This window comes from Medicago truncatula, chromosome 5, assembly GCF_003473485.1.
Source record: "Medicago truncatula cultivar Jemalong A17 chromosome 5, MtrunA17r5.0-ANR, whole genome shotgun sequence".
Taxonomy (NCBI): domain Eukaryota; kingdom Viridiplantae; phylum Streptophyta; class Magnoliopsida; order Fabales; family Fabaceae; genus Medicago; species Medicago truncatula.
Window position 1 is genome coordinate 7,409,411 of NC_053046.1, and position 144,179 is coordinate 7,553,589.

At 32.6% G+C, this 144,179-nt stretch overlaps 13 protein-coding genes, 1 long non-coding RNA gene and 1 other non-coding gene across 17 annotated transcripts in view; 9 read left to right on the top strand and 6 right to left on the bottom strand.

Annotated features, from left to right (window-relative positions):
• LOC11413515 (BES1/BZR1 homolog protein 2) overlaps window positions 1-698 on the top strand; it is a 2,443-nt gene extending 1,745 nt beyond the window's left edge. Inside the window, exon 2 of the mRNA XM_003611886.4 lies at window positions 1-698. This exon is cut by the window's left edge and continues 472 nt beyond it. Coding sequence (XP_003611934.1) covers window positions 1-275 — 275 coding nt within the window. The 3' untranslated portion in view covers window positions 276-698.
• A 7,744-nt stretch (window positions 699-8,442) lies between these two features.
• Window positions 8,443-10,178, top strand: LOC11409947 (UDP-glycosyltransferase 72E1). The gene has a single exon (XM_003611890.3). It carries the CDS (start codon window positions 8,504-8,506, stop codon window positions 10,049-10,051), a length of 1,548 nt encoding a protein of 515 aa, XP_003611938.3. The 5' UTR covers window positions 8,443-8,503; the 3' UTR covers window positions 10,052-10,178.
• Window positions 10,179-15,786: 5,608 nt separating this feature from the next.
• On the bottom strand, window positions 15,787-17,771 carry LOC11415588 (uncharacterized). The gene is made up of 2 exons (XR_003012606.2): window positions 16,709-17,771; window positions 15,787-16,130 (listed from the first exon to the last, which is right to left on the bottom strand). It is a non-coding gene; the product is annotated as an uncharacterized lncRNA (long non-coding RNA).
• A 1,619-nt stretch (window positions 17,772-19,390) lies between these two features.
• On the bottom strand, window positions 19,391-26,625 carry LOC11416578 (aminopeptidase P1). The gene is made up of 16 exons (XM_003611892.4): window positions 26,428-26,625; window positions 26,241-26,304; window positions 24,832-24,971; window positions 24,108-24,392; window positions 23,839-23,961; window positions 23,110-23,421; window positions 22,708-22,794; window positions 22,479-22,546; window positions 21,833-21,899; window positions 21,214-21,348; window positions 21,009-21,089; window positions 20,669-20,723; window positions 20,453-20,557; window positions 20,274-20,339; window positions 19,968-20,092; window positions 19,391-19,764 (listed from the first exon to the last, which is right to left on the bottom strand). Exons 1-16 carry the CDS (start codon window positions 26,518-26,520, stop codon window positions 19,603-19,605), a joined length of 1,968 nt encoding a protein of 655 aa, XP_003611940.1. The 5' UTR covers window positions 26,521-26,625; the 3' UTR covers window positions 19,391-19,602.
• Window positions 26,626-32,831: 6,206 nt separating this feature from the next.
• Window positions 32,832-36,084, bottom strand: LOC11410649 (probable NAD(P)H dehydrogenase (quinone) FQR1-like 2). Its single transcript, XM_003611895.4, has 2 exons — window positions 35,385-36,084; window positions 32,832-33,321 (listed from the first exon to the last, which is right to left on the bottom strand). Exons 1-2 carry the CDS (start codon window positions 35,912-35,914, stop codon window positions 33,093-33,095), a joined length of 759 nt encoding a protein of 252 aa, XP_003611943.1. The 5' UTR covers window positions 35,915-36,084; the 3' UTR covers window positions 32,832-33,092.
• Window positions 36,085-49,848: 13,764 nt separating this feature from the next.
• LOC11405858 (homeobox-leucine zipper protein ATHB-40) lies at window positions 49,849-66,704 on the top strand. 2 transcript variants are annotated; one of them, XM_024783208.2, is made up of 4 exons: window positions 49,849-49,945; window positions 64,890-65,007; window positions 65,097-65,419; window positions 66,275-66,704. In XM_024783208.2, the coding sequence occupies exons 2-4, from the start codon at window positions 64,929-64,931 to the stop codon at window positions 66,494-66,496; spliced, it is 624 nt and encodes a 207-aa protein (XP_024638976.1). In that variant the 5' UTR covers window positions 49,849-49,945; window positions 64,890-64,928; the 3' UTR covers window positions 66,497-66,704. The 2 variants fall into 2 exon arrangements, with proteins under 2 accessions (XP_024638976.1, XP_003611950.1); XM_003611902.4 differs by lacking the exon at window positions 49,849-49,945 and having other exon boundaries at window positions 64,811-65,007.
• On the top strand, window positions 49,882-51,478 carry LOC11407095 (homeobox-leucine zipper protein ATHB-40). The gene is made up of 3 exons (XM_003611898.4): window positions 49,882-50,063; window positions 50,153-50,475; window positions 51,106-51,478. The coding sequence occupies exons 1-3, from the start codon at window positions 49,985-49,987 to the stop codon at window positions 51,367-51,369; spliced, it is 666 nt and encodes a 221-aa protein (XP_003611946.1). The 5' UTR covers window positions 49,882-49,984; the 3' UTR covers window positions 51,370-51,478.
• A 4,425-nt stretch (window positions 66,705-71,129) lies between the features above and the next one.
• Window positions 71,130-75,526, top strand: LOC11406334 (serine/threonine/tyrosine-protein kinase HT1). Its single transcript, XM_024784184.2, has 6 exons — window positions 71,130-71,308; window positions 73,403-73,538; window positions 73,714-73,906; window positions 74,037-74,158; window positions 74,246-74,398; window positions 74,855-75,526. The coding sequence occupies exons 1-6, from the start codon at window positions 71,130-71,132 to the stop codon at window positions 75,314-75,316; spliced, it is 1,245 nt and encodes a 414-aa protein (XP_024639952.1). The 3' UTR covers window positions 75,317-75,526.
• A 1,010-nt stretch (window positions 75,527-76,536) lies between these two features.
• LOC112421773 (uncharacterized) lies at window positions 76,537-77,719 on the bottom strand. Its single transcript, XM_024783392.2, has 2 exons — window positions 77,229-77,719; window positions 76,537-76,874 (listed from the first exon to the last, which is right to left on the bottom strand). The coding sequence occupies exons 1-2, from the start codon at window positions 77,500-77,502 to the stop codon at window positions 76,828-76,830; spliced, it is 321 nt and encodes a 106-aa protein (XP_024639160.1). The 5' UTR covers window positions 77,503-77,719; the 3' UTR covers window positions 76,537-76,827.
• A 964-nt stretch (window positions 77,720-78,683) lies between these two features.
• LOC11409456 (HVA22-like protein k) lies at window positions 78,684-82,669 on the bottom strand. Its single transcript, XM_003611907.4, has 8 exons — window positions 82,515-82,669; window positions 82,220-82,278; window positions 82,024-82,121; window positions 81,080-81,131; window positions 80,739-80,802; window positions 79,524-79,619; window positions 79,208-79,280; window positions 78,684-79,116 (listed from the first exon to the last, which is right to left on the bottom strand). Exons 1-8 carry the CDS (start codon window positions 82,551-82,553, stop codon window positions 79,004-79,006), a joined length of 594 nt encoding a protein of 197 aa, XP_003611955.1. The 5' UTR covers window positions 82,554-82,669; the 3' UTR covers window positions 78,684-79,003.
• Window positions 82,670-101,161: 18,492 nt separating this feature from the next.
• Window positions 101,162-104,745, top strand: LOC11426435 (vicilin-like seed storage protein At2g18540). Its single transcript, XM_003611913.4, has 5 exons — window positions 101,162-101,531; window positions 102,267-102,442; window positions 102,531-102,611; window positions 102,760-103,044; window positions 103,173-104,745. The coding sequence occupies exons 1-5, from the start codon at window positions 101,216-101,218 to the stop codon at window positions 104,424-104,426; spliced, it is 2,112 nt and encodes a 703-aa protein (XP_003611961.3). The 5' UTR covers window positions 101,162-101,215; the 3' UTR covers window positions 104,427-104,745.
• Window positions 104,746-105,388: 643 nt separating this feature from the next.
• On the bottom strand, window positions 105,389-108,499 carry LOC11426436 (probable protein phosphatase 2C 80). The gene is made up of 5 exons (XM_003611914.4): window positions 108,338-108,499; window positions 107,469-108,170; window positions 106,624-106,948; window positions 105,968-106,120; window positions 105,389-105,873 (listed from the first exon to the last, which is right to left on the bottom strand). Exons 2-5 carry the CDS (start codon window positions 108,044-108,046, stop codon window positions 105,577-105,579), a joined length of 1,353 nt encoding a protein of 450 aa, XP_003611962.2. The 5' UTR covers window positions 108,047-108,170; window positions 108,338-108,499; the 3' UTR covers window positions 105,389-105,576.
• A 13,641-nt stretch (window positions 108,500-122,140) lies between these two features.
• Window positions 122,141-133,093, top strand: LOC11409562 (DNA-directed RNA polymerase III subunit RPC5). Of its 2 annotated transcripts, XM_003611916.4 has the most exons (14): window positions 122,141-122,287; window positions 122,372-122,779; window positions 123,383-123,451; window positions 123,533-123,640; window positions 124,887-124,955; window positions 125,873-125,977; window positions 127,145-127,222; window positions 127,723-127,829; window positions 127,922-127,990; window positions 128,207-128,258; window positions 128,978-129,606; window positions 131,354-131,551; window positions 131,652-131,772; window positions 132,600-133,093. In XM_003611916.4, exons 2-14 carry the CDS (start codon window positions 122,405-122,407, stop codon window positions 132,669-132,671), a joined length of 2,052 nt encoding a protein of 683 aa, XP_003611964.1. In that variant the 5' UTR covers window positions 122,141-122,287; window positions 122,372-122,404; the 3' UTR covers window positions 132,672-133,093. The 2 variants fall into 2 exon arrangements, with proteins under 2 accessions (XP_003611964.1, XP_039690407.1); XM_039834473.1 differs by lacking the exon at window positions 122,141-122,287 and having other exon boundaries at window positions 122,316-122,779.
• Window positions 133,094-135,742: 2,649 nt separating this feature from the next.
• Window positions 135,743-135,938, top strand: LOC112422320 (U2 spliceosomal RNA). Its single transcript, XR_003012686.1, has one exon. It is a non-coding gene; the product is annotated as a U2 spliceosomal RNA (small nuclear RNA).
• A 6,255-nt stretch (window positions 135,939-142,193) lies between these two features.
• On the top strand, window positions 142,194-144,030 carry LOC11407519 (pentatricopeptide repeat-containing protein At4g38150). The gene is made up of 2 exons (XM_003611919.4): window positions 142,194-142,351; window positions 142,526-144,030. Exon 2 carries the CDS (start codon window positions 142,536-142,538, stop codon window positions 143,766-143,768), a length of 1,233 nt encoding a protein of 410 aa, XP_003611967.2. The 5' UTR covers window positions 142,194-142,351; window positions 142,526-142,535; the 3' UTR covers window positions 143,769-144,030.
• Window positions 144,031-144,179: the final 149 nt, after the last annotated feature.

The window sequence follows — 144,179 nt, forward strand, 5'->3', positions numbered from 1 at the left end:
TTAGTTTTCAGACAACAACTGCCCATGGTGCAGCTCCTCCTTCCCCTACTTTTAATCTTATGAAACCAGCAATGCAGATCACTCCCCAGAGTTCGATGGATATGAAACATATGAATGAAGCCATGCAATGGAGTGCAGGTTCAGCTACTGAGAGAGGTAGAGGCTCAGATTTTGACTTTGAGAATGGCAGAGTTGTGAAGCCGTGGGAAGGTGAGAGAATTCATGAGGTAGGAATGGAAGAGTTGGAGCTTACTCTAGGGTTTGGTAAGGCCTGATCATGATAAAACCAGCTTAAGTTTGTGTTCTAAATTATACACCGTACCAAAAAATTACAGATTCAATCGCAATTCCTCAAAAAGTGTGCCTGATTTTCTGGGTGAGTTAGGACATTGCTCGGATCTGCTACTTCTGCATTAGTCAGGGAAATTCCAAATTGGGTGTTATTGCAATATTTTCCTTGTGTACAGTTTTTTTTATATAGCTGTGGTTAGTGGTTACTCTAATATGAAATTTGACTTCAATTGTAATGCCTTGTTGATTGTTGAAGAGTAACATTTGAATCTTACCAAGACCAAGGGTAACAAGGTGATATTGTTGCTCCTCTTATTGATGACATTTTGACATTTTTCTTCCTCTTGATAATTCATTACACTGGTGAGAATCCAACTAAGTTTTTGTAGTGTGTTTGTTATGGCTAACATTGATTTCACATTGATTAAGCTATCATGCATTTTCTAAGTTTGCTTTATTGGCCATATAAGTTGTTTGAATTTATATATTGTTTGAATTTATATGCTGATTCAGTTGTTTGCTATAATGGGCATCTAAATTACTGCTTTGTTGTTTCAAATTTGATTCTTTGTTTGGAATGAGAGAAGAAAGGAGGAAAATAGTAGGGAAAATAAGAGACATAAAGTGATTGAATTTTTAATATATTTGAAAATGAAGAAAAATAAGAGGAAAATTTTTCTCCTTGCATATTTGATTGGTTTGAGAAGACAGAAGAATGATAATGGATGTTTTAAGTTTTAACCCTTGTGTTTGTAAATAGAGCAACTACAATTTTAATACTAATAGCAGTGGATAATCCATCAAATATTTAGAGAACCTGCAACACTTTAAACATGAGACAATTATCAAACTGCTCAGATCAAATTTTCTTTCCACTTCACCATTTGTCTTGTTTTTATAATTGTCCCTAAAATTGCCGATTTTCTTGGAAGGTATCTTTCACAGCCGGTCTCTCTCTATGGCAGTCGTTGCTTGGAAAATATAAACCACTGGATCGATCCAACGTTTAGTATATTAGATGGGAAATTATTTATAAAAAGAAATTCATCAACAAACTTTTCTCCAATTGTTCCCTTTTGTGAAAATAGAGAGGAAGATGGAGTCTGGAGCCTCTTCTCTACCACTGCAAGTCTGTGCATTGAGGGAGGCTCTAGCACCAGAGTCGTTGCTTTGCAGCAATTGTTGACAGAAAAAAGTGTTGCATCCTTCTCCTGAACAGCAATCATTGTGCAGTGGTGGGGCAAAGCCTCAACTCACTGCAACTGTCGAGACAAGGCTCTGCTTGCTGCAGTAAGGACAAGCAAGCCAGAACGCTTCTCTCTGGGTTTTTTTTGCCTCTTTCTCTAATTGTAGATTTGTTGAATTGTTCACTTGGACGGTGAGTAAGTCTCTATTGTCGTGGGAATGTTATACAAGTGACTCCATTCATTATTCAAGCAAACTCTATTAACCATTCAAGTGAACTATTCTACACACATTGTTTGTCTACAAGCAGAACATGAGAATCTTATGCAGGCAGTGGTAAGCCGCGATTTCACACATGATCACGGAGTTTAGCCGATTAACAGCAGTTAGAACATGATTTTAGCTGACCACCATCATGTCTGATAAGACTTACGCTCTGACATCCTTGCCTATATATATCAATATCATTGTAGAAATGCTTCAATCAATAAATAACTTATCTTTCCCTCTCTTATCATAGTTCATTACTCGACGTAATCAATTGAAGAAAAGATAATCATTGTTGAGAGCTATTAGCTGAATCATCGATTAGCTCTCTAGTTCGACAACAATACCTTTCAAATGAAGAACTCAAACATGTGTTATTTGTGCTTGGAATAAGGTCACTTGGACAAAAATTTCCCAAACAAGTCAAAGAATGCAGTACAGGTGATCCTACCTTTTCAACAAGCCAATCCGATTGATCTTGAGAAAGAATCTCCAAACTAGATTCAGATAAACGATCTGATGATGGGAATCATCATTTGCCATGGCATACAACTTTGTATGCAGATATAAAAATAACTTTTCAAGTCCAACTATGCCATTTATCAAAGCTCAAATGTTGCTTTTTAAATACGATAAACCTATCTTTGTCATAACATACAGATACATGATCAACTGGAAGTGTAATGAACCCATACATCCTATCTATATGTGGAAGCCTCACAAAAAATAATTTTATGTTGCAGATGGAAAAGTATTCACCACAAATCTTATCTCAAAAGGAAAGTTTGAAATTAAAGTACTTCCTAAATGAAAGTTAAGAGAGCAAATTAATTTCAACATCATATCCTGATCTGCACATGGATTCTCAAGCTTCGATCATTATAGCTTAATCCATAAATAATCCATCACTGGCCTCCGGCTAAAAACTCAACACTGGATTAAAGGTCAATGTATTAAGATATCCAAACTAAAATAACCAACACGACAAGCTAACAAGCGCTCTAAGGCTTTGTTTGAAAGTTTGGAGGGGAGTGAAATGAAAGACTTTGAAGAGTTGGAAATATAGGAGAAAATGGTAAAAAAATTCACATTTTTTGTAAGACTAATTTTTTAGAGAATGATAAATTAATGCTATGACTGATATATTTGTAATTTTAAGAGTATTATAACTACATATATTAGATTTGAAGAATTCATATAAACTATTCACAACATCCGAAAACCCTCGTTCAATACAATTTTAAAGTTCCCCAAATGAGGATGATTTTGAATTATGAAGAAAAATGAGCCCCCAAAGTCTTCCCCTCTCAATGTCATATATTTTTTCCACTTACTCCTTCTTTTTATTTCTCCAAACTTCTCTCCTCCCTTCCCCTCCAAACTTGCAAACAAAGTCTAAGAGATTAACAAAATTACAAGTCAAATATTTGCCAAAGTAATAAATACATCGTTTTTCATGTAATATATGTATATTTTTAAATAGGCTAAATTGCATTTTTGGTCCCTTAACTATTTAGGTAGTATCGCTTTGGTCCCTTAATTAAAATTCGATTTATTTTGGTCCCTTAACTTCTCTCCGTTACACATTTTGGTCCTTTTCGTTATTTTTAATTCAAAAACGTTAGGTTTTCTTCATTTTCTTATGGAATTTTTTATGGGATTCTTGTTGTTGAAGGTTGATGGAGATGATATGAAGATGAAAAAGAAGAGAAGAAGATGAAGAAATCCTAACTTGTTTGAATAAAAACTAACGGAAAGGACCAAAATGTGTAACAGAGAGAAGTTAAGGGACCAAAATAAATCAAATTTTAATTAAGGGACCAAAGCGATACTACCTAAATAATTAAGGGACAAAAAAATGCAGTTTAGCCTTTTAAATAATACCCTAAAAACACTCGTTAACATTTTCCGTAACTTAAAAAAAAAGAATTTGGTTATCTGACTTTGTTTTTTAAAATTAGTGTATCAAACAAACAAGACTCAACATGAGAAAAAAAAATGAACAATAAAATCAACTTAACAAATGATAAAAAATGGTATGAGGCTAATATGACTGACAAGTCTTATTTTAATTGCTAAAGAGATCAATCGAGTTGGACTTTAAGGAAGTGTTGCAAGCCCTACATAGGCGAAAACAAGATTTAAGTTATGATTTTTAAATGACAAAATTACATATATAGTCCCTTAACTTAATTTTAAGTAATATTTTAGTCTTTTATCTTTTTTTTTTGTCCCATTTTAGTCATTTATCTTTTTATATAGTTTCAAGGTTAGCCTTCTGTTGCACTTCCGTTAAAAAAACACAATTTATATTATTCTTTTATTTTTCTATTTTCTCTTCACAATTACCCTTTAATCTTTCACACAAATTAGAAACACATTCTGGAAAGAAAAACCCAGAACAAGAAAGGAAAATGCAGAACACGAAACACAAATTACCTGTCATGGCTAAGTTCCATATTATGAATATGGTTTATAATGTAATTTTACGTAATGACTTTTCTAGCATATTATGTAAAGAAAGAACTCCATATTATGACATATCAATGAATGAAGTTCTATTATATAATGGAAGAACTCCATATCAAAAAACCTGTTGAATTTTGTTGAATTGGTTGTATATCAAAAAACCCATAATACATATGCAAAGGTACCACTAAATTCCTACAACCTAGGGACCCATTTGTTAGGAAATAAAAGGGCCGAAGAAGAAAAAATAAATACAATCACAACATAAGAATATAATGTGGAAACTCTAAAACGGGAGAAAAAACCATGACCATTGTCTAAACCGACAACTAAAGATTATTACTAGGTGAATTTTTTTACAATACATGGACTTCTCTTAACTCTCACCTCAATGCCCCAATACAATCACACTCTCACAAAACAAATATTTAAACTAAGTCAGATATAAGCTTAAAGTGCTACTGACCGGTGCATCTAAAAACAAAGAACCTAGGTTCAATATATAGTCTTGGTCTTCCCCTTGCTCCACTAAACTAAGCGATGTCGGACATAATCACCAATAACTAATATTTTTAACCTCTTTCTTTATTCAAGAAACTTGACAATCAAACCCAAACACCATTTTCGTTACTGTTCAAACAATAGGTTTTAACCCAATACGCGAGTTTATTCAAAGTACCAAAATGTAAACCAAAATGCGCGGCATGTAAAAAAAACATAAAAAAGATCCAAAACAATTAGACATTACAAGCCATTATATTCAATCATCTTCCTCGTCACACAAGTCAATTGGGTTGTCCTCGACAGTCCTTGAGGCACCTGATTTTGGTTGAGGACCGAAATAACATGTCCTTCCGCTCCTCCTCAGCCTGGAATGGTTGTAAACCGGCACTTTCGAATCATTTTTTTAACGGAACCATTACATTCGATTCTGTGCCATGTCACAGTCGATTTAGCTTTCTTCTTCTCACCCTCTTTTTTTAATTGAGCAGCATCACCTTGTTTCTGAGACATTTCTACACAATGCAAACATCGGATAAAAAATTCTACTACAAATTCCTAACATTTTTACAATTTATAACAATTTCTAACAATTAAAAGGGTTAATTAAGTTTTTAGTCCTTATAAATATTCACAGTTTTGTTTTTAGTCCCTATAAAATAAAACCACACTTTTTAGTCCCTATAAAATTTTCCATCAGCATTTTTAGTCCCTATAAATTTTTCTATCAGCACTTTTAGTCCCTGTCAAAAATTTCCATCAAAAATTTTGATCCCTAAAATGCTTAAGAAAAATGTCACATGGACTAAAAAGTGTGATTTTATTTTGTAGAAACTAAAAACAAAACTGTGAATATTTATAGGGACTAAAAACTTAATTAACCCTTTCTAATAATACCTAACAATTTCTAACAATACCTTACAATTCCTAATGTACAAATTTGCACATGATAGAAAAACCCTTCTAACAATTCCTTACAATTCCTAACATTTTCTAACAATTCCTAACATTTTCTAACAATACCTTACAATTCCTAACATTTTCTAACACAATTCAATCAAATCATCATAAACATCTAACACCATGAAATCAACAAAACCTTAATATGTCACAAATTATCCACAAAATCTAACAATTCAATAAAAAAAACCAATGCAATAGGATTCAAAGCAATTACTTAATTTTGTGCTTAGAATTGGCGTTGAATGACTTTAGCTTCGACAAAATCGCACATAAGAATTTCAAAACCGCAACAATGGAGTTTTGGAAATTCCTATGTCTGTTCTGTTCTTATAACAGAGTATCGACAGTTAACTGTTGAAGGAACCTCGGTAGTTATTTGCCGCCAGTTCTTTGCATCGGCAGTTAACTGCAACCGAGACATTTACGTATTTTACTGGTGTTTTTCGGTCTTTCAACAAGTGTGAACAGCAAATTTCATATGTTGTGGGTCTTTTGGCCATTTAGAAATTACTCATACTTTATACATGACCAGCATTTTAATTAAAACAAATGGATAAATCACAAAAGATTATACAATTTTGACACAATTAAAAAATTCAATGTTTATGAAAACCATAAACGTAAATGTTTAACTTATCCAAAACTATAAACATCAAAAACATTTTGAATGACTAAATATTATAATAAAATATAAAAGTAAGAAATTTATAAACTTGCTGATATCCTCCACAACCTATATACAAGTTTATAAAAAGGTGTGATGGTTCAGTAGTGTTGTAATTTTGAAAATTCATAAACATATATTTTTATATCATAAATAAATAAAATATACTCCCTCTGTCTCATTATATCGTGTTGAGTGTTCCACACTTACGAGTGCCTAATTTAACATTTAATATATTTAATTATATATTAACAAAAATTATAAAAAATTGATATTTTAAAAATATCATTGAATAAAATTCAACAACATCTTAATTGTTATCATTTGACTAGAAAAATGGTCAAATTATTTTGTGAATAATACACATGATGGAACCATGTCACTTATTTTAGAGCAAAGGGAATTGTATGGAATGCGAGGTGAGATGGGCCGCGGCAAATTAAGCTAGTCAATTTTGTACGGGGTGACCAAGTATAAGAAGAAAAAAAAATTAATATATTAAATTTAGTTGATAAGAAAAATATCACAATTATATTACTTATATAAAATGTAAATTAAAGTAACGTCAAAAAATAAAAACTAACAATAGCTATTTAATAAAAAAAAAAGTTGAGTTTAACAGTACATCAAAGAGTCAAATTCATCTATAATTAACTTTGTCTACATTTACAATATAAACAACTAAATAATTTTATTTTTTTAGTTTTACTTTCACAATTTTCATTGCTAAAAGTGTTTTCTTTTTAATTGGTTAAGATATCAAAAATGTTAAAATAAGACAAAATAAATCTATTAAACAAGTGGTAATCTTTTAAATATTTTATTTCTCTTAATTTCGCACAAATAAACTTATTTAGAATAATTAAACATATTTTATTAAGGTAGCTAAACATAAAATACACTTACCTACACAAATAAAAGAAAATAATTTTTGGGATAACCAAAACTACCACTCTTCGTCGACACATAGCTACGCCCTTAAAAATGGATACTATGATACTCTTCGACCCATATCTGCATATTCTTAGTTTTTTCCAATAATTACCCGTTTTCGCACCCATATCTATAATATGAGTGTTTACCTTATTAATCATTGTGATATTTTTTGCAAGTACCTGATAGATTTGTCAATTGCTATCCCAGTCCATATAGATGAGATGGGACGCTACCTCTAGATTCATAGATCATACATCATACATGGAGGCTAGCCTTGACAACTTGCATATTTGACAAAAAAAACAGTGAGTCCTCCATCCGGCGAGGGGCAACTGAATTATTCTCTCAGACTTGGACAGTTGCTACTTGCTTATCCAGTTCGAGAACTATATCTGCAGGTTGACTAAAACTACCATTATACTGGGTTTGTATGATATTATATTATGACATAAAGTGTAATACACACCATATAATGATTTATTGAATAATTGATGTAAATATTCTATCCTATCCTTTTCAATATTATTAATCTTGAGAAGTTTGTTTTCGGTGGTGACGTGAATTTTGGTGGGTGTTGTCTTCATGGGTTTTTTAGGGTGTTTATTTTCGGACGTGAGGTAAATTTATATAGGGTGTTTACTTTAAGAGGTAAATTTCTAACCCATAATTCTCTACTTTCTCTATCAAATACTCCCTCCGTTCCTTTATAAGTGTCACTTTGAGAAATTTTTTGTTCATATTTAACTCTCACTTTCAAAGTTCAATGCAATATTAAATGTTGTTTTACCAATATTATCCTTAGTTATTTATTGCGGAGAAATAAATATATGAAATGAGATATTAAATGAATAAGGTCATTATAGTAAAAGTATAATTTATTGCATCAAAAATAGTATCAATTGTTGATTATCTTGGTTTATGTAAAATATCAAAATGTGACAATTAAAAAGGAACGGAAATAGTAGTATATTTTTTGGTGACGGGGGATACCTTTTAAATAACATTTATTAATTTTCAAATTTGTCAAAAAAACATTTATTAATTTTCAATGAATCAAATATCATTTAATGCGATACAATGCATTAATTGTTTACAGCACACAAACAAGGTACACAAGGATATATTTAAAAAAAATAAATGAAATTTCTATGTGCAGGTAGAAGATTAAAATATAGGCCTAACATTACACCGTTTCCCAATGTCCATAAATACCTCTTCATCATCTTCATGAATCAACACAATCAAGAAGAAACTAAGCTCACACTCTACAAGAGAAATCAACAGCTTGTAACCATGGTGTCCCAAAAAATTCACTCAGTCCTTCTAGCCAGTCCTGGCATAGGACACCTAATTCCCACCATTGAATTAGGCAAACGTCTTACCACCCACCATAATTTCGACGTAACCATCTTCGTCGTCACAACCGCCACCTCAGATTCAGACAAAACAAAATCACATATACTTCAACAAATATCAAACCTTAATAGCCTCGACATCATTGTAACACCTCCTGTCGATGTCTCCGACAAACTTGACCCAAACAATCCATCCTTAGGATTACAAATTGTTTTAACAATGATTGAATCTCTTCCTTTTATTCGCTCTGAAATCCAATCTATGAAGAATCCTCCATCTGTTCTTATCGTGGATATCTTTGGTACTGCAGCTTTTCCCATGGCACGTGAGTTGCATATGTCTAGTTACGTTTTCTTTGCAACCAATGCTTGGTTCACTGCTGTTAACATAAACCTTCCTTTCATCACAGATGAAGCTTTTTCACGCCATGCTAAAAATCATGAACCGCTTTCGATTCTTGGTTGTGAACCGGTTCGGTTTGAGGATACCCTTGAAACATTTGTTGCACCTTGGGGACCTATTCATAAAAGGTACGTTGAGGTCACAAGGGAAATAATAGCCATCGATGGAATTTTGGTGAACACGTGGCATGATCTGGAGCCGGGAGCTACTAAGGCGGTTATTGAAAATGGGGTTTTAGGAAGGTTTGTGAAAGGACCGGTTTATCCGATTGGACCGCTTGTAAGAACTGGTGAACCGGAGAAGGGTGGTGACAGTGAAAATTTAATTTTGAGTTGGCTTGACCAACAACCGGCTGAGTCAGTGATATATTTGTCATTTGGAAGTGGTGGGACCATGTCGAAAGGTCAGATGAGGGAGTTGGCTTACGGTTTGGAGCTGAGTCAACAACGGTTTATTTGGGTGGTGCGGCGGCCCACAGAGGACAATGCATCCGCAACGTTTTTCAACATTGCGGGTGCAGATGGAACAATTATGGTAGATTACTTGCCGAAGGGGTTTTTGAATAGGACAAAAGACGTAGGGCTTTGTGTTCCCATGTGGGCCCCTCAAGCTGAGATATTGAAACATCCTTCAACGGGTGGTTTTTTGACACATTGTGGTTGGAATTCTGTGTTGGAGAGTATTCATAACGGTGTTCCAATGGTTGCATGGCCGCTTTATGCTGAGCAGAAGATGAATGCAACTATGTTATCAGAGGAGCTTGGTGTGGCGGTGAAAGCGACAAAAACGGTGGCAGAGGGTGGTGTTGTTTGTAGGGAAAAGATAGCGGAGGTGATTAGAAAAGTGATGGTGGATGATGAAGGTGTAGCTATGAGAGTTAAAGTTAAGGAGTATAAGGTAAGTGGAGAAAAAGCTTTGTCCGTGTTTGGTTCTTCTCATGAATCGTTATGTAAGATGGCAAAAGATTGTGAACTTCATCTCCACCATGGATCTGAGGCCAAAGGTCGGGGTGCTTAAGCAATAATTAAGACATTTTTTTGAAAAAGCAATAATTAATTAAGACATTGTTTTTCGTTTATATTTTATTTTTATGATAAAGACGTGTATTTTAATTTAAGATAAATTTTTTATTTAAATTTGCTTACTCATGATCTTAATATATATTTTTCTACATAATCCGGACAATATCATAAAAATAGTTATAAATATGTGATATGATATGTATACGTGAAGTCCGTTTAAAGAGTCCCTATTGATGTACCACTGTTCTTAGAATTTAGTTGAATTTGTTTAACATATTAATATATTGAGTAGTGTTAATTTGTGCCCTTAGGACACATGTTAAGAAACATAAAAGAAGAAATATTTTATAAAATTTTATGCATTCAACTCATTAAAAAGCTAAAGATTAAATGTAATGCACACGTTCTAATTAGCTATTTCTATATTATTTTAACATAAATTGATATAATATGACATTGACAAAATAGATGAATGATACATGCCAAATCGAAGTAACGGTGTTCACCTAATATTAATTGTATTTGATTGACTAATTAATATCTTAATCCGAACGAGTTAACTAAATATCTTAATCTGAATTCCCCAAACATGCTGCTAACGATATCCACGCCGTGTATTTAGTTTTTTCTTGTATGCATACATGCTTTAGCAAGAATACCGCCATAGTTTAATTATCATAATCGAATTAGACAACAAAGAATGCATGCCTCCAAATCTGATTAACGATTTGCGGTGAATCATTAACTAAATTAGCCACATCCTTTTTTTTTACTATAATAAGTAGCTAGTCTTATTCAACGAAGTCTAACCAATTCGTTTTTTTGTCTAACCTTTAGGATTATTATTTTTTTGTTAGTAGAGAAAATGATAAAGACCACGGAAACTCATACATACCGTATAGTTATGAGAAAATGTCAAGTTCATATCATGAGATTTTACTGCTCTATTAGTTACGTAAGAGAAATATTAGGAGAGTGTTAGAACGTCTTGACCATAGTAAAAACAACATCTTTGTCATACATAAAGTAAACAAAACTTTTTTATTACCAAAAAACCACTCCACATTCGGTTGATTTTGCAAAACATGGTTAGAATCACCCCTCCTTTTTACACATTGATTCTAGAGGAAGAGGGGGAATGCTATAAATTCTTATCATGTTCCTTTTATTTGATTTATATTTTCCGAGTTTTCACTTTCAGGGATTTTTTAATATTCTAGACTTCCAGTGAGATTGCCTTCCAAAACACTCCAAGTCCCTCAATATTTTACCCATTAAAGAAAGAAAAAAATCATATATAAGATACAACTATGAAAAAAATTATATGAATTAATATTTTTTAATTCTAACCCAATAGTCTTTCTATTTGTCTTGTAGGCATAACATATTATTAGGTAGTTGAACTCAAATTATTGATAAACATCATTCAAGATCAAATTTCCTGAACAGTATCCCAGTTTGATTCATAAGTGAAATCATTTATTGACCAATTTTATTTACCTTATCATCAAATTTTGATTTATTTAGAATTGTTTTCCCTAAGCAACTAGAGCGATACCACACAAAATACATATGTCTCAGCAAGGAACAAATAAATATCATAAAAATCATCAATAAAATATTTTTGTTAAATGGGTATACGTAATACGTATAAGGTTGGGGATAGGCCGTAAAAGTCTACAAAGATAAGTTTAAGTATATATGGTCTATGGACTCACAAATCATTAATTAACGTGTCGATCAATCAAAAATAGCAAATGCATTCAAAGATTTTTGACAGCAACAATTAATTCAAAGGTTGCCATATAATAAGACATTGCTCTCAAAAAAAAATATAAAAAGACATTGAATTCAAAGGAAATACTTTTTTTTTAAGGGATTCAAAGGAAATACTTATATTTTATGTCTAATGATATGATACACATGATATATTTTTTTTGGGGCACATGATATATGAACATTTGACTTATATTATCATATTAGTAATTGTATAAAAAAGAAAAATTACAAGAGTGAGAAAAAAAGAAGGGATAGAGTGCCTTTTTTGTCCCTTTTGGCTTAACTGAGTTGACTATGATATAACATTATATATGTATGAGTCGAGGTTTAAACCCCAAATTCTTAATTTACTCATTTAAAAAGATGTAAAATTATAACCACCAAACTATTTGATTAAAAAAAGTCTGCAAGTTTTTCAAAGGTCGGTATTTTGAACTTGCAAATCTGCATCGTGTTTAGTCTCTGTGTTTTAAGCTTAGCTTTGTAACATTAATTGAAATGCAAGTAGATACCTTGATCCCTTAATCATTGGTATAAAATTCGATCACCAATCGATACATATGAAAAAATGTTCATTGAGAGGTTAATACTTTAAATCGATATTATTCACTCCGTTTCTTTTCAAGTGTCTCTTTTGAAGAAAAAAAAATATTTCAATTTAATTGTCACTTTCAAAGTTCAAAGCAATATTAAATATTGTTTTACCAATATTACTCTTACTTATTTATTATGGAGAGAAAAATATATGAAATGAGATATTAAATGAATAAGGTTATTATAGTAAAAGTATAAATTATTGTATCAAAAGTATTAATGTTTATTGATTGTTTTGGTTTGTGTAAAATGTCAAAAGATGACAATTAAAAAGGAACGAAGGTAATAATTATCTTGAGGGGATTAATATTTGTTGTTGCACACAAATGACATCTTTGGTTTAAATAAAACTAAGAAGTATCATTAAAAAACTAAAAAACCAATATATTATAAATTACTAGGATATCTTATAATACCCCATCCTTAATCATATGACCATTTAAAGATTTTTTTCTGTCTCTTTTTATGATACATCTTTGATATTTCGGACCACATTAATATTTTTTTTTACAAACATACCACTGTTTATTGTACATAATTTTCTCTACTGCTTAAAAAAGATTATTATATTAAAAATGGAAATTAATCTTCTCACTTAAAAGATAAAATTGTATAAACAATAGTAATTACAAACAAATTTAATATTATTTTCAACTTTTTTTTTTTTGAAAGGGCTTTGATTAACTATATTAATTTTAGTAATTTGACTAAAATTGTATAATATTTAAAGACGAAGGTAGCAATTTATATTGGTAATTTGGATCCATTTGATTTGATTAAAAGTTAATGAATTACATTCGTCCTATTTGTTTTTTTTAGAGCCGATCCTTTGAATGATTGTTACAAAAGGATATTATTTTTTTGTGGTGGTCGGGGTTACATATATTATACATTGTTCCTATCAATTAAGTTAAGTTTACCAGGACTACAAAAAGATATTATAAAATATATATTAAAATTAGTAAAAAAAAAACTTGAAATTAATCTCATGTAGCTTTCAATTTTTTATTTGAATGAATTGTTTTAAACGTTAACACCCCGAAGTCCCATCCCAAGCAGTCCAGGGTCTAACCTTTCTAGCCAACGGTCAACAATTTCAATATTTTTATAAAATGAATGATAACAGGTTAATGAATCTCAGAGAAACAAAGTTAAAAAAAAAAAAGTTAATGAATCAAAAATAAAAAAGTTTGTTTAAATTTAAATTTTGTAAAATTTCAATAAATTGAATGCATAAAATTTAAAATAGAGTATTTTTTATTTTTAAATTCTTTAATATACGTGTTTTTAGAACAAAAGTTATTTTTTAAGGATGAACAAAAGTTATTGTAACCCTCTTTCAAAAAAAAGTTAGTGTAACCAAGTTAGCATCACCCTTGATTTATAAGTATGGTGGTAGATTCATGTGTTCTTGACTTATTAATACTGTTATTCTTGGAGTAAGCACATGCAACTCATCTAAGAACTCTTTCCTCTCATATGTTTTACTCTAATTTTACTTGGTCATAACTCTTTGTTAGAACAAAAATAGATCCAAAAGTCAACCCAAATAATTATGTTATCTTAAAATTTTACCAATTTCTTTATATTAGTTTTTAAATAATTGAGTTCAATTCTTTACCGTGATCGAGTCTTAAAAAATTGTTTTATTTTAAGTATACGTGATGTCGATATCTTATGGCCTACATATTATATATATTAGTTTACGCAATCTCCCCTAAAAAAAAGTTTATGCAATCTAGAGCATACGATTGAAAAATTCTATATTTTATAAAATTTATTATCATACTTTTTCTTAAGAAGTTAAATAATCCACCTAAATTGTCACCAAAAATCTTAAAGAAGAGCACACTTTAAATATCAAACTAACATCATCAGACCAGCTCAAATGAATTAATTTATTATCATATATTATTTACAATTATATATTAAGTTTGAATGTATGTTCATTTAATAGTACTAAATATTTTTCAAAAAAAAATAAAATTTAATAGTACTAAATAAAAGAGTCTTTGTTGTTCATTTTAAAGTTTGTCTTCTAAATATCTATAACAATATACATGATTTTTTTGGGTGAATTTTTTATTAATATTTATTATATTGTTGATAAAAAAAAAATATAGTTTGTTACTATTTAAAAGTGGCAAACACACACACATATATATATATATATATATATATATATATATATATATATATATATATATATATATATGTATGTATGTATGTATGTATGTATGTATAATTTTAATAAAAATTAAAATTTCATAAAAAGTATTTTTTGTAATTTACACTTGTAATGCCGGTCTATATATAATGCCAATTCTCAGTTCTATTTTAACATACCAGATTATATTAATCCTTTGATTTTTAATGAAATGCATTAATTTTCTCTTATAAAAAAAAACCTTAAACCCTTGAACTTTATAAGGTACTTGTATTTATTTAGTTTAATGGAAAATAAAACTTCATGCATCCTATAAAAGTGATGAATACATAAAAAAGTTTTAAAAACACACTACTACAATAATGACAATTAGTAACATTTCAAAATTGTAACTAAATCAAAAAAAATGTTACTAATTAAATTTAGCAACACTTGAACAATTGTTAGGTAAAGCCCGTGTTACTAAAGTGTTTTAGTTACATTTTATAGTACAATTTGTAACAATCAAAAAGTGTTGCAAATGGTACCTTATTGTAACACTTTTTGTATCACTTGTAACAATAAAAAAGTGTTACATTTAAGGTTAAATATGTTTTTAGTCCCTATAAATATACCAACTTTTCGTTTTAATCCCTCTAAAATTTTCCTTCAATTTTTAGTCCCTATAAAATTTTCTATCGCTACTTTTGGTCCCTATTTTTAAGTTAAGTTTGGTATTATTTAATAAAATTATGCAGATATGTGTAGAATATTGTAAAAATATTTTTTTTTAAAAATTAGAATTTTTTAACATAACATAAATTAAATATGAATTTTTAACCTTCACAAATATAAAAATTCATATTAAATTCATGTTTTGTTAAAAAATTCTAATTTTTTTTTGGAGTGATTCTTACAATATTATGAATTTTTCTGCAAAATTTTATTAAAAAATATGAATTCTAGATATGAATTTACTTTAAAGGAGGGACCAAAAGTGAAGATGAAAATTTTTTAAGGGACCAAAAGTTGAAGGAAAATTTTAGAGGGACAAAAACGAAAAGTTGGTATATTTATAGGGATCAAAAACATATTTAACCCTTACATTTATAATTTTTGAGGAGTTGTAAAAAGTGTTGTAAAATTGTCTAAACTATTTTTTTTTTTAATTTATCAAATTTGTCTTTGCTTAGACTTCATTCATATTTGAATTAACCAATATTAAATACAAGTTTTAATAACTACTTTGAATTACATACTCTATAAAATTCCCGCCCTTCACTGTTCTTATTATTGCATAACGAAAATAAACTATGCAACACAATTTGAATTACATACAAAAATGATTACAAGTTTTCATCCAACACAATTTCCCCCCTTCTCTTTAAGGTCATCAAGCTGCACATGAGAAATGCAAGCCTTCTCTTTAATCTCCTTTGTCTTGTGGCGTTGCTTATCCGCAATCATCTTCATAATGTTCTGCCTGCAAGATTGCAGACATCCCTTCCTTATCTCATCACCAGTATTGCGCAACAATTTAATGCAAAGGACGATTCTGTCATGAGAATCATTATCAACTGAATGTGGCAAAACTGAACCAAGCTACAACGTTGATACCATGCTCAACAAGGACACTAAGAAAAACAAGTGTAATAGCTAACAGAGATAATCTTAGAATTCACAATTCAATTAGAATAAACAACAACAACAGCACGGGAATTTGCATTCAACAGAGACTTCATAGATAGTGGAGACAAAACTCAATTAGAATAAACTCCCCAAATTACATGAGCGTTTGTATCTGAACATGATAGGAGTTTAACTCTAATAGAGATAATCTTAAAATTCAAATCATATATCAATTCAAACATATGTACAGTGATAGAAGAGTATATATGGCACTGAGAACACATTTGAAGGAACTTGGTGGCTGTCATAGATTCAGTGGAGGATGTCCTAGTGGCCACTAATCTTAAGGTGTCACATGAATAACATTCCGACTATTTGCTATGTCCAATTCCATCTTAAGTGGTAATATAGACCAAAGATAATTAAGTGGCTTTGAGCTAGGAATCAAATGTTGCTGTTACAATACTAGCTATCAGTATGATGAGTATCATAATTTTTGCTTACCGAATTTTTCATCCAGGATCTTCACACAGGGAGCAAGACAGTTTGCGGTGTAGGAAACATTGCTGTACATTAAGAAACATAAGAATGAATATGAATATCAATCAAAACACAGCACTATCTTGCATTGACATTCTCATTTGTGATACCCTTGCTCTCAACCTCAACATCCGCAACGAGGTCAACAACTTAAATATTAAAGCCTAACCTTATGATGTCAGCTACTTCATGGCCGTAGTCTTGCTCATTTACGTTCTAGATATAAAATTTTAAATGCATCATGGATAAAATCCACAAATAATGAAAAATAGGAAACTAGACCCCTTACTATTTCCTCCAATTGAACTCCAATACATTGATAACCTTGTCAAACTCAGCCCCACTAACATCACAAATTTGTTGCCATGCCCTGCATACCTAGCATCCCCACTCTAAGATAAAAATTAATGCATTCCGAACAAACAATTCCGTTCGTTTTGCAGAATTGAAACACATTTAAAGAGCATAGATGCTGGAGAATCACATTACAAATATTCGAGAAGTAAAAAAAATTTGGTTCAAGCATTTTATCAAACAAAAATCAAGCATTGTACCATAAAGGTTGATTGAGGCATTTTATCAAACACAAAACAAGCATTGTGTCATAAAGTTTAGTTGAAGCATTTTATCGAACACAAAACAAGCATTCTACCATGAATCAAAACAAAAGCAAAATGAAAACAATAACCAACACAACACAAAACTCACACTTCATCTCAACCATTTTTACAACGGGAAAAACAAAAGTGAAAGAAAAAAAAAAGCAAGGCATTAGAACAATGGAAATACCTTCAACAAAGATAGCTAATGGAGATGTGAAACGAAAAATAAAAACAAATACATAATCGAAGATCAAATCAAATATGAAATGGAAGATGGAATTGAATATGAAAAGATGAATTCAAATATGGAATTGAAGATGAAATCGAATAAAAAATCATAGATGAAATCAAATACGAAATCAAAGATGAAAAAAAAAAAATACAAAATCGAAGATGAAATCGAATACGGAATTGAAGGTTTGAGAATTCACCAGTGATCGGAATCGCACATTTAGCTTGCGGCCATGTTCAAACGTTTGCTTCATCTTCGATTTGATCGGAATTGAAGGTTAGTTCAAGCACATGAGAGAGAGAGAGAGTTGAAATGTTTTTTTGTTTTAGAGGAATAAATGTGTTATGATATAAACACTACTAAGTTAGTAATATTAACACTCCTGAAAAAGAGCATTACCAATGTAACACTTATTAAAAAAGGTTAGAAAAATTTCTATATTAATAACCATTAAGTAAGTGTTGTAAGGTGAATGTTACTAAAACACATAAGTGTAGTAGTGACACCTAACCATCGAGATCATGATGTTATTCAATTCTTGATTTGATAAAACTCTTTCATAATTTTCATAGCTTTTTATACAGTAAATTTCTTTCTAATATCAATTTTCATATAAATAGTTAAAATACATACAAGAAAACCATCTCCATTTTTTTATCAAAGACTCGTCTTTATAAACCTCATAGTTGAAAACGCACATCATGCAAAAGTAATTATTATTATTTTTTTGCATGAACATGATGTTAAAAAGTAATTAATATTGCTGAGAGTTTACACAATATAAATTACTCTATCAACTAAATGATAAATTGTTGATTAAAGTGAATAAGTGATTTTACTATATCTTTTATTATTTTAAACAAAAGTGATATCTCAACTCAAATAACAGGTATCCCTTGCAATATTGCTCAATCCAACAAAAGTTAACACCTCAAGATTATAAGCTATTGTGAATGCTAACTGTTCAACACATGAGCAAACCTTGGGGTATTAAGTGAATGGTCCCATGTTTGTTGGAGTTGGATGAAATGGAATGGGTCTTATGTGCCCATCTTTGGATATAATTTTTTAATTGAAAAAAGTTTATTTAAGTTGGACTTCGAAGATTGAACGCTTCCCGCAATTTTGTAGGTAGGTTAACTTCTTATTAATTGAATCAAACTTCATTGGTATCTATATTTAAATATCCGTCCCAAATTGTATGTCACTTTAGAAAAAATATTTGTCCCAAATTGTATGTCACTTTAGAATACCAATGAAACATTAATTATACTTTTCCTATTATATTCTTAACTATTTATTACTCTTTCTTTTTTCAATTCTTTCATTTATCTTTCCCATATCATTTATTAAGGATAATTTTGTAAAACAACTCATAATATCTCTTTCCCACACAATATTAATTACATTTCTTAATATGTGTGAAATGCCCAAAACGTCATACAATTTGGGACGGAGGGAGTATTAAAGTAAGATGAAATAGAGTAGAATTTAGTTACATCACATTCTATTGATTTCCTCTTTTTTGTTTTCACCCAATTTGGGAGGAATGAGATGAAATCCTTGCTTTGATTAACTTTATAATTTAATTATAATTTTATCTTTATTATTTTTAATCATAATTAGCAAAGATCAGTGTCAAAGACTTACAATTTTAAAAATCAAAGAATATGTTTTAATTCTACAAAATAGTTTTTTTAAACAAGGGTAAAAGTGGAATAAAGTAGCCAAACAATGTAATGAGAAATTTATTCCACTCCATCATAAAGTAGTCAAATTGTGGAATAGACACTGTTCCATTCCCCTCCGTTCTTTTTAGCAAATCCAAACAGCCAAACACTTTAATAATGAGCAACAGATTAAATGTACATGCTGTATGCTAATTTGAAGGCATAGTCATCCCAATAGGTTATTTAAAATCTATATTACATTAAATATAAATAATATGAATATGAATACAGAAGACAGCACATATATTATTCTGAAACAATGCAATTTATTAAATTTTCAACTCAAAACACAGCTCACACAGCTACAGGTTCTGTGGCTTTCTTCAACCATGCATTTCCAGCTTCATCCAAATGTGGAGCCAAAATATCTCTACACTTGGAATGATAGGAGTTCAACCAATTTTTCTCTTCTGGATTTAGAAGGTTCAGGTCAATCAACTTTGTTTGATATGGTGCCTGGATGAGATACATCGAACAATTATGAAATACCATGAGAAACAACATTCTATTGTCAGTGACAGCTGATTCTTAAAAATAGTACTAATGTTATAACATAGCGGAACTTGGACAAACCGCTAAAGCATAGCGGAATTTATTAAAAAAATAAAGATCCCACAGAAAACAACTAAACAAAAGTTAATACACAGGTTAGGACTTACCCAGGTAATATGCTCAAACGATAAGTAACCTTTATCGCCAAAATTAAATTTTGTATCAGCCTCGTTGATAACAAGCACATTCTCCAATCTTATCCCAAATGCTCCATCCTCATAGTAACCAGGTTCTGAAAACCAATTCCAATGAACAAAACCAAATAAATATAAGTATAATCGAACATTTGTTGACTTTTAAATTGCGAGTAAAATAAATTAAAAATGATTCAGAACAATGAAATAAGAAAAAAGAAAAATGGCGTGCCAATCCCATAGGCCACAGCACAGGCTATAACAATATATAATACTAACCGTCTGTTACAGTCATGGAAGCTTGCAATGGTACATTTCGTATTCTGAAACTGATTAAATGAGGTCCTGCACATGTTACGTGATATTAATTTAAATTCTGATTTTGAATTAAATTGGAAAATAAATCGAAAAATAGAATCAAAATAAGGAATAGGTAAACTGTGATAGTTCAACTATACCTTCATGGACATTCAGGTAGGACCCAATACCGTGACCAGTTCCGTGTCGATAATCAAGACCATAGTTCCACAAAGGAATTCGAGAAAGAATATCAAGTTGGTGACCTACAAGAATTTTCGAAAAAGGAAAAAGTAGCTAAGTTCTCGTATTTGAAATGGACACTAGCTCAAATTATGCCCAAAAAATTTGACACTAAGAGTCGAACGTTGTAATACCATTTGTTCCATTAGGAAATCTAGCATTTCCCAAAGCAATGTGACCCTTTAGGACCTGCACCAAGTTCAGAAAATCAAGTAACTTAACATAAATCCCCTTCAGAGAATAAATAAAATTGGGAATGCGGGACAATAAATGAAGTATGATCTCAGTTTGCAGACCGGTAAGCTAGTAGCAGCTTTACTTGTATTACAAGATATTAGATGTTAAAAAAGACTTGCTAGCCAAAAGGATGGGAGAATAATTTCTAAACTTGTTCCCCAAATCAAAGTCTCACTTCCTATTGAGTGAAAAAACTTGGATATTAAATGATTAGAAAAGGTAAATATAGGCACATACTGCTGTATAACATGCTTTTTCATGATCCGAAGGTCTCCCGAAATGAACTGTTCGTGTAATATCAGTTGTCCCATCCAGATACTACAAACACACAACAAATTATCAATATACAAAACTGGATATCATACACCAAAAGAGTAAGTTTCACTAGTATTAACAATCTCTACAGGCTTCAGCAATTTTCAATAACGTAAACTAGACAGACCTGGGCTCCAGAATCAAAAAGATAAATTTTGTCTGGATCAAGCTCGGCACATGTTTCTGCTTGTGGAGAATAATGAATAATAGCTGCATTTGGGCCTACTGAAGAAATAGTAGGGAAACTCAATCCTCTGAAATGCTGAAAACAGATTAGAAAACAAAAAGTTAGAATCGAACATAGACTTCCATGCATTCATATTTCTGAGTTTATATTGAAAGAAACATTTTTCCTTGTAACTTCATTTCTATTGTCTTCAAATAATATATACTATTACTAAGCAAATGCAGTCAAATTTCAATTCTAGTATGCTTGAGAAAATGGGGTGAAATATGAACGTAAAATGAAGTTGAAAATGTGTGATTCCTGCATGGTATGGTCAGAGTCTGCAGAAATACTATATGCAACAGCTGACAAGGTCGGTCACTACTTGCACAGAATGGGCTTAACAGACTTTTGAAAAAATATAAATTTTCAGTTTTCTGGGAAAGATTGAAACAGCTTTTTCAAATGCTTATTTCAGAGGCTAAAATCTTTGGCATCTCCACAAGTGCTTTTTCTTTGACAATCTTTTTGCTAAAAAAAACTTATCGAAAAGAATACTTAATTGTCTAGTTGACTTCACCTCTTTTGATGCTCGAAATTCTTCAAGCTTGTCACTTACAGTCACCTCAGTCAATTTCAAGGACTTCCTGCCATAGTTTGAAAACTTCTGTGAGTGTACTTTATGATTTAACTTTTACTGATGCAAATGCATAATGAGCTAATTACATGAAAGATTTTCCAAGGGTACAAACATTTTCAGGAATCAGAAAAAATATCGCCATCACCATTAAGAAAGGTAAAAATAAATCTTATTCGTTTCACCTAGACAATATTCTTCTGATAGAAGGCAAGATAATATTCATGAAAAAATTTATAGTGGGAAGTTTTTTTTCCACTGTCACAAATGCCAACCCGGGCTAACAAATGAAACCAGTTTGCCAGTTTTTTCTTAATTTTCACAAGGTGATATGATATTAAATTATTACTCATGTTAGAGTTTAGGACATTTCGTAATTGAGAGGATGAACCATGCTAATAACTCTAATGCATTTTTTTCATCACTGCTCCTATTTCCTAGGTAAGTCTACATTGGACTAACTAAAATATGAGGATCCCATTCTCAATTTGATTGGACCCACTTATGAATTAGTAGAGCTCACATGAACTTCACTCAATAATAAAGTGTTGAAAGAGCATATTAGAGAGTGTCACGAGAGGATGCTTACAAAGGTTTCTCCTTTTTTACGGTGTTCTCCTCCAAAAAGTATCCAGATGCTCCATAAATATCCTGCATCTGCACATTGCACCAATATTTTGTATCATTAATTGACACCACATGTCTTGCTTCATCACATGGCCGAATCAAAGGAAAATATAATAATAGAGAGAAAAGAAACTGAATGCTCTCATCCAAAAAATCAAATATATCTAGAGACACAAGATCCAAATGCAAACCTTATTATCCAGCCAAACAAGATATTGCACAACAGCCGCACCATCCCGAACATGGGCCTTTCTTAACCCATCCAATTCCACTGGGTTCTACAAGCAATAAAGAAATTAAAAGTGAGTGAAATTGTATGTGATAAAATCAAAATAAATATGTTTTTTTACGATAAGTACTCGTCAAATTAATTTTTAAGATATTTTTCTCAATTTCCTAAGATAATAAACTTAAGGGATGTCAAAAACTGTCAGCCATCATTCATACAGTCTTCCATATGTATCAATGTAATTAGAGCATCCTAATCTATCAAGCAATGTAATTTTGAGAAAACTTCACATTAACTTCTCAACTTTGCCAACAATCAAATGTCATTTATAAAGGAGTATAAGCATAAGCATACATAATACAACCTTTAAAGCTTTTGGGAGAGCCAGAGGAGATTGCTGCAAGACAACTGCATCAGGGTTCAGTTTGGAATACAGTGCATAACAGCATGAAGCTGGATCAGCCCATATGAGGTTGCTACACTTTTCTCCTGTTTGATGTTTACCATTTACACTCTTATTGGTTTCACTGTTTTCAGATTGCTTCGTCACTTCAGCTAGACTAGCCTTGGCAGTAGACACAGAATCAAGCTCATTAGTCGCAAGAAATGCCGCATCTAAGCTTACTTCTGTATACTCTTTAATTTCAATTCCATTCTCCTCTAAATGAGTTTTAACCTGGAAAAAAACACAATTTTCAATAAGTTGTGTTACCAAAGTAGCATCTTCCAATCTGAAGATACAGAGATCATTAACCGAAGTAATACTCTGCCGATATATCATTCTTAATCTTCCCAAGTAAATAAACTTCAGTTTAGTTCAACCACAAATGAAGTTTTCATTGGTTCAAATTATACCATTGTTACTCATTATATACATATACAAGGGCAGAAGAATTTTTATCATTGTTTTAGCACAGTATAGACTTATAGTAACTTAATATATTATAGTTCTATTGCCGGTACTTTTACAGCCATAGGATTCAGATAATTAGCATTGGAGATTTTTAAATAAAGGCCTATAATTCTTATATATCTAAGGAAGACAGACAGTCGGTGGAACAAATTTGGAGCTAATGAGGCTACTCAAACTGACCTCAATAGACACCTTTCGCTTGTCCACATAAATGAAGGCAGAATTGGATGTCACAATAGCAAATGCGTGAACAACAGGACAGTATGCCACATCTTTTCCACGAATATTATACAGCCAAGCAACCTGTATTTGGATGACATCGAATAAAATGAAAAAAAAAATAGCATCAAAAGGGTGAATGTTTGAGGCAGAAAATATCCTCTAATTAAAAAACAAAACTGTAAGGGGAAAGAAACACAAAGTACAAACTGTTAAGAGGATACACTCACTTCGTCGAGTGCTGTTAAAACTATTCCTCGAGCATGCTCCTGTGCAAGCTTTTTTCTCAAATCTTTCAACTTATCTGTGACAGAGCGACCTGCAAACTTTAATGGTTGTACAACGGCAGCATTAATTTCTGCTGGTGGGCGTGTTGTCCATACTTCATCAACCAAATTCTTTGTTGTTTGGACCAGCTTCTGCTGTTTTTTGGCAAAAGCACGTTCCCATCTTTGAGCAGTATCGATTGAAATGCACCAGGGGTCAACCCCAATTGCTGCATCTTTTGGCAAGTTCTAGTAAATGGAAATGACTTATCAGTACAAACATCCCATACAAAAAAAAAAAAAATCACAGTTATAAACATGAGATAAATAGAAAATAGACCGCTCAGCAGCATTTCATGGATGAGGCAAGACTAATTCAAAACATTGTCTTCACGTCGATATCATTTGCTTTTGAAATTTCTAATAGTTTTAAGTTTTATCCCTATTTTGACATATAATTTCGCATGTTTTTGACATATTTTTATTTCTTGTTTTATCTATAATTTTTTAACAATAAAGCAAGCACAAAAACCGTGGTCAGCACCTAAACAAGGAGAACCTATTTGTGGACAACATATCAACAATGCCATGAACAACATCATCTCCTAAATTTTATCTTTAGTGTTGATATTTAGAAATAGCATACATAATAAAAATAAAAAAATTAAAAGCTTTTCTAAACTCTCACATCAGCCATCCAGATATCTACAGCAGGATCTTCAGCTAGACGCATTAGCTTCCACTGATCACTAAGTTGTTGTTCAGCCTGCAGAAAATAACGTCCATCGGTCCAAAGAAGTGCTTCATCCTTTGTTATAAGTGCCAAACCTGAATGCCATTTTAATAAGAAAATGAAAAACAAGAAAGAAAAATATGAGACCAGATTCACAATTCATCTTATATCCATTAACACTAACGGTGGATGCATTCCATAGGAACCACTGAGAATGAATCAGATATGAGGCTGATATTAATTACTGACTAGTCACACTATGATACTCTAGCAACCAAAGCCTAATTCATTTTCAAACTTATAGAAACATGAATTACTTTCACGGAAACCAATTATTCAACTTGAGAAAGGTTTGAAGAATTTTAATGAATTCTTTTTTCTGAATTGCTTGAATGAATAGAACTCAACAATTACACATTCATATATCTCTAGAAATAAATATAAACCTAATTTACGTTTTAGGTAATAATGACGCTACATCCTACATACATCAAACAACAGCTACATGAATCTAATTATACATTTCTACTGCTCTCCCATATATTCCCTCTTAAGATGGATCATGAAGTACATATCAAATGAATAAAGATGTCCGCAGCTAGTTGATCGTTCGAGCTAACAGACAAAGCAAAATCAGGACTATGTGTATTCTAATACCTAGTTGATAAAAGGTTTAGAAAATAATTTTTTTGAATAGCTTGAGTGAGTATCAGCAATAATAAGGTATCGCTAACATAGTTTGTAATAAGTTCTATAGCGCCGAAACTTTTGATCGAAAGCATGTTTGGTATCTGATATGTGTCGGTATCGGACACCGGCACAACACCGACGCATGTGATTACATTGAAGTTTGAACTGTCATTTTCTCAAATTATTATCAGTGTTGACATGACAGTATATGTATGTATGTTTGTGCTTCATAGGAATATAAGTAATCGTTACGAGTCTGATATAACTATAAGCATATCAGCTTATCATCAATCAAGTGGTTATATTATATCAGGTTGTTAGAGTTGGTTAGTAGTTTGCTATTATATCATAAAATTTAGATTCATAAAAAATTAAAATATTACGTACATATAGACATGTACTATGCATACAGCTTATATTTATTTATAAGATAAATTAATAAGGATAAACTACATGAATATACAAATAGTTTGAATCTATGGTTATTAATTTCTAATATTATTATATTATTTGCAATAATTTATAACTGCTGAAGCCAAAAAACCAGAGAAACCTTAAAATTGAAACAAATATTACCTTGGTCAGCAAATCAATTCTCTAAACCCTAAATTAATATATGATACAAAAACAAAACAAAAGGCATCATAAACTTTATGGATTGAATTGAAACTAACCAGCACTTCCAGTGAATCCAGAAACAAATGCACGACGCTTGTCACGTGCAGATACATATTCACTCTGCAAATTACAACAATTATCATCGCATAAAATAAAGATCAGATTAGAAGAAAGAATTAATAATTGAAAAGATAACGAAAATTGATGATTGAGTAATAAATTAACTAAATTAATTAAATTAACCTGGTGATAATCTTCAGAAGGAACAACTAAGGCATGAAGAGGTGGAGAGTGAGAAGACATCAAAGAACGCAAAGCAGAGAGTGTGTCTGCCATTTTTATTTTTTTTGTTTTGCTTCAGAAGTCTCACCGCTGAACTAATGATTTTCGAGTTTGTGTTACAAATGATGACAAGTGATGTTTGATGACATGCTCTTAAAGAGATATATAGATTCTAGTATTTGGTTGTTACATGTACTTCCACTATTCCAGGTGTATCAGTTACAAAAACATTTTTTTTTTTTTTTAATAATATATCTTTTTTTAATACTTAGATTTTATCTTTTCATTTTAACCAATCGATTTTGTTCCACCCAATTACACAGTATATAAATATTTTTTTTTTTTGAAACAAAACTTAATTTGATTTGATTGTTATTTTCTTTTATTTCATTCGGTGGAAAGAAAATAACTTTTTATTTATTACTATGTTTGTCAAGATATTCTATGAAAAATTGTTTATAAAGATAATTTTTTGTTAGTAAAAAACTTATGATTAACATAAAATCTTTTTTTTTGAAGAAGATTAACATAAAATCTTATTAATGCCTATAAACTATTTTTCATAGATTCAAATAAGTCTTACTCAAAAAAAAAAAAAAATCAAATAAGTCTTACTTTAGTTTAAGTTGTGTGGCTTTCAATTTAAATTTGGAAATAAGTCTAGATCATTAAGGAGAAGTTTGTAGAAAAAAGTATTTAACTAAAGATATAGTTAGTTCGATTCTTAGGATAGATGTTTTAGGAACCATGTTCTTGAGAGCATAGTTCCCCATCTCCTCTTTTTGTTGTTTTCTGTTTTCTTTTGTTAGTAATGTACACAAAAAAAAAAGATATAGTTAGTTTCAAATTTCCTATAACTTTGGTATATCTTAAGTGTTTTTTTTTTTGGTTACAATATATCTTAAGATTTAAATAAACTAAATTATCTTTTTTTTATAGTTGTATCAAAACAAACAATTTTTTTAGAACAGGTTTTTTGGGCAAATATTTTATAAATTATTGAATAACGAAATAAATTTTCTTAATCCTTAACTAACGAGTCTTATATATTTATTATTTATGTTTACTAAAAATAAACTTTATAATGTGCAGATGTTTTTACCCACATCAAGTCTATTTGATGAAATAGAACTACCATCTGTAACGCTCCTATTTCTATTAAAGCAATTAAACATGCGAATAATACATTTATTCAAGAAATAGAGATTACGTCATATTCAAAATTCAAAAACCGATAGACATGTATATAAACTTCAACAGTCGCAGCGGAATATAAATCAGAGTGATCAAATATATACATGCCATGAGCAAATAAATCATAAAGATAAATCTCAAAACCCAAACATACGGGTAGTCATCAACAAAATAATAATCCAAAGGAAAATATAAACAACCTAATCTAGACCGACACGACAAGCCTAGATCAGAGCCGACACGACACCGATATCGGAGGAAGCTCCCGATATCCCAAGCAAAGACTCACCGAGACTACTCCTGCACAACGTCTACTCACCCATACAGGCAAGTAGGTGGTTAAAACCACTGGGGGTAAGCATTACATTATCATAATCCAGATAACAATTAAATCAAATAATATCATGCACTTGAATAATAATAGTCATGCATAAATACTTATATCACAACTTGATAGCTCCTATCAACATATATCAATCGCATGAGTAATTATCCAATCATAAACATTCATTCACAAACATCAATCATTGAGCAATCATTATCAACATTCATTCATCTCAATTCATCACCAATCACCCATTTCACATAGGACTCATGCTATGATATGCACTTATTGACACATAATGCATGTGGTACCGAATCTCCAAAAAGGTCGTCACCCAAATCCAGATCTCAAAAGATCTCTGTCAGGCCGAAGCCCTATAACGAATAAAACATCGTATCCAGATCTCAAAAGATCTCTGCCAGGCCGAAGCCCTAAAACTAGATCCTAAAAGATCTCTGCTAGGCCGGAGCCCAATAATGAATAAAACATCATTTCATCTCGACTATGATGCATGGACATGTATAAGGACTCGATAATGCGACAACAATTCACAATCTCAACTCAATATATAGGACGACACCCAATTATATTGATTATCTCCACAACATTGCATTATCAAGAAAACATGCCCATACACAAATAAATCATAGTATTCACCATCACCCATCAACATGATTATCAATAATCAACAATGTCATTCAACATCAACTATATCATATAGTTTCACCATTCCAAACAATTCTCATATTCCAAGTAATAGGGAAAAACAACATCTCATGATAAATATCATATTCAACATATAACCATTAAACATCAACTATCACATATAGTTTCACTATTCAAGCATTCCTTACATTCTAAGTAAGATAGCATACATATCTCATGATAAACATCATACTTCAAACATATACATGCATATTCAATTATTCACTCTAATTACCTCATTAACCCATTACCAAGTTTGGAAAGTTTCACGGTTTATAAAGAAAACATTTATGATAAGTTTTCACAAAAATCCACATGACTCATGTGTATTAATTTGATCATATCTCAAGTTCTAAAAATCATTTGGACGTCAAACCAAAGCCATTAGAAAGCTAATAAAATTATCTACAACTTTCATGTTTACACCAAAGTCCAATTCAAAACAGAAATAGGTGAAAAAGATGCAAGAACGCGAAACAGGGGGTGCTGTCACTGTGAAGCTCGCCTCGCGAGTGAATCACTCGCCAGGGCGAGTTGACACAGTGTCCACTCGCCCCCAACTCGCCATGGCGAGTTAGGATAGTAAGCAAAAGTATTTTCACCCCAAAATCCCAATTTTTGACTTCCCAATACCTAAATTCGATCCCAAAGTGTGTTTAAATGTTTATAGACATGAAAAGACACTCAATTCCATATACAAACTTGAATCAAACATCATTTTAAACAAAATCATCATTGACCCATTTTCTCAAAACAACAACAACATCTCATTTCTCATCATCAATCCATAATTAAGTATATCCAAGTCATGATTCACTCACAACAGCATCAGTTAACAATAACAACATCAATGGAATATGAATTACATCTCATTTCAATCAAAACATATCAAATTTCATCAATGAAGTATAATTTCATAACTTAACATTTATACATACTTTGAAACATGTAATTTCACCCACAAACATACCATAACCATCGATTCATGCACAAGAAAATAACATCACAGCAAGAGCACGAATTTAGCAATAATTGTTCATCAACCCATTTTCATACAACATGAGAAAATGCAAAAATTGTACATGATTATGATAATAACTAACCCCCTTACCTTAGAAGAAGATTAACCCAAACTCTTGCTTCAATTCAGCTCCTAAGTCACCCACTTGATTCCTAAAGCTCTTCTTTCCAAAACCCTTTTGCTCTTCTCTTCACCTCTTTCTCTCTCTACCTCTCTCTCTAGAAATATTTTTGTGAAATGAATGAATTGATTCTTCTAACACAACCCTAGTGTTATCTCCACTAATGGGCTTAACTTAGTTTCTAGTGGGCTTAACCTATTTCTATTCAAACCAAAAATATTACTACACTCCAAACGATATTTTAATTAATAACGGTAAAATATAATCAACGGTCACTAACGGTAAAAACTAATCACTACACTAGTAACTTAGTAAAATAAGAGTTCTCATTAATTATTAAAATAATTCTCACCAAAATTACCATGTTACCCTTACCCGCCAAATGACTAAAATACCCTTATAATACGGTAATCCACGTAAATGCATCCGATGACAATTAAATACACACAAGCACAAATAACCACACACAAACACATAATAAAAGTAATTAAAATAAATCTAGCTAAAAATCAGGCTGTTACACCATCCACTGTCCTTAAAAAAAAACTACCATCTATTGAGTTTTTCTTTTTAGATAATCCAATAAAAAATAATAATTGTTTCAATATTTAATATAAAAAATATTAATAAAAATATATATATCTGTTCTTTTTATTGCATTAATAGGTGGAGTATAAGTTACGGATAATAAATAAAATTTTGTCTTGATTAATATTATTTTGATTAAAAGTATAGGTAAAAATATTGATGTGAAAAAATGGATGGCGTGATCATCTCAACAAATTTTGGCATACATGTTATTATCTGAAATAATTTCTTTACATCTTATGAAGAAATAAGTGATTTGGATTTCTTTCAATAGTACAATGATAAAAGTTAGATATAGAGACCGAACATATTTCCATAATTGAGAAAACTAGATGAAACAAATGTTCTTTAAAAGAAGGCTTAATATATCCTCTTATCCCTTAATTTATTTTATTTTCTTAGTTTAATCCCTTAATTATTAAGTGTGTCAATATGGTTCCATAAGTCTACTGCCATTTACTGTTTTATTCCTTTCCGTCAATTTTTAACATCAAATGTCTAAGGTGAATCATATTTAAAGGTGGTCCACCATAGACCTTATTAAATTTTTAAATTTCAACCTTTTGATTTTTTCTTTAAAAGAGGTTTGTTGGATGATGTAGGGTCTACTGTATTTTATTGTAAACTACCATCACCTAATATTTTTCTCACCTTTCTTTATCATCTTCTCCCATCTTCTTCTTCATCTTCATCAACATAATCATTCCTAAAAAAAAATTACTACCAGAACCATAATCTCAAAAAAAATCCTAAATAAATCAATAAACTTTTATTTTTTATTTCTTCAAACTTCCAAAACACAAACTTAAACCATGTATAAAGAAAAGAAAAGAAAAACCACTTAAGCCAAAACCCCTATCTCTCGCCTTCCTTCTCTTTTTGCTTCGTTTCTTCCTTTGAAGTCTGAATCTGAATCTGAGGTGTTATTGTGAATGAATCTGAGTATGAACAGGATCTATTAGGGGGTCAAACAGAGAAAAAACATTAAAATGGTGATTATTTTTGCTGGGTTGTTGTTTTTCCTGGGTTAGTATGATGATTATGTTGAAGGATATGAAGGAGAGATGCATTTTCCTTTGGGGTATTGGCGTATTGCTTATGGAATTGTTAACGGGAAGGAAACCTTCCGATAGGTATGCTTCATTTAAATAACTGAGGTGTAGTTTCATTTGAATGATGATATTGCTTTCTTTCAATTTATTATAGTGCCATGCCAAGGAAAGAGTAAAATCTGGCGAAATGGGTTTCCCTTTTCATGGTTATCAACTAGTGATGGAAGAAGAAGAAGATAACGTAGAGAGAGTGATAGGAATTTTTTTTGAGTTTTGCTTTCTAATTTCTCCTATCTTACAAGAATACAACTTTGGGTTATTATTGTTATTGATGAATATGGAAGATAAGAAAGTGATTGATGAAGATTATGATTTTGAGGTTGTTGTTGTTGAAATTGAGATCTAGGTGATTATGGTTATGAAAAGGTTGATGTTGTTGCTAATTGTGATGAAGAAATTTTTTGAGTTTTATATGTACAATGTTGAAGATGATTAAGATCAGGAGGAAGAACAGGAAAGGAGAAGAAGAGAAGGAAAAAAAAAATAGATATGTGTGGATCACTGTAATATACTATGGACCTTCAATCTAACGGTTATAATCATATTAAAAATATTATCCATCAAAAAACTAATTGTGAGAATCAAAGTAGATAACGAGTTAAGGATCAAACTGAAAAAATAAAATAAGTTAAGGGATCGGGAGATGTATTAAGCCTGAAAAAAAAAAAATGAAACAAATGTTTTTGAGGAACAATCCTTAAAAAAAATTGTTTTTGCGGAACCAAAATAAAAAGGAGACCATATTTTTTAGCATAAAAAACATATTGAAGCTATAAATTTATGATTGTCTATGGAAGCACAATATGAACTTATAGATTGTTGTATGATTCCTAAAAAAAAGAGTTGTATGATATTTTTGCATTTTTGAAGTATGATTTTTTTTTTTTTTTTTTTTTTTTTTTTTTCAGTTTGTAAAATATCGAGCTTCAAATTTGGACCATCCGATCTTGATCGGAAGCCGAGATACATGCATATACAACCCGTGACTACACACAATTTGAATCCAGATTGAAGCTGATTCTCACATATCAAGTAATCTATTTGAATTTTGCATGTATGTTGTCATCACCATCAATATGGGAGTATGATTCAGTTCATACAATCCTGGCTTCACAAACAGTGGGAGGTGAGACTTACTCATGCAAACGGCAATGCAAATTTCTGTAAGTGCTTCAAGATACTGCACTGGGTACAGTCACCTCCTCAAGGATGTTATGGGTTTAACTACCACCAGGAGAGTTCATCTGTAGTTTGGTTTGAGCCTTTGGCCCTCGTCTTTACCGAAAGAAAAAAAAAACGTGGATATGAAGATACACAAATTCACATTACTATTTGATGTATATTTAGGAACATGTACAACATCCAGAACATCGCAGACCTATAGAACATGAGGATATCCCTATCCCCATCAAAATTGCCACTGACAGCATGCAACAGAACTGTCTTTCCTCGTCACAATACAATGGAAAAAAAAAGCCAGAATCAATTTGACAGCAAAGAAAAGAAAAAACATATCACACAGATGACAAACAATAATAGAATGATATCAAGAAAAGAGCATCAGGACTTGGCAAGCCGCTTGACTATGCCAGCCATATACTTGCCCTGATGTTCAGCTAGTGCCAGCTCTGTTTCACTGGCCTCTCTTGAGCCATCACCTGCAAACACTCCCGCACCATATGGAGAACCACCTCTAATGGAATCCACAATGAACATTCCGGGTCCAAATGTATACCCAATAGGTACAAACAGCATTCCTTGATGTGCCAGCTGAGTGATCGCTGTCCAACTGCAATGAAAAGCACAAAAATAAGTATTTGATAATGTTTTTGAGCGCTATTACTGAAGAGAGCATTCTAATTTCCATGGTGGAGTGAAATAATATCTTTGTTAGAATTAGCAGAGAACATACGATACTCATTATATTTCAAGGAATTTACTTCTCTAAATTGATGATTCACTTTAGATAAAAATAGCAAGAAATTATAAAAAAAACTGCAGTGGTTATATTCCATGCTGATTTCACAGGGAATTTCAATGTAGCTCCATCTGATTATATATTTTATCCATAAGGAACATTGAATTTTTTTATGTAGAAATTGCAATGTTAAAGAAATAAATAGAAAGAGGATTACGATGATTTTTTAATCTTTCATACAAGAAATGAATAATAGTTGAACATGTACATGTATAATAGTCCACGTCAAAATTAAGGGTTACAACTTTTACTTTTCCCTCTAAAGTAAATCCTTCATCCTAGAAGAGTAAAAAATGTGGACTCCAAGCAGCAGACATGCACTTCAATAGTTCAATCAAACACATTCCTCAAATACAACTTCATTTGCATGTCTACAAGAGCTTCCAATTAACATGTCAATGTAATCCATCAAAAGAGTAAAGTGAAATCTTTTTGCACTTATTTTCCGGAAAACTTTAATAAAAAAAATTGTTGGCCAACTGTGGTCATCACTTAATAAGCTTTGCATACTACCAGGAGCTTTATATAACCATTTTTGATATTATCCACACATGATAACTGAAAATTCACTAGATTGATAATCTAGGTGTGAATATGAACCATCAATAATATGCAACTCACATAAACTCAAGAATACATTGGAACTTTCGTTTGCTCACTAATCATCAGTTAAAAGAAAGTTCCCCATTAACTAAGACCATAATAGAGTTGTTAAATAGCGGTAGTGGCGCTATACCTTAGTGGAGCGGAATTTGGACAAACCGCTATTGTTCCACAATACGCTATTTAGTACAAGATGTTGTCAAATAGCGGCTATTGTAGCGCTATAACACTACTGTGTAGCGGAATTTTAACAATCTCCTATTTCCCCCCAATCCTCGATTGACAACACTTGACCAGAAACATCACATATCATATATAACTTACGGAGCTAATTGTTTGGTTCCACGTTTTGGCAGGAATCCTGTGTCCTGATGTGGAAATCACCACGGGTTTAAGAAGCAGGAAATCCAAGCTTCTATTCACCAAATGGTGATACTGCGGGAACAAACCAAGGCTAAGCAATTTTCTATGTTGCAAGTAAAGATGTTTCTTACACACCACTCATCTTGAAAACAAACATCCCATGGGATCATACTAGGAGTAGGCAATACAAAAATAAATAAGAATCCTAATTCCCTCTTTTACCAACTGAAAAACAAAAATGATATGCAGTGTAAAAATTGAAAACAAGCCTTGCTAAATCCATCTTATAAGAACACAAGAAACAGTGCTAAACACATACCTCTGAATATAAATGCTAGGACTACAGACCATACATTACATACATGTTTAACAAAATCACTTGAAAAGCCTATGTTCATTACAAATGTCCAGCCAATTCCACAAGACATTTTCATATTTCAAGATCTACACTATGAATTATGATGTATACAATTCATACAATGTCTTGGACATCAAAACCAATCTTTCATCTAATGCAAAAGTAAGCTAGCTATTCAAGCAAACACAATTTCAAAACGATCACCTTCACACTATTCAAAACAAAATCAAGTTCTATATAACCCATATAGCACCAAGACTTCACATCCAGTTACATTCAATATTACATGTTTTAATACTATTACCGGTGTCAACATGTCCGGTGTCTGTGTTAGTGCTTCATCGTGATAATGCTTCATAGTATATAGCAACAACTAGCTCGAAGGTAAGGCATCAAAATGACAAAATCTTTATACCTGCTACTAGTGTTAAATTAATCACGTGCACATACTACTAATGTTAATTAAATTAAATTAATCACATTCAAAGCAATTTAACTAACACTAACAAACCAAATTCCAGTATCAAATTCATAAGGAAGAGACACTTACGCAGTAGTTTCTTGACCACCCCCTTGAGTCCCAGTACTAACGAACAACCCAGCGGGTTTTCCGGCAAGCTTCTGCCCCTGCCACAAACTCCCAGTAGAATCAAAAAACGCCTTCATCTGCGCCGCCATAGACCCATACCTAGTCGGAAACCCAAACAAAACACCATCCGCCTCTATCAGCATCTCCGGCGATATCACCGGAATCGTTTCATCTTTCACCGGCGCTTTCATCATGTTCAAAACCTCATTCGACAATGTCTCAGGTACTCTGTATAAAACCCCTACCACACCTTCGATAGCGTCCACGCCTTGCTTTATCCTCTTTGCTAAGGATTCTACGTGGCCGTACATTGAGTAGTAGACGATGAAGATTTTGAGATTTGCGACGGTTGGCTGTAATGGTAACTGTGTTTCTTGGATTGAATCGGAGTCGTTGGATTCAGTTGCGGTGGTTCGAGGCGGAGATTGTTCTGTTTCTGTTACCGGTGGGATTTTTTTCTTGCTCGGAACACAACCTCCTCCTTTTCCCATTATGAGAGAGAATTGGGAATGTGAAATGTGAAACCGTGAAGAGTTTTTGGAATGTGATTTTTTTTTCTTCTTGTTTAGAATTTGAGAAGTGAGAGTTGGGTTTTTGGGATGAAGGAATGATGGGTGACGTCACAATGTGGGGTTTTGAAATGATGAAAAGACCCGTCTCCAACCTAACCTAAAACAAACTCTAACAAAATAATTAAGAGTAACGCACAATTTTGTGTTTAATTCACATAATTTCTCAATAAAAAAATAACAATTTTCATTTTTTTTTTTGAAATATCAATTTTCATTTAAAACTAGTTTGCGGTCCAACATGTCATACTCCATTCTTGCCCCACTTTTTTAATAAGTTAAATATGATGGGCCAATTTAATAGAATTGAGTTCAAAACCTCGGCTCAAACTATCTAAAATAGTGAGTTAAACGGGACTTGATCTGTTTTGCCACCCTACTTACAATATGGGTTGAGGGGAGTTATAAGTGGTTATTCTTAATTTATATTGAAAATAATTATAGCTATATGAAATAAATCCTATAATAATTTCAAAGATGAATTGTTAATTTCACGGTCTTTTATTTAAAAAAACCCAAGGTGAATTTTTAGCCATTTCCATATTGAGCCATCTTGTAACATTACATATTAGCTTGATGCAATTTGTAGCTTCATTACATATTGAAATCATTGAATACCTTTGCCTTTTGAGCAATAATGTCAACATTAACATCAAGAAAGTTGATTGATTTAGCTTTCTTCTCGGTTCTCACCATCATAAAACTAAGAATTTTGGCTCATTTAATAGAAACGCCCAAGTTATATTTCATGTAATGGTGGAGTACCATTTTGTGTTTTATTTCATGTACAAGGAACTGTGGAATCAAAAATATCATTTTAGATTCACTATAGTCTAGTAAGTAGTAATTCACGTATGCTGAATGAATAGTGTCACTCAAATTAATTAATACCTTAAAATGCATTGGACTGAAGGTTGAGACCTTGTTTTGGCAAGAGAATGTAGTCCATAGTCAGTCCATAATACACTGCGATTTGAAACGTGAGTTCAAGCTACTTTTTATTATATAAAAGTTAGTTAAAGTTTTTGTAACTTTTATGCTATTGGGGCCAAAATAGTGGTTGTTGAAGCTGCACCTGTTTTAAGACCTTTAATTTCATCCTCTTTATCAATTATCACAATGTAATTGATATTCAACACAGATTATTTTGAGTTATCTTGGTTTTATATCTTGCACGAATCCTTGACTGATTTGAATTCGACTATAAGTTTGTAAACCACAGCCCATTAAACAGTTTCACATGTGAGCATCGCGATTAAGTCAGTCTCTTTGATTTCTCTAACTCATTTGGAACAATTTGTATTCAGGACATTTCTCATGTGGAAAATTCTGATATTACTCAATAGACTAGTATCCAGTCCCTCATATTCTGCCACTGTTTTGCGCGGTCTAACAGACACTAGCTAGGGATATGTTTAATTGGACAGTTGACGTCGCAGTCAGATTATCTCAGAAAGGAAATGAAAATAAGCAGCAGGACAGCATGACGAAGCAAATAAGACGAACTGAAATTGTCAACCTTGCTTGTATATTCAAGAAAAGGGTATGCGCATAAATTAGAAGATTACTTGCTATGAAATTATGAATCTCCTTCCAATTCCCATGTTCATATTTTTGGACATATATGCATGCATGTATCATTCTACTTTGGTAGGAACTGGTTCCTAAATAGTGAGATGTAGATAGGTAGCAAAAGCACGGTAGTCTTGTTGGAGGAGTAGAGATCTTCTTCATTTCTTTAAAGTTCCTAGGTGTTTAGTTATGTTTTGTAAAAATGTGTTTTTTTACTAATGAAGAATTTTGTTTCTTTTGAAAAGTAAAAAAAGTTTCTACTATTTTTGGAGAACTACGTTCACTATGCTTCAAATTTTGACTGGTTTCAAAACTTGTTCTTGGTTTCATTTAATAACTATTTTGTAGAAACCTTAACATTACAGAATTGCTCTTAATAACACGTTTTGTAGATAACTACCAGATGTTCATTTAAAAAAAAAAAAAAAAACTATTTTGTACATCCAATAGATAACTAATGTTCATTTTAAAAATTTCCATTATCTACCTCCGGTAGATAACTACCGGATGTTCATTTTTAAAATTCCATTTTTGTACCTCCGATAGATAACTACAAGATTATTGCCCATTTAACCTTTTGTTTTACATAACACTGAGATCATCCAAACTTTCTCTCTCATTTTCTCGCATCTCTCCACTAACTCACTTCCTCCACCATTTCACTATGATTACCTAACCGAACAACCAATATCAACCCACTTATCCCACGGAAACGTCGAACCCTCACTGTCCAATTATCTACTCCACCATAAAACCTGCTAATTGATCACAATTGCGTGACGTTTGGCGCTATTTGTTCTATTTATTGTGATGAAAATGCAAAAACATCGTTCAAAAATCGCAAGGTTTAGAAGCATATTCGAGTTCAGTACAAAATAAGAAATAACTGCTTAAGAACTGTAAGTTGGTTTATATAATGAGTATTCCTGTAGTTATCTGCCGGATGTACAAAATAAAAAATCTTAAAATGAACATCGGGTAGTTATCTACTTGAGATATAAAATGGGGATTTTCAAATAAACATTTGGTAGTTATCTAGCAGATGTACAAAATTTAAATTTTTAAAATAAACATCCGGTAGTAATCTACAAAACGTGTTATTAACAACAATTTCGTACTTTTAAGGGACCTAAAGAGATTTCTTTTTTTTTTTTTTTTTTTTTGGGGGGGGGGGGGGGGGGGGGCTAAAAGAAATCTTCTAGTTTTTTTTCTTCTGTTTTTACACGTTGGGCCAAGGTCATGATTTCAATTTGCTATATACACCACATCTATAACCTTAGCTTTGCTATATACACAACCCTCTATAAAAAATTAGGGCCACCTGCCAACCTGGGCCCCTAAGTCGCCGCACCCCTAACCTATGCTTAAAGTCGGCCCTAGAGATTATTGTAGCTTTTTATTACACATTCAGAAACCACAAAACATAATTGTACAAGTCTCTCATGGCTAAGGCATGTTAATGGATCAGAAGTGGTAAAAGTCCCCAAATCCCCTTAGGTGGGGAATTGGCCTGTCACTGCCTTTCTTGTGTAAAGGTTTATCAGATGGGGCATTCAATATAGTTTCATATACATATTTTACATTAAATGCAAGTTATACTGGTACTAGAATGAACATATTTAGGCACCGCATCATCGATATTGAGCCTTATCCTTCATAGCCGAATTCACCTACATATCTCCCTTTGTGTTTCCTTAAATTTAAACCGTCGACTGCATGCATATTATAACATAGAAGATAAAGCCTTACATAATTTACTTTTAAGCAAACTTGTTTCGTAGATAATTTGTTTTTATCATTTCGTCACACAAAGTAAGGTAAGTGAATTAATTAAGAAATGCGCCAATTGATAATCCTTATTTACCTTAATATTTAGACATAATTACACTTTTGATCTCCCTGTTTTAAACAAAATAAAGTTTTGGTTCTCTATTTAAAAAACTGGTTTTTTGTCCTTCTATTTTCCTTTATTTTTTTCTTTTTAATTTTGGTCCCTTATCTCATTTTTGTGGCAATTTATATGACATGGCTTATTCATTTATGATGTGACAACGCTTATTAAACCACACCGAATAACTATTCAGCAAAAATATATATAATAAATGTTGAAACGTCATAAATGTCAATTTTTGAAAAGATGACATTTAAGCCTAATATTTAAAATCATACAAGAGTGCAGTGCAATTCATAACTAAGAAATTCCATCCATTTTTAAATACATGTCGTAATTGAGCACGTCACACATGCCAATACACAAATTTGACATTAATAAATACATGTTCGATTCGATTCATTTTCAACCTACTAGCTAACCCAAATTATTTTTTCTAAGTGAAGCGAAAAGTGAAAACTATAATAAGAGATAAGATTCTTTCATCCATATCCAATTACTAATTACAAATATTTCCCAATCAATTAATTGGTTGTCCTACATATTATCAAAGAGTATTGATATTTGTACAACTATTTTTCAACAACTTTTATGATAATCCTCTTTTTATTTCTTCTTATTGATCAAAAACAATAGAGAGAAAGAGAAAAAAAAAACATAATGCAAGTATAATAGAAAAAATTGTTAAAAAATCATCATAATATAGTTGTAAAAATATTATTTCCCATCATCAAAGGTGTTAAACTTTTGTTGACCCACGTATCATCAAAAGGTGCTAAGAATAACAAAGCAATGCATTCCACAAAGTTTAAAGTAAAAATTAAAAATTAAAAAGTAGAGGGAAAGAGTAGGATCAAAGAAATCTTGATGGTTGTTGTAGGATCAAAGGACACCTGAGGGATGAATCTAGCTAGCTAGGCAATGATCTTCTTTGGTCCCAAGATTCCATTTCCATATCTACTTGATCAATGGACACATGTCACATATTTTATGCCTATCACATGTCTCATTTTTGTATAACACATTAAATTTTCTTTGATTAACTCAATTAGTACCCAATGTTATTATGAAATGTATTGGTTTTCAGCTCAACATATAAGAAAAGAAAAAGAAACTAGAGAAAAGATAGCAACAAAATCAGTGGCATCCATGTGCATAGGCCAGTGACAGTTTACGGAATGAAAGACAAGCCAGCTTGGAATCCCTTAAAGAGAGTGAAAAAAAATGGAACTGAAGGACGAAGGAAGGACACATACCCACTATTCCACCTGCCACGTTTCGGACATTAGCTCCTTGTTTAATAGGAACAATTAATTAATTATCATTAAGGTATTAAAAAACAAAATTAAATCAAGTAGATAGAATCTTTGATTATTAATTATATACAACACTCTCGAAGATTTTGATTTAGCTGTACGTGGAGATTTGTTGCTTTTTTTTTATGAAAGGGACTAGCTTTGGCTTTGTCTTCCAATGAAAATCTTGACTCTTTCTTGATGTCATTTCCTCTTCTTTCGCGACTAGGTAATATGCTAGGTTATGTGGTAATTGATTACTTAATGAATTTTGTAAAATATATTTAGGTCAAAAGTGAATTATATGTAAAATAATTTATGCTTAAAAGCATTCATAAAAAAGTAGTTTTTATAAACTAAGGTTGCAATCAAAATTATTTTTGAATGCGTAAATGTATTTACCATCTTTTGGTAAACCGAAATATAAGCATAATTAATTTATGGTCAAACCATATTAAGTAACCACACTAATTAAGTTTGGATTGAAAATATGCTAGGATTCGCAAGACTGCTCGACCAACTTTTAAAATGTCCAATTTGAGTCTAATCTAATACCATACGTACATTTTTTTAGCATGGTATAACATTTTTAAGAGCCTAACGAGAATTAACCTTTTAAAAAGTCTTACCCTTATCTATACTAAAAGAGCTTATTTAAACTTGACGTAGACTAGAGCATAAGCTTACATGAATCATTCTGACCTATTTTCATCTTAACCAAGTAAGAATGTGCCTAATATGTGATGTTTTTATGGTAGAAAAGCCATTAGTTTAGGTGAGGGTTTAGGGTTTTTGGGTTCTTTAACCCTTATCTGAACAACTGTCCTGAAACGACACCTGTGAGTAGATTGATACGTTAGCCTTATATATGGTATTAACGATCCATATTGGCTTATCTAGTCACGATTCAATGGGATTATGATAAATCCATGTTATGGTATGGTATGTAGTGTGCTAAAGACTTAGGCGACCAAATTAATCGATGAAGTTGTCATTGGGTTTAGTTGATTGATGGGGTAATGAATTCTCTCTATTAAAATTCTCTCAATTGTTATATCTCAACCACAAACTAAATTTCATCTTTTCATTTTAATTTCATACTGTATCTCTTTTTATTTGGCAAGGAACTAATGACATTGCCTTGGTGCATGCGCTTTGGATTGATTGGTTTGTATTTCGTGGGGTGTGTGAGCCACTCTACTCCCTCATCCTTGAAGTTAGAGCTAAGCTAGATATATATGTCCCAAATTGCGGCGCAGTTTAGGGGTTATTGAAAACTAGGCCTATAGGTTAACCATTTATAGTAAAATACTAGTACTAGTATAAAGAATGAAAGAAATAGTAGAGGCTTTACTCGTTCATAACCATGCATCTTACAAAGAAAATGGTATAGCTAGCTACTGAGATTAAATTAAGTACATAGGAGTAATATTTTATTCATGCATGGCTAGTGTTAGTGTGAAAGGGATTGGTGTGGAAGGAGGGAAACAAGGAAGTTTACTGTGTGTGACGCAGACAACACAAATAAAATGCAGCTATCATTTTCACAATATCATTATCCATGCAATTGTAATCCATGGAAAGGCCAACGCATCCATGTGTTGGGCTAATAATATTGAGGCTTTTATATATAAATAGAGTATATGCATTAATTATTTACGAGCAAGTAATTTAGTGTTTGAATGATAGAACCAGTTCTGGGGTTGGGAGGCCTATTATAGTTGTTCTTTTGATTTTAGGTCGACATTCTTTATAAGATCTGTGATGTTGAGGTGGTAGAGAGTGTTTGCTCATAAAAATTGCTACATATGGGTCATGTGTATTGGAGTTTCATTAAGCGTCCCATTCGAATGAGCTCGATTCATAAAGGTGGATCCATTGAGTATTGTTTATTTGTTGAATGTGTTTGGTTCTGCGATTAAAAAATTTAACTGTATAAATTATGTTTAGAGTCAAAATCTACAAGTTCTAACTTTAAGTTTGAATTAAATCTAAAGATAATTAATTTTAATTCACGCCATCCAAACATGTGAAAATAAATTTTATATGTATCTAAAAACACTTTTGACTCTCCCTACCACAAAGCAACATCCATCAACAAGAAGGAAATTAAATCATACTGTACTATATAGTTCGTTGTTATTGGTTCATCACGAGGAGGTGCATCCAAATATACTCTGTGTGTTAAATATATCATAATCATAGGAATTATTTATTAATGTTGCACTTTGATTAGCCAGGGTGGTATGACTAAAAATCTTGATTACGATACCTCATTAAACTAAATGAAAGTTGGAAGATGGGAAACAAGAGTTGGATGTGTTGGAATAAACATGACACCCACTTGTTTAATTAAGCCTCATTTATGTTTTGATTTTATTGATTAGTTTAGTTAAAGTTAAGATTATTAGCTTGACAAACAACTCAAAAGCATAACAAAAAGGAATCTAGCCCGTGTCACGAGCATGTTCTCTACCATATTTTATTATTCATTCTCCATTAAAACAATTAAAATATGTCAAATTGATTACTCCCAAAATTAACTTCAATTGCAAGCATAATAACTTAAGAGTTAATCACTCTCTATTTCACTGCTGACCTAGCTCTACGATATCCTCATCCTTATCCTTTAGTATTAATTACCACATATTTATGTATATTTAATTAACTAAACAAAGCATATCATATGCTACTTTGCTATCTCACCATATCTTATCTTAATTTACTTAAAGTATGTAAGCCTATTTTACACACCAAAAACATAATACCAAGTTTCACCCCTACAAATGGAAAATGCCAAAACATATCCATTTTCACTTTTGGCTAGAAAACGATGTGAGCTCTTGGATATAAATTAAAAAAAAAAACATCACAATCAGTGCCCCGCATGGCTAAAGCATTTGATATATATATTCACATCTCACTTTCAAACTTTTTTTCTTGACATAGGTTCTTTGAATCCATTCCTCATATCATATTGGGTGTACTTCTCAATGGGTCATATTTTCTAGCAAGTTTTAAAGTGTTTAGGGTTTAGGGTTTAGGGTTTAGTGTCCAAGGGGAAAACACTTTTAACCATATTAAGTAAGTCTTCTTCACATCCATAGATGTAAAATGTCAGTGAGAAAAATGGATACAATGATCAATGCAAATTTGGAATATTGGAAATTGAGTGTGGCCATTGTCATCTAGGTGCATGTTTGGATTTTTCTCATAAAAATACATGATGTTTTAACAAACCCATTTATTTTTTATTGCATTGTTACTTGTATAAATTTTTAAACCTATGATTGTAAAAACAATTCTTTTTAAACCTATCAAATTGGAATTTATCATTGTCAAGTGTGGCGGCTACAGATGAATAAGAAAGCAACACATGTAATATAGATAGAGGGTGTGGTCCCTTTGAAGCCATTAGGGGAAGTGACACGTAACAAGGTTGTTCAGTTGCACCCATGTGCTTCTCTTTAGGCATGGATAATCATAATACGTCCTTTTTACCCTAACTCTTCTCTACTTTGTTTGGTAGAAGAGAAATGCTGAAGAGAGAGACATCAAAGAGAGAAATAGGAGAGAAATTAGCATTTTCTCTTGTTTGGCACACACATGAAAGAGAGAAGAGAGACAAATCTGAGATGGGGCCCAGTGGCGGAGCCAGAAAAAAATGTCAGGGTGGGCCACTAAAATTAACTATTGAAAAATTGTTTAAAGTCTCGCAAATTAGACCTATAATTGAATTATTTAAAATTTTCGGGTGGGCCACTACACCAATTTGCAGGAATTTGGATCAACCAAAACCTAAAACCGACATAAAATTGTATAAAATCTCGCAAAATAGACCTATAGTTGAATTATTTAAATTTTCGGGTGGGCCACTACACCACTTTGCAGGAATTTGGATCAACCAAAACATAAAACCAACACAAAATTGCATAAAATCTCGCAAAATAGATCTATAATCGTTGATTTTTTAATTTTTCCAGGTGGGCCGTAGCCCACCCAACCCATGAAGGGCTCCGCCACTGATGGGGCCTACATGTTTTTTCTACTCTCCAAAACAGCAGAGAAAGTCTAGAGAAGTTGCTCATTTTAGTATTTTTACCTTTTTACTCTTTAATTTCTGATGTGCAACATGCCTATGTTGTTGTTATTACATCATCATGTGACTTTTTTTTCTTCTTAGATTCATTTAATTAATATTAATAAACTATTAATTATTTTATTGATTAAATTATAATTAAGTAAAATTAAAATAAATTCAGTTTAATCATTGAGGCATTTCAATTAATTAATTGAATTAAAATAAAAATAAAATAATTTGATGAGAGGATTTTTTCAAGGATATTTTTGTACTTTTAAAAATAATTAACAATTCTCTCTTCTCTATTTCTCTTCTCTCTCACCTGTACCAAACAATACCTTAAATCTACCCTATTTTGCACCTCTTTCTCTCTTCTCTTGCTCTCTCACCTCTTTCTCTCTTCTTATTTTCTTCTTGCAACCAGACACACCCTCTTCATCTTTTTCATAGCTTCTTTTTCCTATTTCCAAGCCCTTGACTATTGGTTTCACTTTTATGTCTCATTCAACTTGAGCTTTTAATCAATCAACTTTTCACAACTCAGCTCGCTTCTTTTGATCTCTTCTTTCAGAACAAATAGTTTTGTTGATTATTTTCTAAAAAAGTTGATAATATCTTCACATGATGATTTAAATTTTACATGAGCCAGCTAGTTTTAAATTAAGTTTCTAGAAGATTAATTACTAGTAAGATATAAAATCGTACTATATCACGTGAAAGCATACTTCTCTTTATATTTCTTTATAGAAAAAGCATATATTTTTATTTGAAAACGAAACACAATTTTATACTACAGTGCAAGGTTTATTCCTTTCTTTTTCCATCAAGGTAATGCAAGGCAAATGCAAGTTACTTGCTACGAAGACTCCTACCGAAAAAAATAAGGGTGTGTTTGTTTCAAGTTTATCAAATTCACACAACCTGCCATCACTCTCACATTTTATAATTTGAGGTCCTTATCAAATTCATATTTTCAATTTGACATAAGTGTTACTAATATCCATATTTTCAATTATATATGTTCCATTTTTTTTTCTTCCTTTTTTGAGGTAATGTTCCCTTCATTTTATCAAATTCTAAATAGTTTGGACTTAATAAACCAAGAAAAAAATGATTTTTGTTAAAATAAAACGACATGATATTGGAATGTGTGCAATTTGGTACGTACTACCATAGACTAAAAGTTATCCAATGAATGGCGTGGATAGATAGAACAGATACCAAATAAAAAAGAGGGAAAAAAGTCTTTCTGCAAACACCAACAACCCTGGTCTCTTTAGGGAACCCTAAGGGCCTGTTTGTTTCAAGGGAAAGAGAGTGGATAGATTGTAGAGAGGATGGAAAGTTTATGGAAATGTGAGCTTCCGTTGTTTGGTTGCTATGTAAGTGAGGAAAGAAACCCTGCTTTTGGTGGACCCCACATGCAGAAAACTTTCCGCACAGAATGGGAAGGAAACATGGAATAGACATCAAAATTAATAAAATGACAAATAGATCCTTGTGTTTGGAGATTTTTTATACTTTCTTTAATGCTTCTTGCGCATTATTTTTTTCAAATTAGTTTTGCTTCTCACATATCGTAATCATGGTTTCGGACATGATATCATATTATTAGTTTATATTGATTCTCATATACATATATTAACATATCGATTTTTATTTATTAATATGTAAATATGAACATATTATGTTAATTTAAAAATAAATACATAACTCATTTTATCATAAGGATATTTATGTCATTTACTAAATATAAATCTTTCTTTCCTTTCACTCTTTCACTTATTCCAAACAGCCCAAAAATCATTTCACTTTCTCTTTACTTTCTATTCTCTTTCATTCCTTCATCAATCTTTCCTTTTACTTTCTTTCCTCTCACTATCCAAACATACCCTAAAAGATAAGCTAATTTTGATCATTGCTTACAAGAAGAAAGAAAGACTAGACTTGATTTGAGTGAGAGCAGATTAAAAAGATGTCTCTCATTGGTTAGGGTTAGGGAATGAGAAAGGTGAGTTTTAGCATGGGCTAATTGTGAAATTGCCCTATCTTAAGCTCATCTCTTTTTACCTGCTAAGTTTCCGGTTCCAATGCAACCATTATGCAGTATATTACTCCAATATGTACGTAGTGTTTATGTGTTTGAACTTAACACTATTTTGTCATAAAAAAAAAAACCAACAAAAAAAGCTATATCATAAATAAATTGTGACTTTTTTTTCCATAATTCTTTCTACGAGAGGTAATCATACTTTAAATATGTTGTAGATTAAGAAAGAATGCCTATTTCAATCAAAATTTAGACACAAATTTATCAAATTATGACAGTCTAATTCATTCTGTTAGACTCAGAAATGTCATAAATTAGTGAGAAAAAATTGGTATAAAAAGTTTATTTTGATATGAGTAAGTTATAAGTTATCCATAAACTCAAAAATTAGTCTTATCAAGTATGTCCAACCCTTTAATATTTATCTCAAATCAATTGAGCTTTTCAACCCTCTAACATAAATTAATTTACGATAATTTTTTTAGTATACATGTAAAAAGCTTAAAAGTGACTTTAATAATATTTATGAAATATACTTTTTTTTTTCTTTCGACACAATAATAATTATAAATTTTGACGAGAAAAAAAAATTCCAACGGCATTAATAGTAGAAAAGTTAGGACATTGTATAATTTATGCAGGGGCAGGGGTTCGAACCCTTGACACCCCACTTCTCCACATTTATAATGTGTGAGCTCCAACCACTAGGCTACCTAACAAAAAAAAATAAAATCAGGACATATACCAGTACAACAAATTCGTCTTGTAAGTGTTTGACATTTTAATTTTTTATTATCCTTTAATTTTATATGTTTAAATTTATAAAGATTTGAGTTATTTAATATTAGAATCTGTGCAAGTTACCGGTCAAGAAGACAAAACAATGCTAACCATTCCTATTATTTTACATTAAATCAATGGCCGAGGTTAGATGAGCCCAAGATGGGGAAATTTTGTAATTTCCCCACACTAAACGTTGCCAATGAGAAAATATGATATGCTGATTAATTGATCCAACCATTAATCAATCAAGTCCAAAACATTAGATAGAGAGAACCTTTTGTTTAGTAAGGACAGACAAATTAAAAGTGGTCAAACTTTATTTCTTTCTTGTCCAGGATATTGAACTGAATATTCCTCAATAGATTGACTAGATTAATGCCACGTTTGATCTATTTTTATAAAAAGAACAAAGTTGGAAAAAATAAAAGTGAAGGTAGAAAAATGTTGGATGACACAGATTTGCAGTTAGAGGACGGTCCATGTTACTTGGTGCTGCTGTGTGTGTGCAAGGGTACACCCAAGTTTTTCTTTTTCTTTTCCTTTATGGGTTTGATCCTAGTATAGTATAGTATAGTAATAGTGTCTGTTAATGCTAGCACTAAAAGATTGACAGCAATTACATTGTACGATTGACAATTAACAAACAACTGTATGACTTTTGTTTTCTTGTTTATTATTGTACCGAGTAATAACTCAAATGCAATGCACATAAACACCAACAAAGAAACACTACCTAATGTTTTTTTTCTTCTTTCTATCTTATAACTTCGATCTTACTACGTTGTTTGAATTTTGAAGAGAGGAACACATGATCAAACCCAAACCCATAAAAAATGGGAGTGTGAACATACACTAATCAATTAAATAGTCTCAATTTGAATAGTAAATTTGGAAATTGTTGCAACTACGTCAACAATGACGACAAGTATATTAGAGGCTGGATGGGGGACCAATAGAAAGAAGATGATTTGTGACTTGTAATTTGCCAATGCCAAGCATGGAATTTTAAAATCTTCACTGATCTCGAGCCACGCATGCCTTTAACCATAAAACAATGCTAGAATTAGAAAAGCTAAGCCATATGAGTGTGGCTTAGGTGAAACATTTGAGTGTAGTACCACCCAATTGGGCAACAAATTAAAGTGGCTTATATTTTCCAAATCCATATGCTACCTAATGGCTCTTCATTGTTTATCAAGGTCCAAAATGCCAAGCTTTGGGATCACAACATTTTCCATCCTCACCCCTATTTTTATTTTATTTTTAAAAAATTTATAAAGGTATGCTTTCGTTTGGATTGGGGGTCATTCTTTCTATTCTCACACACCATTATAAATTTATGACCCCTCAAATTTTTTCTTTCTAAATAACTTATTTGCGAAAGCTAACTTGTTCATGACTTTCCGCTTATGCACAAGCACCAACATTATATCAATAGTACTTATCTTGCAATGTTGTATGTGTCTTTGTGAAATCCACATACATTTTGAAAATAAAAATATTAATTGAGAAGTGTATATATTGTTAAAACATCAATTCCAAATTAAAAGAATAAAGATAAGAAAAAGAAAAAAAAACACCTATGTGGGATAACGAAGGTCACTCAATTTTATCTTTTGTCTCCAGACTTCATAGCAGCTACGATTTCTTTCCCTTATTAATGAAAGATTATAATTTTCAATATATAATTTATATTTAATCACTATAATTTAGATTATGACATTTACATATATGAATATACATATATGAAATATTATACCTATAATCACATTTTATACATGTAGAACTATATTATATCTTATTTATATATTGCGCTGTGTCCGTACGTACATAATGTATTGACAACAATATTTAATGAAATAAAATGGCATGATCTGCAAATTTAAGCACAATATGGGGCAGTTTGATAATGGGTAATTTTTGTCACACAATCACAAATATTAATCACTTTTTTTTTTGAAGGAAAATATTAATCACTTAGACACACATATAAAATATAAAAACCATTTAAATATTTTAGTAAAAGAATATCGAGTATTCTATTTCTACATTTTTATCTATGTGTATCTAAATGATTTAAAATTTAAGCACCTCATAAAGTCTTCTCTTGATAATGAGCCTTCAACACAAAAGCTAAGACGAGACGCAACACTTGACCCCTATTATAAATACATATAGAAGCCTTAACGTTGTCTCCAAAAAACAAGGATAACACATCTCAATCTCATTACTCATTCTTTTAATTAGGATAGCAAGTGAGTGTTATTAGAAACAAAGAGAGATTGAGACAGTTAGTAACAAAAGACACAAAAATATAACAATGAATCATCAAGACCAAATGATGCTTATGTCTCAGTTATTCCCAGCTTGTGAATACACCCAAATCATTTCTCAACAAGGTTAGCATCATATTAAATTAATACATAACATTTTATATGTATCATCAAAATTTCTATGAAGTTATAATATTTTTGTTATGTTTTTTTAGGAGAGAAGAAACCAAAGCCAAGACGCAAGCGTAGTAAGAAGAACAAAGGTGGAGAAAACAGTGCTAACGACATGAACAAAAAGAGGAAATTGAGTGATGAACAAGTGAATATTTTGGAAGAAAACTTTGGAAATGAACATAAACTTGAGTCAGAGAAGAAGGATAGGCTTGCAATGGAGCTTGGTTTAGATCCAAGACAAGTTGCAGTATGGTTCCAGAATCGAAGGGCTAGGTGGAAGAACAAGAAACTTGAAGAAGAGTACTTCAGTCTTAAAAAAATTCATGAATCCACCATTCTTGAGAAGTGTCTTCTTGAAACCAAGGTATACCTCTCTCTTCCTCTTCTTATTTAATTAAACTATGTTAATTTGCTTTTTAATTAACTATTATTAAAAATTAAAATCAGTGGATTGGATTATAACTTGACATAAATTTTTTAATTCCAACAATATTATATTACTATAGTGTTTTGTTTTTATTTGTCTCAACACAACACCAGTAACGTCAATTTAGGGCAAGCATGTTACCATGTTTCTTCTCTGGTGGTCTTGATATTTTTTCTATTCTCGTTTAGCTCTAAAAAAGTTGTTTGCTTAGTTTAATCCACTAAATGTTGTTGATAGAGAGAAGAAACACTAGCATGCAACCGGTTCTTTAGGACAAAGCAAAAAGAAAAGAAACCCCTTAAATGAAAAATGATAAAGTAGAAACTTAGACCCACCACATGAACGTTCGTTCATATGAGCTCTGGGCTCGATGAAATCCAAACCGTACATTATTAAGTTTTCACTACTCAGCCACACGATATTTCATGTCACGTGGAATTTAGAAAAAAAAAAATGATATACGTGAAATTAAAAGAAAGATAAATCAGAAGCATAAACAAGGAATTCCAAAAATGTCACCATATTTCCGTACAATATTATTTCATATGTTCCATTAATTGTTTGTAGCTAAGGGAGCAACACTCAGAAGCATTAAAGCTAAGGGAGCAACTCTCAGAAGCTGAGAAAGAAATTCAAAGGCTTCGAGAGCCATTTGAAAGGGTAACAAGCAGCAGTTCAAGTACTTCATCCATGTCTCAGTCAGTGGAAGTTGTGGACCCACCTTTTCTTGGTGAATTTGGTGTTGATAACGGATATGATGACGACGTATTTTTCATGCCCAATGAAACATGTTACTACAATGGCATGGAATGGATAAGTTTGTACATGTAGAAGAAAAAAAAAAAAAGAATATATTAGTAATAATATAGCATTTGTACATAATGTGAATGATCCCAATATGTAAATTAATTGTTTGCTACTAGCTAGTGTGTTTATTTAACTATGATTTGGGAACATATATATCCATTAACATAATGATTTTCATTTTGACTCCAAATGGTATGGTATCCACTACTTTAGTTTTTGTCACCTTCTATAAGATGTATATATTCATGTGTCGTGTGTTTTAAGCTCATCAAATTATCAATGCTATATTTCACATGAATTTCTTAGACGGGAAGTATACAAATTGAGAGTTAAATAAGTCAAATTAGCATTGGGATAAGCTTGGCTTTATATGGTAATAATGAGATTGAATTCTAATCAAACGGGTCACCTTATTTCTATTTTATTTTTGGCAATATATGCATATGCTTCTGACTTTTTTTTTGTTGACTTTTTCTGACTTATTGTTTGGGGGAATATGTATTAAAAATGGTGGAATATTTTCTTACTCACTTAAATTTGCAAACGTTTGTGTCTAGTGCATATTATTAACAGTATAGGGTTTCAAAAAATAACAAGATAAAATTACAATGACATGACATATCAAAATAAGATTACAAAGATAATATATAAAGTAAATTACACTCTCATCTATTGAGAAATGTTTAAATTACTCTACTCTCTCATCTTATGTCAAAATATACACACTCCTCTCCTCCTTTAAGCAAAACATATTGAAAAAAAATTACACTTCCCTCCCATTAGAGAAATTTGAATTACATTCGCATCTCCTCTAATGTTAAACTCTACACTTCATTCCTTTAATATTTTTTATTTTTATTTTTAATAGTATAACAAGGAAAATTTAACGCACACATGACGATAAAAAAGAGTGCAAATCCATTTTATGATAATCAAAATTCGAATCATATTTTTTTCTACGTTTGATATATAGTATCATTACCATATAAATACAAAATAACCAAAACCACCAAAACAAAATTCGAATCATTATTATAAAATATGATACAGTACAAAATAAATTAATTTTTCAAAATCACCAAAACCAATGAAATAGAAATAATCAAAAATGTATTTTATATTCTAAATCATTAAGTTAATGATAAAATAATCAAATTGTTTTTATCATTGATATTAAAATTAAAAATAAATGAATTACTTTTTCTTGAATGATAAATCAAAATTTGTAGATATCATAAAAAATGTTTATTTATGCAAATATGGATTGAAATATAGTACACGAATAATTCTTAGGGTTGGGGGGAATGTAATCCAAGCATCTCTTAGAGGAAGGGAGTATAATTTATTTTCGATTTACTTTCAAGGGAGAGGGGCCTATATTATAACATAAGAGGGGAGGAGAGTGTACTTCAAACATCTCTTAAGGGAAGGGAGTGTAATGTACTCTAATATATATAGTCTATTTCTTTTTCCATCATTCTCTTTTCTCGCACGTCCTACTAATTAACCAAAATACTTCGTTTAGATTATATATAATCCGAACAAAAAAAATATGATTTGTATTATATAATCTGAAATATGCCTACTTATAAGCAACAGTCAAAATCTTCTCTTGTTTTAGCAAATGTGAATTTTGTTTTCAAAACAACAAAAATACAAAGTAACAATTTATAATACATGTGCAATAAAATAATAAATATATAAAAATAAAACCAAAAAATTCTAAAAATCAAATAAAACTAATGGAATTCTTTTTGGATTTTTCTTAGAATATGAAAAATAAAAATTAAAAAAAATAGGTTTATACGATGATATTTTAGATTTTGAAAGGTCGAGTCCCATAAGAAGTCACTTATAAGAGAGTCTTGTTCCTTGATTTTTTTCTCTTTTTATGGGAAAGTTTAGGAGCAAACTGATCAAATAGTTTGAAAACTAAATTTTAGGTCGGGACACGGCAGGAACGACTAACATTGACTTGAAACACAAAGAGGGGGTCATGATGGTTCTTAAACTTGTTGTCCCTTAAACATGTTGGGACCTGAAACATTGACCTGAAGAAAGCTTAAAAAAGTAATGCCAATCCTCAGTCTATGCTAACTCAAGTTCTCAATGCCAAATATTTTCCACATAGTGGTTTTCTTGAAGCGAGAATTGGTAATAATGTAAGTTTTATTTGGAGAAGCATATGCACTTCGTGTGTATTATTATTAAAGAGAGGATGTATTAGAATATTGGAGATGGTACACATATTATTAGATGGTTAATCCATAATAAGTGGATTTAACTTAATTGATTTTTCTAGCTTAATGGAGTTTATGGAAAAGCTGAAATCTAAAATTGTGGGATGAAATTGATGAAAATGTTCAAACAAAATATTGTAATATCCCTTTCTTTCTCAATCAACGGAAGTTTACATGGAAAGTGCAGCTCCTCGATCAAGTGTGAGTGTTATGATCCATGAGAAGATGAGATTCTCTCATATATACCATTTGATCTGTCGAGTGAGGAACTGATGGAGGCAACAATGACGAAAAGTGCTCCGATACGGTGACGATGAGTCTTTGCGGTGGGACGAAAGGTGCATTCAGACACGTTAGCACTCTAACGCTTAAGTCAGTATGAGAAATGAGATTGAATGTGTGAAAAATGTGGGAAAAGTGAATCATACATCAGAGGTGAAGCTAAGTCACCCTTATATATGCGTGTGTGAGAATAACCGTCCACGTGAAATGCGGCGAGTAATTAGGAAGCCGTTGGAGGACACGTGTCCGGTGCCTGATGTACGGGGACGTGCTCCAGTTGGGTAAAGTGCATTGTTGTTCGTGTGCTCCTTGAGGCGATGCACCTTAGTTTGATGGACGTTCGGTCCACGTGTCAATGTTGGACTGGTTCTCTAGCCGTCCTAAGCACCATCCAATCACCAATATGCTCCATTTAATTGATTCGTTGACGCACATATTATCCAGAGAGCCAAATCATAAAGTTTGATCAGGGTGTGCTTGAGAACCACGAAACAATCCATGACATAAAGTTTAAAATAAAAAGTAGAAGGAAGGAGCGGGTGAGAAATCCTGAAGGTTATCTTCGGATCAAAGAACACCTGAGAGATTAAACCTAGCTAGGCAATGATCGATTTTCTTTGGTCCCAAGATTCCATTTCCACTTCCCTCCCATGGACACATGTCCCATATTTTATGCCTATCACATGTCTTATTTTTGTAACATACATTGTCTTTAATTAGTACTCGATTTGTACCCAATGTTATTATCAAAATTATTAGTTTTTATCTCTAGATTGAGAACCCAAAAAGTAAAAAATAAGAAAAGAAAAAGTCTAGAAAAGATAGCAACAAAATCAGTGGCATGCATGTGCTTAAGCCAGTGGTAGTTTAATTACGGAATGAATTATTATCACTTACCAGTGTCAATTTATTAAGGGACTAAAAAATTAATTAAATCAAGTAGCAAGAATCTTTGATTATTCTATACAAGCCTCTCGAAGATACTGACTTAGCTGTGGAGATTTGTTGCTTTTATATGGGGAATAATTAATTCAACCTTTTGATGAAAGGGACTAGCTTAGGCTTTGTCTTCCAATGGAAAGCTCGTCTCTTTTCTTGATGGCTTTTTCTTCACATTATTTTTCCAACTAGCTACTAGTACTTGTGTATTTTGTTGCATGCATGGTGTAGAAAATCGATACTTAACCAGTTGATCTTGTAAAATCTATTTTGATCAAATGTACGTTGAATGTAAAATCTATTTTTAAAAATGTGTATTTTGATCATTTTAAAAACTTCAGATTTTTTTAATGGAGACTCACGGTAAATGACCAATTTAAAACTAATTTTTTTTAAAATGATTGATCTAATATTTTCTTCGATCCTATTTATAAGAAAATTTTCAAAAAGATCTCAAGAACCAAGGACACTACCTTGGTCCATGCACTTTGGAGTGATTGGTTCATATTTCGTGGGGGTGTGTGAGCCACTCTAGTCTCTCAACCTCGAAGTTAGAGCTAGACAGTGATGAACAAATTAAGCTAATGCCCCAATTGTGGCGCAATTTAGGGGTTGTTGAAAACTAGAGCTATAGGTGAAGCATAAAGAAGGAAAGGAACAGTGGAGGCTTACCCGTTCAGTTCACAACCATGCATATACACTTACTTAAAAAATTGATATAGCCACTGATATTAAATTAAGCACGTGGTAATGGGAGTAATATTTTATTCAATGGCTAGCGTGAAAGGGATTAGTATGGAAGGAGGGAAACATGGAAGTGTATTGTTTGTGTGTGACATATACAACACAACAAAATTGACAGTTCATTGTGTATAATTAATCAACTATAATAATTAGATACCTTTTGTCTTTAAGGTGCTTGTGCTTGTGTGTGACGATGGAAGGTGGTGGATACCGTGTTTGCAGTGCTTGTTTTTTTGGAGTTTGTGTTAGGTGGTGATGTATTTTGGTGGGTGTTGTTTTTGGATTTTCAAACTGTTGTATTTGAATTTTCAAATTCTATTATCTACCGAAGTTGTTACTAGGTTGAGTCACGACCAGGTCGCTCTCTTTAAGACGTTTCGTGGCACTGTCCAAAATTGTGCAAGGCAGACTATCAACCACGCTGCCTCCAGGATAAAACAAGCTCAGCTGCAACTGTGCGGTTAACTACTACACTGTAGAAAACCGTTCGAGAATTACACCTCCAAATATGGTACTAAGACCACTCTTTAATACTGAAACCACCTATGGTATTGTAACCACTCTGTTATGGTGTTGAGACCACTCAAATATGGTGTTGCCACCATTCTAACTTTAATTTCTCCAAAACTTCAATATGGCACTACGACCACTCAAATACGGTGATACCACCATTTCTCCTCAAATAGAAAAATATTGAAATACTTTTTATATATACTGTTAAGATCATTCTTAATTTTGACGGGACATTGTTATTCCAAATAGGGACTATGATCTTAAAAGTACTCTTTATTCTGAAGGGACATTTATCGAAGGGACTATGTTTTTAAGACCATTCTTAATTCCGAAGGGACATTAAACCGAAAAGGGACAATGGTCTTAAGAAAACTCTTATTTCCGAAGGGACAGAAAGGAGTAGAAAAAGGAGAAGGACTTGTCCACACAAGTCGAAGGAGGGAGAAGAGAAGAAAAACACAGGAAGCATCAACTGTGAATTTCGGCGTGTTTTTGAACTAAGCGGAGTCCTCTATTTATATAGAGATTCTGTATCTGTTTTAGCAAAAATTGCGACAACAGTTACTCTAATGGATAAAATTAAAATGGAGTTTATCCATTAATCAGTTCAACAACACTTGTGGATAGGATCAAAAGAAACAAATCCACAAAAGTGGAGGAAACTAAACTATTGGATTTGAATGAATGAAATATAATAATAATTAAATTATTATTCTTATCACAACCACCATAAGCTAAATTTATGGAAAATAATATTCTCGAATAAAATAATAATTACTATTAATTTTTATCATTATCAAGTATTTAAAATTAAATACCACAATTTAAACACTACTAATGTGTGTGTTCTATTTTATGTGGGACCCCCACACTCTATTTTTTCAATTCACACAACATTAGATCAGAGTATAATTACTTTGTGTTTAATCTTCCAATTTTTCATCCAACATCACATCAATGTTCCAACAGTGGGTTAATCTCCAGATGTGTTTTTAGGTGGTTATGGTGTACCGTCTATATGCGGCACCATTTGTATCTTGATTTGTCCATACCTTGCGTCTTGCATGGATGATGTTTAATAATATTTGCCGATTAAAAAAAAACATACATTTTGTTTTTCTACATCTTTCCAAATCCAACACTTTATTTTCTCCTTATTCCTCTCTTTCTATAACATCATCAAACTATTACATTACATGTATCATATCACTCTTTGTTCTCTTTGTTTTCCTTTGTTTCAAGATATATACCATTAAGGGGTGTACACAAAACATTTTCCATAATTGATATCACTCACATGTATCAATATCCAATTATTGCTATTCATGCAATCTATGCAAACACTAATGTATCCATGCGTAAGATGGAATGCAAACCTATCATTGAGGCTTGAGAGGTTCCTATTTTTGCTTGCAAAGGCAAAATTAATTAATGATCATATCCTAAAAATTTACGAGAGCACGTTTGGTGTTTGAAGGATAGAACCAGGTTCCATAATTTGTGATGTTAAGGGGGTGGAGAGTAAATGTTTGCTCATAAAAATTGTTACACATGGATCATGTGTATGTGTTGGAGTTCATATAGTGTCCCAGTCCAATGTGGTATAGATTCATAAAAAGCGGGTCCACTATGTTGAATCATGTTAATTTAAATAATTTAAGCGTGGGTTTGTTTTTGCTGTAGTAAATGTTGATTTTGATTAAATTGACTCAGATTAAAAGTGAGTTAAATTGATTCATGTTTAAATAATATATGGATGTAACATTTTCCCATCCAAAATCGCTTTACGTGTGTCAATTAAATCATATTCAATTGATTTATGAATATTGCACTTTGATTAGCCAGGGTGTGACTAAAATTCTTGATTAGGATACCTCATTAAACTAAATGAAAGTTGGAAGATGGGAAACAAGGGCTGGTTGTGTCGGAATAAACATGAGTACATGACACCCACTTGTTTAATTAAGCCCCATTTGGTTTTCATTTGATTGATTAGTTTAGCCAAAGTTAAGATTATTAGCATGACAAATACAACTCAAAAGCATAACCAAAAGGAATCTCGCCCGTGTTACGAGCATGTTCTCTACCATATTTTATTATCCATTCTCCATTAAATTAAACAAAGTACATTCCAAATTAAACAATTAAAATCTAACAATTAAGATATGTCAAATTGATAAATCCCAAATTTTGTTATTTTTTTACACCACTTACGTGTTTTATGATATTCATCTTTAACTACATGAACGTCTTGTATGAATTCGGTCATAAGGTCAACTTTATTACTCTTAAATTTTTTAAATAAAATGTTACATTTACTTGCTATCTTTTAATTAATATAAAATTTATTTTTCATTAGAAATAAAATCTACTTCTAAATTATTTTTGAGAAATCCATATATTAGATATTTTCTTTCAAGGAATCCATATTAAATACTTAATTACCACACCTTTATATTTGTTTAATTAACTCTAGTAATAACGAATTCACTGGACGAAGCATATCATATCCATATCCTACTTTGCTATCTCACCATATCCTATTTTCATTAAAATAAGCATGCCTATTGTACACACCAAAAATATAATCCAAAGTTTCACCCCCAGAAATAGAAAAATGCCAAAGCATATCCAAATTCACTTTTGGCTTGAAAACGATGTGAGCTCTTTGACATATTTACCTCCCACTTTCGAAATTTCTCTTCTTGATATAAGGTTCGTTGAATACGTTCCCCATTCCGTTTCTGATGGGTTATTATTTTCTAGCTAGTTTTGAAGTGTCTATACTCTATAGGGAAAAAACACTTTAACCATATTAAGTATCATTTCTACTGTACGTCTTCTTCACGCTACATGAAATTCACATTCATACATGTCAGTGACAACAAAGGATACAAGTGATCAATGTATATTTGGAATATTGGAAATTGAGTTGAGTGTGTGGCCATTGTGATCTAGGTGCATGTTTGGAATTTTTTCCCAAAAAATGCATAATGGTTTTACAAACAAATAATCTTAAGACCAAAAATCTATATGTAGAAGCACCATTATGATAGCAAATTATGTTAGCAACACACTCTTCTAGTTAAATAATCGTTAATTTGCGTTAAAAAATCATTAAAAAATCTAGATTAGCTAAAATTCAAATGAGTTTTAGTAAAATTATGTGGGGCCTATAAAATTTAGGAGGACCGGAGAAGAGTTCATTAAATGATGTGTTTATAACATTTCTCTTTTAACCAAGTGATATGAGAAATGTAAATGGTGACCAATGTATCTTAGTTAAAAGAATAATTAATAGTGGTAATCATCATTAGATTTAAAATATCCACTATAATCAACTATTGACAAATTTTAGTTAAAGAATCTATACATGTAAAATGACTTATTTTCTCTAAATTAAGTGTTTTCATATGAAAAAGTATATGTTTAAGATGTCATAATCTCTTATATCTTGAATCGAACGCAAGTTATTTGATAATTTCAAGGTTATTGCTCTTCTCCCATCTAATTTTGTTTGTTCCTGTTAAAATAGTTTAGTATGAGTTAACCCACATATGTAATGTACATTTTTAACATAAGTTAACTCACGAATGTATATTTTTCACGGTAATGAAAAAAACATACGGGAGAAGAGCAATTTTCTAATACCAATGAATTATTTGTGGACTATTTGGTGAAGGAAAAATTTACGTGGACAACTTTTTTACTGCATTACTACGTGCATGAATTTTTAACCGTATGAAATTGGAACATTGCCTTGTCAAGTTTGGCGGCTATAGTGTTCGTGTAGACAAAAGTCACTGCTCACCAATTGTTTAGGTGAATAAAAAACCAACACGTGTAATATGGATAGAGGGTGTGGTCCCTTTGAAGCCATTAGGGGAAGGGACACGCAACAAGGTTGTTCAGTTGCACCCATGTGCTTCTCTTTAGGCATGGATAATACGTCTTTTTCACCCTAACTCTTCTCTCTGGGTTTTGCTTCAACTTTTTTTAGCTTCTTCTTCCCATTTCCAAGCCCTTTAAGTTTGACTATTGGCTTTACCTTTATGTCTCATTCAACTTGAGCTTTTAACCAATCAACTTTTCACAACTCAGCTCACTCTATCTGATCTCTTCCTTTAGAACAAAATTTGAAGTTATTTATTGTTTTTGAAAAAGTTGATCCTCTTCGCAAAGTGGTTTAATTTTTACAAGAGCCAGATAATTAAGTATCTAGAAGATGAATTATTAAGTAAGTGTATGTGCATTTTCTTTTATACGAAGTGTATATGTTAAGGGAGTTTCTACTGTACATTCTTAAATTAAGGTGTATCAGTATACTTATTTCACAAATCAACAAATTAACGATCATTTTTATGTAGTAAAGAGCTATTTGTTGACTTTTATATTTTAAAAAATATTATTTCATACGAAAAAATAAAAATCATTTCATTGTTTATAATAATCATGCTAATTTTTTTTTTACATTTTATCGAAAAAAAATAATCAATATCCATTATTATGAGTAATAAATAATTTAAAAGTTAAAATTTGCTTCGCCGACACTTTTGAGAAATAAAATACAGTTATTATAATTGTAATCATGCTAATTTTTTTTTACATTTTATCAAAAAAATAATCAATATCCATTATTATGAGTAATAAACAATTTAAAAGTTGAAATTTGCTTCGCCGACACTTTTGAGAAATAAAATACAGTTATTATAATTGTAAATAATAGAAAATATATTTTTTCTAAAAAATATAACTCATTAAACTATTAATTTAAATATGAATATACCAGTACACTCAAATTTTTCAAGTGTATCATATAATTTAACGTATGTTAATATTTGCTATATCATGTATCACGAGAAAGCAGCTATTCTTTTTAGAAAAAGAAACCACAATTTATACCTTAGTGCAAGGTTTATTCCCTTCTTATTCCATCATATATAAGTAAAATCTTGCCTGGAATTGTGAGAAGATAATGTTCACTTTAGGTCATAACCCTCTGATCAAAAGGGGACTTATTCTAATAATATGATTAATAATTGTTTTATTTTGAAATCAAACTCAGGTTATTTCCGAACAAATAACCCTCAGGTGAAACTGTTGGGGAATCTAAGGGAAGCTGGAAGTAAAGACGGATTAATGCTCTAGGGCCACAAGAGAGGGAAACAATTACACCTCTTTACATGTAAAAATAATAGATATGTGTGCATTTCAGTCAACAAAAAATATTTATCTTTCTCAATGACAACACAAATATAACAATTTTTTTTTCTAATAACAACAACAATATAACATTATTATAAGAAAATTTGTTCAAGGATAAATTTGGAATAACAAAAAATCCAGCTCAAAATACCCCAAAATCTTGTATTCTTTTTATATAGTATAGAAGATATAGATAACCACACAAAAAAATAATGTTTTTGTTCATAGTACTGCTAATATTGTATAGCAAACCCTTGACCTAAGCGTGCCCTCTCTAGCAACAAATTCAATTGTGCTACCATATCACGTACTCTTAATTGCCAACTCTCTCGCACCAAACACATAATATTTACTAACAACCTACCTTCACACCAGTCTACTTGGTTGAAGACATGAAGTCCTTATCCAAATAAAAATGAGGGTGTTATTAATACCTTTTTTAAATTGAGGATGTTACTAATAACCATATTTTCAATTATATATGTTCCCTTCTTTTTATCATATTCAAAAAATAGTTCTGACTTAATTAACCAAGAAAACAATTGATTTGATCCGTTAAGAAAAAAACTCCATGATTGATTGGAAAGATTGGAAAGAGTGCAATTTGCATGTACTACCATTTGTTACCAAAAGATGTGCGCAATGAAGAGCGTGGATAGAACAGATACCAGAATTAAAAAGAGAAAAAAGTCATCATCTGCAAACACCAACAACCCTTGTCTCTTTATGGAACCCTAAAAGATAAGCTAATTTTGATAATTGCTTACAAGAACAAACAAAGACTAGACTTGATTTGAGTGAGAGCTGATGAAAAAGATGTCTCTCGTTGGTTAGGGATAGGGAGTGAGAAAATATCACCTAGTAGTACCATGCTTTTTTTTCTTCCAATTTTTGTGGCCAATTAATTGATTCCACGTTCTTACCATTAATCAATCAAATAACTCAAGACATTAGCTAGAGAGAACTTTTTAGAAGGACAGACAAATTAAAAGTGGTAACACTTTATTTCTTTCATGTCCAAGATTGAACTGGATATTCCTCAATAGATTGACTAGATTAATGCCACGTTTGATCTATTTTTATAAAAAGAAAAGTGAAAGTAGAAAAATGTTAAGAGGTGTTGGATGACACAGATTGCAGTTAGAGGACGGTTCATGTTGCTTAGTTCTGCTGTTTGTGTGCATGGGAGAGGGGTGCACACAATTCCAAATAAACATAATGCCAAGTTTTTCTTTTTCTTTTCCTATTTGGAATATTTATAGGGTTGAACCAAGTATGAGTATATATGCTAATGCTACTGGTCCCGATTCATTGGTTGGCTTTAAAAGATTGACAGCAATTAAGTAAAGTCAACAAACAACAGCATAACTTTTGTTTTTTTATTGCAGGAAGTAATATAACTCAAATACAGTGCACATAACACCAAAAACGAATCCCTACCAAATACTCCCTCCGTCCCAAATTGTATGTCGCTTTGGAAAAAAAAATTGTCCCAAATTATATGTCGCTTTACAATACCAATGAAATATTAATGTTACTTTTCCTATTATATCTTTAACTATTAATTACCCTATTTTCTTTCAATTATTTCATTTATCTTTCCCATACCATTTATTAAGGATAATTTTGTAAAACAACTCATAATTTATCTTCCCCACACAATATTAATTACATTTCTTAATATGTGTGAAATGACCAAAACGTCATACAATTTAGGACGGAGGGAGTATGTTTTCTTTATAACTTCATTCTTAATATTATTTGAGATATCGTTGGAAATTAAATATTGACGGTTGTTTTAGTTGAGATTTAAACTTTGATTTTTGCATTTGAGAAAGTCTAAACAAACCGATGTTGGTAATCGTAGAGTTGATGTATCGTACACCAATCCTAGACATCAAACATAACAAGAGTGAGTTTAGGGCACATTAGCAAATAGATGCACAAAAGTTTGAGACAACCTTCTGTCCTTACTATCTAAGAAATAACCCACGTTAAAACTCGTTTATGAGAAGAAAAAAACCTACACCCTAAGTTATCCCATTATCAAACAATAGAGTTTCTAAACAACTAAATGCACCAAACTATTGAAGTTGTTTGATGTTTGCTTGGAGTCACACATTATTTAAGATTGGGACTGTTGAATGTATAAATGTGTTTGAATATCTTCATTGTTTGAAGTAACTTTTGCAATGAGATTTAAGCCAATTTAACATGGTTTTAGAGTAGGATTAATACTGCATTGTGAAAATTGGACTAAGATCCACATTAGGTGTAAAGTGGGTATTAAAGTTTGTTTAGAGTCCACATTGCTCAAGTTTTTAAGTTGTTGGACGTACAAATATTGTTTGAGTACTCTTATCCTTTAAGCTAACTTTAAGGACCAAATTCTTTGTTGGTACCAAATTCCAAGTTGGAATTGAAAACTATTAAAAGCTTTAGAGAGTTCGAAATTTGAAGAGAAGAACACAAGATCAAATACAAACCCATAAAATAAATGGGAGAGTGTGAACATACACTGATCAATTAAAATATTTTACTATCAATTTCAATAGTAAATTTAAAAATTGTAACTATACGTCAACAATGACGACAAGCCTAATAGATGCTGGATGGAGGGACCTATAGAAAGAAGTTGATTTTATGATTTGTAATTTGCCACGCATGGAAGTCTCAAATCTAAATTTTTCACTCATCTCAAGTCACGCATGCCTTTAACCATAAAACAATGCTAGAATTAGAAAAGCTAAGCCATATGAGTGTGGCTTAGGTGAAAAATTTGAGTGTAGTACCACCCAATTGGACAACAAATCAAAGAGCCTTACATTTTCCAAATCCTTATGCTAACTGCTCTTCATTGTTTATTAAGGTCACAGAATGCTTAACTTTGGGATCACAACCCACATTTTAATTTATGTCATTATATTAAAATTTATATATAATGTGTGCATTCGTTTGGGTCGGGGGTCATTCTTTCTACACCATTATAAATTTATGACCCATTTATTTATTTTTTATCTACATCTCAAGTACATAGCGGATTTAGTTTCATTTGTTTATCAATGAAAGATTAGATTTTCGATGTACAAGTTATTATATCAACTTTGATTTAAATATTTTATTTAAGAGAGAAAAATAATTAACAAAAAATGTTTTTCGAACACAAATTTCAATAGTGTATACATATATTTTGGTCTCACCACACACATTTCAATTATATTTTAAATGGGATCCTATCAACTCTATGACTTTTTCTGTTTAAATAAAGCACTTCATAAAATAAAATGGTGTAAAGAGTATACGTATAATCACATTTTAAACATATATAGTAGGAGTATATCTTATTTATGATATATTGCATGTGCTTTTCCGTACGTACAACAAGTATTGAGTATTAACAACAAAATAATACCACTTAATAAAAAAAAAAAATAAGAATGGCACCATCTGCAAATTAGAACACAATATGAGGCACTTTCATAGCCTTCATCACTAAGGCTAAGACGACACGCAACATTTCACCCTACTATAAATACATTCAAGCCCTAATTATGTTGTCTCCAAAAACAAAGTTCTCAATCTTTTAGGATAGCAAGTGAGTGTTATTAGAAACAAAGAGAGATTGAGACAGTTAGTAACAAAAGACACAAAAATATAACAATGAATCATCAAGACCAAATGATGCTTATGTCTCAGTTATTCCCAGCTTGTGAATACACCCAAATCATTTCTCAACAAGGTTAGTATCATATTAAATTAATACATAACATTTTATATGTATCATCAAAATTTCTATGAAGTTATAATATTTTTGTTATGTTTTTTTAGGAGAGAAGAAACCAAAGCCAAGACGCAAGCGTAGTAAGAAGAACAAAGGTGGAGAAAACAGTGCTAACGACATGAACAAAAAGAGGAAATTGAGTGATGAACAAGTGAATATTTTGGAAGAAAACTTTGGAAATGAACATAAACTTGAGTCAGAGAAGAAGGATAGGCTTGCAATGGAGCTTGGTTTAGATCCAAGACAAGTTGCAGTATGGTTCCAGAATCGAAGGGCTAGGTGGAAGAACAAGAAACTTGAAGAAGAGTACTTCAGTCTTAAAAAAAATCATGAATCCACCATTCTTGAGAAGTGTCTCCTTGAAACCAAGGTATACCTCTTTCTTCCTCTTCTTATTTAATTTATTATTGCAACTAGATACAATTTTATTAAACTATGTTAATATGTTTTTTAATTAACTATTATTAAAAATTAAAATCAGTGGATTGAATTATAATTTGACATCAAAATTTTAATTTCCAATCATCATTTCTCCAACAATATTATATTACTATAGTGTTTTGTTTTTATTTGTATCAACACAACACTAGTAACGTCAATTTAGGGCAAGCATGCTACCATGTTTCTTCTCTGGTGGTCTTGATTTTTTTTTTATTCACTATATTGTTGTTATTGTTTAATTAAAAAAGTTGTTTGCTTAGTTTAATACCCTAAATGTTGAAAGAGAGAATAGGCACTAGCATGCAACGAGTTCTTTAGGACAAAGCAAAAAGAAAAGAAACCCCTTAAATGAAAAATGATAAAGTAGAAACTTAGACCCACCACATATGAACGTGCATATGAGCTCTAGGCTCGAAGAAATTAATCCAAGCCGTTCCATTATTAAAGTTCTCATTTCTCAGCCACATGGATGATCATTCATGTCATGTACATTTTCTTTAAAAAATGCTAATGATACATAGAATTAAAAGAAATATATAAAAACAAAAACAAGGAACAGCAAAAATATCACCTTAAAGACAACAAACAACACTGTTTCTTTCAATTTGTTTCCTAATTCCGTACAATATTATCATGAAGTAGAAACGTGACATACCCTCTAATCAATGTCCTACATCACGTGCATGTCTTTTTCATTATCTTAACCTTTCAATAATCTTTGCTTAAATTAGATCTTATCATCTTAACTCTTAATTACCATATATGTTCAATTATTTTTTTGTAGATGTTGAAGCTAAGAGAGCAGCTTTCTGAGGCAGAGAAGGAAATTCAACGCCTTCGAGAGCCTAATAGTAGCTCTAGTACTTCATCAATTTCACAATTCATGGAAGTAGTGGATCCACAATTTCATGATGAATTTGAAGTTAATCATATATATAATGATGATGTGTTTTTCATGCCGGATGCGACATATTACTTCAATGGCCAAGAATGGATTAATGTGTAGATCTAAGAAACTAAAACAATAAGAATATTTACTAATTAACTTAGCATTTGTAGATAATGTGAAGGATATCCCTCAATATGTAAATTAATTGTTCATAGCTACTTTAGTGTGTTTATTGTATGACTATGGATTGTGGAATATGTATCCATTGACATAATAATTTTTATTTTGACCTATAAATGGTAGTGTTTTATTGTCGTTCCATTAACTTAACTTTTGTCACCTATTAAGATATATAATGTGCCGTGTGTTTCCATCTCATCTTCAATGTGCTACATTTCACATGGGTTTTTTTAGAGGGAAAGCAATGCATGCAAATTGAATGTTAAGATTAAGTCAAACTATTCATTTGGATAAGATTGAATTCTAACCAAGCGGGTCACCTTATTTTGTTTGTTTTATTTTTGGAAATATATGCATACTCTTCTGAGTTATTGTTTGTGAATGTATATTAAAAATAGTGAAATGTCCCGTGAGCTTAACTTAGTTGATAGGGACATTGTATAATTTATGCAGGGGTCGGGGTTCGAACCCTGGACACCTACTTCTCCATATTTATTTGTGTAAGTTCTAACCATTAAGTTAATAGACCAAAAAAAAAAAAAAATAGTGAAATATTTTCTTACTATAAATTTGCATACGTTTATGTCTATATGCATGAACTCGTTTAAGTTATCATGTGACTGTATCAAACAATATCCATCCTAGCCTCAGTACATATAAGAATGATTTATTTTTCTCAAATGCTAGGTAGTATGATTAATTATCTTTCCCTCTCAAAAAGATAATAAATTATCTTTCCCCTAAAAAAATGATTAGTTATCTTTTTTTTATAAGATAGTATGCTTAACTAGCTAGGAATTTAAACAATTGTAGAGAGGTATCGTAGATAAAAGCTTTAATAATTTGTTTCTCTTTAATTAAGGGCATGGTATTTCAAACATTAAAAGCAAACTAGGAATTTTCTCTCCCTCAACTTTTATCGCCTTTTGTCAAAAAAAAAAATGTGAAGATTAATCACTCGAGCCATATGAGATCAAATGAGTGACAAATTTTTCCTCAACTTTTATCATGTTATCACTTAATTTATCTCCTTTAATATTTCATTCTAAATTTTCATGTATATTATTGATCTTCTGTTATCCTTTTAGATGATGTTAGCAATGTAAAAAAACACTATGAAATAGTCATATATTTTTGGGTCTTCCAGCAGGTGATATATTTTACATGGACTGGGCAGGCCCACATGACTTTGTGTCGGCCCATAAATATATGAAAAACATAGTTTTAAATAAGAGTATTGTTAACCAGTGCACTTGATGCACTAGTTAAAGAATTAAAAGTAAAAAGAAAAATAAATGTTGCATTGAAAAATCATTTTTTTAATTTTTGAAAAGTAGCATACACAATTTTTAAGGTATTATTTCTTTTTAAATTTTCTAAATTGACCTGGATATTTGTTAGTATTTTCCTTTAAACAAACATATTTTTAAAATAAAAGGATCAAACTAAAAAAATCATATATAAACCCCTATCTTTATTGTAAAAATCATATACTAGCGAAAAGAGGGGCACTCACGTGCCTGTCTTTCCGCATTTTTTATTATGCTAACATTTGAAAATTATTAACGGTGTTTTTTTTATGAAGTTTTGATTTGGATTAAAACAAAAAATACAAATGTTTGTTGCTTTCAAGTTATAACAAACCAAACATTATTTATTGCAATGACACCAATAATATAATCTAAATTCTTTTTTTAATGACACCAACAACAATCTTTAATTATTATAGAAAAATTTGTTTAAGGGTATAATTGAGATAATGAAAAAGTAAGTATAAATATATGCATCTAGTTTGTTACACTTTTTAAATAATAAAGGAAAAAAAACAGAAATATATATTCATATCATGTTTGTTACATTTGTTTTAATATTTAAATTTATTCTTATCTATTTGTTACATGTGTTATTTGTATTGAAAATTGAAGGTATTTTTGGAAAGAAAAGTTCAACCCAAAAATGTTGAAAGGGATAGTTTTCTTTTATATATAGTATAGATATAAATCAAGTATGTATTTGGATTGATGTCTATATGAGTGTAATTTTGTCAACCAAAATTTTACATGAAAGACAAAGCTTTAGTAAATACGATCATACAAAGTCACATTTATGCTTTAGGATGAAGAAATATTTTTTTGTGTTTTCTAAAAATAAACAATATTTCTCTCAAAAAAATAAACAATATTATTTCTTATGACTGATTTTCAAGCAGTTGGTTGGTTTGTAGCATGATTCATATCATCATTCCACTTCCATATACTTGATTCAAAACTTACATCAGATTAGTGGCAAAGTATTATTTCTTGTTTTTTAGTAATAACATAGTTTATAATTTAGGCACAACAAGATATTATATCTAAATCCTCCCTTGATTATAGATTAAAAATTTGAAATTTCATTATTTAAATAATTATTATAATTATTAAAATGCTATAATCAATCACTTAAATGTTGATTATACTTAATTGGTCAATTCTATTATTGTTAAATAATTGGTTTTTATTATTATTTTATATTTATAAGTTAAAAAAATTGTTTTCATCCTTATACTGAAAAATTGTATTTAAACAAATGTTACATTGTAATCTTTTTGCATCGGTTTGGAATTTCATCCTTCAATGGTTGGGTGTTGCTACGTCTCTAAATCAGGATGTAGTAGGGCACTTCACTCAATTCAGGTCCTTAGGTGGTATTGCTAAGTCTCCTCAGTCGATCTTACAGGTTATTTGGTGTGCAACTGTTTGGGAAATTTGGAAGGAAAGGAACAACAAAATTTTTAATGATAAACACAGTTCAATTGTTTAGGTGGTGGACAAGATTAAGCTGCTAACTTATAAGTGGTTGAAGGTGAAGTATGCATCTCTTCCCTTTAATTATCATGGTTGGTGGTCTAGTCCTTTCACTTTATTAGGCATAGGTTAAACTCCTTAGTTGTTTTTTGGTGCCGGTTGTGACTTTGTAATTATTGTTGTAATACTGTGTTGATTTTAGTGTTTCTTCCTTAGCACACCTAGTGCTAGGAAGGCCAATGTTGTGTTAATATATTTCATTTTAGCCTCTTAAAAAAAAAAAAATTGTTTTCTTTTTACATAAGTTAAAATATATATATATATATATATATATATATATATATATATATATATATATATATATATATATATATATCAAGTTATGTAGAACGCATTATTTTTTCAACCCAATTCTAACTGTTGATTTTAATTTATTTTTTTTCAAGGAGTTGTTTTTAATTTATTATTACCTATATTTATAATTTCAATATATTTGTTAAATTATTTTTCATACCCAAAAGTTTCGTTAGATATCATACCCAACATCCGATCATTTTACGCCACAACACTTTTAAACATCTAATAAATTTACTTTTCCGGTTAATTTAGCCTCTCTTGTTTTTTAAAGACGGCTAATTTAACCTTATGGTAGCAAATAATTATCCAATATTATTTTTTCGAAAGAATCCTATATTTTTTTTAATAATGTAGGTTTACAGGCTATCACATAAATTATATGTTCACTTTTTCTAATTAGCGCCTATAATTTGTAAGGGAATTCTAAATTATAATTTTTTATAGAAATTATTAATATATAATGATTGGATCCATTGAAATTCAATAAGTTGACGACATTATAATGGAAATTAATTAATAAACGGGTTGTCATTTTAAGTCATTTATTTTTTTCCATAAAAAAAAAAAAAGTCATTTTTTTTTATTATTTGGTTGGGTTACCTTATTACATGTGTTCCTATTTAGAGAAAATTTTGTTACTTTCAAACTTCAATGCAACATTAAATAGTGTTTTACCAATATTACCCTTAGATATTTATTGCGGAGAGAGAAACATATGAAATGAAATATTAAATTAATAAGGTCATTATAGCAAAAGTAAAAATAATTGTATTAAAAGTAATAACATTTATTAATTGTCTTGATTTATGTAAAATATCAAAAAATAACAATTAAAAAGGAGCGGGGTAGTACTAATTACTGTCTAAGAACGTGTGAGGCACATAATATGATTTCTCATCTCCAACCAAATTTATTTAAAGCAGTTGTCAAGATTTTATATAAGTCATTTAATTAGTAGAATGTTGGTTTTTTGTCATTATACTCTTAATCAATGTTAATGTCTACTTTTCAATTGTTGTAATTAATGAGATATTTACTTTAGCACACTAAACAAATTGTCGCTCATTTTCTTTTAATTTTTTGAGGGAATATTGTCTCTCATTTTTAATTTTACAGATGAAAGAAAAGAACATAGAATGAGACAATAATTAATTAATTGCTATAAGGAAAATATTTTATTTTTTTTGGTAAAAGAAATATTTTGGCTGTCACACGCTATCAAATAAATTAATTGCACTATATGGACAATAAATAATCAATCAGTAAAAAAAATATTAATTAGATTGTATCAAAAAAAAATATTAATATTCACCAAAAAAAAATATTAATAGTACTGTATGGAAAATATAAAACATAGAAAGTTTTACGATTTAAATACTTTATAGCCTAGTAATTTATGCATTTGTCTCTACTAATCTTGCAAAATGATGTCACTCCCATCAGTCCAAAACACTATGCTCCTTTTCCAACTCTCACTCGATAATTCTTCTGAGCTTGATGATGGTTTTGTCTTTGATATTCATCCTAGTTTGCTTGTGGACTGTCGTAAACTAATCATTGGTGAAAAGATCGGCGAAGGAGGATACTCTTCTGTATACAAAGGATGGTTGGTACCTATTGTTTACTATGAGCTGTGTTTAATAGTTTTACTTATGATTAGACTTTTTCATACTTGTGAGTATATCATTTTCGTGTAATGGTACACTATAAAAACTTAACATGTTATATATCATAATTTACAATTTATCTGTTTGATCACATGTTATCAAACCATTAGGATCACGCTTTAGATATCTAGTTTTGCGTGTAAAAGGATGTTAAGAGTCCTCACTGAATAAGATAAGATTTGGGGAAAAAAATGTTCATGTGTTTTAAATAGCTAACAACAGATAAATTGATAATTAATTGCTCAATAGATCTTGATTAGTTGTGATATTATCTTAAAATTTGAGTTGGATCTAAATTAACTCCTATAATATTGATTAGTTGCTCATTAAAATCCTGAATATTCTCTTATATGTATTATCTTAGATTTTGAGTTGGTTCTAATTAAACTTTTGCAAAACTGAATTATAAGGCTAGGACTGTCCACCCTACTTTAAATTAATTTTTTGTTGTTGTTAAACTAGTCTTATAAGAATTTGGTTAGTTCTCTCAAAAAAAAGAAAGAATTTGGTTAGACTCAACTTAAGCTGTAAAGATTATATAATTGAGGCTATTCAAAAATATGTTGGGCCATCTATCAGATCCTCGCAAGGGAACACACATGCTATGCTTCATATGTCCAATCATCACGATGTGTTAAGAGTTTAAGATTGGATTATGTAAGATCTAAAATTACGTTTATAATTAGTAGATAATCCCCACCTAACAGGTCAATTTTGTAAGGATTGAATTAGATCTAACCCAAATTTTAAAATAGTATCAAAATTTATCCAAGATCTATTGGATCACCCGCTATTTGGTCACCACTACTATGATACAAAATAAAAATTATTTTATTTTGTTAGTTACTTTTACAATATTAATTAAGTAATAATTATTTATAATAGGAATAAATAACTAATGGATTTTTTTTCTTATTATATCACTAATCATGATTAATGTTTTCCTTTCATTCTTGTAACTATTTGAAAAGAGTAAAGGTTGGTTATTTTAACCAATAGGAGTTAGTTTAGTGGAAGATGTCAGTCTCTTGCAACATCACAAATTAATTGTCTAATTTTGATAGTGGAGAAGTTCACATTTAGTGTTTTATGTAAAATTATCTCATGTGAAGGAAACATAAGAAGAAAAAAGTAATTTAATAAAATATACAATAGATTTTAGGGTTATATATGTTTTTGGTCCTTATAAATATACCAACTTTTCGTTTTGGTCCCTCTAAAATTTTGTTTCAACTTTTAGTCCCTATAAAATTTTCAATCACTACGTTTGGTCCCTCTTTTAAAGTACACTCATATGTAGAATTCCTATTTTTAAATAAAAATTTGCAGAAAAATTCATAATATTATAAGAATCTCTTCCTAAAAAAAATTAGAATTTTTTAACAAAACATAAATTTAATATGAATTTTTACGGTTAAAAATTCATATTAAATTTGTGTTTTGTTAAAAAATTCTAACTTTTTTTGTGATTTTTTTTTTTACAATATTCTACACATTTCTGCACAATTTCATTAAAAAATACAAAAAATAACTTTAAAATAGGGACTAAAAGTAGTGACTGAAAAATTTATAAGGACTAAAAATTGAAGGAAAATTTTAGAGGGATTAAAATGAAAAATTTATATATTTATAGGGATCAAAATCATATTTAACTCTAGATTTTATAAATCCTATAATATTAAAGATTTAATTTATGTTAATGTTCACTGTAAAGATGTTTTTTCACCGCCAATCTTTCTTTTTTTTTTTGGTACATTCACCGCCAATCTATTATAACCTTCAAATCAAAAAAAGTGCTTGACTTTAATCAATGTAAAGTTTTTTACATTAATCGTGTATCAAAATTAAACTTTAGTATTAATTATTATTTTTTGACCGATTCTTTGAAGACGTATTAACCGATTTATAAAACAGAAACGAAGGAGTATACTATCTTATAGTTAAGGGTCTTTAGTTACCTGATGCTCGAGTTTCATACATTATTGCAATTTTAGTTTTAATACACATTGTTAACCCAAAAATGATTATTTCAGGTATGAAAATTGTCCTGTAGCTATTAAGGTTATACTCCCAGAAAAAACAAATGATGCTACACCAGAAGAATGTAAGGCCAGCTTTCAGAAGGAGGTGAACCTTTTATCTAGGATTCAACATGAAAATGTTATCAAGGTATTTTTTTTTTTTTTAAGGGGGTGTATATATATATGTATTTGTTCAAAACAAATTTACCAAAACATAATTAAGATAATGTTAATCAAAATATGAGGTGATTAATAATAATTTTCTCCTTTACAATTTTTTTTGCTTTACATTTTAAAGTTGATGATTTAAGTTTGTTACGCAGTTTATTGGAGCCTCTGTGGAACCAATGATGATAATTACTGAACTTTTAGAAGGTGGTTCTCTTTATAAAAACATGAAGAGAATCCATCCAATAACTTTTAGTTTGGAACAATGTCTAAGCTATGCTCTTGATATTTCACAAGCAATGGAATATCTGCATGCAAATGGAATAATTCACCGTGATCTCAAGCCTGGTAATCCTTTTACTTATTTTTCTATTGTTTTTTTATTCATGCTCATGCATGTAATTTAATGAGATATTTTAGGTTCAAATGATATTTTATAACATAATGTTAAAGTATGTTTTGATTATGTTATTTGTAGATAACTTACTGCTTACCAAAAACAATGATCATGTTAAAGTTGCTGATCTTGGGTTAGCTAGAGAGAATATATGTAATCTTATGACTTCTGAAATCGGTACTTACCGATATATGGCTCCTGAGGTGAATATATTAATTTGTCACTATATATAGTACATTTTATTATACTATATGTTTAATTATTTCTTCATATATATGTGCATGAACTAGCTAACGGGCATAGATCTTCCAAGGGGTGCAAAGATATGTTATGATCATAAGGCTGATGTGTACAGTTTTGCAATAACTCTTTGGTCTTTGATTAAAAATGAAACTCCATTTAAAGAAAAGCAAGGCATCATAGCAGCATATGGTGCAAGAAGGGTATACAATTCATTACTTTTGACTAATTTCTATTATTATAGTTATAAATTTTTACTCCTTTTTATATGTTTCTTTACATGATCTTTTAATAGATTTCAATTCATTGATGAATATACTTTATAACATCAACATCTTAAGTATTACAAATTTAGTATATAGATTTTGCAATATGTACCTACCTACAGTTAGGATTTTTTGATTGATTTATTTGAACTTATTTATTCACATAGGCAAGTGTGAGAATGTTTGGGAAGGTTTAAGAAAACTGCTTATGGCATATCTATAAGTTATTTTCAACTTATTTTCGTAAGCCCTCCAAGACATGCTTATAACTTATATGAAAATAATTTGACTTTTTTTATCTTTTGTCGTAGAAATAGTTTTTATACTATAAGTACTTTGAGTTGTTTACTCAAACATGGTCTTAATACATGAAGCTGTTGATAATGGTTGCAGAATATCAGGCCAAGTTTGGCTGAATTTCCAGAAGAAATAATCACCCTGCTGGAATCCTGTTGGGATAAAAACCCAAAACTCAGACCAGAATTCAAGGAAATCACTGAAATACTGATAAGCATTCTCTTTGATCTTTACACAGCCAAGATTAATGCACTTGCAAGCATAAAACCAATCTGTACTGATCGCGTTGATTTCGAAATTGAAGAAGAAAGTTCAAATGTGCAACATACTACAGCTAGCTTAGTGTCCACTGTTGAGAATGAGACTCTAGGACCCGATGGAGGAGCAGAAGCTGTTAACAGTCTCATATTGGATGAAAGTCGAGATCAATCTGGATCTCAAGCTGAATCTCAGAGTGGAACACAAACACCATTCCATGACTTGGTTGAAAAGAAACCAAAACAAAAGAGTAAGATGAAGCATTTATTTTCCTATTTTCTTGGTTGCATTGCCTTTTGATAGGGCATTCCAGAATTCTGCATACATCAAGTATGGATTGTTGGATTAGCTTTCAAAGGATCCATCTAAGGATTTGGCATTGTTGGTTGATGAGTTTAATTTTTATTTTCTTTTGTCATTGATGCAAGAATATCAGAACTCAAGTTTATTTTTTATGGCACACAGAACTCAAGTTTTTATATTTATATATGTTTTGGTGAACTTTATATTTTTAATTTATTTATCGAATGAGTCATTTTATAGGGTTACAAGATTTAAACTTAGTGGCCTGTCTCCCAAGAGGTCACTTGGTTGAGAGTTTCTTTCTTCAACCTCGAGAAACTCTCTTTGAATCCCGACACCAGAGATTTGAACTCAGTGTCCCTTGGGATACAAGATACCACCTCATGTGCTGTAAAAACAAATAGATAGTCTCCGAACGAACCTTATAAAGGGTTTCAAGAGGGTCCCAATTCTCACTACCTAGCTACTACATAACTATTACTATAACCTAATTATTTTTTATTTTTTGAAGTAATCAAAGTTCATTCCGGAGAAAAAAACATAAACGCTTAAATCACCTAAACGTCGAAAGTGAAGAGAGCAATTTTGAATGCAAGCATGTACCAACTTTGTGGTACGATTATAATAAAGTAGAAATAATTCGATTAACTTCTTATAGCAAGTCAAACATAGTAGTAACTCGTAGCTTGGTTTAGTCGTAAAGAAAGATGTCTTTGATCCAAATGTTCCTGATACGAGTTCAAATATGTTCCTGTATGTATAGAGATAAATGTAAATCATTTTGTAAGTTTTCTTTGAGGCCGAATGACTTCTTTATCTTAACTAAGACACCGTCCTTAAAATTTATTTCATAAAAAAAATGAGTAGACACCATGATATTGTTGCAAGTGTTTTATACAAGGCGATATGATATTAACCTCATCGTATCATAATGAAAGATCGTAATTATTTTAGGTTTTATTATGTGAATGGTCTCTCTAGAAGACTTAAAGCATAATTGTCCTGTTGAATGATAAGGGTATATTCAATCCTAATATTAAGATACTATCAAACAAAGCTAAAAACGCATCACTAGTAATAATGCACTTTAACTAGGACTATTACACGTGCTAACGTCCGGGACATTAAAAATAGAGAAGCTAAAAAAGTTCCGATATTATTCATTCCATAAAAAATAAAATAAATAAACATAAAAAGTATTTAAGGGTATACAAAATATTGGGTCACACATTTTCGAATATCTCCTTATAAACTACATTTGAAGTGGTGCTGATACAATCTCCATTGTCATCCGTTAATAATTTCTTCAGACCATCCCTTGATGTAACACGTGATATTGCAACATATAGCTGCCCATGTGAGACGATCGACTGTGGAAGATAGATGCCAACTTGCTTAAGTGATTGTCCCTGACTTTTGTTTATAGTCATTGCAAAACACAAAGCTATAGATCCAAACAGCTGCAACCGCCAACCCTATAGATGCTAGCCAGCAGCTGAAACCAACAACTAAACTGCCAACAGCACCATGACAGCACCCTGAAACCACCAAAAACCTGCACAGCACCACCAGAAAAGCTCCCAATGAAGGAATTGAACGTAAGGAATGTTGAATAACTAAATATACTTCGCAATCATATTTTCAATTTATAAACACAGAGCGAAGTGGAAAGCACAATCATTAAAGGTCAGCATCAATGGACATATTGGTGTGTTTGAAAAAAAAATACACATATGATTTTAAAGTATCAATCAATTTATTAACAGCATAATACATGATGGTAAAATCTATTTAAATATCATCAATTCACTTACAAACAAACCAAAAATGTAATGGAATAACAAAGTTAGGGAAAAGTTACAGGAACAACGATTTAGGATATATATATATAGTAGCATCTTCAACACACCTGGCTGATACGATGCCGCAGACGACAACGGCGAAGGTGATGTCGGAATCGAGAGCATTGGTGAAGGGCGACGACAGGAGAGAGCTGCGGCGACGGAGAGAGCGACAACGGCAGAGAATTTTGTTTGAATGTCTGAGAGTGAGGTGGAAGATGAACAACTCAAAGGGCGAAGAGATTTTTTTGAGTAAAAGCAATCTAAATTCCAACACATAAAGAAGGAATAATGGGAGAGGAGAGAAGAGAACTTAAAAATGAAGGAGAAAGAGGTGGACATCGATAAGTGTGGAGTCAATTTGGGAATTGGAGGATAACTAATGAGTCAAAACTTGGATAAGTGCATAGGAAATATACATCAAATTTGAAAATTTGACTCAGATTAGATCAAAGGATGAGATGCATGCTTAGCTAAATGATGAGATCCAACGGCCTCCCTTGTTTTGGAGCCAAAACCATTTAGGTTTAGGGTTTGCAATTTCATTAGCAATGTTAACAAAGATTAGATATAAGTATGATATGTGAAAACAAACAATCATGATACGGGTAACCACTTCAAGTGAGGCTCAAAATTACAAATTATAGAGAATTCCAGCTTTTTTATTTTACTTTACTTGAAATTATTGAACTTAGTTTCTAGTATTTTAAAATGCTTCATATAATACTTTGTATAGTTGAAAAATTACTCTGATTATCTTTGTTATATTAATTGCTCTTTGCAATGATTTTCTGGTGGATAAATTGACATATTTTAAGTTAGTTCAATTAGCTTCTAATTAATTGTTTATTCAGTGTTAATCTTAATACTGGAATGGATTTGTGGAATGCATCTTCTGCTTGTGTTGAATGAATTCACACCAATGATGATCACTTGATAAAAGTGTGATTTCTACGTTAGTTGTTTGTAAAGTTATTCTGGATTGAGGTAGCTATCATTGTCTGTCTTCCCGGTTGAAGCACTGACGTAGATACAGACACGACACTAACACTGACAAGTCAATATTGGTAATAATTTGACAATATTTGTTTGACTATATTCAATGCTAGTAGTCTAGTAACCATTTCACAACATCGGAAATGTTTTGGATTTATTGTTTCAACTCGGATGCGTGTCAAGAGTTACAAAAGATGGTGGAGAAACTGGGAAATGAGAATTAAACTTTGAGGGAAGAACTTCAGAGAGTATCTAAAGAATGTGAGAACCTTAACAATGATTGCTATCTACAGGATGATGAATTGAAACGGTTGTACGGGACAGAAACAATTGCTAACATTGAATAATTCTGACGCATCATTTGTGAATCTGCATAATTTCAACTCAATTTATTTTTAAGTATTCTGACTCGTTTAATAGAACCACGTACTATCCGTTGTATAAAATGTGTGAAGTCACGTGTATTATAAGCATGAATCCGACTATGAACCATTCATTAAAAGTGAATCCATAAAATTAAACGAACATACAAAATTTCAAACCAAACATTAAAAGTGAATCTATAACATCAACAGCAAAATTTAGAGACATGTGGAGTATTGAGTCTATGTATCATCAAGAATATAGACAGCTTCTAATCTATGCAAAAGCAGCAAATCTCAGGAAATTTATCTACCAGTATCCTATCAAGAGAAAGCTTCAAGTTTTTTTTCAGAGATAGATTTCAAAATCCAAGAAAATACTAATAGATGTAAGTCTAGTATCTGTTTTTTCAAGTCTAACAGGAACTGTTGTGGACAGCACTCATCAACTCGCGAGTCTCAGTTCATCGAACCTTTCTGGTTGATTAGCTACTGTTCTGGTCAGGCTCAGCATCGGACGATGTAGCAGATTCATCAACTGGACTATGCTGCTGTGATCTATCTGATGCAGTAGGGGGGCTTCTCAACATTTTATCAGCTGGTCCATATAGATAGAGAAATTCAATTTACAGTTTAGTAACTTACATAATGGGAAAAAGCTGTTGCTAAGCACAGAAACAGTGTTTCACCTGATTCGGTTATCTTTCCTACCATGGTCTTGACAGACTGGATCTCTTTTTGATATGAGTTGACAAGTTTGATCTGCAAGTGTTTAGTCAAATTCCACTGTTATATACACTTGTCCTTGGAAGATTATAAACGAACTCTGCATTTGAAAGAGGGGTCCGAGAAAGTTTCATTCTGCAAGCTCTTTTGATACTCAATATAAACAAGTTACACAATCATTACGGGATTTTTTTTTTTTTTTTTTCATTGTTGATGGAAACACTAGATTTCTATTGCTATAGTTTTGAAAAGAAAAAAAAAAAACAGTATGAGACAAACCACTTCACAAGATGCAAGGCCTAGAACGCGATCAGCACTCTCTTGATGCTTCAACAAGAAGGGGCGAATGTGTTTCATGTATAACTGTTTTGCTCCCTGCTTGAATGTAAGAAGTTTGTTAGCACAATAACAGAACAGAGTTGAGGCATTGAAGAGACAAATTTTCAACAATAGAACGTGTTAAAAACCTAAACGATTAAATATAGTATTGTAATTTGTAAATGACAGCAACAAATCACTCTAGAAGACATTTCTAATTCTAAAAAATACACTTCCAGAAAATACATAAATGATTTTTAAGTGAATTATTTATTGAAGATTATTTAAATGGTGGCAAATGCCCCCAATCTATTGCATGCATGCATCGGTCCCCCTCCCACCCCCCATCATACATCCCTTACCCCAAAATCGACAACCCATCACATCCCCCCCACCCCACCACAAATGTCACTGTAAATCCCCCAACCATATCCCACATCTCCCCCTCCCCAACATACACCCCCAATCACTATCTCTCCTCATCCTCATTGCATGAGCACAGTTTTCTTAATATAAGTTTGCAGAGATGATTGGGGAATATTTAAACCCCGATCCTATATTTGCAGAAACCAAACATATATTTAACCTTTTGATATACTTTGAAAAAAATAATCAATAAATTGTAGACTTAGTTCAACCAGTCACATACTCACAGGTCAATGCGAGCTACTTGAGTTGATCCGCGAACAATTTTGCAAGTGATTCAACTCAATTTTGACAACTACAGTTGTAAACTCATATACTATACAAGTTTAACTTGGAAATTTGAGAACCATGTTTGTGAAAACAAGAAAATTGCAAGAATCGCAGATATTCTGATAAAATGTTACTGAACTATAATAAGTTTGGAAGAAGAAATAAATGGGTAAACTTTGAACCTTTCAAAGGTGCTAAAATTCACACATTATTTTATTAAATTAGATTTGCAACCAGATATGTGCAGAGTAACGTCTTATCAGATTTCTCTGCAAAAATCCAAATGCAACCTAATATTTTAGCATCTTAGCTACCCCTTTTTGTCTTCTAAATATTTTCCCATATAGCATTGTCTAAATTACGATGCTTGCAGTTTCACAGAAAGAAAAAGGCAAAGGAGTAATAAAATCTATTTCAGTTACAGATGGCTCAAAACATCATCAAAGAATCAGCCTAACTCTAAATGTTTATGAAACTCACATTGGTAGGTGGAAGTTGAAGCCAAACTAGAAATGCAAACTTGACGTGATAGTACATGGGAACCCTGAAAAAATAGGAAAAAGTAATTTAGTTCAATTGCAAGTCACATAGCCAATAATCCCAATGAAAAAAATACTATCAACCATATAAGAGATTGTTTTTTAGGGGACCAACATTATGACAGATAGAATCTTGTTATCAAGAAGGTAGTGCATCATATATTCAGAAGAAGGGAAAAGATTGACTTTTGTAAATTTAAGTGGAACAACGCAATACAACCAACTTAAGTAAATTAAACTGGAACAAAACAATACAACCAACTTAAATGGATTAAACTATACCAAGAAATAAGCTTGTCCGTGAATACTTCAATGAGGCTGAATGAGCCGAAGGCTGTAAATATCAGAAGTGGAGAAAAATATATCATGATCATGATAAATATAATAGAATAAGGGTTGTATTTACACACAGTAACAGAGGTTGAATTAAATTATCACATTGGTAGGTGTGAACGTGTTAGAACTGATAACTCTGGGATCTTTATATCAGATATCAGAATAGAACGTGTTGTTGGTTCCAGAAAACAGTTATCCTGAAGGATAGAAATTGCAGCTCAGTTTTGTGATGTGATTTTCATTATTTGATAAATCAATGACTTTATTAGACACATTTGGTTCCTTCATACTTCAATTACAACTGAAAGATGCTAAGGAATAAATGTTTATCAACAGCAAGTCTAATGACATGCAATCTCCACTATGGAGAACAGAATAATGCATAAAAATGGAGGGAATATAAATTCCTATTAATCTCTTTGCATAAAATGAAACATCTAGAACGAAGAAATAATGAACAGTCAAAAAAATGTAGAGACAGTGTTGTCAATTGCAGACCATGGAAAATAGTGTTTCATTCAAATTCCACTAATGCTAATGCACTGTAGCGATTATTTGACAACACTTTGTACTAAATAGTAAATCGCGGAACAATAGTGATTTATTAAAATTCCACTATGCCATAGCCCTCTATTTGACAACATTGTGTAGAGATTACTAATTTGATCAAGTCCCACTAAAATAAAAGCATCAACGTTATTCTAGCCTAAGCAAGATTTTCATGAAACAGCTCCCCAATTGCTTTATGTTTGTCACCTTGTGAGTGTCATTGTCATGTCCAGTGTATGTGTCCGTGCTTCATAGCATTAAGTCATTAGCAAAGTTTCATTCTTTTTCATCTATATATCAATCTCTATTTCGGGGCCGATAAGGGTTAATGAAATTCAAACCTGCCCAGTAGACAAGACACCTTTGTTGAGCATCTTGATTTTTACTTTCTATTGCCTTGAATGTAGAATACACAGGCAAACCAATTCCCACAGAACAACTATAAAAACAAAAACAAAAAATCACCAATTTAGCACTTAAAAAAAGCATTTTTAACCGTTAAAACAACATTAAAATTATAAATGAAAATTGGGTTACCATGCTGTTCGAATTACAACGTGAGAACCAAGAGGACAGAGAAGTAAACGGAGTCCAACCTGCATCAAATAGTTCAGACATTAATCTAAACCTTAAATTGCGTAATTATTTGATATAAGAAAGTAATTAAGACTAAGAAGCTTTGAAATTGGGGAATTTGGTTATACCCTAGAAATTAAGAACACGATATAAATTATGCTGAATTAAAATTCGAAAGCCTAATTGAAGAATAATTAATTAATAATGGTGAAAATACAAATAAATCTGAGAAAAAGAAGAAGAATGAAAAGGGAACCTCGCTTGCAATGTTTGATCCGATGAGAGGGAGAGCCATTCTAAAGTTTCAAAGCGCAGAGGATCATTGTCTTCTTTCTTCTTTTCCAACATTTATTGTCTATTTATACTGTCATTTTTTTTTTTTAAGTTTAGGATACAAAATCACTGTTGTTAACAAATTCTTCCTGTTATTTTCATTTAACCAAAATGTTATTTTCAGATGCTTCTGAAATAAAAAACAACAGTTCACTGCTAAATTCAATCCAATCTTATTTTCTCTCCTAATAAATTCCCTTTTTCAAAAAAAAAAAAAAAAAAACCTAACAAATTCATGTAAATTTGTTGCACATTTTCCAATTCATGTGCATAAGGGATGATTTAATCATAATTTGTTAGGTTTTCTAGACTCCAACTCCCCACAAATTTAGCTGTTTCCAAAGCACTTTCACCTATCAAATCTTCCAAAGCACTTTCACGTATTAATTCTCATTCTCACTATAAATGTGTAACATACAGAATTGAATAAAACACATCCTTATTTATCCCTTTAATCATTCGTTCAGAGAATTTCTCCCTTCAATCATTCATTCAAAGAATATCAAGTGGTAATATTGAAAAATGTTGTTGACGTATCACTGCTTAACGGGTATATCTGATGCTATGGTTTGATTTTTGCGTATGTTTTCATGCTTAAAGATGTTTTGTAACACTTTTTATTTTTACTGTATTGATGCAACAGGTCCTTTGGTTAATAATCCAGATTCATATAATAGAGTGTTTGCTGCTCCATCTTTTTGCTTTATTTTCAGTCGTTGAATCAAACATTTGATTCTTTAGTTTTTGCTTTTCAATGTAATGAAGTATCAGTCTTGCTAAATTCTCTTCGTAATTTTAATCTAAGCATCCAGATTTTATTCTCTTTTCAATTTTAACTTTCTTTTTTTATGGCATCTGTCTCTTATTTTCTTAATCTTGATTTTACAATTTTTCAGATTTTCCATAGTTGCAGTTTTACTACGATGTCGATATTATGATCTTTTTCCGTGTTCATTTTCTTTCAATTAAATGTAAGTATGCATTCGCTTTTCTTCATTCCTTCCTTCGATAGAATGTCGTATTAGCTTTGTTTAGTATTCCCCTAAATGAAACAAATAAACAATTTATTGAGGGATTTAAGTGTCTTCTTTTATTTTGTTTCTTTATTTATGTGTGCACAACTCAAATTGTACCTATCTTAAAGTAAAAATCATGTGCAGTTGCAGGTCCTCACAATGCAACAATTGCTAATGTTATTGGTGGGTGAGTAAGAGTTTAGTCTCTTCATTTGGTAAGGAGATTTTATAAATATAACTTTCATTTGCAATATTTAAAATTATAACTCAGAGAATATACATTGATTTGATTTTCACTTTGTGAAAACTTCTAGCAGGAGGTGAAAAGTGATCATGCTATATTTTATAGAAATTATATAGACTTAACTACAAGGGATTTATTTCTGTCTTTTAGTTGGTTAACAATGTTTTTGTCCCGCATTTTGTTCTCTTAGATGTTACACTTTTTAGCTGTTAACATTTAATGCCTTCTTTATCTTAATTTATACCTGTAAGTTCTTATCAATTGATGGAAATATGACAACATAATATATTTAGTGTATAAAACGTAGGACATGTTTCGACAGAGGGTATGAATATGAACTAGGCATTTAGCTGCATGTGTGAATTATTGTCTTCATAATCCTCTTTATAATCCTCTTTAGGTAAAAATTATTGTCTTCACTCTTTTCTAAACTGCTTTGCTGATTTGTTGTTTTGTAGTCATAATAATATTTTTTATTAGAGGCTTTATGAATGGCAATACCAATTCCATATATAATACTTATCTGTAGAGCTGGTCTTCATGGACACACATGAGTTCTCATCATAGCCATACAAATAGAATGATCCCTTTGAAAAATTCTTGATATTGTGGAGGATATAATGCAAATTTAATTTTTTGTTGATTAGTTTAAAGAATTGTAAGCTAAATAAAACAATCCAAATATTGTTGTTAATTCTTCTTCTTTGCTCATTGTGTTTAGCATTTCATTGCAGGAAAACAATTTACATAGAATTCCTTAAGGTGCCTAAAGCAAATATAAAGGTCTTCTATTTTGTTTGTGGATTGAGATAATGCAAAAGTTTCAGTTGTTTCTAAGCGTTATTGAAAGTTATGGATATTTGATTTATTTTTTCAACCTATAAAAAACTGGTGTTTTTGTCTTATGAGGAAAGTCATGTGCATGGGCCTACTATTCAACTTATGGTGCTTTTGACACAAAAACAATACAACAAGAGGAATTGTGATTTTGAAGGCTAAAAATCTTTCTTTTGGGTCCTTTGAGAATAGTTGATTTTTGTTTTGAAGGTTTATTATTGTTATTTAGGTATGAGTGGTTTTCATGTAACATAGGTTTTTGGAATCAAGTAGTGACCAATTTGTATAATGTCGATTCTATTTGCACTTGCAAATTTTTTAATTAAGTTTAGATGATTACAATGAAGAGAACCAATTGTAATTTTGATATGTGAAGGATTGGAAATAGAATTTTAGATCCCTGTCGTTGTCTAATTTTTATTTTTTAATATTCGTTTGTTTCAACTAAACGATTTCATGTCATCTCCTACTTTATTTTTTGAACTTGCGTAAGTAAAATGTATAATACTCTTCATCTTTTATTTATTTTAGGATTTTTTTTACCATTACTTATTCTTATATATTAGTCGAAATGACCCATGCGACGCACGGGTCTAAAGTCTAGTTAAGGTTTAAACTTTAATGTGTAATTCATATGTCCCATTCAATTAAACTCGATAAAAAATAAAAATAAAAAATAAAAAATTGTGTTAATCCTCTTGTTTTAGGGATAGAATTGCAGTAATATTGATCTGAATATGTAAAGTCTAAAAAATAATTGTTCGACTCATAAATGGGTGAATGATCTTTTTTAAAAAAATTATTAATCACTTAAGTTCAATCTTAAATTTAAAAATAAAAAAATAAAAAAATAAAAAAAATAAAAAATGTTATTATGTAACCAAAAATATCGTGTTATTGGACCGTCATAGATAGACCTCAAGCATCCGTCTTTTGCAAGTCTCATGTATGTTTGGGGATTGTGGATCGGAGTATCCTAAAATACTTACTCAACCTTCTAAATAGTTCAATCCCACCAGCTGATCGCTTGATTTGGAATTGGGAGAAGAATGGGGCATTCTTAGTGAGATCAGCTTACCATCTGTTAAAAGAGGACAACAACAGAAAAAGTCCATAAATGTCATCTGACAGGAACCATCATCCTTTGTGGAAAGCGATTTGGAATCAAGAATTTTCTCTGGAGAGTGACTAGAGACATTCATTCTTCCAACCAGGATCAGATTGGAGAGGAAAGGCTTGGTTTTAGACACAGACTTGCCCCATGTGTTTTGAAGAAAGGGAATGCCAAAATCATTTGTTCATTGAGTGTAGAATGGCACAAGAAACATATGTGCCTCAGCATATGAATTTGATGAGCTGGATGCAAGAAGGATCATCTAGCCTCCCAACTTTTCAGCATCACTTTGTGGAAAATATGGCAGGGAAAAAACCATCAGTTGCAATCTCAATTCCATCCCACTCTCATTGCCAAGACTGTTGCAGAATTCACAACAGAGTTTAACACTGCAGTGTCTTCGGTAACAGTCCCCACCACACCTCACACGATAGAGCATTGGTCGTCTCCTGAACTAGATTTTAACTATCAACCAAGATGGCCACTTTTTAGTGGAATCTGATTCTGAGGCCTGTGTGAAACGCCTCCAAGGCAAAATTCAAGTTGCTTCCATTACTGACGGAGTAAATAGTCAATTTCCCCCTGAAATTGTAAGTTTCATCAATTACCCTCCTGAAATTAACAAAACTTCAATTACCGCTTAAAATTTCACAACGTTAGTCAATTTACCCCCTCCGTCAAATTTTTCTGTTAGTGAACATGACGTTTTGCAAATATCCCCCTGAAGTTTTGCACTTATGTGCAAAATGCCCCCCAAACTTAAAAATTTATATTATTTTTTTCTTAAAAACAAACAATTAATAGTTAAATATTAAAGCTAACCGTTAATTTTGGAGTTTGGAAAAACTACATACATATATACATCAAAATAGGAAAAAATGTGTATTTTTAAAGTGACAATAATGGTTATTTCTAATAGACAAATTATTATTTTTAGAGGTTTATAAACAAATTAATAATCAGATTTAAATTTATATTTTCTCCTTCACCATCTTAGTCTTTTAACTCCTTCAACAATTTGCTCAAACCATTTAAACTACACAACCCCCAATATTAATCCACAAATCATCTCATTATTGTCACTTTAAAAATACATATTTTTCCCCATTTTGGAGCCTATTTTGATGTATATATGCATGTAGTTTTTCCAAATTCCAAAATTAATAGTTAGTTTTAATATTTAACTATTAATTGTTTGTTTTTAAGAAAAAAATAATATAAATTTTTAAGTTTGGGGGGCATTTTGCACATAAGTGCAAAACTTCAGGGGGGTATTTGCAAAACATCATGTTCACTAACAGAAAAATTTGACGGAGGGGGTAAATTGACTAACGTTGTGAAATTTCATGGGGTAATTGAAGTTTTGTTAATTTCAGGGGCGTAATTGATAAAACTTACAATTTCATGGGGAAAATTGACTATTTACTCATTAGTAATGTTATGTTAGATTGTTGTGACATGTCATCTAGTTTGTCAAATTTTTTTAGGTTAAATATATTTTTGGTTCCTATAAATATACCAATTTTTCGTTTTAGTTCTTCTAAAATTTTCTTTCAGCTTTTAGTCCTTATAAACTTTTCAATCACTACTTTTGGTCCCTATTTTTAAGTTAATTTTAGTATTTTTTAATGAAATTGAGCAGAAATGTGTAGAATATTATAAAAATCTTTCCAAAAAAAATTAGAATTGTTTAACAAAACGTAAATTTAATATGAATTTTTAACCATCAAAAATATAAAAATTCATATTAAATTCATGTTTTGTTAAAAAAAATTTAGAGAGATTCTTATAATATTATGAATTTTTCTGAAAAATTTTATTCAAAAATATGAATTCTACATATGAGTTTACTTTAAAAGAGGGATCAAAAGTGAAGATGAAAATTTTTTGGAGGACTAAAAGTGGAAGGAAATTTTTAAAAGGACTAAAACGAAAAGTTGATATATTTATAGGAACTAAAAACATATTTAACCTTTTTTTTTTTTAGGGAATCTAGTTTGTCTAATTGTAATGTAGCTTGAAGATTGTTTTTTTGACAATGAATACTTCCTATTGACACAAGTAAATGACGCTTTTACCCCCAGCACCAGTTAATTGTCGTTAGGCAATGTGCCGACAGTTAATAATTGCTGGAAGCCAGCGGCAGTTAACTGTCGTTGTGTTCGTGATATGAACAAAACAGCATAGGAGTTTCCAAAACTCCATTGTTACGTTTTTTGCTTCCATAGGTGCGAATTTCACAAACCATAAGCCATTTCAAGCCAATTTCAAGCACAAAATCAAGTAAGTTTTTTTAATCCTATTGCGTTGCTATTTTGTGATTGATTTGATGGTTTTTTTTGGTTAAATTGTGATTATAGAAGTTTATTGATTTTATGATGTTATGATAGTTTAGGTTGTTTGAATTGTTAGGTTTAGGTTAGAATTGTAGAATTGTTATGAAATTATGGTAGAATTTTTAGGATTAGATGAATTGTTGTATAATCGTTGCGATTAGTTTAGGTTTGTTATGAAATTTTGTTGTTATGAATTTGTGATAGAATTGTTACGATTAGTTACGGTATAACTTTTAGGATTAGTTTAGGTTTTGATGAATTATTGTAGAATTGTTACGACATGATGTAGGTTTTGATCGCCGATTTGTTTATGTAGATATGTCTCAGAATAAGGGAAACGTTGAGTTGAACAAGAAGAAGGAGGGTGACGACAAGAAGAAAGAAAAATTGCCGATGACATGGCACAGAATCACATGTGATGGATCCGTCAAAAAGAACGATTCGAAGGTGCTGGTGTATAATCATTCGAGGTTGAGGAGGAGCGGGAGGACATGCTATTTTGGTCCTCAGCCAAAAGCAGGTGCCCCAGGGACTGTCGAGGATAACCCAATTGACTTGTGTGATGAGGAAGATGATTGAATGTAATGGATTGTAATATCTAATTGTTTTGGATCTTTTTTTATGGTACATTTTGCTTGACATATTGGTACTTTGAATAAATTTACGTTTTAAATAATTTCAATTAAAATCGCGTTTTGAATAATTTCGATTAAAGTCGCGTTTTGTTTGAATAATTGCGTATTCGAATAAAAACTAATTAAATCTAACGTGAGTTCAAGTAATTAAAATTTGATCCAAAAACTTTTCTAACCATTTCTATACATGTTAAGGCACACAAAACCATATAAAACATTGCACTAAAAATAACTCATGATCTGAACATCTCTTCTACCAAATTCAACGGATTTTCTACTCTATTAACAACCAATTACAACTTCAAAACCTAATTCTCAAATTCTCATAACTACAACCTACAACATGCTAAACTCAATTTCAGAATTATACAACGTAGAATTAGAGAAAGTTAGTCCCACCCTTACAAAATATAAACATTCGAAGATGATATCTAGCTACAACGAAACCAAAAATATCAACAAAATCTCAAAGAAGATCAAATCAGGTACGAATACATCTTTATTAAATTCAAAATTTACTTTTCAGTATCATAGTATTGACATAATAAACATTATAGAATATGACTAAGGTTTCATACTTTGAAGGAACATCTAGTTATTATGTTGATGACATAATAGATAATAATATAGAAGAAGCAGATTTATCTTTAACTGCTGAAGAAAATTTCAAAAGAAAGTTTAATAAATTCAAAGAATTTTTCTCAAGAAAAAATATTTTGAAATTTGGAATAATGATAGGAGAAGAAGCAATTTCAATTGAAAACACTCAAGGAAATATAGTCATATCTACCATACATAAAACTCAAATTGAAAAAAGAATTGAAACATTTTCTGAAAAAGAAAAAAGCAAAATTGGTTATATTCATATATCAACTATTCAAATTTTAATCAAAAGTACCTTTATGAAAGGTATTGATTCACCTCTAGAAATAGCGCTAGAAGACTCTACGATTTTAGACAAAAGACAAGCAAAAATTGCACAAGTAAAATGTAATTTAAAATATGGAAAAATAAAATTTGATATAAATTTACAAATGGGATATCCCTAAAAGATAAACATCTAGATAAATCTATAGTTTTTCATTATAAGTTGGAAAACTCGAATTTTATAAAAAAGGGTAATCATCCTTTTACAATCTGTTATAGAATTAATTATGCTTTGAGTAATTCACACCATAGCATAGAATTTACACCATAGAATTTATAGGAAAAAATATAATTCATATTGATGAATTATTTAAACCTTTAGTTACCCTAAAGTCACGTATATATAGAAATTTAGCAAGAAATAGCTTTTCCTTGATAGAAGCTGAGAAATATCTATTCGAAGAAACATAAAAACCATTGATCAGGAATTAGAGCCTTAGAGTAACACCACCCAAAAGAGATTTTGAAATCTCAGAACAAAAAGAGATAAATAAATTACAAAGCTCAAGTTATCTCTACAACTCGAAAAACTAAACAAAAAAATTTAAATTTGTCTATAGAAAAAGTCTTCCGCACTCTGCTAAAACTCTGGTATCAGAGAAAACCTCGTTCCTAAATAAATAAATAAATAAATTAAAAAAAATTAAAATTAAAAAATCTTATGATGTCAGTTAACATTTTAACCGACTTAAAAGGTCATGGGTACAAATACCCACCATAGCGAGATGGGTACACAAGTTGTCACCAAATTATAAACATATAAACACATATACTAACTAAAATGTATGACAATAGCATAAGTGGTAATTTACTTGTGATTTAGTGAATTTTTTTTTTGGATGATTTGGTAGTGTTTTTTTAGAGAGAGAGTGAAAATTTAAGAGAAAGATGGTGATGGTGGTGATGGAGTAAGTGTCTGGAATTATGGCTACTGACTTGAATTTATCACGAACACAACGGCAGTTAACAACCGCTGGAAGCCAACGACAATTAACTGCCGGTGCATGACCTAACAGTTGTTAACTGTCGTTGGGGGTAAAAGCGTCATTTACTTGTGTCAATAGAAAGTATTCATTGTAAAAAAAGCAATTTTCATGTAGCTTTTATTGAAAGATGTAAGAATGCTGCAGCCCATAGTTTAGTGGGATTAGCTAAGCAAAATGGTTCCAACTCTTGGGTAGGATTTGTTCCGGAACCTGCTACTGTTATTTGTAAGGACAAAGTCCATCTTATTTGAATGAAATATGTTTGAAGTCAAAAAAAAAAAAAAAACGAGACATCATGAGATATTATTGTCTTTTGCATATAACACAAAGTCCATTCAAGTGGTCCTACATAAGTATTACTTTGTACTTAACTTGCAAACACGCTTATCGCGGATTGGATGTCACCTAGATCAATATATTCATAGAAACTTAATGAAATTTTTTATAAAATGTCAAATTATCTCTCTTGTTAATTTTCTTCTTTACTTTTATTTTAAAAATGTATTTGTGTACTACTTGAACTTTTAGAAAATGATAAAATCTTAATCTTATACATTTCTTAGAGAATATGATTAATTTTTGTCTACGTTTTTAATTTGGTCTATGTTGTTGGGTGAAGATAAAATTTGTAATTTTGGATAAAATAAAATGTTGTTGAAACATTGTTAGAAATATGTTGTGTCTTACCTTTTTAACTTAATTTTAATGTCTGAAACAAAAAATCGTATTGTCTACAAAAACCACACCAATCAAACCAATTCAAACCGCATTGATTTGATTCATATGACTTTTTAAAAACATGATTTTTATCTCGTGGATTGGATGACTTTTATACTCAAAACTGAACCAAATCACACCGCAAACACTCCTAGATACTAGAGGAAGTTGGAACCTCATGATAATATTTAGTCTAGTACTATTATTTTTGTCAAATAAAAAACCTACTACATAATCTCCAATTCAAATAAAAAAATATTGTTATAGAATATGTAGTTTCATGCTTTAAGCAATTTTAATTGTGGATTTAAGAAGACACCGCATTATTATGTGATATGTAGTTTTTTTGTTTTGCTGTGATGTTGGGTTCAAACATCAGACCTTACATATATTATTATGCATTATCTTTAACAATTGTGTTAAGTTTACGGGACACGTCATATGTAGTTTACTATATCTAGTTCAAATTCGATTTTCTACAAGCCTCGAAGTGTATATTCTAGCAGCGCCAAGCTGATGTGGCAACCATGGCCCGCTCATGCCAACAGAGAACCAACTCAGCCTCGCGTTTTGCCACGTGGAATCCCCTAACTTGGGACTTAGCCAACAAACACTCCGCATGAAATTCCGCAAACCGGCTCAACTGAACCGGCTTCAAACCGGCACCGTGAAACATATCCTTCCACGGTGATATTCTCCGTCCACAACCTTCCACCGCCACCAATATCTTAGGCCGTAAATGCATCATCTCAATTCTCTTCACCCATTCCTTTCCTCCTCCTACCACAGATGCATCCAATGACTCCATCATCATCACGTAGAATTCTAAACTATTTACAACGACGCACCGGAATGATGATTCCACCGCTGCCTCCGTCCATCCTTCGCCGTCCACAAAAACCACCACGATTGGCGAAACACTCTGAACATCCAACAAAAACGCAGAAGCATTTTCATCGGAGCCGAAGCGGCGAAAAATCTCCGGTGATAATAAAACAGCGGTTTTCTCACCGTCGAGGAACTTAACCGCCTTGAAAGAAAGTATCTCGAACGTTTGCAGCAAAACAAACTCAACCTGAATTTGAATCCCTTGTTCCCGACCAAACTGAGTGAGATTCTCGTGAACGATCGTGCTCTCAAGAGCATAATCTTCATGAAAAATTGCGGTGATTCTAAGGATCAACGGTGAAGCAATTTTGGAACTAGCTATGTCGTGCCTTCTTTTAAATTGAACCCAAAAAGTTCTAAATGAACCCCAAGATAAGCATATCACTCCCTCTCTTTATTCATATACCTCTTCAGAGAAAAGGGAAAAAGAGATATAGGGAAAGGTCCATCGTTAACTATCACGTAAAGGGGACAGTTAGAAAAAAGTTTTGCCAATGAGTCTTAATTCCTTCATAGAACCGCATATGTATCTACGTGAATTGTCAAAATGGATCAACCAGTGTAATTTTTAGGAATCAAATAACTTTTGACAAAGTTCAGCAGTAAAAAGTTCAGGGAATTCTTATCATTGAAAATTAATTTTACCTCATGTCATGTTTCATAAGACCATTTTCTCAAAAAAAAAAAAAAATGTTTCATAAGACCATAATTACTCAATCATGTTAATTATAAGAAGTCTCGTGTGATCACGAAATTTGAACATAACATTTAGACAATTTTGATTAACGAATATTGAATTGAATGTGTGTGAATAATGAGGGTCTTTGATTGGAGTTGTGGCTGGTCGGTGGATGGAGTAGCAGCAAAAAGATGATTATTGGTGAAAGGGAGAAGATAATTGTAATCTAGTGTAGAAAGTGTACAATAAGATGTATGGATTTGATTAATCCAATTGCTCTTAATAATGGTCCACCAGTGAGGGACTTGATAGGACCCTCACCTTAGAATCCACCAAATTTGTACGTCTAACTATTTTTATTTAGTGTTGTGACCAACCAAATATTTCTCATCAATTAGCTCATACGTGCAAACCAAAGCTCGACTTTATATTTCCCATCTCATCAAAGCCTCAATGGCTAATAGGGAATCCTTCATTCCATAATGCCTCAATGATATGTAAGGGACGCGAGTTCGACATTGATGAAACACCATCTGTAATGGTCTTCCATCAACCATCCAACGACTCCACACTGATTCATCATAAATACAACGTACACAACTTTTATACCTCTCAATTTTTGCTCTCATGCTGATTTTAGTATTAGAATGCTTACGACAAGTTCAACCTTTTTTTATCACTCCCGATCATGAACTATTCATGGATGATTATGCATGTGTGTGAAAGATCGAGTTGTTATATATGGACTTAACAATTGAAGAATATTGATTATATATTAATGCTTAATAATATAATTAATTATAAGTAAAAAACTATTCAAGGATGATTAGGCATGAGTGAAATTATAGGTCAAGATTGCCTTAGCGACTAAGGTTTAAGGGAGGGACACGGTAGAGACAAGGAAACTTGTAGAGTACAAAAGAAGAGGATAGGTAGGCAAGATTCCAGTTTATATATGATTAAGGGATGTAAAGAGAAGAGGGGAGCAAAAAGCTAAAGGGTGTTGAAGAAGTTGACGATGTGATTTTTCATTTGTAAGAAAGAATAATTTCACAAGGATCTTCTATCTTCTTCTATGTGATATGAGACTTTACTGGCATAGGGGGATTCATTAGAATATGTTGTTGAATTCATTCATATGATAATTATATTACACACTTGATTCAGTTGCTTTAATTAATTAATTAATTTATTTTGCCACCGGGAAAAAAGCTATGTGATTATTTTCTACACTGGCTTTTGGTTGTTTTGAATTGATGTTTTTCTTTTAGAACAAACTAAAATGAGATATATTAACACAAAGGAAAAAAGCTACTCCCCAACATAAGGTGTTTTAAATGGATGTTATCAACTGTATACATGACTTTCATTGGACAAATAAGCCTGTGGTTTATAAAAAAAATCAAGTGAAAAGCATATAAATCAGACAAAGTTATATTAAGGTCCTTGACTTAATTTCATGTTTTAGATTTGATCTTTATCATTTTTCTTTTTAAATCATCATACTTTTTTCAAATCACCATGTAACACCGTTTAAAAAAATAATCTTAGTAGTCTTTAATTAAATGTGTCCATTAATATGCGGGGAGAAACTTTATTCACTCCAACATTTTTTAAAAACCACAAATGATTTTGGAAGTGTAACTCCAAATTGCATACTTTGCCTGGAAGTGTTATGCATGGCACAATTTACTTCTTTTCAAATGCGTACCTCAATTGATTCTTAAAAACCGCTCCTTCCGAGTTTGCCTATTCGGATGGAATAAATCTAGACATGTGTGGTTTTTAAGAAAATAATGCGGGTTAAAACTAGCTATTGAGAAACATTTTCCTTACATTGTCTATGCGGAGAATAATGACCTCTTGTAAAGATCTCAGTGCAAGTTTGGGCCAAACATGATAACTGGATCTGCGCTTTGGACAAGGCATGTTGGCTTGTTGAAGGAGATCCGTCGTGCAAGGGATATAATCGTTGTCATCTATTGCAGTTCGCGTGAACCCGTCTTCACCGGAGAGGGGTGTTGTACTTGCACCTGCTCCAACATTCAAATCAGTAAGAAGTCGGTGAAGGTTTAAGAGAGTGTGGCTAATGATATTGTAAAGAGAGAGATACCTAACTAAATATTGTGCATTAGTATTTGTAAGGAATAAATAGAGTCTTGGTTGTCAAGCCTTCCCCTGGGCATGTGTCCCCAGGGGACAGATGTTATTATATGAAGGGTACTGCAACATCGGATCCATACTGAACGATCATGATCTGTTAGTCCATACCTTATCCAGTGGAATTTAGTACGTGTATATTGTATAAACTTACTTGACTTGGGTTTTTAAATTGGTTTCAAGTCTAATCCTAATTAGGCCTTAGTCCAATCCAAAATAGATGCGGTGTGTACATATGTCATATAGAGTGAATAGGCAAACACCCTCCTAAAATTGTAACTTTCGTCAAAAATCACCCTGACTTTTAAGAAACTTAAAAAAAAAAACCCCTGAAATTGTGAAACGTTAGTCAATTACCCCCCTTCGTTTGTTTTGGCTGTTAAATGACTATTTCTTTTTTTTTTGTTTTCTTCATCTTCTTCCTTCCACCTTTTTCATCATCTTCATCAATATTCCAAAAAAATCCAGAAAAAAATTAAGAAACAATAACCATTAACAACATCATCATCATCTTATTACTACACCTCCACCACCATCAACAGCAATAACACCACCTAAGTTAAAAGCTATAAATCTAAAGTTGTTTTCTCATAGAAAGCTTGTTTTCTCAAAGGTATTAAAGCTAACGCAAGGGACATGTTCACTCATAAAAACTTCACAATTTTCATCGAAAGCCTATTTTTTGAAGTTATCATATATCAAATTAGGAGTATTCTTTAAATTAGAGTTGGAATGTGACCCTAGTCTAGTGTTGTTAGATATAGAAGCGGATTCAATTTTTGCAGAAATAACATAATTAGTTCTTTAAAGGGTTAATAGACTTTTACCCCCTGCCATTTGAAGGTCTTTTGGTTTATCCTCCTGTCGAAAAAAAACTTAGAGATTCCCCCTTGCCATTACAAAATTCTTTGATTTTGAACTCTGGTGGCATGTGACTGTACAAATTAGCTTATGTGGCGCGCTGACTGTGCGTCGATCAATGAGGTGGCATTTTGACTTGACTTTTTTTTATTTCTTTTCCAATTTTTTTAATTCCATTTAAATTTACTTTATTAAAAACATTAAAAATATATATATATTTTTCTCTTCTTCTCCACCTCTCCCTTCTTTGCTATCTTCTCTTTTCCAGATCCAATCCTTCTATTCTCTTCTCTTCTCTCTTCTCTTTTATTCAACAAAAACACATTGAATGGTCACTTTTGTTCTATTCTCTCTCTTCTCTTTTCCGGAATTCTCTCTCTTTCAACCATAACCATTTTTCCGGCAGACAAATTCTCACCGGCTGTGCTCCGGTGACTCTTTTCCTTTGTGGATCTCGCTCTTCCCCGTCGTCCTTGAACGTTGCATCTCTTCTGCTCCTCCTTCCTCTCCCTCTGTTTCGTTCTGACGGGGCTGGGGTTTGGTGGTGGTGTTTTGCTCCAGTGTTTTCCGGCGCGGTGGTTGGCTTGGTGGTGGTTGGCTCTCTCCACAAGAATCAAGAGAAGGGAATAGAAGAGGAAAAGGAAGGAGGAGAAAATTGACATTGACTTGGCTAAGATAGCTGTTGTTAAAAGGAGGATTGAGTGAGCAATGGTGCAAAAGAGAGGATAGAATGAAACCAATTTTGAACCTAAATTATAGGCTAGTAGTATTTTGGAAAGCTTATTGAATTAAGTAGAAAAATTATCAATATGTCGTGTTATTTCTGTAAGTGTATTTGAATCCTAAAAAGTGCTTATCTCATTTCTGTAAGGGGCTTCGAAATTGTTGCTGGAAAAAGAGAAACAGAGGAAAAGATAATTTGGGAATGCTGGAGAAGAAGAGGAGAAAATAATTTTTGATTTTTTAATTTAGCATTAGGGGTACTTTAGGTATTTCACATCTTTAGTATTATTTATTGTAAAAAAATTATTTTGTGTCCCACGTGGAAATAAAAAAAAATAACACATCAGCGCGCCACCTAAGCTAATTTATCCAATGAGATGGTTTGGGGGATGTGAACCAAAGAATCTACATTTTACAAGAGGGAATCTCCAAAAAAAAATTACAGCGGAGTAAACCAAAATACCATAAAATGGCAGGGGGTAAAAGTCTATTAATCCTTCTTTAAATTAGCACATTTATAATTAGTTCTGGATGTATAGCAATGAGATGATGGATGATGTTGTTAATGGTTGTTGTTTTTTTTAAAAAAAAATTATGAATTTTTTTTAAATAAAAATAGTCATTTAACAACCAAAACAAACAGAGGAAGATAATTGACTAATATTTGACAATTTTATGGGAGGTTTTTGAAATTTCTTAAAAATTAGGGAGGATTTTTTACGAAAGTTACGATTTCAAGAGGAATTTTGCCTATTCACTCAGGTGACATTTAGCATACACAACAAACTCTTTTTGTGTATCATACAAAAGTGAACTTTTCACCATTGATATATTAGTATTTTATTCAATGGTCAAGATTAAAGATGGGTTACCTTCTTGGTGGGTTTTTGTGCTACTATGTGTTATTTGCATTGTTATCCTATATTATATGTAAATTATATTTATAGAATTTTAAAAATTCATTTAAATTTGTGATGAATTGTTTACCCATTTTATAAAAAAGTATAGTCCAAATAAAAGGTGATATTTACGATATTTACTTTAATTTTTTGACTAAACTTAAAATTGTTTTACCTGACAAGATGGACTATCAATTTTTTTTGACAAAACTTTAATTAATGTTTGAATTTTTAAAAAATAAATAATACTATTTGTTTTCCATAACAACCCTGTAATTTTTTTTGAAGGAATAATAACCTGTAATTAGTTTCCCTAAAAAAAAAAAACCTGTAATTAGTTAATTAGAATTGCAAAATTATGACGGAAAATATTGCTTCATTTAAGGATGTAATAGCACTTAAATTTACTAAGGATGTTTAGGTAGAATTTACGGATAAGAATAACAAAAAGAAAAAAGAAAGAATGAAAATGGATGAAGAAGAACAATAGGCAGGAAAAGGCCATACTTCATCCATAAATCTCAAAAGTACATGTTAATATACATAATCACAGTCAACAATTAGTGGCACGATTTTTTCTCTAAAAAGAAGGAAAAAAATGGTGTGGGGGTGTGGCATTTCTCTTTTAGAGCTAAAATATTTGATTTAGCTTTCTTAAAAACACTCAACCCCGTACTGAGATTTGGGGATTTTCTTCTAGATCTGGATACTAACCTTCAAATAATTAAATAAAGAAACTTATCAATAAAAATGTAGCAAAGATCAAAAGAAAACAAAACAGAGGAGATAGATAAGAGATTGATGTTTGTGAGTTTGAGATCTAGACTTGTAGAGGTAATATTGTGCGTGATTATGCATGTCTTTGTGGTGGTGAGTAAGAGAGAGAGTCAGAGATATGAGGAGGTGGGTGGAGGAGAGAGAAGCTGAAAATTATTTTGGGGCCAACCGTAAAAGAAATAGGTGGCATTTAGAATGGTAATGGGAAAGAGTTTTCCACCATGGAACAATGTATTTAAAACCCTTTAATCAAATGAAGAGCACATTTTTATTATAGACACTCGGTATCAGATCCAACCACTCATCTTCTACAACTCATCTTCTCATCTCCCTCTTTCACCCATTTTCACTAAACCGCTAAACAACCCAAAAACAAAATTGACATTATCATTAATATCTCCAAATATTACCCAAAACAAGTAAATAACTCATACTAATATTAAAACTATAGATTAGAATTACAAAACAAAAACTGAAAGTGAAGATTAAAGTGGGTCAGAAAATGGTGAATTCCAAATGTGTCGCCGGCGAGATTCCAGGGAGAATTTTTCTGACAATCACAGCCAACGAAGGCTCCTGTGGTCACCTCCGCGGTTAGTTCTACAAGAAAAACGAATGGATCTAAGTTGCAAGGGACTGAACAAAGCCGCCAGAAAAAGGTTGCCGGAAATGGAGGTACCGGTCATGGATGGTAAACATTCTTGTGCTAATTAGTCATTGGAAAATCCACTCTTAGTTAAAATGTTTCATTTTTATACAGGATTCTATAATTCATTGTTGTTGATTTATTGTCGAACAGTTCATGTTAAAATTAGAAGAATGTTAGCTTGAGTTTGATTAGTGAAGATTTTGAAGTTTGCTGGTGGTGGTAGAGAAGGAGAGAGAAAGACCAATGAGGTGGTGGAAGCAAGCAAGAAGATGATGGATAGTTAGATATAGTGTTGAGAGTCTATGATAAGAATGTGTTTGCTACTTAATCTAATGGTCAAGCTTAACTTTCTCATGGTGGGAAAGAATTCCCCCTACCCACCCTAAATGTCACCAAAGAAATAAGTTTAGGGTCAAATATGTGTTAAATGTATTATCGGATAACTTAATATTGTGGGTAAAAATTGTTTTTGGTATGATACACAAATTCATTAACTTGTGTAGACTAAATACCACCATTCACTCATGGCAATTAGCATTCAACAAGGGGGTACGAATACATAACATTTAAATGTAGATATTTGTATTTGGTAAAAAAAGGTAGATATTTGTAAAAAAAAAATTCTTCTCTTAGGTGACAACTGCTCCTATTATGCTTAACCTTGTTCCCTCCATTGAAATAAATGTCGTTAATAAATTTAAGGATATAACAATTTAATTTTGACATACTCTTAATTTATTTTACATATACATCAAATCACACAAATAACAATGCCTGAAAAAAAAATATATACATGGATAACAAACGAGATAACATATTAAAACGTCATAATAAAAACATGAGTAAAAAACTTGACCAAAAATAAAAATAAAAAAACATGAGTAAAATTGTACCAAAAGAAACACGAGTTATTTTTTTTACAATACCAATTAAATCTTTAATATAATAAATAAGGGATACAAAATATTATATTATCACATGATAATACAATTATTTGTAACCGTCTCGTCTCATAAACTTAATTGGGTTGGTAAAGAACATTTCGTAATATATGTTGGAGTCGAGGTTCGAACTTCAGACACCTCACTTATTCACCTTGAAGATGAATTCCTAACCACTATATTAATCACAACAGTTTCTTTCTATCCGGCTCAAGATATTGATTTTTATAGTTGCGCGTAGAAAATATCAAGTTTACACCAAAAAAATTATTAACAGTTTGGTAGGTCTAGTTATTTTTTCCATCATAAGGCACGTGGTCTAACTATTTTATCTAAATTGTGTTTTAACAAAATAATGACCTTGTCTATTTAAAAATATTGATATGGCTAATCAGGATCTAATATAGGTTAGACTATTGACCTCCGCCAGTTGGTCTGGCTTATTTTTGTTGGGAAAGTTAGGGTAAACGTCAAAAACAATAATTGACAAATGATTTAAGAACATAAAAAAAACTTTGTATCACATATCCATCCAAAATCTTAATTCATTAATAAATATGAGTCACAATGACGAATTTAGTAAAATAACTTTCAATCTATCATAGGATAGAAGAATATTGAGAACCTCTAGTTTAAACTAAAGGTCTAAAATGTTAAAAATAAAATAGATAAAAGATGAAAACTTAGATGAAAAAATACTAACATAGCAAAGAATGTGCGATCACTTCATCTAAAAATATATTGTACCACTAAAGATTAAAATATATCAGTAGAGGTTACATCTAATGTAACATGGTGAATAAAAGTTCAAATTTCCGCTAGATGATGTGTTCATATTTAATCTTCGACAATGACATAAAATAGGATTAGAGAAAACCAATAAACAAAAACTCACAAATTTAAAAATATATATTACTAAAAAATTGGAGCTTATCTGAGTTATATTTTGAAATTCAGTTTCAAAATAAAAGGTAAAACTCACTAATATGACATAACATATTCCATACTGATCTCACTCAATCACTCACTCATTCTAATCCGTTTGGAATTTAGCTGCACAAACACATATTGTACCTACTAAACTGCCACCTGTTCAAGCTATTAACGTGTCCAAAAAACAAGACATGCAGCCTTAAAAAATGATAGTCACCACCGCTCTATATATAATAGACACCTTTGCTAAGTGCAAAACCACTTCAATAGTTCTATCCAACTTTTCCACTCTCACTCTTTTGATGATGGAGACTCAAAAATCTTTCTTAGCTTCCAAATTTTCGTCTTTGTTGATTTTCTTCCTTATTATCACTTCCTTGTGTGAATTAAATGCATTATCAAGTGATGAGCACAGTGTGAAAGCTCACAAGGGACCTGTGGTGGAAAGGGGTCAAAGGAAGACATTGTTTGAGACTGAATATGGAGAGATCTCTGCCACTGATGTCAAAGATGGACATAACACACAACACTATCATATTGAGTTCTTTACATTGGAACCTAACTCTGTGTTTCTTCCTGTGCTTCTACATGCAGCTATGCTCTTTTATGTTCATACAGGTATCATTGGAATTTATAAAATTATTTTAACTAAGGAAGTTTAGTATAATACTTTGTTATTTTTCAGAGCATATATAGTGTAGTGAGATATTATTAAGGACTAGTCCTTAAAGCCTGAGATCACTATTCTTAGGCTAGACACCTACTCATGTTCACATGAGTTCGAATTCAGGATCTTATAAGGACCAGTCCTTAAAGTCTAAGATCACTATTTTGAGGCTAGACACCTTCACCTGAGTTCGAATTAAGGACCTTACAGTTGTGCAATTGTGTGTGTGAGTTGTGTGTGTTTCATATAGTCTTTACCACTTCATGTAAGACAACAAAAAATGGAGGACTAAAATCCTTATAATAAGGGACCACTTCTTATTATCTCTACTATATTAAACAGCTTTTCAACCAAAAATCTCAACAAAAAAAAATAAAAAAAATAAAAAAACTATTTCATATACATTGTTTTTATAAAAATTAAAAAGTAATGATATTTGTACAACAATTTAGTGACAGCTCTTGTGATAACCTTTTTTTTCTCTCTTTCCTATTGGTCAACAATAGTAATAGAAAGACAAAAAGGAAGGAAGAAAGAGAGTGTTACAAAAGTTGTCATAGAGTAGTTGTATAAATATAATTTCTATTTTATAAAATTTATGCGGCCATTTATTATTGAAATCCTTTTTGCACTTTATCTCAAAAGCAAATTAATTTTTATACTCATACAACTTAGCGGGGTTTCAGGCAGTGGAAAATTGAGTTGGGCAAATGAAGACGGTACTAGCACAATCGATATACGTGAAGGAGATGTAGGAAGTCTCACAGAAGGATCTGTTTTCTATATACACAACAACTTGGATGACCAAAGGAAGAAACTAAGAATTTATGCAATGTTTACCAATACTGATGATAGCACATTTGTAAGCTTCTTGCACTTGTATTATTTTCTTAAACTGAAGTTTCAAAGCCTTGTTTGTTTGCAATTGTTTATGTTAACAAAAATTGCAGGATCCATCAATTGGTGCTTACTCAAGAATCAATGAACTAGTCAAAGGCTTTGATAAGAAAATCATCCAAGCAGCTTTTAAGGTATATAATATGTTCATTCACAATGTGAAACAATCAATGTATAGTTGGTTCCATTTTGAGGCAAAATTGTTGAGTGATTTTGACATGTTTGGATATTCTCGAGTAAAATTAAATTTATTTTGTTCTAAACTTTCAATTTCTTTTGAAGGTGCCGGAGGATTTGATTGAGGCAATCACAAACAAGACTGAGACACCACCTATAGTGCATGCAGTTTCAGAAAAGAAACATAGCACTGTCTTGGAATTGGAGGCTTCATTTCTTAAATACTTTACAGGCATTGAATACAACTCCAAGAATCTGAAAACATACAACATCTTTGATAGTGACCATGACTTCGAAAATTGTTATGGTTGGACCTCAACAGTCACCAAAAAGCAACTAAAACGATTGAAGAGTAACAACATTGGATTTCTCATGGTGAATTTGACCAGGGTCAGTGACCATATCATAATTTCATTATTAGTTAAAGTTATAACTTTATGAATAATGTATTGTATGTTTGTTTGTTGTATATGTTTTTAATGAAGTTATATTAATATAATAAATATGTTTTGTGAAAGGCATCAATGTTGGGGCCACATTGGAATCCAATGGCAACAGAAGTAGCAGTGGTGTTGGAAGGGGAAGGAATGGTAAGAGTGGTATGTGGAAGCAACAATGATGACAAATGCAAAAACAAGAGGTTTAGAGTTCAGCAAGGAGATGTTTTTGTGGTGCCTAGGTTTCATCCAATGGCTCAAATGTCATTTGTTAATCAGCCACTTGTTTTTATGGGATTCAGCACTGCTGCAAAGAAAAATCATCCTCAGTTTTTGGCTGGTAAAGAATCTGTGCTGCAAATTCTAGACAGAGAGATAGTTGCTACCTCTTTAGGTGTAAGCAATACAACCATTGACAAGCTTTTGGAGAAACCGGATGATTCGATCATTTTCGAGTGTAATTCTTGTGCGGAGGAAGAGGAAAGGTTGATGGAGGAAGAAAAGGAGACGGGAAAGGAGGAGGAAGATGAAAAGAGAGAGAAAGAAGAAAGGGAGAGGGAAAGAGAAGAAGAGGAGGAAGTTAGAAGAAGGGAGGAAGAAAGGAAAAGAGAGGAAGAAGCAGCTAGAAGACAACAAGAAGAGAGGGAAAGGAGGAGGAGAGAGGAGGAGCAAGAAGAAAGGGAGAGAGAGAAGGAAGGAGAAAAGGAAAGAGAAGAAGAAGAAGAAGAAGCAGCAGCTAGAAGGCAACAAGAGGAGAGGGAAAGGAAAGAGGAGGCAGCTAGGAGAGAGAGGGAGAGGGAAAAAGAGGAAGCTAGGAGAGAAATGGAAAGGGAAAGGAAAAGAAGAGAAAAGGAAGTAGAGAGGGAGAAAGAAAGGAAAAGGCAAGAGGCAGAGAGTGAGGAAGAAGCAGCTAGAAGGCAACAAGAGGAGAGGGAAAGAAAACGAGAAGAGAAGGAAGCTAGGAGAAGAAAAGAAAGAGGGCAAGAAGGGAGAAGTAAAGAAGAAGAAGAAGAAGAAGAAGCAGAGGGGGAGGAAGAAGCAGCAAGAAGACAACAAGAGAAGAGAGAAAGGAGGAGAGAAGAGGGTGAAGCTAGGACTGAGGAAGAAAGAAGAGAAGAAGGGCGCGAAGAAGAGGGTGAGACCGAGAGCGAGACAGGAGGAGGATGGAGGCAACCAAAGAGGGGAGACACGGGAAGAAGAAGCAGAGGAGGAACAGAATGGGAAGAAGAAGCAGCAGCCAGAAGACAGCAAGAAGAAAGGGAGAGAAGGAGAAAGCAAGGCGGTTGGAGTAGCTATGAAGGAAGGAGAGTTCTGAAGATGCGTAGGAATGTGTGATTTGTGTCTTAACTTTCAAGGGGGTTCCCTACTTATATGTTGTGTATTAAAATAATAAGTTGTTTTTTATGCATATGTTTCTATCTATGTTTTAGGCTTGTTTGGTACAGAAGTTGAAGGTTTCTGTTTCATGAAGTTTGCTTAGCACTAATGTAGCTGTATTAATTAGAATAAGAACTACTGTTAGGCACTCATGTGTATTTTAATAAGAACCTTCAACCTTCAATCTTTTTGTTATGCTATGTAATCTCTGTTTTCTGCTAGCTTGTAACAAAGTTGAAGATCTATGACTAAGTTTTATGGAGTTTATTGGATAGTATAAGTTTGTATTTGCTACAATGTGCTGCTGAAACGATCGAAGTTAAAACTTAAACTACGGGGTGCTGTGCTGGTGTTATAAAAAGGTAACATAGTGTAAATGACGATTAACAATACTGTGTTCATCATAAACCTAGTGTTTGACACATTATATAGCCTATGCATATGACTTGCATTGTTGAGCATAACTGCTAAAAGTAAAATCATTAAAATTAAAATAAGAGTTTAAAATTAACAATTAAGACTAAAAAAAAACACACATGAATGACAATGCTGATAAGATAATATATTTTCATATCAGCAATTTGACATAGCAAAGTTAACAGTTAATGTAAAAACTATTCAAAGGGTTCTTTGAAAAAAAATAAAAAAAATTGGGATTGAAATCGAAACAGGGTTTACTAAAATGTTTTGAAATTCCAACACCTGCAATCATATCTCTATGTTGAGTAACAAAAGAGCTTCATCTAAAATATAGGTAATATCTCATCTAACTTCCATCCGTGGTGTTATCAATTTTAGTTTTAGATGATTACATGTGATAACTGATAACTGACTTAGTTCTTCATTCTTCACATTCAATACGTGACAAAATAAAACTAAATATCTATTTTCTTTCTTTGGAGGGTTGTTGTATAATAATGCAAACAAGGAAGCCATAATAACCTTTTTTCTAAAGAAAAAAAAAAGTATTCCTAAGTGTAGCACTAATGTTTGAGATGATTAACTACTAGAAGAAATAAGAATGAATTCAAATTAAAAAAAAAAAAAATGCAAAGGAGAGGCTTAGCCACATAGCATCTAAATATACAAAATGAAATTGGCAAAAATATCACTCATTGACTGAGTTGGATATGTAAGACACGACAACTGTTAAGTCATCAAGTTTGCCGCCATCAAATCGGTATCCATACTCGAGAGCAGCAGCTGAAAATGGTGACTGCCTTTTCGTGTCAAGAGCTCGCTGACGAGCCAATGCTGCTATCTTCTGAGCAGTTGCTTGTGGTCCTAATCTAGCTCTAGTTGCACCTACAACCACTCCAACGATATCATTGTTGTACATGTTGTCAAATAAACCATCTGTTCCAGCAACAATGATATCTCCTGGAGCGACAGGTACTGTAAAAACCTGCACATAAATTGATAAACTTGTTTAAAAGAAAAGTACACAATAAACTTCAATCTCCATTACTAGGATTGTGGTTTTAATGAGTGAACTTTACCTCGCCAGAGCTAGGTAGATCACCTTCAGTACCGCTCCTTGCCAATTGATATGGGAAATTGAACCCGCGTTGTTGAACAGGGGACTTGAAAATGACGCTCCCATCTCTTATCACAATGAATCCACTATCACCCAAATTAATAGCATTTAGTGCCTGGACCAAGTAAACAACCACAAAGAATGAAAATTAATCAGCGGTGTTAATACTCTTTTCACATAGATCAAGAAAGGCTGCACTGTGCTGCCTTCAGTGAATCGAGAGATACAGCTAAAATACCAATCAGACATTGTACTTAAAAACTTAAGACTCGGATATTTAAAAACTGATCAAATTTCTGTTTCGCAATATTTAATTGATTGAGTGACAGGTAAGACAAACTAGACACTTGTTTGTGGTACAGGCCAGTTTTGTAGACTGTAGAGAAAAGTATCCCCAAAACAAGAAGTTTGGAGAAGAATGCATATCAAGACTCATGGATTCATGATTTTCATTATGCCAGACATGAATTAAACAAAATTTCCATGTTGATGAAAAGAAAACAAAGAATCCAGTGTTCAGTATGCATGAAGCATGCTATTAGAATTAAGTTCACCTTAACCTGCAATCGACAAAACTGACTTTTTGACTGTCAAAGTGAAGAATAAAGTATATAATACCTCATCGATAAGAGCAATGATACAGACAGTTGAGGAACCCATTGCCTTTGTTTTTGAGTGAGCCTTCTCTAACACCCTTACTGGATTAAAAGAACCTTTGGGTTCCTCTCGAATTGCTCTTGCGGAATTGGCTACAAGTTCCTGGGCATACAGTCCTGCATTAACACCAACATCTGCCCAGCCACCAACACCATCTGCAACACCAATTGCTTGTTCATCTTCACAAATAAAATGAGCATCCTCTCCTCCAGTCGCCACCTTATCTGGATGTGGTAGGTAACATGATCCTGATAACATCTTCAAGGGCTTGCGATCAAGAGTAGTTCTGAAAATACAAGTACCCAATCCTCAGGATAAGTAAATGGGCTGTAACACGTAGTAGTATAAATAATATTTTAAGCATATTCTTCCGCTGCCAAGTTGTTATTTAATTAATTTGTGACAGGAAACTTGGTATCTCACTGGAAATCAGTAATGGTGCGGAGAAGATAAATCATGGTTTTAAATTATGGCTAAAACCCGCATCAGTAATATAAAGGTTTTGGAGCCCTGCAACCACATCACGGCCACAATTGTGGCCGCATAGTGCAATTGAAAACTTTGTTATTAGTCCTTAAATTTCTGAAATATTAAACATTGCAAGCAAACCACCACTACAACTACATACTGCATTTTAAAACCTTGTTAGAAATAGTAAGACTCACTTTTGAGCTTAATGCATAATCATAAGCCTCTATTTCAAACAACACAAATAGGATAAGCTTCAATGGTATTGGAATTGACATCTAAATTATCTTATCTAACAAAGATTTGAAGCATAAAATAAAAGAACAATAATCACTTACATGTTAGCCAAAGTGGAGGAGTTTTCCAGTTTTTCATCAGGAGGGCTGGTATCAAACGAAAGATCGTGTGCAGCACCAGCCAAACAGCAAGCAGAATAAGATGCCGAGAAATTCTTTGTCCACGGTCCATGAAGCAAACCCGAATTCTGAATCCTCCAACTAGCATCAAAAGTGGATCGCCCGAAATTCAAAGGACCATACAAAACCTGTTGCGGTCTTCTCAAACTCAAACTACCTCGCACGAACCCTTTATGGGTTCTTTCCTTGAAGTATACACCAGCATGCTTTGTGAAATCTTGAACACTGCTATAACTCGAGATTAAATCATCAACATAAACATCTCCCAGAATAGCATTGGAAGGTGAAGAAGCCATTAATTTTCTTGCACCAACGTTATTGCTTGAATAGAAATTACTTGAATTGGATAAAAAAGATCTCGAACACAACGAAGAAAGAGACAAAACAGGTTTATTAAACCTTGTTACTGGCACACTCTGTTGTTTCCTTGTTACTATTGTTTTGCCAATGCAACCGAAAATCGAAGCATTCAGCTTTGAGAGATTCGTAACACATAGCATCTTAATTAATTAACCTTGTATGCAAAATAGTCCTAAGTAATGTGAAATTTACACCTTGGATGAAAAAGTGCATTCCTTTTTCACACCAGCACTTGCTTCAGCAGAATTGAACTATACCCAAATTCTGAAACATTGAAATTTTAATGTTTATTATTCAAAATTTGCAACTTTATGAAGAAAAAAACATCATTATGAAGAAAATAAGTCGTTAATTAACACTAATTAACAATAATAGAAAATAGTTTTATGGTTAATGGGAGAAAGAGGGAAGCAAAGAATGAGAATTCATACCGATTGTGAAGACGAGGAATCGATTAAGGTTGAAAAGTTTGAGAGGTTTTGAGAGAATTACGCTGCAACCACAAAAACCTAATTCGGTTTGGATTAGGGATTTGTGTTTTTCAAAGTTTAAATTTATACACCTAGTGTTTCAGTTTTTTTTTTTTTTTTTTTTTTGGTACAACCTAGTGTTTTAATTTTATTTGGATTTATCTTTTCCTTTTATGGTTGGTGTTTGGATTTTTATTTTATTTTTTGAGGAAAGGTATTTGGATTTATTATCTTATGATTATGATTATTTGTTTATCTTCGTACACTCTTTTTCTTAGAGTTATCTTCTACTGTTCGATAATTCTGTTTTTTCGTTTCATATCCAAAACTAAAAAGAAAAAAACTCAAAATTTTAGAAACTGTCTGCCTGACTCCAAATTAATTATTTTAATTTTTTTTTTGAGGATTCTTTTAATCTCAGGCTATTTCTTTAAGAGTAACCTCAAGCTACTTATTTTTTAAGATAGCGTAAATATATGACGATTTTTTCGGTAGTCTATTGTATAAGACAAGTGAGACGGTTGTTTCACTTATTTATATTTTTGTTTGGTAAGTCTTGTAGTTCACAAGTTGTTTCTTGAAGGGCATGACGAGTTGAGTGGTGCATGTAGTACATACAAGTCGTTGATTTTCAGTTCAAACATGATGCGGGAGTGAGTCAAACTAAAATTATCAAAAGAGATGATCATTAGAAAATTAAGGATCCGTTTGATGGCTATAGTAGAGAGTCAGGATGTGATAAATATATCATATATATTGTAATATTTTGTTTGATGCGCCAATGAGATATATGAAACTATTTCAATTATTTATCATATCGTGTTACTTCTTTGTAATTTACACTATTTTGGTCACTATTATAAACAAAAAATCTATATTTTAGATTGATTCATTTAAAGATATATGTACTATTTATTATAGATCACATACATCATTTAATGAATGAATCCAAAATGTTGATTTTTGTTTATAATAATGACTAAGGCTCTGTTTGGATAACTTAGAACAAACGGAGCAGAATGGAACAGAATGGAATGGAACGGAGTGGAATGGAACAGAATAAAAATTATATTCCATTATTTAGATACTTTATGATGGAATGGAGCTAATTTTCCATTCCATTGTTTGAAAAGTTGACGGAACGGAATGAGTTATATCTTTTTTATTCCAATTTTACCTTTTATTTAAAAACATCATTAGGTTGAATTTTCAACTCAATTCAATCAATATGTTGTTATTTTGACATCATTTGTGAGTAATACCAACGTATTAAAAATTTCAATAAAAATAGTTTCAACAGTCTTCAATAGAAATTTTTTCATACAATTATTTTCCCTTATATTGTATATGTGTTACCATTGATTTCTTAAAAAGAAAAAAACAATGTGTTACCATTGACACGTTTATGGCTAACGAAAAAAATTAGTAATGATTTACTTTCTTTTTTTTGGAACGGCTAAGATTGTTAATGATCCCACACCACTCAAGAATCAAAATGAATTAGAAGGGATAAAACAAAACAACATAAAAAACACAGGGAACACTAACGAGAGGCAACAAACACAGTGTCCGTGGCTATGAAAAAGAGTACCTATTAAAGCATACAAACATAGAACTGAAGATGAGAGCAGATTGGAATGAGAAAAATTGGGGGAAAGGTTCACGCATAAAAAAAATTTGGGAATGAAAAATAAGGACAAAGTTGTAATTTTATTATTTTTGTATTTGATTCCATCAGATACCTTCTAAATTGGGGGGAATGGAAAATTGGTTAAATGAGTGGTATTGGATGGAATTGATTCCATCACACTCTATTTCATTCCATTAATTTTTTACAAAACCAAACAATGGAATGTGGCTTTATCCCACTCCATTCCATTCCATTTCACCACTCTCCACCAATCCAAACATACCATACTCTGTTTGGATTGATGGAACAAAACGGAGCGGAACATAATGGAGGGGAATGGAATGGAGCGGAATGAAACAAAGATTTCATTCCGTTGTTTAGATATGTTGTGAAATGTTTCCGTTCCATTGTTTGGAAAGTGGACGGAATGGAACAAGTTATAATTTCTTAATTCCATTTTTACCCTTATTTAAAAATACTATTATTATGTAAAAAAGAAACATTACTATTTTTTTTATTAAAAAGAAATGGAATAAAAAAGTACTCAATTAAGACAACAAAATATATAGAGTACACTTATGCAGGAAATTGGGAAATGTTTTTTTTTTCTCAACACTAAAAAAATTCACCAAATCAGGAGAAAAATAAAATTGAAACACCTTAGAGCAAAATAAAAAAGAATAGACACAAAAAAAGACATACATAGCAAAGTTTCAACTAAAAAAATAAGCATAGCAGAAACTTGGGTCAAGATATAATAAACATGACAAATGAGCAGGGTTTTTATCATATTAATTGTGCCCTTTTTTTTATCTATGTAAGAGTGATTAATCATGAACTTTTTCGTAACAGTGGAGAAGGATGCTAGTTTGTATTGAGTAGTACTCTTTTTTATTAGGTCTCCCACCGTAGGTGTAACGCCCTAGTTATTTATTTAATTATTTTATTGTGTGGAGTATGTATATATATTATTATATATGATGTTTGGTGGTTTATGTGGAGTATATGCATATATTTGTATATAAGTGCTTGTTGGATGTTTTATGTGGTGTATTAATTTAGTATATGGTTTATTTAATAATAATTAAAATAAGTATGAAATGGTAATTATTTTGGAGTTTGGGAAATAATAGGAGTTATTAGAAGTTATGGGGAGTTAAGTATAATTAAAGGGAGTTACATTTTGGTGGGAGGTTAATACAGAGAAGTTAGAGTAGTTTTACGTAGAAGCAGTTTTTGGGAGAAAGCAAGAGAGAACCAAGGGCTGAGCATTGCTGTGCATTTCTTCTTCAATTTCTAAGGTAAGGGTGGGATTTACTTCAAGATTATAGTTATTGAATTCTGATTTTGTGTTTAACAGAGTGTTGGTGAGAATTTGGGGAAAATGGGTTTTTATGATAAAATGATGATTTTGAAGTTGTAAGCTTGATTTTGGGGTTAGAATTAGGTTCTGGTTGCGTAGAACACTTAACTATGTATCTGTAAACTGATTTGGGGAGTGATTGGGAGAAAAATGGGATTTTTGGGTAAAACCAGTTTTCTGCCCGTACAGAAGTTCATCGCTCGCCTCGCGAGTAGCTGTGCTCGCCATGGCGAGTGAGCAACTTCATAGCTCGCCTCGCGAGCAGTCCAACTCGCCATGGCGAGTAAGCCCAGATAAAACTTGATTTTTTGAAAAGTTGTTATAAAGTGTTTTGGGGATGGTTTAAGGTACCTAGATGATAATAAAGAGGAATGGTGGAAGTTTTAGGTTAAAAAGATGAATAGGGAACTTAGAAATGGAGTTTGAGTGAGAAAATGTCACTTTTTCCCGAGAGCACCTAATTTTCACTCGCCTCGAGTTCGCCTTGAACTCGCCACGGCGAGCTAGTGTTTTCCGTGAACTCACCATGGCGAGCAGATGTGCTCGCGAGGCGAGCTGCTCAGTTCCTGATTGTTGAAATTGCTTGCTTGAATAATAATGGTTGATGTTGTTGTTTTGAGCATGGGTATATATAATCATGCATTGTTTTGGTTGATTGGAGTGCTGCATTACCGAATACTGATGATGGTTGATTGTATGCTATTTATTGAGTCATACATGTCATTTAAGTGGTGTCATATGGAGTTGCATTGCATGGTCAGTTGTATGTAGATATACACAGGTAGGTCCATTGCATATGCATAAAAACAGCGGTGAGGGCTTCGGTCCTGGAGTACTAGTTGCTCAACAGCGGTGAGGGCTTCGGTCCTGATGAATGCTTTAACCATTCAAAAGCGGTGAGGGCCTCGGTCCTGATTGGTACCACATGCATAATTGCATCTCATTAAGAAGTCTAAGATGGTGTCTTAGCAGTGGTCATGTCATTTGCATGAGTCTTGATGTAATGATGATGTTGATGTTTGATATACATTCTTATATATGTGTATTCATTGCGGTCTTGGTGTATTGTTGATGTTGATGATATTATATACATTGTATACTACTTGTTAAGTGGATGATTATGATGATGTTGTTGTGATTGTGAATAATTATAATATTTGCAAGTGAACATGTTGAAGTTATAGGGTGTTAGATTCATTTGATGATTTTAATATCTATATTTATTGTTGTGAATCTCACCCCTTCTGCTTGAAAATGTTGCCCTTCCTATGGGTAACTTGCAGGTGATCCTGAGTAGTCGGTGGTGGCTCAAGAGTCGTGTCTAGGGCTCTGATACGTGGGTTGGGAGTCATTTTATTATTTCATTGTTGTTTTCCCTTCCATGTATCAAATTTTGGAACTTGTTGATGTGCCCTTTCATTGGCTAACTTTTGTTGTTTAGGCTTAATGCCAAGATGTTGTTGGAGATTAAAATATTGTTGTTGCTATTGAAAATGCAAAACTTTCCGCTGCATTAATTTGAAGTTTTGACTGTTGTTGAATTAAATAGTTTTATTTTCTATTTAAGAATTTCGATGTTGCGATGTAGCATGCCCGTTTGGTGTAATACTCTGATGTTTATATGCTATTTTATTTCTTTTGGGTAACGGGGTGTTACAATTTGGTATCAGAGCAGGTTGGTCCGTCCGACCAAGTAGTAGAGTCGTGTTGAGCCACCTAGGATAGAGTGTCAACTTTATTGTTGATTTTTGTTGTTGTTCTGAGTTGTTGTTTGTCATGTAGAATCTCGAGATGACTGGGAGTAGTGATGCTGCTTTAGTTGCTGCGCTTGAGGCTGTAGCTCAAGCTGTCCAACAGCAACCTAAGGTTGAGACTGGTGGTGATGGAACCAGGATGCTTGAGACTTTCCTGAGGAATCATCCACCAACTTTCAAGGGTAGGTATGATCCTGACGGTGCTCAGAAGTGGCTGAAGGAGGTTGAAAGAATATTCAGGGTCATGCAGTGTTCCGAGGTTCAGAAGGTGCGGTTTGGGACGCACATGCTAGCTGAAGAGGCCGATGATTGGTGGATTAGCTTGTTGCCTGTGTTGGAGCAGGATGATGCTGTGGTTACCTGGGCCATGTTCAGGAAGGAGTTTCTGGGCAGGTATTTTCCAGAGGATGTCAGAGGTAAGAAAGAGATTGAATTTCTGGAGTTGAAACAGGGTGACATGTCTGTCACAGAGTATGCTGCAAAGTTTGTGGAGCTTGCCACATTTTATCCTCATTATAGTGCGGAGACGGCTGAGTTCTCCAAGTGTATCAAATTTGAGAACGGGCTGAGGGCTGACATCAAAAGAGCCATTGGATATCAACAGATCAGAGTCTTTTCTGAGTTGGTTAACAGATGCAGGATTTATGAGGAAGACACCAAAGCTCATTATAAGATTATGAGTGAGAGGAGGGGTAAGGGACAACAGAATCGTCCTAAGCCTTACAGTGCTCCTGCTGACAAAGGAAAGCAGAGGATGGGTGATGATAGGAGGCCCAAGAGGAGAGATGCTCCTGTTGAGATTGTTTGCTACAAGTGTGGTGAGAAAGGCCACAAGAGTAATGTTTGTGGAAGAGATGACAGGAAGTGCTTCAGGTGTGGTCAGAAGGGTCACAGTTTAGCTGAATGCAAGCGTGGGGACATTGTCTGTTACAACTGCAATGGGGAAGGTCATATCAGTTCACAGTGTCCTGAGCCGAAGAAGACTAGAATTGGTGGAAAGGTGTTTGCTTTGACTGGTACGCAGACTCCTAATGAGGACCGACTTATCAGAGGTACTTGTTTCTTTAATAGTACTCCTTTAATTGCTATTATTGATACTGGTGCTACTCACTGTTTTATTGCTATTGAATGTGCTTATAAGTTGGGTTTGGATATATCTGTTATGAAAGGGGAAATGGTTGTTGAAACTCCAGCTAAGGGTTCAGTAACCACTTCTCTTGTTTGTCTGCGGTGTCCTATATCTATGTTTGGTAGAGATTTTGTGATTGATTTAGTTTGTCTTCCGTTGACGGGTATGGATGTTATCTTTGGTATGAATTGGTTAGAATATAATCGGGTTCATATCAACTGCTTTAGTAAGACGGTACATTTCTCTTCTGTTGAAGAAGAAGGTGAGGTTGAGCTTCTGTCTACGAAACAGATGAAACAGTTTGAACGTGATGGTATCCTGATGTATTCTCTAATGGCACAATTGTCGTTAGAAAATCAAGCTGTGGTTGATGGTTTACCTGTAGTGAATGAATTTCCAGAAGTATTCCCTGATGAGATTCCTGATGTGCCACCAGAGAGGGAGGTTGAGTTCTCAATTGATCTTGTTCCAGGAACTAAGCCGGTGTCGATGGCACCGTACCGTATGTCAGCTTCTGAGTTGGCTGAGTTGAAGAAACAGTTGGAGGACCTGTTAGATAAGAAGTTTGTAAGACCCAGTGTTTCACCTTGGGGAGCACCGGTGTTGTTGGTAAAGAAGAAGGATGGTAGTATGAGACTTTGCATAGATTACCGTCAGTTGAACAAAGTTACGATCAAGAACAGGTATCCGCTTCCTAGAATTGACGACTTGATGGATCAGTTGGTTGGTGCCAAGATTTTCAGTAAGATTGATTTGAGGTCTGGTTATCATCAGATAAAGGTAAAGGATGAGGATATGCAGAAGACGGCCTTTAGGACACGTTATGGTCATTACGAGTACAAAGTGATGCCTTTCGGTGTTACTAATGCGCCTGGTGTTTTTATGGAGTACATGAACCGAATTTTCCATGCTTTTCTGGATAAGTTTGTGGTGGTATTTATTGATGATATCTTAATTTATTCCAAGAATGAGGAGGAACACGCAGAGCATCTGAGAATAGTGTTGCAAGTGTTGAAGGAAAAGAGGTTGTATGCTAAGTTGTCAAAATGTGAGTTCTGGTTAAATGAAGTAAGTTTTCTGGGTCACATTATTTCTGGTAGTGGTATTGCAGTGGATCCTTCAAAGGTTGATGCGGTATCACAATGGGAGACTCCGAAGTCGGTAACTGAGATTAGAAGTTTTCTGGGTTTGGCTGGTTATTACCGCAGGTTCATAGAAGGGTTTTCGAAGTTGGCTCTTCCGTTGACACGGTTGACCTGTAAGGGTAAGTCTTTTGTGTGGGATGCTCAGTGTGAGAGTAGTTTCAATGAGTTGAAGCGAAGATTGACAACTGCTCCTGTTTTGATTTTGCCTAAACCAGAAGAACCGTTTGTTGTGTATTGTGATGCATCTAAGCTGGGCTTAGGTGGTGTTCTGATGCAAGATGGTAAGGTGGTAGCTTATGCTTCTAGGCAGTTACGTATTCATGAGAAGAATTATCCTACACATGACCTGGAGTTAGCTGCGGTGGTGTTTGTTTTGAAAATTTGGAGGCATTATTTGTACGGATCCAGATTTGAGGTGTTCAGTGATCATAAAAGTTTGAAGTATTTATTTGACCAGAAGGAACTGAACATGAGGCAGAGGAGGTGGTTAGAGTTACTGAAGGATTTTGATTTTGGCTTGAATTACCATCCTGGTAAGGCCAATGTAGTAGCTGATGCTTTGAGTAGGAAGACTTTGCATATGTCTGCTTTGATGGTGAAAGAGTTTGAGTTGTTAGAACAGTTCAGAGACATGAGTCTTGTTTGTGAATTGTCACCCCAGAGTATACAGTTGGGAATGTTGAAAATTGATAGTAACTTCTTGAACAGTATCCGAGAAGCTCAGAAAGAAGATTTGAAATTTGTTGATTTGATGACTTCTGGTAATGACACTGAGGATAGTGATTTCAAAGTTGATGATCAAGGTGTTTTGAGGTTCAGAGGTAGAGTTTGCATTCCTGACAATGAAGAGTTGAAGAAGTTGATTCTTGAGGAGAGTCACAAGAGTAGGTTGAGTATTCACCCAGGGGCTACAAAAATGTATCATGATTTGAAGAAACTGTTTTGGTGGTCCGGTATGAAAAGAGATGCTGCTCAGTTTGTTTATGCATGTTTGATTTGTCAGAAGTCCAAGGTTGAGCATCAGAAGCCTGCAGGGTTGTTGACACCGTTAGATGTACCGGAGTGGAAGTGGGACAGTATCTCCATGGATTTTGTAACGAGTTTACCGAACACTTCGAAAGGACATGATGCCATTTGGGTAGTTGTCGACCGGTTGACGAAGTCGGCACATTTCATTCCTATTAATATCAGTTATCCGGTAGCACAGTTAGCAGAGATTTACATTCACAGTGTGGTGAAGCTTCATGGTGTTCCGTCTAGCATTGTGTCGGATAGGGATCCGAGGTTCACTTCTAGGTTCTGGAAGAGTTTACAGGACGCCTTGGGGTCGAAACTGAAGTTGAGTTCGGCTTATCATCCTCAAACAGATGGTCAGTCGGAAAGGACAATTCAATCATTGGAAGATTTGTTGAGAGTGTGTGTGCTTGAGCAAGGTGGAGCTTGGGATAGTCACTTGTCTTTGATTGAGTTTACTTATAACAACAGCTATCACTCGAGTATTGGTATGGCACCGTTCGAAGCCTTGTATGGTCGGAGGTGTAGGACTCCTTTATGCTGGTTTGAGTCGGGTGAGAGTGTTGTGTTGGGACCGGATTTGGTACATGAGACTACTGAGAAAGTCAGGTTGATAAGAGAAAAGATGAAAGCTTCGCAGAGTCGACAGAAGAGTTACCATGACAAGCGAAGGAAGGATCTTGAGTTTCAGGAGGGTGATCATGTTTTTCTGAGGGTCACTCCTTTAACGGGTGTCGGACGTGCTTTGAAGTCGAGGAAGTTGACTCCTAAGTTTATTGGTCCGTATCAGATTTCAGAGAGAGTTGGTACTGTGGCATATAGAGTTGGTTTGCCACCACATCTTTCGAACTTGCACGATGTGTTTCATGTTTCTCAGCTTCGGAAGTATGTTGCGGATCCTTCTCATGTGATTCCGAGGGATGATGATGTGCAGGTTAGGGACAACCTGACCGTTGAGACTATGCCATTGAGGATAGATGACAGAAAGGTGAAGTCTTTGAGGGGTAAAGAGATTCCTCTTGTTAGAGTCGTTTGGGGTGGAGCGACTGGTGAAAGTTTGACTTGGGAGCTGGAGAGTAAGATGCGGGAGTCGTATCCGGAGTTGTTTGCTTGAGGTAAGATTTCGAGGACGAAATTCTGTAATTTGGGGAGAGTTGTAACGCCCTAGTTATTTATTTAATTATTTTATTGTGTGGAGTATGTATATATATTATTATATATGATGTTTGGTGGTTTATGTGGAGTATATGCATATATTTGTATATAAGTGCTTGTTGGATGTTTTATGTGGTGTATTAATTTAGTATATGGTTTATTTAATAATAATTAAAATAAGTATGAAATGGTAATTATTTTGGAGTTTGGGAAATAATAGGAGTTATTAGAAGTTATGGGGAGTTAAGTATAATTAAAGGGAGTTACATTTTGGTGGGAGGTTAATACAGAGAAGTTAGAGTAGTTTTACGTAGAAGCAGTTTTTGGGAGAAAGCAAGAGAGAACCAAGGGCTGAGCATTGCTGTGCATTTCTTCTTCAATTTCTAAGGTAAGGGTGGGATTTACTTCAAGATTATAGTTATTGAATTCTGATTTTGTGTTTAACAGAGTGTTGGTGAGAATTTGGGGAAAATGGGTTTTTATGATAAAATGATGATTTTGAAGTTGTAAGCTTGATTTTGGGGTTAGAATTAGGTTCTGGTTGCGTAGAACACTTAACTATGTATCTGTAAACTGATTTGGGGAGTGATTGGGAGAAAAATGGGATTTTTGGGTAAAACCAGTTTTCTGCCCGTACAGAAGTTCATCGCTCGCCTCGCGAGTAGCTGTGCTCGCCATGGCGAGTGAGCAACTTCATAGCTCGCCTCGCGAGCAGTCCAACTCGCCATGGCGAGTAAGCCCAGATAAAACTTGATTTTTTGAAAAGTTGTTATAAGGTGTTTTGGGGATGGTTTAAGGTACCTAGATGATAATAAAGAGGAATGGTGGAAGTTTTAGGTTAAAAAGATGAATAGGGAACTTAGAAATGGAGTTTGAGTGAGAAAATGTCACTTTTTCCCGAGAGCACCTAATTTTCACTCGCCTCGAGTTCGCCTTGAACTCGCCACGGCGAGCTAGTGTTTTCCGTGAACTCGCCATGGCGAGCAGATGTGCTCGCGAGGCGAGCTGCTCAGTTCCTGATTGTTGAAATTGCTTGCTTGAATAATAATGGTTGATGTTGTTGTTTTGAGCATGGGTATATATAATCATGCATTGTTTTGGTTGATTGGAGTGCTGCATTACCGAATACTGATGATGGTTGATTGTATGCTATTTATTGAGTCATACATGTCATTTAAGTGGTGTCATATGGAGTTGCATTGCATGGTCAGTTGTATGTAGATATACACAGGTAGGTCCATTGCATATGCATAAAAACAGCGGTGAGGGCTTCGGTCCTGGAGTACTAGTTGCTCAACAGCGGTGAGGGCTTCGGTCCTGATGAATGCTTTAACCATTCAAAAGCGGTGAGGGCCTCGGTCCTGATTGGTACCACATGCATAATTGCATCTCATTAAGAAGTCTAAGATGGTGTCTTAGCAGTGGTCATGTCATTTGCATGAGTCTTGATGTAATGATGATGTTGATGTTTGATATACATTCTTATATATGTGTATTCATTGCGGTCTTGGTGTATTGTTGATGTTGATGATATTATATACATTGTATACTACTTGTTAAGTGGATGATTATGATGATGTTGTTGTGATTGTGAATAATTATAATATTTGCAAGTGAACATGTTGAAGTTATAGGGTGTTAGATTCATTTGATGATTTTAATATCTATATTTATTGTTGTGAATCTCACCCCTTCTGCTTGAAAATGTTGCCCTTCCTATGGGTAACTTGCAGGTGATCCTGAGTAGTCGGTGGTGGCTCAAGAGTCGTGTCTAGGGCTCTGATACGTGGGTTGGGAGTCATTTTATTATTTCATTGTTGTTTTCCCTTCCATGTATCAAATTTTGGAACTTGTTGATGTGCCCTTTCATTGGCTAACTTTTGTTGTTTAGGCTTAATGCCAAGATGTTGTTGGAGATTAAAATATTGTTGTTGCTATTGAAAATGCAAAACTTTCCGCTGCATTAATTTGAAGTTTTGACTGTTGTTGAATTAAATAGTTTTATTTTCTATTTAAGAATTTCGATGTTGCGATGTAGCATGCCCGTTTGGTGTAATACTCTGATGTTTATATGCTATTTTATTTCTTTTGGGTAACGGGGTGTTACAGTAGGAGACTTTATTTTTTCTTTTTATTGTTTGTAAAATGGATGGCAACCATTAGATGTATTTAATATTTTTTGAAGACCATAGTATTATCATACTCACATAACACTAGATTTTTTACACCATATTATATCATCCTTCTCTCTCTCTCCATGTCCGCTTACTTGCCCACCAACAACAGCAACCTCTCAAATATGTGTTCTTATTAATCTTCAATTATTGTTCTTTTTAATCTTCTGGAAACGATTGTGCAACTATACCGACTTGCGGTGCCTTTATCATTTGATGTTATTCAAACTTTTGAATGATTGTTCAAACTTGACTAATTGAAATGGCAGAAAATTCCAAAAATTTGAAATTCCATGAAATTCCAGAAGTATGTTTATCATTAACAGTACTTGCCTCAACCGTCCACCATCATAGATGTTGTTCAAACTTGTTTAATTCCAGAAAATTGAAAAATTATACAGCTCACCCATAAACCTTCACAATAGTAAATTATTTATTTGTATGATTTGAATCACGATTATTACGATGAAGATGGTTGTTTGAACATATCTTATTAAACCTGATTTTCTTTAGATCTGGAATATTCATCCAATTATTTTGTTTTGTGTAATTTATCTGTCCATCCTTCTTCGTTGAAGAAAAAAGTCAGTGGTGAGTGGTTGAAAGTTGAAACAGGTTGTTGGGAGTAAAGGAAGAAGATGACAAAGAAATGTTTTAAGTGATGGGTAGTGGAGAAAGTGTGAAAAAAATTATAGTGTGGAGGGATTACAGTAAGATCAGTGTTCTTCATCAATCTAATGGTGACAAATGTCATTTTTGTGATACAAAAAAAAAAATCAATCTTTTTTAATGTCTCCTACCGTAGGAAACTTACCGGAAACGGCGCCTTCTCTTTATTATTAAGATAGGGATGCTTGTTCGTAACAGTGCAAGAAGGATATTTTTCTTATACACCGAGCAAAAGAAGAAACATGAGAATGAACAAATTAGAGAGGAAGATGTATCACGATAGGGATAAAATAGTAATATTTTAATTATAAAGTTCCATTTCATTGGATACACCTCAAATTGAGGGAAAAGAATATGGAAGGATTTGATGAAATGAGATGGAATGAGTTCCATTATGTATCATTCCATTCCATTCCATTCATTTTTAATAAATTCAAATAATGGAACATAATTAGTTACCATTCCATTCCATCCCACTTCATCAGATTCCATCAATCCAAACATAGCCTAAATGATGTATATATTAAGCTTAGACTTTGTTAGAATTATCTTGTCAGGATTAACAGCCAGAATCCTTATCTTTCCCTTACTCATTCCCCTCCCCCTTTCTTTCTTCTTCTCTACCCTACTCTGCATCCATTGTCCTTTCTCTCTGCAGCTTTACCTCTTCATAACTCATCAACACCATTCTTCTCCCAATTCGGGCATAATAATAATAATAATAATAATAATAGTAGTAGTAGTAATGGAAACTATGCAAACTATAGTAATGGAAACTGGTATGTTTTTGTATTGCAAGGGTTGATATTATATCGTTTGAATCGAGACATTTAATTTTTAAGATTACATGATTCGAACACCGTTAGTGCATATTTATTGCTGTGGTTGAAAGAAATACACATAGAAATGGAATGTGGAATGTTTTATTATACTCCTTCCGTCCCTTTATATAAGCCCCCTTTGTATTTTTCACATTTTTTAAGAAAAGTTATTAGTGTAATTAATGTGTATGTTTTGTGTGTTAATATTACCAACTGTCCTTTGTTTAGGGAAAAAAATAATAAATGTATCTAGTAATTTGAAAAGGCGTTTACATTTAGGGACAATAATAAAGTCAAATGAGTGTTTACATATAGGGACGGAGGGAGTAGTCATGTTACCTTTGCTTTTAGACGAAAATTATGAGTATGAAATCTATTGTACACTTTTCAATACATGTTTGTAGAGGTGTATCGAGTGGAAGGCGAGAAAAATCACGAGGTTTCATAAACACACACAATTTTTAGATTATATAACTTGAAGGCAAAATGTTCAAGATTGAGAACTATCCGCTTTTGATTTCGTAATCCAAAAATGTTCAGAAATCCAAACAATGATATTTTCATCAAACAAATGGCATGGGAGATGTCAGAATGATTGAAAAAGAAATTCTTTTTTTCATTTTATATTTATCAGTCAATTAAACCGCTAATTTTTTTAAATACTTTAATTGACTTATAAGCTATCAATGAATAACCATAAACTAGAAGCACCGATGAGCTAACTTGTTAATCATCTAATACTATTTTTACCAATATGAGCCAAAGACAAGATTGTTCAAATTTCAATAAATAGCTCGACGGTAAGTTTTAGTTAAATTGGACACGTGTCAGATTCTGAAGCGTGAGACTGATCTGACGGACGTGAACAGGTGAAAGTTCACCCTGGCTTTGGCGCGTTAGCTAGAGAATCCGATTCCGAGCCCAAAGCTCAAGTTCAACAATCAGTTATTCCGTCTTTCTCGCGGTACTAGGGTCTGCAAAATTCCCTTCTACCCTTAAACTTGAACCCTTCCTTTCTCACCACCGTCAACACCACTGTCTTCACCCTCACAATCAGGTACGCATTTTCTATCTCTTCAAACTTCTTACACTTCTTTTGCCGCCATAATCTCTCTGAACACTCACACTTTTTTCATTTCAGTGAAACGTAAAAAAATACTCACAAAAGTTCGCTATGGATTTCGACGACCTAGATGCACCTGTAAAACCTCGGGTCTCGCGGTTTGCGCCAAAATCATCAAAATTCAAACCTAAAAAAGAAGAGCCATCACTCGTTCCCAAATCCGAACCACCGCCACTCGCTTCTGCTAAAACAGAACCACAGGAAATTGATTTAACCGCGCCCACTCCGGTGAAGCATGAACCTAATGCTTCCGTTAAAACTGACGCTGAATCGAAGATTGAAGGTAAAGTTGATTCGAGAAATGTTGATGTGGAAATGACTGAGGCGGTTGATGGTTCTAGAGAAGTTAATCCTATGGATGAAGAGGATACAGTTGTTCGTGAAATTGATGTGTATTTTTCGCCTTCTATTGATAATGACACGAAGGTTTGTTATTACTGCTCTGCTCTTGAGTGTTTATAAACCACTGACACAAACACTGATGCCCGTAGTAATCTGAGAAAATGAATTTATTGTAAGCAATCAGATGTGTGTGTCAGATGCTGGTAGTAATTTGAGAAAATGACAGTATTGAATGTAATCATACATGTGTCGACACGGACACGGACATTGAACGTCGATAGCGGTAGTAATTTGAGAAAATGACATTATTGAATGTAATCAGATGTGTGTTGGACACGGGACACTTACACTGATACCTTGATGTAGTAATTTGAGAAAATGACATTACTGAATGCAATCAGACATGTGTTGGACACTGGACACAGACACGGACACATTGATACTGTTAGTGTCTGAGAAAATAGCATTATTGAACATAATCATACGTGTGTCGGCCACCGGACACAGACACTGAAACGTCGATACTAGTAGTAATTTGAGAAAATGACATTATTGAATGTAATCAGATGAGTGTGTTGGACGCCGGACACACCTTTGACCAGAAGTGTCAGTGATACGCTAGTGTTGGATAATGGATTCTACATTTTACTGTGGTAGTCTAATTTTTGTTTTTTTGGTTGTTTTTAGTTGTATGTCATGCAATATCCTTTGAGACCATCTTGGCGGCCTTATGATCTTGATGAACAATGTGAAGAGGTGGGTTTATTGTTTTTTTCTTTCTTTTAGGAAATTACTGGTGATTCGATTGACTAACTATTGTGTGTTTTGATTCTGTAGGTTAGGTTGAAACCTGGGACTTCAGAAGTAGAGGTTGATTTATCTATTGATTTGGAGTCATATAATGTTGAAAAAGCCACTGCCGATAAATTGAAATATACAAAGCAGGTATTTTCATTATATCTTATTACAATCTTTGATTGAATGATGCTATAAAAGTTACCGCACCCATTGCCATCAAGATGTGTTGTATGTTTTAATAAGTAAATAATTAACATATTAATTGTTAAATATTTGACAAAGAAGGCTCCATGATTCATTGGAACTGAAATTAGTAATAGCTGTGTATTTCTTTTTTGTATTTTGATGAGAGGGATTGCAAGCATCTTGTTGATTACTCGATTATTTAGAATCAATAACTGTAGACTCAGTAGAATATATCAATGCTCTCCATGACGATAATCATATGCATCCTTGAAATAGGTTAGGGCTGGTTACTTTTGCTAGCTTTGGTAATAATATGATATAGGGTGTAGCACCTGATAAATTTATATTAATTAGGATTTGCCGATTAGGATGACTCTATCTCTTTTAACTTTACATGCATAACATAATCCTTATCTGTGAAAGTTTGATTAAGATATCTTCATTATTTGTAGCCTTTGAAAAGGTAGTTTGGTATTGGAATAAACAAGCAAACAATCATTTTTTAGGAAAAATCTTTGTTTCTATAGGAGGACTCTCTCATGGGCAACTCTACTTGTCACTTTCACCTTAGATCGAATTCCACCACGTCTAGCTTCATGATTGATCCCACACAATGGTTTATAATAGAATATTTAATAATTAAAAGGAGGTATCCAAGATCAGAATTGGCATAAATTATTTAAAATACGGTTCAGTTGTAGAATTTGATGTGTATCGTGAGTTTGATTGGATTTACAATGAAATTTTAGGTCTTGTGGAATGCTTGCTTCACTCACTAGCAGAATATATGCCTGCTTTTAAAAATGTGAAAAGCTTCCACGTCAGATTACTGATGCATTGCAATCAACATATGCACATGAAATTCTGTCAAATCTTTATGACCTTGAATCAATGATACAACTGTGCTAATTTTACAGACCACCATGCATTGTTTGAACTTTGATTCATGTCGTTGATACTTAATACCATCTAGAGGGGTAATGATTGGTTGCACATTTGCACTGTTGCTGTATTCTTTCTTTGTTTCTAATTTTTCATTATATTTTCTAAATATAACCCTTCTCTTCGTTCATCGAATTGCTGGAAATACTTTTGATATATATGTCAAAGTTGAATATAATTGTGTGCTTTGTTTGTGAAGTTGTCTCAGAAAGGTATTCTATACTGTAACTTACAAATTTGCTATCATATTTTTAATTCTCCCCAGACTCTGTCAACTACGTGGAAGCCGCCTCCTGCAAATGGCTGTGCTGTTGGGCTTCTTATGGGAGATAAGGTACTTGTGTCTCATTCTATTCTGCAATGTCTTCTGAGGAAGATTTAAATACAATCATGCCTTGAAATCAACTTCCTCCAGAGATGTAGTTTGTTTAGGATTTTTAATTTCACCTTAGGTTTCTGATTTGGGATTATTGTATTGTTACTCTGGTATTTAGATATTTTGGTATAAATTGGATTATCTTTTTCAAGCTTTAGATCAGGAATATGTATTAGGTTGTTTAGCTTTATTGGGCCTGTTAATAGGCCTTCAGTGTTAAAGTTCAGAGGCTTTTGATGATTGATATACAATTATCAATTAAGAGTATCTAGATTTGAATCGAAGGAGCGCTCTGTGCCTAAAGGAGCACTTTAGGTTTATGAGGAGAGTGAGCATTCTTGGATACTTTTCCTACATCATACAACTCCTCAAAACATAATATAAAAAGTTTAAAAGAAAACAATGGAATGTCACCTTAGAAGATAAAAGATAGAACCTGATCTTGTAAAGATTCTTAACAGGTTATATGTGTTGGATTCTCGCACGAACAACCCAGCTAACTTGACTTACTCTTGCTTATCCACTCATTATTTATATATAATTACATGTAGCATTTAAAATACTTCAGAATTGTGACCCATCATATTTCTCTTATCTTCAACTTTGTGATTCATTTATGTCTTGTGTCTTCTTCTCTCTTCTCAATTCTGATAACTTGAAGGTTTCATGGATTTTATCATTGTTATACTCAAGTTGCTTGTATAGAATATTTCAGAGTTCTAACCCACTGTTATTATCTTCAATTTTATTTTATGATTGATGTCTTCTTATTTCTTCTATTAACATGCAAGATATATGAATTGCATCATGGTGATACTTGTTGATTTTTATTTTTGAGAAATTTGTAAATTTGACTGTCTCTGTCTTGGTTGCAGTTGCACCTTCATCCAATTCATGCAGTTGTGCAGCTCCGGCCATCACGACATTATCTCGATTCTGGGGGCTCAGAAAAGAAAAATGTTGCTACGTCAAATAACCAGGTATTGTGTTAGTTACTTACAGCTAAGTAGAAAAGACTGCACAGGATATAGCTCAGTTGGTAGAGCTCCACTATTGCAATTGGGTCGTTGCGATTACGGGTAATGATAGTATCTTGTACCTGAACGGGTGGCTCACTTTTTCTAACTAAAGGGAAAGAGGACCGAAACATGCCACTGAAAGACTCTACTAAGACGTTCCCTTCAACTATTCGTGTATATCAAATAAAGAATGCAATGTTAAGTTGAAGGGAAATATCCAAATACATGTCCGACCTTCGATTCTCGATTGCTGTGGTACTTTGACCCTTGGCTAGTTCACTGAACTATATAAGGGACTTAGCCGTAAATATTGCGAAATATATATCACTATTACATATCATAGCGAAGTAATATCTATAGAATTATAGAAATCATTCATTTTTTTTTTGGATGAATGAGCTGCAGTTGTAATTTTTGCCGGATAGCACTAATGTCTTGATAATCTTGAAATATTTTTCTACACACCTTTTACAACAACAATAACCAAGTCTTACCCACCCACTATCATGGATCAAACGACACCATCTATCATCAATCATGTTGATATGCAAACTGTTGTCCTCTAAATCTTCCTTAATTTGGTTAAATGTTGTGTTCGACTCGTCCAACGTGTATGATTCTTCATAGAGATTCAAATACAAGTTGTGAAATGTAGTTTAACAAACCCCTTATATTCACATGCTGGGTGATTGTACTCCCCCCTCATAAGAATATGAGAAGCCAAAAATGTTCAATTGCTGTTGCATGCTTGTAGGAACATTGCCTTTTCTGTTCATATTTTCAATTTAATTATTCAGTCATTAGCATCTTTTTTCCATCTGTGCCATCTCTAATTACATGTTTTGTTATCTCATCATAGGGATAGTTTACAAGCAGTCTTGTTGAAGGACCACCAAACTCTTTCCTCAGTTTAATTTTGTATTATTTTCTTTCTTACTATTTATCAAGTTTTTGTTTTCTTCAAACCTAATGTGTGCCGTGATATTATGCCATCGATTGATTTTCGGAGCCGACCCAACCTAGTGGGAAAAGGCATTTGTTGTTGATGTTGTTGTTGCCGTCGTCGATCTGCAATCTGTCAACACATGGGCATCCATTTAGCTAATTGATTTTGTTTCTTTGTTGCAGAATAAGCAGACAACGCCGTCAATGGAGCAAAAGAGTGATGGTGCGCCTTCAATTGAGCAAAAGAGCGACAGTAATCAGGTGTAACAGTTGTTAAAACAATAATCTAATTTAAATATAGCAGTTTTTGGTCATAATGGGGTTATGCTGTATTTTTAAATGATCATGGTATGCATTATGATTTGTGAACTGGATATAACTATGTCTACTAGTAGTCTTGTTATACCAATATGCATATGGCAGTTTACTCTCATATTCTGTTGTCATTTTCACTTCAACTAATAATCATGAGAGAATATGAAACCATTTTCTATTACAAATTTTGAAAACAGATTTAGCATTTTAAGAAACTATGAAAATGCCAAAACATTGGTTTCAATGTTTCTAAACGTGCATTCTTCCTAACATGCCTTCCATCTTCTCGCAACACGAGTCTTCCATCTCCTTGTTAGCAAATTAAAATGAACATAAATTTCATAAAATGAAATTGGAAATACTTTAAGAAAGTAAGAGGGAGCTCTGCTGTTTTTACTTTTTATTTTCCCTCCCTTTTTAATTGGTCTTTTTCTTTATTTGTGCAGTGCTGGGTTCCTCTCGAGTACCATGGTTGCAAGAGTGATATCTCATCTAGATATTTTCAGCAAATGGTTACACACGAAAGTTCTCCCATAAACTTTGAAATGAGCACGTAAGAATATGCCCTTATATTCTTTTGTCTTTTGTACTCTTCTGTACTCTTCTGTAAATTTATTATTCTTGTCAATATTTGAATGGTTCAAGGTATGACTACATTGCTACACTATGTCCTGGAGTGAGCAGCAACACTTTAGCTAAAGGTCCTTCTAAAAGGTAATGTTTTCCTTTAATAGAAGCGGTCGTCTTTATTTTTTGCCCTTATTTCTAATTAAAAATTTGCCTACTCTCTGTTGTACCACACACACACACACACTCTCTCTCTCTCTCTCTCTCTCTCTCTCTCTTCTTTTTGTTGTATTCTTCTCCTTGGTTTTGTCTCGTCAATTATATGTTTTATTTTTCTTACAATGCCATATTGATTTTGTTCAGGTATCTTCTATCATTGCCGGTGGAAAAACGTCTTCAGACATTGCTGATTGAGGTTTGTAGCATCATTAGTTTGACCTTGATTTCTTGTTGTTATTGAGAGAGGATATTTATAGTTAACACTCTGCATCTTGCTTTTTATGCTTGTCTATTGTTGATTGCATCCATTTTTTTTTCTTTTCACTTGGCATATATTCAATCCCTGATTCAACTATGCCTTGTGTGTGTGTTTCAACTATGCTTGTCTATTGTGTTTTAACTGTGCCAATGTTCTCCGTTCACACGATATCAAGAACTGAAGTTTCTGCTTTCTGTTCAAAAGGCATTTGCATTTTGTAAAGCTGATACTAGGTTTGTGGGCAACATGTCATTGCTATTTTTTTATTTTTTAACAATTTATGTTTTAGAATATGATTCTGTTGGTAATAGTTTTCCTTTTAAATTAATTATTTAAGTTTTTTTTTTTTGGTTTTCTTGTCTCTTTCCAAGTATAATTGAAATATCAAGAGGGAGGGAGAGTTCTTATTTTGGTATCTTTTACAAGTTTAATTTTCATACATTTTTTATGTGTGTGACTTTAAGAGTGGTTATGATGAAAGTCAAACATTTTTTATGATCTAACAGTTATGATTGATTGACAGTGTAAAGACTCTTCACACTACAATATATATATGAATTAAATTCATTTTGTAATACCCTCAAGATCGAATAGAGTAACATTCCATCTATTTTGTATTTTTTTAATGTATCTAATAACAGAACACTCTATGATAGGGCCCTCCACTTCACCGTTTTAGTGCTATCAAGCACTTTGCTCCTGAATGCTCTGATGACGAACTGCTGAGTGTTCTGGAGAAGCAAGCACAATTGCTGCGGGGTTACTGGGTTCCAAGAAGTAGCTTGCTGTTTCCTACAGGCGGTATAGAAAGTCTGGCAAGAAATTATATCCTTGTAAGGTTTCACAAGAGTTTGACAGTTAAGTCTGATGAGCTGAGAAGGCTCGGTGGCGGTGAACTTGGTAATCGCATGAAACACTTTGTGATGCAATTTGCTTTGGAAAAGTTTGATCTAAAATCCAAAGAAAATTATTGGAAGTTCAAAGAGCTTCCTGACGAGTCCTTCATAAAAGAATTTCCAATTGTTGTTAAAAAACAAGAAGAAATTTTTAAGATCTTGGAAAATGAGGTAAATAGTATTATCGGTACTCTTGGAGGAAAAAGAAAACTTAAAAGTGCTATAACAAACAGTGGTGTCAACAATGCTCTTTTTACATCAACAAATTCTGATCCACGGGCAACAAGTTTGGGTGAAGATCCTCCTAGGAGCATGACCATGTCAAGTGAAACTCGTCATGCTCTGCCAATTGCCCTCAAGAAGCTTTTTCAAACTCACAAAGTTTGCAGGTACGTTTTCCCATTTATAAATGATAAAATTAAGCATCTTTAGATATTCCTTTAACTGTACAACTTCCTAGATTGACTGTTATTACTCCTAGAGTATACAACTTCCTAGGCTAGTGCTTACTTATTAAGCTTTCAATGCTTTTATTGTAAAACCGTTATAAATACAAGGTGTGCAATCTCATTATTTACACAAAGTTTATACACCTTAGTTATTTTTGGAAGCCCAACATTTGTAGGTTAGTCCATAGTGCACTTCAACTCTCTCATGTTTCAATAGCTATGCTTTGTATTGGTCAATATGTCTAGTGGGATGTGTATTTGTTGACTGATAAACAATGATGGGTATGAAAATTGGCGTTGCTTGGTGGGCGCACACCTATGAGTCCTCTTTCCCCAATTCTTGTGTTTTGAAAGATCGTGCCGCTTTCGAGGGAACCTATCCAAGGTTGTCAAACTCGAGAGTCTAGGTAAACTCGTGTAGGCTCTTTAAACTTGCAAGTGATTACCTAATATTAAAATAACATATATAGATAATATAATACCATTAAAATAATAGTAATTTAACATTTCATTTCTATAATAAAGCAAAAATAATTTTAAATAGATATATATTTATGATAGACCAAAAAGAAATGGTGAAATAAAACAAATGAAATGCTAGAAAAACAACAAACTCATATGGAGGCATGTTAGTTGTCCCTCACAACAACACTACAAACGTAAATTTACTTTCTAAAACCAATAGTTATTGAAACACAAATAATTAAATTAAATATTGGCTAATATTTACCAAAATTTTATGTTTTAATACCAAACTAATGTAGAATCGTAAACTTGTTAACCACTAGTAAAACCGATAGCTCACCAATTTTATCAAGTTTTTTTGAACTCATAAGAGTTCACTATGTGAGTTGACTCATTTCATGGCTTAACATCATAAACTTATAAGAGTTCAAAAGTTAACTCGAGAGTTTAACATCCTTGAACCCATCCGTTATTCCTTAACTTCTGTTTTTGCTGAAACAAGCTTGGCCCACGATACTAGAAATTTATTATTTTAGTTCCCATCTTGCCTATCATATCTCATTATTTTAGTTCCCATCTTGCCCATGGGTTCAAGCAGCCTCTTTCTTCCTTGATTCTCTCACTGGCGCTGCAGCGCCCATGGGTTGCATTATGGCACAGGCCCAATTGGAGTGTCAAGTGTGGCATAGTTTGCGTTCATAGTGCGGAGGCCCATGATCCAAAAGTTCGAACCAATGGACTCAAACTCTCCACTCATAAACCCCTTTTCTTAATCCCTCCTGTGTGGGGCTTCTTCAATTTCCAACAAGCAAATATCATTGTTTGACGTGGAAAGCTCGGCTGACCTGTCAAAAACCCATACTGTGACCCTGTTGAAATTTGAGGTGTGAAGAGTTTGTCTCAAGAGAGAGAGAATTTAACGAGGGACTTCATGTGGTCATGTGAGGGAGATCTGAAGAGATCGGCAGAATAGGGCTTTTTTGGATTGAGTCTAGTTTAGTTGGATTGGGATGAGTGGGAATGCCAATCCTTGGACATTTATCTCAGGGTTATGCATTTTCCGACCAATTTGTAACTCTTGGGCTGGGTAACGACAATCACATAAGGGGAAAATCTCTACTAGCTGTTTTAAATTTAATTTGGCTTTGCAGAAGTTCTATATTTTTTATTTTCTTGTTTGGCTGGCTGTTGTCTCATGTAGCTTTTATTTATATATCTGCAGCTTCCAATTGATATGCCAAGAATTGCGTGGATTGGCACTTGCCCAAACTATGCTCCCAAAGGGAGGTTCTAAAATGTCTGTCGATGCAGCTAATAGTCTTGATGTTCCACAAGACGAGCTGAAGGCTATCTTGGGTGAAGTTGCATGTGATATCCATGGTTGTTATGTGTTAAAATCAGCACAAAATGATCCATTCAGGTTCTCCCTCCCTCCCTCCCTCCCTCCCTTTCAAAGAGTTTTCAGAAAAGTAACACATTCCATTTGTTTACAACACTTGTGATGATATTGTTCCTTGCAGAGATGTTGTAATTGATATGCTTCGTGGAAGTGGACCCAATGGGAAGCTAAAGAAGGCTGAGATACTTGAAGCTGCAAGGAGAAAACTCGGTAGGGATGTCCCCAACAATGAATATATCAAGGTTAGTTTTCTTCTAGTTTAACAAGATTCTTTTATTAAGGCATCTTGACACTGTTGAAGTCATAGGATATTAACATTTTGTGGTCTCAATGGTTTTATACTAGGGACATATGACTTCCCATCGAATGTTCTGTTTAACAAATTCCTCATTAGACTAATAGCTCATATAATAACATTCTCTTATGCTGAATATCTGCTCAATTATTTCTTTAGTATGCGCTGTTGATAAAGTTGAATTTAATATTTCAGCAGCCAAAACAGGAGAAATAAAACTATGTATTGAGTAGCATGATTATAACGTTATAGGCTTTTCATCGCTTCACTGGCATGTATAAAACTAACAAGTTTTATCCATGTATGTGTATTATAACGTGTTTGTAAACGGCTTCTCTAGTTCGCTTTGGCTGGTGGTGACTAGGTGTGTGAAGTTTTTTTCTTTATGGCTTATTCGTTAACATTGAAAGATTGTGTACTCGAACATGGAAATGATGTTAGGAAAGTATAGGTACATATGACGGTGCACAACCAAAACGGTTCAACTAAATTAAATAACCAATAGTAGCCAAAACGGTTTAACTAAATTAAACAAAAACAACCAAAAGTAGCAGTTGCTTCATGAATTGATCAATTGCTAAAGTAAAATTGAATGAATGTTGCCCTGCAAAGCCATATAAAGTGAAATGTCCGATAAATGATTTTAACACAGTAAGCACAAATAAATGTTTCAAAATCATTCGTCAGTTGTATCATTTTTCTCCCTCGTGTCAAGAAATATTGCTTATCATGCTAATATTTGTTTTGCTTTTCTTGTTCTGAACAAATTTTCAGGCCGTGAGTGAGTTATGTGTCTCAAAAGGTTCTTTCTGGGTCTTGAAAAGCGGGGATGGAAGTAAGCAATGATACAAAGGCCAACTGATTGCTTCTGCAGAACTTTCATTATCCTACTAACAAAATTTTGTGGGTGTTCTAAATTTTTGTTGGATTGTCTCATTTTGTTTGATAAGGAAATTTTCTTAGCCTTTGGTGTGATTTTTTTTATTTTTTTATTTTTTATATAATTTTTAAAGAGTTATTTTTTTATTTTTTTAGAAAAAATTTAAGTTTTTCCAAACACGTACTGTCCCGCATAAAACGCAAGGGTGTCCTTTGTTATCTACTCTTTCAACAAAAACAAACCTTGTTAACATCTGATCGAAATCATATATGCTTATTAAAAAATGTGAACAGTGTATCTTTTTCTTTCATTGTGTATAGTGAAGTTCCTTTAAGACAAATTACGGAGGACGCCAAATTCCACCAAGGAACGTTGGCAATTGCAACGAGTTTGTTTCGTTTTGAGAAGAAATTTAATATTGATCAATTAACAAGAGTGTGTATATATATTGTGGAAACATTGTGGTGTCAATTGGTCTATGCAGCTAACTTTATTTAGTAGGCTAAAGTTTGGTCGTTGTAATTATCATTGTCATGTGATTTTATTCTATTGGATTGTTCAAACTAAGCGTACTATTTGTGTGATTTGGTCTTGTAAAATTTATGTAAGAAATAAAATAAAATTTAATTGATTTATATTAAACTTCAATATTTACACACATATTAAATTTTATTTTAGTATAATAAAAAAATTATTTTATTTTGCTATTTACACATGCTCAAATAAACACATTCAGGATGGATAAATGTCTATAAGCATAATTCAATTGATAGGGGCATCATTCCAGGGGTTGGAATTGGAATTGCGGATTCTTCACTTATTCACTTTAAAAAATTGACCAAAAGAATATGGTTGTACCGTCATATCAATATTTCACATCTATTTTTTTGTTAATATCATCTAAACACACTTTATGATATGATTTTTACAAGACCAAATTACATTGAATAATGAGTAAAATTACATGCAATGTTAGTTTAAAAAGTTTTACACTATCAGTCCATCATAACCAATCATATGTATAATTTTAAAAGTGGTTAAGCTAAAAATCAAATGTTTTTATTGAGCTAACAATGTAAAATATCTTTACTCATATGAATTAAAATTAAGGGTGTGTTTGGTTTGCAAAACAGGAAGTATTGGACAGAACAGTACAAGATAGAACAGTACAACACAAGGCAGAACAGCACAGGACAAATTTTTTATGACATTGAGTAATTTTTTTGTTTTATACGATTTTTGAGGGACAAAATGCTATTTTGGTATTTTAGACAACTTGTACGTGGGACAAAAAGTTGTGATGTGGTTTGGTGAGGGACAAAAATATGAGTTTTTGTCCTGTCCCTTGCCTCCAGTTTGTCCTGTACCTGAAACAGTTTTACAAATCAAACACTGGACAACTAGAATTGTTCTGTCCTATCCTTCATTTTTTAGCAAATCAAACACATATTATTATATGTCATGTTTGATTGTTGCAACTCTGGCAGCCTTCCCACTCTTCATTGTTGTATGCATGCGTGGCACCCTGGTTCTTCCGTGGCACCCTGGTTCTTCCATGATGACGGATATGAGGGAACAGTGGTTTGACTTGTGTGGTACAGTGGCTTTTGTTTGTTGTTAGAAAATAAAGTATAACTAGATGTGGGCATATATGCAATATATCAATTAGCTGAAGTTGTTCAAAATTACATTACCAAAATTGCATTACCAAGAAGAATAGTTTATATGCAACTTAAAAGAACAATGAGAAAGTCATTTTTCAACCACACAGACATGATTCCAGACAAAACCAAGAAGAATAAAATTATTTTAAATCAATTAATAACTGATCAAGCAAAAGGATATCAACCTTACACATGAGAAGGTATTTGCAATTTTGCATAGATATAGAGAATTAGAGGTAGATATAACACCAACTACTACTAATAGTGTATTCAAGATAGAGGAAATTAATTTCTTGTCTTAAGGGCCAAGGTTTTCTTACAATGTGTCATGATTCAAGAAACTAGAAATTAATTACTTGTTTTTTTGTTGTTAATTACTACATCTTAATCTTAATTACATGTACTTTTGGCATCTGTAGTCAGCATGCTTTAGTTGATTTGCTGAACTTGAGATCCCTTGACTTTGTTTTTTTAGAATTGAAAGTGTTGAACTTGTTCACAGCAGAGTAAATCCATCATCCTGACCTTTTGTACCAAAGTTCGCAACAAAACGTATATATCTATCATTTTATGAGTTTCTTGGAAAAAAATCTACGAATTTGCTAACACTTTTATTTTCATTGATAAATTCCCAAAAGTCCATATTAAACAGTTTGATTTCATCTTAGTTGGCATTACATGAAATTAATTAAGCTTCCATGTTCATTATATATATACTAAATTACAGTTGCGATTATGGCATTATTCCGCGGACTTTTATATTCTCTTGATAAAATGCAGAAAAATTAATGCAGTGATGCGGCCAATATTAAAAAAATACTGTTGCAAAAACCTCTATAATTGTTATGTTGCGTGGTTGTGGAGAGCAATTTGAAACAATAGTTATAACTTATAAGATATTTGTTCCCAACAGTTATAAGATATTGCATGGACACAATAGCTGATATTGGTGGAAGCAAAACTCAGTTCCTCTTATCTGAATTAAGGGGTGATCTTCAGCATATTTAGGGCAGTGTTTGTAGCTTTGAAGTAATATTGTCTGAATTGGTTGGGAAGAGTCATAAGTTATCAAGTGTTACCTGATTGTGAACATAGCCTTCAACTTCTGAGATATGATTGATTGCATAGTTTGCGAAATTATGTGTGTGTGGCCTCATAGTTTGTATGATTGATTTTAATTTGAGATATGATATTTATTTACCATTTTGATACTGGAGGCATCACGTTAAAAATTTAAGGGAAACGAAACTTAGCAGCAGATAAACGGAAGTGGTGTGTAAGGTGGTGCTGCATAAAAGTCCCACATCGGGTAATGAAGAAAAGAACTGAGTAGACAGTGGATATAAAAGCAATGCAAGGTGTTGTTTCAAGTCATACCTTTCTCGGCCTTTTGGCTAAGATCAAGTGTAGTATCTGTTCTTATCAGTTTAATATCTGATATGTGATCCAATGGATCACACGATATTAAATTACTTTTTTGAGGGGGAGAGGCCGCCTTAGTAGCTTGCTGCTGGGTTTCTCATGTGTCGTCCATGCGTTGCACTATTGCATGGGCTAGGCGCACCCCACCAATTTTAGTTTAATTTTTTTTTTTTAATTCTAGTTGAATTGTGTTGGCTTTGTTTATCTGAATCTGATGAGTACAGATTCTGATACAAAGTCTGAGTGCAGTGGAATACAGAACAGAGAGAGAACAATTTATACCGGTTACTTTCACAATACATGGTATAAAGAGTTGGGTTTGTAGCATATGTATATGCTAATATTTTTATAACAAATTAATTAAAAAGAATATAAAGGGTTAAAGTATAGGGCTGAATGATTTAACTTCTACATTTCCACTATAATGTTACACAAGTGGAATCCATTTAGAAGGTGATACAATCGGTATTGAAAAATAATTTGTTAGTGAGTGATATAATTTAAGATGTAAAACATGTTCTGTTGTTCGAATTTTGAATTTGAAATATATATAAAGGTTATATACAAATTAATAGAATGACAAAATCACTTTTGCAAAAAAAAAAAAGAATGACAAAATCACTTGATATAATTCAAAATCGAATTTTTTTTGTTTATTCACAAATTCTAGAGTGTAAATTTTCCACCTTTAGAATTTTTTCTATAAAATCATGTGGAATGGAGAGAAAACAGATTCTTTCACCCCTATTAGTGGTATACGACAAGGAGACCCTCTTTCTCCTTATTTGTTTGTCATATGCATGGAAAAACTTTCTCACATTATAGCCGATCAAGTTGAAGCAAATTACTGGAAACCCATGCGTGCTGGCAGGAATGGTCCCCAAATCTCTCATCTTCTATTTGCGGATGATCTTCTCCTTTTTGCAGAGGCCTCGATTGAGCAGGCTTATTGTGTTATGCACTGTCTTGATATGTTTTGTCAAGCGTCTGGTAAAAAACTTAACAATCAGAAAACTCAGATATTCTTCTCCAAGAATGTTGATAATCTTCGAGATGATATTCTACATCATACCGGCTTCTCTCATGTTAATAGTTTGGGAAAGTATCTAGGGGCAAATATTTCATCGAGAAGAGCTAATAGAGGTCATTTCAACCATATTATACAGAAAATCCAAACTAGATTGAGTGGTTGGAAGCAACAGTGTTTGAGTTTAGCCGATAGAGTCACTCTTTCTAAATTTGTGCTCAGCTCTATTCCGTATTATCATATGCAGTATGCAAAGATTCCCAAATCTATTTATAATGAGATCGAAAAAATCCAGAGGGGTTTTATTTGGGGAGATGCTGAACAAGGACGCAAGGCCCACCTTGTTGGTTGGGATATGTGTTATCAAGAAAAAGTTTATGGTGGATTAGGATTTAAGAAGCTCCACATCATGAATGAGACTTTTCTCATGAAGATGTTATGAAATCTTATTCAAAAACCAAATGATCTTTGGTGCAAGGTACTCCTGAGTAAATATGGGAGAAACACTGATCTCAATTTATCGTGGAACTCTCAACCTTATGATTCTCCGCTTTGGAAAGCTCTTTCAGGATTATGGAACGACTTTCAACGTCATGTGGTGAAACAAATTGGAGAAGGAAGACATACCAATTTTTGGTTGGACAAATGGGTTCCAAATATTGGGAAACTCTTCTCGTCAGCTTCTCAAAATTACATTGACACCACCCTTTCTGTCATAGATGCTTTGGACCCGGATGGTGATTGGGATGTGGGATTTCTGCGAAAGAATCTACCAAATGCCATTGTAAATCAAGTTCTTGCCCTCCCTTCCCCCACTGATGTTGATGGTCCTGATATTATTGGATGGGGAGGAACTAGTACATACCATTTTACCGTTAAAAATGCTTATAACATGCAACATGTTGACCCTCATGTTGTTGATGGTGATTGGAAGACTTTATGGGGTTGGAAAGTGTAACGCCCTAATTCTATTAAAGCAATTAAACATGCGAATAATTCATATATTCAAGAAATAGACGTTACTTTCACCAAATCAAAGGAAACAAAATCGAATCAACGGTCAACATGCATGTATATAAAACCTCATCAGTCGCAGCGGATATAAATTCTCATACATCAAGAATACATGTCAAACGATCTCAAAAATGCATAAGCATAAAATCTCCAAGTCCGACACATGGACAAAATCTCAAAGTATATAAAAAAAATAATCCAACAAGATCTAGAGTTAACAACAAAACCCTAGATCAGAGACAACTCTACTCTAAGACCCGATAGTGGAGAAAGCTCCCACTATCCACCAACATCAGGAACTCAACAAGCTACTAGTCCTGCACAACGTCTACTCCCCCATACAGGCAAGTAGGCGGTTAGAACCACTGGGGGTGAGTATTACATCAACATAATCAATAACACAGATAAGCAGGAATAGCATAATCCAACATCATGTAATGAAATCAAAATAGATAAATTTCATACATACATTATCACCACAATCCAAGTCTCACCGACATAAATTCAATGAACACAACATCATCAATATTCATCATTCACAAAATTAATCATAGCATGACACAACAATCCATCAAATACAAACATCACCATTAATCGCTTACAACCATAAGCACATTAAGTAATTTCACAACAAGGACTCATGCCACAACATGATATGATCCTAGACACAACTCTATATGCATGCGGTACCGATCTCACCAATATTTAGGCCGTCGCCCATGATGCCGACAGAACATCATAATCATCACCAATATCATCACCATTTGGATATATAAAAATATCCGTCTCCATCAGTCATGTATGCATGAACATATGACTCAATAATAATGCATATATCCACACAACAACTCACCAAATTCTCACCAATATTATTTGCATTTATGCAATCACACCAACAATTCATCACCACATGGATAATCAGCACCATATCATAATAACAATGTATATGGACTCACCAATATCATCTCATCATTACAATATTTCTCATATACTAAGTAAGAGAACATACAACACTTCATGTTAATATCATATCCAACATATCATAATTCATCCATACATCTCCATTTTCAAAGTAAAACCAAATAAAGTTCAAAAGAACCAATCTCATCCATTTCCGGAAATTCAATAATCATTAAACAACATTAATCCCATTCCATTTCTTAAGAGAGATCACATTCCGGAAAAATCGACATTCTAAGTAATTTCCCAAATTAAGTCTCAATTTCACAAACCAAGTTTTAAATACTCTAAAACCTTTAATTGAACTTATAATAAACAGACTTTGAAATTTGGAAACAATCCATAAGGTTTGGGTTGACTTAGAAACAATTGTGCGGAATTTTCGTAAAGTTTATTAAACATCCTTAGAGTATTTTCTTCATAACTCAAAAACAAAACATTATTTTCAAGTCAAACCAAGGCCAATGGAATGCCAACTCAATTGTCTAAAACTTTCATGTTAAAATCAAAAGCCAAAACAAAACGGAAACGAGTGAAAATGATGCAAAACGCAAAAATATGGGATGCCACAACTGGGTAGCTCGCCTGGCGAGAAAGGTTGCTCGCCATGGCGAGTGAAGGCAGTAGCTGCTCGCCACCAGCTCGCCTGGCGAGTGAGCACAGTTCAGAAAAATTCAGTTTTACGGGAAAAATCCATTTTCACCCCAAAATCCCAATTTTTGACTTCCCATCACCCAAATTCGATCCCAAAGTGCATCCAAACGTTTCTCAACATAAAAAGACACCCAATTTCATAAAACCACTTGAATCAAACATCATTTTAAACCAAAATCACCATTTGACCCATTTTTGCAAAACAACCAACAACATCTCAATTCACACCAACAATCATGATATATGAACACCCAAGTCATAAATCATAAACAACAACATATCTCAGCAACAACAACATCAATTGAAACTTGATTCTCACCTCAATTCAACAACAACATGTCATAATTCATCAATTAAGCATAATTTCACAACTACCCATTTTCATACACTATGAACATGTTATTTCATCACCAACAATTCATTTATCATTCAATTAACATACTCAAACTTATCACCAAAACAAGAGCACGAAATTCAAGGGTTGGGTTCATATAAATACTTACTCAATTAAGCACTATTTCATACAAACCAAGAAAATTGCAAACAAAACAATTATGATTATGAAGAAGACTAACCCCCTTACCTTAGATAATGATTAATCCAAACTTAGGCTTCACTTTAGCTCCCAATTCTTCAATCTTCAAGTTTCCCCCTTTCTCTAACCCTTGTTCTTCCTTTCTCGCACTTTCTCTCTCTACCTCTCTCTAACTTTGTGAAATGAAAAGGAATGAATGAATTTCTCTCCAAGTTTTAGGTTTCGATATGCTCCAACTCAATTGGGCTCAATTCTAGACCCTAGTGGGCTTAACCCATTCTAACATAACTATAAAAAGTTTCTATACACTCAACAGTAAATTACTAACAACGGTAAAATATAACCAACAGTCACTAAACGGTAAAAACTAATTACTACACTAGTAACTTAGTAAAATAATGGTTCTCACTATACACTAAAAATAATTCACACCATAATTACTATTTTACCCTTACTCGCTAAGGGTGTGTTTGGTTCGGAAGAGAAGTTGGAAAGAGAGAAATAGGTAAGAAAGAGTTTGATAAGAGAGAAAGGGATGAGAAATAGAGAAGATTTGATGTATTGTTTGGTATAAGAGAAAAAAGAGAGAAATAGAAGAGAAAGAAATGTTATTATTTTTAAAAAGACAAAAATATCCTTGATAAGACAACATTATTTTTTATGATTAATTAAAAAATCAATGGCATATTAGACTTTTTTGTCTTCTTCCCTCCTTCTTCTCACTTTTGAAGGGAAACAAAAAAGGTATGGGATCCACCATTTATTCTTCTCTCTTCTCAATTTCTCTTCTCTATATCTTTGTCCCCTATTTCTCTCAAACCAAACAAAGGCTAAATGACCAAAATACCCTTCTAATACGGTAATCTATGAAAATGCACCCAATGATGAATAATCACACACAAACACAAATAATCACATAATAAATAATTAAAATAAATCTAGCTAAAAATCGGGCTATTACAGAAAGGACCTCATTGCATCCAGACTTTCATGTGGTTGGCGGCACATGAGCGTATTCTAATAAATTTTCGTAGGAGCAAATGGGGAGTGGGAATATCGCCCACATGTACTAGTTGTGCCCACTTGTACTAGTTGTGGGAGGCATGACGAGACTGCTCTCCATGTGTTGCGTGACTGTGTACAAGCTACTCAAGTTTGGCTTCGACTAGTTCCATCTAATTTTATTACTAGTTTCTTTTCATTCTCTTGCAGAGAATGGATTTTCACCAATCTCAACAAGCACAACATTGGTCCTAACAAAGATGGTTGACAAACAACTTTCATGACGACATGTTGGTTTGTTTGGACGTGGAGAAATAAAACTATTTTTGAGAACAATTTCCAGCGGCCGTATGATCCGGTCAGAGTGATTCAGAGCTACTAAAAAAACATCGAAGAGTGCACGTATCAACATCTCCATCGAAATCCTCAAAATAGGGAGATTATTCACATTGGTTGGAAGAGACCTCCTGATGGTTGGATCAAGCTCAATAGTGATGGTGCTTGCAAAGGGAATAACGAGGTTTCAGGTTGTGGAGGCTTGTTTCGCAACTCCGATGGGCGTTGGATCAAAGGCTACATGAAGAAGATTGGTTCTTGTGATGCTCTACATGTGGAGATGTGGGGCATGTATCTAGGATTAGAGATGGCTCGGAGAGACCGCATTCCACAACTTATCGTGGAGAGTGATTCAAAGCTCTTGATTGATATGATAACATATAATTGCAATCTTGGGGGGATTGCTCCCATTTTGGTGAAACGTATTCGCAATCTTTTGAGTATGGATTGATAGGTTCAACTTCTTCATACTTTGTGCGAGGGAAACCGAAGTGCTGACTGGCTTGCTAATAATAGTTTGTCTTTAGATTCTTATAGGTGTTCTATGGTGGAGTCTCCTCCTAATGATCTTCATAGCTTACTTTTTGATGACTTTTCCGGGGCTTGCATGCCTAGGAGTGTTCGGATAGCTTTTTAGTTTTGTTTTTTCTTCGGGCTTAGGCCCTCTTTTATACTAAAAAAAAAAAAAAAGAATTTTAAGGGCAAATTAGCTTAGTCATTAGAGATGTATTTGACATAAAAATTAAAACCATAGAAAGAAAAGGAAAGAACAAGATCGCAATGTAAATATGAGAGAGAAAACTTGTTTCAATTCGAAAGTTATCATAAATAAATGTAATTACTAATTTCTGGTGGGTAAAATACTCAAGTAAAAAAATCATTTATCTTCTTAGTAAAAAAAATAATTTAAAACCCTAAACCAACAAAACTCAGAGCTCCATCAAATAAAACCCTTGGCTCTTTATCAGAGACAAACTGAACTGAACCTCGCCGGACAACGCAAACGGCCTTCGTCGCCGGCAACCAGAAACGGTAAGAAACTCTTTCCTCTTTTCCTTTCTTTTGCTGGTTAATTAATTTCTTAATTGATTATTCTCTCATAATTAATCCTGCTTCATTTTCTTTTCTTTTGGTAATTTTTTTGTATTCTTTTGATTTTGTGATAAATTGTTGATTTTATGAATGCTTGATGCAACTGATTAACAGGTTCATCCACATGACACCATTGTTAGGGCGTAGGGTTAATAAAATTGAAGGGTTGGTTTCCCTTTTAAATTCTAAACAAATTTTGTCATCATGGCTTATTACTATGCGCCATTTTAGCTTTAATGATAATTTCCGTGGCGGTAACATCAAACAAGCCGCCAACGGAAAATCTGACGATGAATTTTTTCGTCAACGGGGAGACACGAATTTTAATGAGAATGGTGGAAATAGAAACGAGGAAGGGTTTGATATTCGACAGCGTTTGGAGGAATCGAGTCAAACTAGGGTTTTGAGAGGTCAAAAGCCTATTAATCAACCACATTCGAATTCCCAGGAATTTAATCGAAGTGGCCGTCGTCCAAGATTTGATGGAAATCGTGGAAATAAATCTTCACAAATTGATCTTGGATTTCAGGGTAGAAATGCTGATGAAACTGGTAGAGATGGTGGTCATCGTGGCAATAAATCTCCACGAATTGATCTTGGATTTCAGGGAAGAAATGTTGCTGAAACTGGTAGAGATGGTGGTCAATCAGGAGATAGTTTCCTTGATAAGTTTAAGTTTGATTTTGATGATAAAATAGGGAGTCAGTCAGATGTTGAAGCAAGCAGCCAATTGGAAGAAGCGAGAGCGGTGAATTCGTCAAATTTCAACCAACCAGCGCAAGAGTCTATGCCTCAAGATGCTGATGCGATTTTCAATAAGATGAAGGAAACTGGTCTTATCCCAAATGCAGTGGCCATGCTTGATGGTTTATGTAAAGATGGTAATTTTCAAGAAGCTTTGAAGCTTTTTGGTTTGATGCGGGAAAAGGGAACAATTCCGGATATTGTCATTTACACTGCTGTAGTGGACGGATACACAAAGGCACACAAGGCTGATGATGCTATCAGGATTTTCAGGAAAATGCAGAGTAATAGCATTTCACCAAATGCTTTTAGTTACACTGTTCTTATACAAGGACTCTACAAATGTAGCAAATTACATGATGCTGTTGAATTTTGCGTTGAGATGTTAGAAGCAGGCCATTCTCTAAATGTGACGACTTTCGTTGGCTTGGTAGATGGTTTCTGCAAGGAAAATGGTATTGAAGAAGCAAAAGGTGTTATCAAGACATTAATAGGAAAGGGTTTTGCTTTTGATGAGAAAGCTGTTAGGGTGTTTTTGGACAAGAAAGCACCATTTTCACCCTCCATTTGGGAGGCCATCTTTGGGAAGAAAGCTCCACAGATACCATTTTAAATATATTTGGAGACTGTGTAAGTTTTTTTCTTCTTCTTGATTCTTGTACTCTTTTGCCAGACTATTTTCATGTCATTGTGTAATGTACGATTACTATAGGTGCACCTATTTAAATTTTCTAAAGAAGGTTCAACTAGTTTGCCTGCTATTTGAATAGGCAAATGATATTAGTTATGTTAGTATTGTTTCCTTCATAAGAATTTGAACCCCAGTTTGTTAATTCATTCAACTCGTTTAAATCCTCTGGCTAGTTTGCTGTTTACTTGCTGATACAAGCCTTGTTTTTGTTTTTAAATGTACTGCTCCCAAATTATTTATCGTTTGTCTTAGAAGTGCACAACATGAAATTGTAATGGTTGTCTTTGTGTAGAAATTAGAACTTTAAAGCTTGTACCCCAAAACTTCATAGAA

Coding starts and splice junctions, on each gene's coding strand:
- LOC11405858 (XM_024783208.2), top strand. CDS start 64,929: ATGAATCATCAAGACCAAATGATGCTTATGTCTCAGTTATTCCCAGCT. Junction 65,008..65,096: donor CCAAATCATTTCTCAACAAG/GTTAGTATCATA, acceptor ATGTTTTTTTAG/GAGAGAAGAAACCAAAGCCA. Junction 65,420..66,274: donor AGTGTCTCCTTGAAACCAAG/GTATACCTCTTT, acceptor ATTTTTTTGTAG/ATGTTGAAGCTAAGAGAGCA.
- LOC11406334 (XM_024784184.2), top strand. CDS start 71,130: ATGTCACTCCCATCAGTCCAAAACACTATGCTCCTTTTCCAACTCTCA. Junction 71,309..73,402: donor TCTTCTGTATACAAAGGATG/GTTGGTACCTAT, acceptor TGATTATTTCAG/GTATGAAAATTGTCCTGTAG. Junction 74,159..74,245: donor ACCGATATATGGCTCCTGAG/GTGAATATATTA, acceptor TGCATGAACTAG/CTAACGGGCATAGATCTTCC.
- LOC11407519 (XM_003611919.4), top strand. CDS start 142,536: ATGACACCATTGTTAGGGCGTAGGGTTAATAAAATTGAAGGGTTGGTT.
- LOC11409456 (XM_003611907.4), bottom strand. CDS start 82,553: ATGGCTCTCCCTCTCATCGGATCAAACATTGCAAGCGAG. Junction 80,803..81,079: donor ACGGACAAGCTTATTTCTTG/GTATAGTTTAAT, acceptor CTATTTTTTCAG/GGTTCCCATGTACTATCACG. Junction 79,281..79,523: donor GCCTTGCATCTTGTGAAGTG/GTTTGTCTCATA, acceptor AAACACTTGCAG/ATCAAACTTGTCAACTCATA.
- LOC11409562 (XM_003611916.4), top strand. CDS start 122,405: ATGGATTTCGACGACCTAGATGCACCTGTAAAACCTCGGGTCTCGCGG. Junction 123,452..123,532: donor TTGATGAACAATGTGAAGAG/GTGGGTTTATTG, acceptor TTGATTCTGTAG/GTTAGGTTGAAACCTGGGAC. Junction 123,641..124,886: donor AATTGAAATATACAAAGCAG/GTATTTTCATTA, acceptor AATTCTCCCCAG/ACTCTGTCAACTACGTGGAA.
- LOC11407095 (XM_003611898.4), top strand. CDS start 49,985: ATGAATCATCAAGACCAAATGATGCTTATGTCTCAGTTATTCCCAGCT. Junction 50,064..50,152: donor CCAAATCATTTCTCAACAAG/GTTAGCATCATA, acceptor ATGTTTTTTTAG/GAGAGAAGAAACCAAAGCCA. Junction 50,476..51,105: donor AGTGTCTTCTTGAAACCAAG/GTATACCTCTCT, acceptor AATTGTTTGTAG/CTAAGGGAGCAACACTCAGA.
- LOC11409947 (XM_003611890.3), top strand. CDS start 8,504: ATGAATCAACACAATCAAGAAGAAACTAAGCTCACACTCTACAAGAGA.
- LOC11416578 (XM_003611892.4), bottom strand. CDS start 26,520: ATGGCAGACACACTCTCTGCTTTGCGTTCTTTGATGTCTTCTCACTCT. Junction 23,422..23,838: donor AGCGAAAGGTGTCTATTGAG/GTCAGTTTGAGT, acceptor GTTTTTTTCCAG/GTTAAAACTCATTTAGAGGA. Junction 20,093..20,273: donor TTCCATGACTGTAACAGACG/GTTAGTATTATA, acceptor ATTGGTTTTCAG/AACCTGGTTACTATGAGGAT.
- LOC112421773 (XM_024783392.2), bottom strand. CDS start 77,502: ATGTCCACCTCTTTCTCCTTCATTTTTAAGTTCTCTTCTCTCCTCTCC. Junction 76,875..77,228: donor TGCGGCATCGTATCAGCCAG/GTGTGTTGAAGA, acceptor GGTGCTGTGCAG/GTTTTTGGTGGTTTCAGGGT.
- LOC11426435 (XM_003611913.4), top strand. CDS start 101,216: ATGATGGAGACTCAAAAATCTTTCTTAGCTTCCAAATTTTCGTCTTTG. Junction 102,443..102,530: donor ATACTGATGATAGCACATTT/GTAAGCTTCTTG, acceptor CAAAAATTGCAG/GATCCATCAATTGGTGCTTA. Junction 102,612..102,759: donor TCATCCAAGCAGCTTTTAAG/GTATATAATATG, acceptor TTTCTTTTGAAG/GTGCCGGAGGATTTGATTGA.
- LOC11410649 (XM_003611895.4), bottom strand. CDS start 35,914: ATGGGAAAAGGAGGAGGTTGTGTTCCGAGCAAGAAAAAAATCCCACCG. Junction 33,322..35,384: donor GGTGGTCAAGAAACTACTGC/GTAAGTGTCTCT, acceptor TTTTCATTGCAG/TTGGACAGCGATCACTCAGC.
- LOC11426436 (XM_003611914.4), bottom strand. CDS start 108,046: ATGCTATGTGTTACGAATCTCTCAAAGCTGAATGCTTCGATTTTCGGT. Junction 106,949..107,468: donor TCCTCCACTTTGGCTAACAT/GTAAGTGATTAT, acceptor TTGTATTTTCAG/AACTACTCTTGATCGCAAGC. Junction 106,121..106,623: donor TCATTGCTCTTATCGATGAG/GTATTATATACT, acceptor TACTTGGTCCAG/GCACTAAATGCTATTAATTT.